At 36.2% G+C, this 144,179-nt stretch overlaps 2 protein-coding genes across 7 annotated transcripts; one reads left to right on the top strand and one right to left on the bottom strand.

Moving 5' to 3' along the window:
- Window positions 1–39,250: 39,250 nt before the first annotated feature.
- Window positions 39,251–107,347, top strand: POF1B (POF1B actin binding protein). The gene is made up of 17 exons (XM_045847535.1): window positions 39,251–39,351; window positions 39,488–39,814; window positions 52,521–52,595; window positions 55,357–55,437; window positions 61,388–61,489; window positions 67,020–67,202; window positions 80,192–80,322; window positions 85,237–85,264; window positions 86,667–86,741; window positions 92,409–92,501; window positions 93,331–93,444; window positions 94,719–94,871; window positions 95,203–95,322; window positions 96,619–96,747; window positions 97,578–97,660; window positions 103,492–103,606; window positions 105,603–107,347. The coding sequence occupies exons 2-17, from the start codon at window positions 39,527–39,529 to the stop codon at window positions 105,606–105,608; spliced, it is 1,776 nt and encodes a 591-aa protein (XP_045703491.1). The 5' UTR covers window positions 39,251–39,351; window positions 39,488–39,526; the 3' UTR covers window positions 105,609–107,347.
- A 5,297-nt stretch (window positions 107,348–112,644) lies between these two features.
- Window positions 112,645–136,077, bottom strand: ZNF711 (zinc finger protein 711). 6 transcript variants are annotated; one of them, XM_045847416.1, is made up of 10 exons: window positions 135,877–136,077; window positions 134,038–134,159; window positions 132,408–132,512; window positions 124,842–125,396; window positions 120,171–120,326; window positions 119,339–119,476; window positions 117,198–117,335; window positions 116,282–116,341; window positions 115,841–115,984; window positions 112,645–115,328 (listed from the first exon to the last, which is right to left on the bottom strand). In XM_045847416.1, exons 3-10 carry the CDS (start codon window positions 132,484–132,486, stop codon window positions 114,151–114,153), a joined length of 2,448 nt encoding a protein of 815 aa, XP_045703372.1. In that variant the 5' UTR covers window positions 132,487–132,512; window positions 134,038–134,159; window positions 135,877–136,077; the 3' UTR covers window positions 112,645–114,150. The 6 variants fall into 6 exon arrangements, with proteins under 6 accessions (XP_045703372.1, XP_045703368.1, XP_045703369.1 ...); XM_045847412.1 differs by lacking the exon at window positions 117,198–117,335 and adding an exon at window positions 133,606–133,745 and having other exon boundaries at window positions 116,282–116,329; window positions 135,877–136,074; XM_045847413.1 differs by lacking the exon at window positions 117,198–117,335 and adding an exon at window positions 132,887–133,135 and having other exon boundaries at window positions 116,282–116,329; window positions 135,877–136,074.
- Between the last annotated feature and the right edge of the window lie 8,102 nt (window positions 136,078–144,179).

Here is a 144,179-nt window from a genome sequence, read left to right as displayed (position 1 = left end):
TGACGGTGGTAATCATTTCATAGTGGACATGTGAATACACAGTGTATACCAAAACATCACATTGTGTGTTTTAAATATGTACAATTTTATTTGTCAATCATAACTCAATACCTCTGAGGAAAATAAGTAAAAATAAAGAACTAAAGCAGTCAGGGAAAGCACTTTCTGAGGAGGGAGTAACTAAATGGAAACCTGAAAGAAGTTGGTGAGCAAGCCACTCAAAGTTCTGAAGAGAGAGCATCCATCACATACAGAAAAGCAAGTGTAAAGGATTAGAATCAAAGAATGAGTTTTTGTGTTCTCAGAAAAGTAAAAACAACACTATGGTGGTTGGAGACAAGTGAGTGGAGGGAAGAGCAATAGGCAAATAGGTCAGAGAGCTGAAATCATATATTGTGAGTGCTGCTAAATGAATTTGGGCTTTATTCCCAGTGCAATGGGAAACCATTGGAACATTTAAAGAAGGAAGGCGGTATGATATGATGTGTATTTTTAAAAGATCAATCTAATTGCTGTGAGTTGGGTAGACTGGAGGGAATCAAGGCTAGAAACAGGTAGACCAGTCCAGGGCTACTGCACATATGTATGCAAGTCTAGGCAACAGTTCATAATGACTTGGATTGGGAATATAATAGTGGAGATGGTGAAAAATGTTTAGGTTTTAGATAAATTTTGAAGATAAAACTGACATGTCTTGTCAATGGATTGGACTGGGGATGTGAACAAAAAAGGAGGGTCAAAGATGACTCCTAGTACCCTGGCTGGTGTGGCTCAGTGGATTGAGTATCAGACTGCAAACCAAAGGGTTGCTGGTTCCATTCCCAGTCAGGACACGTACCTGGGTTGTGGAGCAGGTCCCCAGTAGGGGGCGTGAGAGAGGCAACCACACATGGATGTTTCTCTCCCTCTCTTTTTCCCTCCCTTCGCCTCTGTCTAAAATAAATACATAAAATCTTAAAAAAAAAACCACTTTTAAAAAATGACTACTAGATTTTTAACCAGCAGTTAAGTAAATGACAGTGGCATTCATTGACAGGGTCACTAAAGAAAAGCCAGTAGGCATGGAAAGACTTGATTGTTCTTTTTTGGCCACACTAAGTTTAAGTTGCTTCCAAGCAGAGCCTTCACAGGCAGTTGAATATATGAGTCTGGGGGCTGGGGGGAAGGCCAGGGCTGGTGATATATTAATCCAGCAACTCCTCTGTGATAAACTTAAGATCCACGAGGCACATACTACAAAATATAATAATAAAAGGCATGGCCAATTAGGAAACTGATAATGCAATTTGCAATATAGTATGACACATGTCTGCAGGACAAATTTAGGAATGTTTACAAATAAAACTGTTTGTATGGGTAATTATAAATTAACATAAGTTAACATATTGCCAAAAACACCCAAGGGGATAAAGACCAGAGCATTTATTTGAAGACAAGGTGGGGGCTAATGCAGCATCTCCTGAAAGTCAGGGAAAGTAGGATTAATGAAAAGGCATGATTTATTTTTCTCTTGATAAAGATCCAAAAACTAGGAAGTATTGTACAGATTTAATTTAAACATTTACCGTTTAATATTTTTAAGATCGCACACAAAAAGTGAGGTACATTCAGTATTTTTTAATATATTTGCCATTCTCATTTCACTTCCTTTGTTGAGGGGAAGAATAGAAATTAGAAACCAGGTAGCTCATGCAGTCCTATTGCAATTAATCCATATTCACAACAAGCTAACTCGGCAGACCTGGAACAAAAAAGCCTGTCACTCATTCAGTCAAGCACATGAGATCATGGAATCAAAAGAGAAGCACAGCTTGAGCAAGAGGTTGGGAAGTGCACCAATTAGATGGAACATGCTTTCCGTTGAGCATTGTTCCACAGTTTTTCTTAAAAGTGGCTTCAGCTGCAAATTAACTGTTTCCTGTGGGAAGCAAATTTGCTTCTTTAATTTTGCCTCGTTTCTCCCTCACTCATGTCAAGGTGCAGACAAATCTGAACATACGCAAAGAGATTTCTAGCACATACAACATTAAGGAAAATAAACTAGAAAGTGTTGAAATAAAAATACACAACCTTTTGGAATTTGCAGATCCCTGTGGGTAACAGATGCACTTTAAGAGATTAAGGCTGGAAAGAATATTGTACTACTCTGCACCAGGGGCTTTTGTTTTTTCCTTGAGGGAAGGATGGTAAAGGGTGGGTATAAAGGCTTGGGAAGACTTCTCCTAGTAGCAGGAACCCTTAGTCTGTTTCTTTGATAACCATTATGGCTTAGTAGCCATGGCTTAGTCTTTCATTGCTGTTTTATTTTTTTATTGTTGTTCAAGTACAGTTGTGTCCATTTGCCCCCTACCATGTCCCCCACCTCACCCTTCTCTCCCTCCCACCCTTGATCCTTGCTATTTTAAATAACAAAATTCAAAAGTGTTAAGCAAACCTGAGAAAAAAAGTGAATGAAAATAGAAAACTTTTTAGGATGACTGCAAACACCCGTAATTGGTTCTAGGTATTTTTTTTTACTTTTATTTTCTTTTTTCTGTTTTGGTTTTTGGCTTGGAAAATAAGTGCAAATAAAACAACATTAAGAATGGGGATATATTCCTTAGGGCAAAGATCTTGGAAACGTTAAGTCATTCTCCTGGAAGGATTAAAGAAATCCTGCAAAAGATTATTTTATATAAATGAGAAAAGCATTTTCTGCAGCTTTAACTCTTTCAGGCAAAGCAATATTTAAACAAAGTAGAAACTCATAGGCACTTCTTGCTATCATTTTAAAATATTTTGAAATATTCTTGTCACCTAACTTCTAATCCTGTTTTCATTGACTGTTTGTATTCTTAAATGGCAAGGAAACAGCCCTGTCTATGGCCCAGAATTTAACATGTTTGCAAAGATCTGTTTAGGATGATCCTTGAGAAACCAGTATCCTTGATTTTACGCAGGTTGCCAGATCATGCAAAAAATGCAGAAGGAAGGCTTAAACAGCTAATCTCCCAATATCTACTTCATTTTCTGCCATTCTCCAGGTGGTATGCTTAGTTCTGGGTTCCTCCTGATTCCTCAGGAAAGGTTGCTGCTGCTTATAGGAGGAACCGCACCTTATTCATCTTCATATCTCCGGCATTTAAATCAGAGCTTTGCCTTGAGCAACTGTTCTACAACTTGTCTTGAGTCCTACTTTGTGCCAGGAATTTTTCTAGGTGCTATGAGATAAAACAGGGGATAGGACAGACAAAGTCATTGCTCCCCAAAACCATAAATTCCAGGTACAGGGTGGAGCAGGGGAAATGAACAAACATAAAATATCTCAGTCAATGACAAGCATTTTAAGAAAAAAAAAAAACAATGCAGGAAGTTGGAGTAGAGAAAGACAGAGCCTTGCAATTTTCAGTAGGATAGCTAAGGGAAAGGTCTCTCTGAGGAGAAATTTTGGCATAGACTCAAATGAAGTAAGGGGAGGAGCCATGCAGAGACCAGTAGAGGTGGTAGTGAGTCTGCATTACAGGGGAGGGAGCAAGTCCAAAGGTCCTAAGATCCTAAGGATCTAAGGCTCTAAGGCATGCTTACTGTGCTCTTAGAACAGCAAGGAACACTGGGTAGCTGAAGCACAATGATAAGAAAAGTGGTAGGTGGTGAGGTTGAAAAACTTGGGGTCAGACCAAGTTAGGGTTTGTAGAAAATTAAGCGGAATGAGAATCCAGCGGAATGTTTGGTTTCCAAGAGAAGAACAGAAAGAGTGTGAGCTCACGATTACAATCTGGGTTGGGAGATGAAGAGTGGGCATACAGGGAAGCACAGAGGTCAAATAGGTGGTTGCAACAGAATTGGTGAAAAACAGGCTGATATGAGGTATAGTTAGAAGATTGTGAGCATCTACAAAGATTTCACTATTCTTTATTTCCCAACTTTCCTTATTACCTCCCCATCTGCTGATCAAACTGTGGACTTATCTTTGCCTGAGAATACTTGAATGCTAAAATTTTAGCCTCCATTACCTCACTTTCTGACTACAATACCTTCTATCCCTTTCTATCCTCTCCTTCCCTTCCTTATGCTGCACTCACATTCCACCTTCTGAGTATTTCTGGTCTTCTGACTCAGTGGTTTCCCTGTGAGGTCCCTAGACCCCTTTGACCTTTCCTTCTTCCATCAATCAGCTCAGACTGCATTACCCACCATCTCATCCATTTACTTTCTGATGTCCATCTGCAAGCCTGTTCCTTCTTTTGTTTCATTTATTTATTTTTTTTCTGGAAGTTTAAATATTTTATTGTTATTCTATTACAGTTGTCCCAATTTTTCTCCCTTTGCCCTCCTCTGCCCATCCCATCCCCTCTCCCATAGTCAGTCCCCACGCTGTTGTCCATGTCCGTGAGTCATTCACACATGTTCTTTGACTTGTCTCTTCCCCCCTTTCCCCCTCTAGTCCTCTTCCCCCTCCCCTCTGGTCACTGTCAGTCTGTTCCATGTTTCCATGCCTCTGGTTCTATTGTGCTTATTAGTTTGTTTTTGTTCATTAGGTCCCTCTTATAGGTGAGATCATATGGAATTTGTCTTTCATCGACTGGCTTATTTCACTTATTCATCTGTCCTTTCAAGGCACCTAGAAACTCCCATGCCTACAGTCTCAGCAAATTATCTCACCTTCTTCCCAAGGGATTAGGCTAGACTCTCTAAATAGTTCATACTGATAAATTTGCCTGCATCCATACCCATCTTTCCCTGTTTTTCATCTTCCTGTTCTCTCTTCCTCTTCCAGTTGAAAGAATACCTTTGCCTGTGCTCTATATGTTATCCTCCCCCATTTCTTTAGAGTCCAAAGTCCATCATGTATTCCCTCCCTCCAGTTTTCCTTGTTTTCCCTCAATCCTCTATCCTCTCTATCTACTATATAGTATATTACTTTCTTTATAACCATTGTGTTGAAATTTAATTTTTGCCTGAAAAATTCAATATGCTTTACATGTTATAAAGTAGAGTAGCAGAAAACTGTAAGTTAAAACAACAGTAACCCCACCACCCCATACCAAAAAGGCAATTAATCATGCTAGTCTTTTCTCTCTATCTCTTCAGCGATGGTGAGGTTTCCTTTCCACAGGGAAGGGAAATCCATGTTTGTTTCCTTTGTCAATAACAAAAGCATTGGAGAGCCAGGTGACAAAGCTGCTACTATTAGGCATCTTTCACATGAATTATGTCAGAAGAACAGGGTGTCTCTCTCTGTTGATCATGCCGATTCGTCCCAGGTTAGCACCTCCAGTAACCACACACAGGTTACCATTGTCAAATGATGAAATCGGTAATTTTTCCAGACTCCAAATCTGCATGGTGTTGTTCACCTCAATGAGGGCGTCAGAGTAGCAGATGGGAACAAACGATGCCCTAAGAGGAGATGAAGTAAAAAAGATCTGCATGCAGCGGTTCATTAAGATTGATGGCAAGGTCTGAACTGATATAGCCTTCCCTGCTGATTGTTTTTCTTTTTTAAGATTTTATCCATTTATTTTCAGAGAGGGAAGGGAGGAAGAAAGAGAGAGAGAAACATCAATATGCGGTTGCTGCAACCCAGGCATGTGCCCTGACTGGGAATTGAACCTGCAACACTTTGGTTCGCAGCCCGCGCTCAATCCACTGAGCTATGCCAGCCAGGGCACCTGCTGGTTTTTATATTGTGTTCAGTATTGACAAGACTGGAGAGAATTTCCATCTGATCCATGACACCAAGGGTCGCTTTGCTGTTCATCCTATTACACTGGAGGAGGCCAAGTATGAGTTGTGCAAGATGAGGAAAATCTTTGTGAGACTCTGAGAGCAGGGACAAGGCAGCATTATAATGATCTTTATATCTATATTTCCTCAGAACTTAGACAACATCTATTTGATGTTTACTAAATATTGATGAATAAATATAAATGAGTGATTATTATCAACAAATATTAATTCAGTATCTACTCTTCATAGGCACTGTGCTAGGTATAGGGTAAGTCAAACAAAATTCATGACATGGTTTTGGCCCTAAGCAACTTCAAATCTAGTTAAGGTAGCACGATGAATTCAATAAAAGATATACGCACACCTATATATAACAACATTGATTATCCTATGATAAGTGCCAAATGGGTGATAAGCACAAATGCTATGGAACTATAAATGAAGAAGGACTATGAAGAAGAGAGTAGTCTGGGCTGGATAGTCACAGAAGGCTTGACCTTGGTCCCAAAATACTGACAGAATTTCCAATACGGCAAAGGAATGGATGTTTTTGACAGAAAACATGGAAGGAACAATGATGCCAAGGCAGGGATGCATGAGCTATGTTCAAGAAACTGGGAATAGAAATATCTGATAAGAGTGGAAAATCCAAGACGTACTTCTACCACTTTCTCACTCTGATCTTGTGCTTCTGTACCACCAGTAAAAGGGGATTATTATGCTGCCTACCCCATAAGGTTGTTGGGAAAATAAATAAATAAATAAATAAATAAATAAATAAATAAATAAGTGAGTGTGTACATGTGTGTCTCTGACCCATAATGAGCACTAAATAAGCAGTTTTGTTGTTGTTATTATTACAGAGAAATGGGAGATAAGGGAACATAAAACCAGATTCTAGATGACTCTAAATGAATGACAGAGTGGTTTTTACTTTCTCTCCTAGTTCATGAAACATTCTCCCTGCAGCAGGAAAGTGCCCCTTATGAAATATTGCTATAGGAAAATTGATGTGAGAGAGTTGTGTAGGATAGATTTAGAGGTAGAAAGAGCACTTAAGAAGCAACTGCAGTAGTCCAGAAGTGAAGATCTGAGGCTTTAAATAAATGGTTGCCATGGGAATGAACAAGATAATAAAGCAGTGCAAAGAATCTCAAAAATTTGGTGGTTAGATATTGGAGGTAAGGGAAAGAGAAAAGTCAGCAGGACTCTAGCACTTTTAAGACTGAGTGCCTAAGATAATGATAGTGACACAGACAATACTTGTGAGGAGTGGTGGAGAATTGGTTTAGGAAAAAATAAAATAAATTTGGTTTATGAAAATACAACTAACATGCACTGATTGTCTCTTTGGGCTAGACATTGGCGTGAGGATGTGGGTGATACAAAGACAGCATCCCTACCCTAAAAAATTCTGCAATCCTGTGTGTAAGTGAGATAATACATAAAACATAATATATGATACATAAAACTTTTAACTAAATACCTACAGTTTTAAATCCAGGAAAGCTCACTGGGGGTTGGGGGAAGCTGCAACATATTTTTAAATTTAGAAGATATTTCTTACTTCCAGAATTCACTTTTAAAAACATTCTTGTTAATGCTTTTGTGAAATTATAAAATATGTTCATGGTAAAACATTTGGGAAATACAGAAAATATAAAGAAAATTTAAATCCCTCTGTAGTTCCACCACCCAGAGAAACCACACTTAATATATTGGTGTACTCACCTTCAGTTTTCTCTCCAGAAAGTGCACACATCAGCATTATATTCGTGTCCATTTGACAATACAATCGTTGATTAGGTGCTATCATTCGTTTTTATTAAGTCAATATATGAAAAACAATATCTTGTGTTTGCCTTAATTTTCACCCCTGATTTCTAGTGAGGATCATTTCTTTTCTCAGATATTCACAAAGGGCAGAATAAGGAGCAGTACTCAGCCACTTCATTTTGTGTTATGCTAGAAAGTTCTATTTTGTTGACTTATTTAAATACTTCTAAACTGATATACAGCTGCTTATTTTAGAAATGATGACATTACAGATATTGCTGAATGGACACAAATATATACCCAGTTTTCAAATTGTATTAACATAGACTTCCAAAGAGCCACTCAACTGGGACAAGGGAAAACATTCCAAACAAGTAGAAAAGAATGACAATTGCCATTGTTTACTGCCTATGTGTGTGCTGCATAGAAAATGGTCTAGAGGTGTGGTAGGAAGGGGTGTAAACTGTTCATAATATTTTATATGTATGTTAATCTTTTATACTTAAATTAGGGTTTTTTTATATTTCTTAGTTGTCTTCCTTTAACAACAGCATGCACCAACATTTATACTTCTTCCAATTCTCTCTTCTGGGGAATAAGAAATTTGTCCAACTGTTTCTTCTCCTTTCCACCGATTATTCTTGTCACAGTCCTCTGCGCTGCATCTTGCTGCTTCTGAAGCATTTTGGAATGTGTTTAAGCTGCTCTCACTGATCACCCAGTGCCTTGTTCTTCTCTTGTGTGTTTGAGCTTTAAGAGGGCTTATTTTGTTTGGCTGGCTAGAAAATCTTAGATAAGAGATTTGTTTATTCAAGTGCTTCACTGTTCTAGTACAAGATGCTTTTGTGACATAATTTATGAAAGAAGCATGCTTTTCTTGACTAGTGGCGGTTGGTGACATATGGTGTGGAAGATTATACAGGGGTGGGCAAGAGTAAGTTTACAGTTGTGAGTACACAAAACATTTTATTCTTGCATTATTATATTTATTAATTATTATATTATTTTTAAAGATTTTATTTATTTATTTTTAGAGAGGGGGACAGGGGGAAAAAGAGAGGGAGAGAAATATCAATGTGTGGTTGCTTCTCATGCACCCTGAACTGGAGACCTGGCCCGCAACCCAGGCATGTGCCCCGACTGGGAATGAAACACACAGCCCTTTGGTTCACAGGCCCAAGCTCAACCCACTGAACCACACCAGCCATAATTACTACATTATTTATTTGTATTATTTGTTTTATTATTTCAATATTTTGTATCATTAGTTATGATTTATCTTTTAGGTAATTATGGATGGTATTTTATCCAACTACCAGCAAATGTGTATGTGCAAATAATCCTGGAAGGCAGAGAATGCCAAAAACTGTAAACATACTTTTTCCCACCCCTGTATGGTTTATCCTTCAAGGTCAGGCTAAATCAGTTAGTGAATCTGGCAGCAAATTTCGCTGACAGCACCAAGGAGAGTACCTCATCTGGAACACAGAGTGTGAATATTGTTTATATGATTTCCAAGCCAGCTCTCCTTTTACAGGGAGTAAATTTCTTTGTTCTAATATTGTTTCAAAAAAAGGATTTCACCCAGTAGGCTAGGCATAGCTATTCTGGTACATTTGTTACACAGAATTCTCCTCACAGCATTTCTAAAAATGTTTACGTTGAAAAGAAAATGCCATTTCAACATGAAGCATCAGACAGCAACAGCAGAACCTGAATTGGAAACTATGGATGGCCCCTGAGGCTCAGCTGAGTCGGAAAAAACAGTTATGCTTATGAAATGGCAAAGCTTTCAACTTAATGTGATTTCAGGCATTAGTTTCTAGTGCAGACTGTGGAAGAAGATATCAGTATTTACTTGTGCACTAAGTGATGTGACAGGTTGTTGAAGAAGGGGGTGCGAAAAGGTAAGTTATAAGAAAAATAGCCTCTATGTGAAGCTGAGGTGCCACTTTGTGGACATTTAAGACATCCTGTTTCTTCAAAATCATGTAATCCTTGAGTTGGAAAGAACCTTGGATATCCAGTGGAGTTTATCAGAGTGCTGACCCATAGTAGGGATTCGTTAACTATTTGTGTCATTATGGACTTAATAAATGGATGATTGCATAAATACACCACCTGCAAGTACCTTTCTATAGGATTCCTTCCAGGTGGTGATCCAGCCTGTCTGAATGCCTCAAGTGACAAGAAACTCACCAACACCTGAGTAATCCATTCTACCTTTGGATAGGTCTGGTTATTAAAAAGTTTGTCCTAAAAGAACTAAAGTGACTCTCCTTGTGGCTTCTGCCTATTTATTGCCACTATCAGTAATGCTTGGAGTCATGAGTAAATCCATCTCCTAGTTGCTGGCCCCCCAATATTTTGGAATGCTGCCATTAATCTTGGCTTCCCCCCTCCACATTTTCTCACGTCATATTGGCTCCAATATTTGTACACTCTGCAGTATAATCCATATGGACATACTTTTACACATGTAGCTTGACACAAGTAAAGTAGGACTTTCATACTTTTGTCAACAATAAGAACTAAATGTCACTAGTATATGTTTTGCAATATAGTCTTTCCTATAGTTCAGCTGGGTAACAGCTTGGCTAGCTGTCTGCTGAGCAGCCTGGCACCAAGGAATAGAAAAGTGTCACACACAGTAACTATGCTATTCACTCAGCTTTTATTTAATGCAGGGTCACTCACAGCAAAACATCAACATACATGAATATCCTACTCACACTTGAACAATATAAGAGAATTATAATATGCACACAGCAATCAATGGGGGATAATGAACCCAAGTCCCAGAGTCTCAGTCCACAGGTTTGGGAGACAGCATGGTGGACAAGGGAATTGTCAGTGTCCTTCAAGGAAGGATCTCCGGAGCCAGGTGGGCAGCAGGGCCAGCAAAGTCCTCTGTCCAGCAGGGCAGAGCCTCCAGTGGCCAATGCCAAGGGAGACCAGCATGGTGTGGAACAGCCCTCTGGTGTGTGGAGCTTGGCTGCCTCATCTGTGGTCTGGCCCTGCCTCAGTTATACCTGGAAAGTGGTAGATTCCACCCTTCTGTGTCTTCTTGATAAATGTCTTGGCACCCCTGATGCCCAGTGTGGAATTTGCTTAGGAGCCTATGGGTGGTACATGGCTGTTCTGCTTGGCACCCCTGCTGGCCAGTATGGAATCTCCTCAGGAGCCTATCTGTGGGTGGTCTCACTCTGCAGACATGGCTGTTCTGGTCACGTGGGCACACATCTTCAACATGCCTCCTTGCTACATGTGTGTAGTGTGACTTAGGCAGTTTCCTTCTGGAACAAAAGTGTCATGGCTGACTGGAAGCCTTCTTGGTTGATATAAGTGACTCCATTTTCTTTTATACACTTTATCCTATATTGACCAAACTAATATCAATTATTTGGTGCTAATCTTCACATGAGTGTATTGAATATTTATATTAAACTCAAATGCTAAGCATTTGACATGCATTTTTATATTTAACCCAAATGCTAAGCATTTGACATGGGTTTTTGTCATTTAATATTTGTAATAGTCCTATGAAAAAATGTATTATTTTTATTACCCTGATTTTATAGATCTAGATGCTAAGGTCTTACTAGTTCCACCTAAGACTGTTTCACAGTTTTTTTATGGTATTAATTAATTCGAAGTGTGCTTGTGATCAATAGAATTATTGATCTTTTCCCCATTAACTGCTATCAATTTTCTTTCAGTTCTCTGATTTTCTACACTAAGTGCAGAACTTTACCTTTGTACCTATTGAATTTATTCCTATCAGCTTCATACTGTTTTTCTTGTTCTTCTTCTTTTTCTATATGGTGATTTTTTTAGCATATTCATAAAATTATATTTTGGTCTAAAATGTTCAACTTTTATAATACTTGCTTTATTTTTTGAAGATTTTATTTATTTACTTTTAGAGAGAGGGGAAGTGAGGGAGAAAGAGAGGGAGAGAAACATCAATGTGTGGTTGCCTCTCATGTGGCCCCCACTGGGGTCCTGGCCCACAACCCAGACATGTGCCCTGACTGGGAATGGAACTGGTGACCCTTTGGTTCACAGGCCAGCACTCAGTCCACTGAGCCACATCAGCCAGGGCAGCTTCATTTCTTTCTTTACTTTAAAGATATAGTCTGATTTTTGGTATTGATGTCCTAGTTTTATGTCCTGTTTTATTTCTCACTGGGCAAAACAAATAAATATGTCATTGATAATTATCTGAACAAAATGGATTCTAAACTAGAGTGTTTTCAAGATAAGAGTAATTTCTTGGTACTTAGAGGCAACATTTCTCACTTGCAATCTAGATAAAATAAAGCTAATGTCATCTAATCATATGAACACATTAAACAAATCTGATTCTGTAAACCATTATAGATCAAAATCTACTATGCTTATAGGAAAAGAAAACATTGGAGTGGGGGAAAATTACCAACGTTAAAAGTGAAACACCAAAACTTTAAGAGGTAAATCCAATAAAATAACAAAAAAAAGTCTCAAAAGCAAGCAAGAAAAAAACTGTGAAACTCAATAGAAATAAGGATCTTACAGTTGATGGTGAATGGACACTAGAATAAACAACCCTCTAAATAATTAAGAGTAAAACATAAATGAACTATTACACATTTCAGAAATTGAAATGATGCACTTTGGAACAATGGAGGTAAAAAAATTACAGGAATGGAAAGAAATCCAGAAGTTAATTTCTGGACATGCAATCTCCACAGTAGTAATACTAGCATTTTTTTTCTTCCTATATTCCTCCTTCCCAAATGTAAAGTGATGAATAATGTCCTGTATTTGAAAATCATTTTATTTATTTTATAATTAGCTTATGTGCAAAAGGGTCACAACTAAACACAAATGTGGTAAGATTAACGAGTATGTCATTAGACTCACTAATAGGAGCATGAAGAAGTGAAGTATGTAGTGATAAAGTGGGTCCCAAAGCTAGATAACAGGGAATTGTATTCCATTTGGTCCCAGACCACCAGTAAAAAACACACAATGGTGTCTTTATCTTTCCATCACACACATGGACACAGACATATACTACTATTTTTTCCCTAACTTCCAGCGACCCGATCACCTTCTGTTCTCAGACACAGGACTCCGTTTCTAATTATCTGAGGTTTACCTTCCTCACCAATTTCTTCAACTAACCTTACCTTAAGTTATTCACACTAATGGAGAGAAGCTTTGATTATCTTCTGTTTTTTGGAATCTGCATCATTAGTTTTTCCACAAACATGAATATTTGAAAGCTGACTGCACTATTTAAATGCTACATAGCATTGCTTCTTTCCATCTAAGGCTTTACTTTCACAAGACCTTTTTTCATGAGCCATGAGATCTGATAAGGTTTAAGAAGAGAGACTTGGTAAGACCTTTTATAAAATACATGACTGTGGTTGTGCCTATCTGAGATAAATATCTGATGTGTTATTGTTTGCAGGAACCTAGCAAAAACTGGCTGAGAATGTGTTTGGGTGTGGCACACCATCAACTAATTACAAACTTTTTGTCTGGAAATGGCTTTTAATGTGGTAGAACATACAGGCTGGGAACTAATTTCTAGTGAAATGTTTGGTAAGGTGGACAGTTCTTACATTTAAGAACTCACCCTAAAGACTAGTAACCTAGCTACTTTCTTATTAAAAGATTTATTTATTTTGCATGGAAGTTGTGTGTTAATCTTTCAACTAGTAAAAAAGTATGAAATTAAAGAAAATTGATGAGTTGTTCCAAGAGCTATTCTGAACATTGAAGAAATATATTTTTTTAGTATTAGTTCCAAATTTAAGGAGAGGAGATAATGCTTAGACCTACAGAAGAAATTGAATGACCTTTGGCCAATAGAATCTGATTCAAATATAATTTTAATGTTCAATTTTCAATATTCTTATGGGCAATCATTCTACTCAATCCATGTCACTGTAACAGACAAAAATAATTCCAAAATAGCTTCTAGTCAGCTTCTGTTTTCAAGCCAAGCAGAGATAATAATTAAAAATAAAACATCTTTCACCCATCTGTGAGGCTGAATTTTATTTTTTAGAATAGATTTTTCCAAGCTCATTCTGACTAGCCACATTTGATTACATTTGTACCTTTAATCTGTATGTCAGTGCTAAAATGAATTCAATAGGCCCTTGACCTCTTTCAAAATAATTGCCTTTGCAGTGATTTTTGAAGCCAATAAAACAAAGCTAGAGATAAGGCACTAGGAAAAAGGAAAGGATAGATAAATACTATCTTTAGAATTGAGTTCTTTCAGTGGTACCAAAAAACAGCAACAGCCATGGTGAGGAAAAATTAATAGTCATTTATTTCCTTTCTCATTAAGTAAAGCACATGAAGCACTTAATTCAACAGCCTGGTAGCTACTTAGGTAAAGATAATGATAATAATGACTATGACTTATGCAGGAAGCTTTCCCTGAAGTAACCTTCAAACTCAACTTTCATCTTGAGCCATTTCTCCCAGTCAACACATATAATTAGCATAGATTACTATGTATGTTTTTCTCTGAACATATGTGCATTGTAATAGCTCATTAATTTGTCTTATCCTTTAAGATTATTTTAAAAATTTAAGGGAAGGAGTATGCTATATAAAACATATTTTAAAAATGGTAGCTATTAGCCCTGGCTGGAGTGGCTCCATGGATTGAGTGCCAGCCTGCAAGCCAAAGGGTCGCTGGTTCAATTCTCAGTCAGTGCACATGCATGGATTGTGGCCCAGGTCTCCAGTGAGGGGTGTGCAAGAGGCAACCACACATTGATGTTTCTTTCCCTCTGTTTAAAAAAAAATAGAAAAAATGGTACCTATTATTAGTAGTACTTATACTTGATGGAGTAATGTTAAATTTAATCAATCTGTATTTTCTGAAAGAATAGAATCTATGTCTTTTCTCTGGTGAAGGTACAATGAGGCAGGCACACTCATACATGGATGGAAGATGTACAATTTTGTATACTTCCAAATAGCAATTCAAAACTTTTTTCTCAACTAAATTAAATTTATTTTATGAAAAAATACAATATAACAGGGAAGATACTATACAAGAGTTAGAGATTAAACCCTTGGAAATACAGCCTCTCATAGTGATATCATAAATAGAAAAATTGAAGTCCTGAGACAGTGAAGAAGTTTCCTCTGTTCACTGATCTGGCTAGAGGCAGAGCTCGCATTAGAACATGGGATTTCTTTTTTAAATTTATTTTTGTTTTTAAGTTACAGTTGACATTCAATATCTTTTTAATTGTTGGTATTATTTTAATTTAATTTTTGTAGGTTTTTTAAAAATACTTTATTGTTGTTCAAGTACAGTTGTCTGCATTAACCCCCTACTGTCCCCCCGTATCCCAGCCACCCCCGCCTCCCTCCCCTGCTTTTACCCTACCTTGGTTTCGTCCATGTGTCCTTTATAGTTGTTCATGAAAACCCTTCCTCTCTTCCCCCACCCCCATTATCCTCTCCCACCTCCCCTCTGGTTACCATCAGATTATTCTTAGTTTGAATGTCTCTGGTTATGTTTTGCTTGCTTATTTGTTTTGTTGATTAGGTTCCACTTAAAGGTGAAATCATATGGTATTTGTCCCTCACCACCTGGCTTATTGCACTTAGCATAATGCTCTCCAGTTCCATCCATGCTGTTGCAAAGGGTAGGAGCGCCTTCATTCTTTCTGCTGCGTAGTATTCCCTTGTGTAAATGTACCACAGGTTTTTGATCCACTTGTTTGCTGATGGGCACTTAAATTGCTTCTAGCACTTGGCTATTATAAATTGTGGTGCTGTGGGGGTGCATAGGTTCTTTTGGATTGGTGTTTCAGGGTTCTTAGGGTATAATCCCAGCAGTGGGATTTCCTGGACAAAAGGCAGTTCCATTTTTAGTTTTCTGAGGGAATTCCATACTGTTTTCCACAGTGGCTGCCCCAGTCTGCAGTCCCACCAACAGTGCACTAGGGTTCCCTCTTCTCCACAACCTCGCCAGCACTTGTTTGTTGATTTGTTTGTGATGGCCATTCTCACCAGTGTGAAGTGGTATCTCATTGTGGTTTTTCTCAAATTTTATTGTTCTAATTTGCATCTCTCTGATGGCTAGTGAGGCTGAGCATCTTTTCATATGTCTCTGGGCCCTCTGTAAGTTGACATACGATATTATATTAGTTTCAAGTGTACACCCAAGTGATTAGACATCTATATAACTTAATAAGTGATCATCCTGATAAATCCTACACCCATCTAACACCATACATAATTATTAGAATATTATTGGCTGTATTTCCTATGCTGTACTTTACATCCCCATGAGTATTATGTAACTACCTATTTGTAGTTCTTAATCTCTTCACCTGTTTTACCCATCTCCTCAACCCCCATTCCATCTGGGAGTCAAAATGTTCTCTGTATCTATCACATTTTCTGTTCTGCTTGTTCACTTATTTTCTTTAGATTCACTTGTTGACAGATATGTATTTACTGCCATTGTATTTTTCATATTTTTATCTTTTTTTTCTTCTTTTTCTTAAAGAAGACCTTTTAATATTTCATGTAATACTGGATTGGTGGTGGTGAACTCTTTCAGCTTTTTCTTGTGTGGATAGCTCTTTATTTGTTTATCCATAAATTCTAAATGATAGCTTTGCTGGGCAGAGTAATCTTCGTTGTAGGTCCTTGCTTTTCATGACTTTGAATGTTTCTTGCCAATTCTTTCTGGTCTGCAAAGATTCTGTTGAGAAATCAGCTGACAGTCTTATGGAAGCTCCCTGTAGGTAATTGACTGCTTTTCTCTTGCTGCTTTTGAGATTCTCTCTCTGTCCTTACCTTTGACATTTTAATTATGATGTGTCTTGGTGTAACAGGGTGCAGCCAAGAGGGGAGCCTCAAATAGGGATCTGTAATAAGATCCAGAAGAGCCTGAAGATAATTGGCTCTACACCACAGGGCCACACCTGCCCAGAATCTGGCAGCTGTAGCCAGTTGTGAGAGGAGCTGGAAATGGGGCTTCAGAGGAAGATTGGTGCTGGGATTTAAACTGAGATGCAGCAGCCATTTGAGGGGGAGAACCATGTGCAGCCCTGCAAGAGAGAACCACACAGCTTTAGCAGAGTGAAGACTCCCGCAGCCCTGAGAGGGAGAACCACATGGCTCTGGCAGAGTGGGGACTCCCGTGGTCCGGGGACAGAGGACCACGTGCCTTTGCCAGAGTAGGGACCCCCGCAGCTTTAGAAGATATGGTACTCTGGACTGGGCAAAGGGGGATGGAAGGAAGGACTGTGTCTGTTTGTGGGTGCTTTAAGGGACTTTAGGATTTTTTGGTGAAGACATTAGGTCCTTACTTTAAGTCTGTATAGCATTAAATAAACGTTTCCTTTCCTTTTCACAAACCTCTGGCATTGAGAGACGTCTTTCCTCTGGCGGCGGACATAACGGACCTGGGGGCTTCTTTCAGTAATAGTGTATCGTCCTAGGCCCCCCTTGTTTGTTCTGTAACATTGGTATTGGCCTCTTCGAGTTCATCTTATTTGGGACTCTCTACAATTCCTGGATGTGTATGTCTATTTTCTTCACCAGGTTAGGGAAGTTTTCTGTCACTATTTTTTCAAATAGATTTTCATTTTATTGCTCTTTCTTTTCTCCTTCTGGTACCCCTATAAGTGAATTCTGGTATGCTTGAAGTTGTCCCAGAAGCTCCTTACACTGTCCTTGATTTTTAAAAATTCTTTTTTCTTTTTGCTGTTTGGATTTTGGTGTTCTTAGCTTCCTTATATTCCAAATCTTTGATTTGATTTTCAACTTCATCTACTGTAATGTTGACTTTCTGTAAATTATTGTTAATTTCAGTTAGTATATCCTTTATTTCTGACTGTTTCTTTTTTATGGTTCTATCTCCTTTTTGATGTCATTGAAGTTCTTGTTAAGTTCATTGAATATATTTATAACCAGTGTTTGAAACGGTGCATGTCTCCATTTGGTTTAGATCTTTTTCTGGATTTTCTGTTCTTTCATTTGGACATGTTTCTTTGTCTCCTCATTTTGGCAGCCTCCCTGTGTTTGTTTCTGTGTATTAGGTAGAGCTGCTTTGACTCTGTGTCTTGGTAGTGTGGCCTGATGTAGTAGGTGTCCTGTAGGGTCCAGTGGCACAGCCTCCCCTATCACCAAGCTGGGTATTCCAGGGGTTTCCTCCTCCACCATTCCCAATATGGACTGTGTACTTCTTCTTGATTGCTGTTGGCATGTCAATGGGAGGGATTTACTTCCAGGCAAATTGGCTTCAAGGACTGGCTGTGACCAGCAACCGCCATGGAGAATCACCTATGCAGGGGCCCACCCCACAGAGCAGGACTTAATTCTGAAGGTTCTGGTGAACACTGAGTCTGTCCCTTGAGTGTATCAGTTGGGCAGAGCTTCAATGTGGTCTCAAGGTGTCTACTGGGTGTAATGGTTCTGGTGCCTCCCAAGAGGTACAGGACAAGTCACCACCTGAGCCCTGCCTAGGGTCAACCAACATAAGCTACAAAGTGATCTGCAGATGGATGGCTATCTGTACTGGGCTTGGAGGTGCCCAGGAGAGACCAAGCTTCAAACCAAGGCCAGCTGCTGCTAGTGCCGGGCCTGGGGCCAAGCAGTACCAAGATTGCTTAGGCCAGGTGCTACTTGTTTGAAAGATTTTCAGAAAGTCTGAAGCATAAGGCAAGAATGGGTATTTGTATGGAAAAGGCAGTGGAAACAGCTTGAGTGGGCCCACAGATTGGGTGCGATGGGTTTACCAGAGCACTATGAACAGTGTGAACCTTGTTGATGGAGTCTCAGATATGGTACCTGCTTGCTGGCTCTGTGGAGGGGAGGCTCAGAAAAGGAACAATGGCTTTGCCAGCTGTTCTATCAGGGAGATAGCTCCACCCCATCTCTTACCCTGATGCCAGACACTGTAGTTCCTCCCCCTATGTCCCCAGTGCCTTTCAAGCTGCTGTCCCCAGAGCTGGAGTTCAGAGGGAATGAGACTGAGTAAGCCTGTGCATTAGGCCCTTTAAGAGGAACTGCTGGGACTCTAGAACCCTCACTCTAACCCAGCCAAAATTCTCACTGTTTTTTTCCAGTTAGAATTTATGGGGACTTCTCTTCCTGGTACTGGAACCCTGGGATGGGGGACCTGATGTGGGGCTGGTACCCCTTGCTCCTCTAGGGGGACCTGAACAGCTGAGATATCCTTCCTGACTTTTATCTGCTACACATGAGTGTGGATCAGTCTGTTCTTCATCTCTGTCCCTCCTACCAGTCTTGAGGTGATTTCTCCTTTAATTCCATAGTGATTGGTCTTCCATTCTGTTCCATATCAGGCAGTTATGAATGATGGTTGTTCTGTAGTTTAGTTATAATCTTGACGAGGTTGTGGAAATCAAAAATATTTTTTAACAAAATAACATATACCCTTTTATTCAGTTCAGCTAATTTATTCTATAGACATAATTATTAAAAAGCACAGAATTTTTTCCTGTTTAGCTAAGATTTAATAAGACTTTTTTATAGGAATATATGTCAAAGCTGTTTTTATAACAAAGAAATGTTTAATAACAGGAGAGCTGCTGAATAAAGTATGAAATAATTTTATTAGTGGGCTATTAAAATGTTCAAATGTAATATGTATTGGCATTGAAATACTTATGAAACATTGCTTGTTAAAAAATAAGTAATAAGACAGCATGTTCAAATGATACTATTTGTTTTTAATTTCCTTGGAAACAAAGAACAAACTGACAATGACCAGAGGGGAGTGGGGAGAGGGACAATGGGGGAAAGAAGGGAAAGGGGCAAGCAAAGGAACACAAATAGAGGACTCATGGACACAAACAAAGGTGGGGAGATTGACTGTGGGAGTGGAGGGGAATGGGGCAGCCATGAGCAACAGGGGAAAAGATGGCACAACTGTAACTGAACAGGAAAAAATAAATAAATAAAATAAAAAATAACTTTCTATTCATATGCATAAAGAACTGTAATCACATTTGTCTTTAGGTAGTGGAAATGTGGATGATTTATTTTATTTTTTCTTTCCATTTATTCTGTTTTCTGTCATAAGTGTGTGTTATTTTAGAAACTAGGAGGGAAAATATAGCAATTTGCATCTTTTACCAATGAAATCAGTGCCATGGAATATGTCTAAAAGACATTTATTTTGGCTTTATGATTTTTCAGGTTTCCTTCCTCTCTTTTCTAAAGGGTACTAAGGTGCATTAGGTTGAGTGAGAAGAGGAAGTGGGATAAAGCTACGTGCCTTCCCATATGTCTGCTGGAGGACTGGTACCCAAGTGTCTGATTCCCTCATTAAGTCAGGCTCCTGAGAAATGGCTTACTGGCTACACCCCTACCCAATGGACTACCTACCTACTCCTGGACATTGGAATCCTGGTCCTAATCCTTGCCGATATTCCTGCCCTGGTTAACTGAGCAACTCAATAAAATCCCCTCTTCTGCTCTTTTTTAAACTTCTTGAGCTTAAGGACTCTGTCAAGAAAGCCCTGCTTTATTTCCTTTTGGATTCCTACCTCCCAGTTATGGAGAGTTAAAGGCACTTACTGGACAGAATAAATTCCAGGCCACCAAATCAGCCTTTCCCTATATTAACACTGAATGAATCAAGACACTAAATGAGGAAGAAAGGTTTTTATAATTCTATTATTGCTGTTACCATCAGCACATGGAGGAGAGGTGGGCACACACCACAGTATGCAATCCCCCAAATTTGCTGGAGCAAAAGTTTTATAACTATTGGAATTATAATGGACTTATCAAAAGTACCTGAAATCAGGTACTTAATATAAATTGCACTTCTTTTGTGCTGTGAGAGAGTGAAAAACACATTTTCAATATGATAGAAGATAAAAGCTGAGCACTATTACACCTGTGTAATCAGAAAGTCTAACCATTAGTGACACCATGCATGTGTCACACCACAAAGTCCTTATTCATATATTATGTGTTGTAGTAATGTGGAAAGAAAGTTGGGTGTGAAAATCAGGGAATGTCCATTATTCTCTGACCCTCCAAATGTTATTTTTCTACCTCATGTTACTTTTTTCATTACTGTGGTGGCTCTTTAAAGCAGCCTACTTTTTAAGTCTTTGATGCATATGCCAGAACCCCTGAAGGGATTGAATCAAGGACAGGGCATATGGGGCCAATAAATAATTTGTTCAAAGTGTTAAATCTCTGGTGGAAAAAAAAGAGTTCTAAAACTACACCTTTTATGTACCCAGTTTTAACAGAACATGTTCACCTAAATCATAAACTCATAAAATATAATAAATAATTATCTTATTTTCACTCTATATTTTCCTACATTGGAAAGATTTTTTAAATGGAAGTCTTTATTCCTTAATTTTATTTTATCTTCCCTGCAATTTTTTTCTGGATATTTCCCTTCCTGTTTCTTTGATAGAGTGACTAGCATTGGACACAGTGTTTTAGGTTTATTCATTATAGCTTTGTATTAGATAATGTTAATGCTTTCTACTCTTTTTTAAAAGATTTTATTTATTTATTTTTAGAGAGAGAGAGGAAGGGAGGGAGAAAGAGAGGGAGAGAAACATCAATGTGTGGTTGTCTCTCAAGTGCTGCCTAGTAGGGACCTGGCCCACAACCCAGGGGTGTGCCCTGACTGGGAATCGAACCAGTGACTCTTTGGCTCACAAGCCAGTGCTCAATCCACTGAGCTACACCAGCCAGGTTGCTTTGTACTCTTTTAAATGCAATTTTATTCTTTAAGACAATCCACTGTCATTTTACATTGAGATATAATTGACATGTAATCTTAGTTTCAGATGTATAACAAATGATTTGATATTTTATATATTGCAAAATGATCACCACATTAAGTGTAGTTATCATTCATCACCATATACAGTTGAAAATTTTTCTGTGATGAGAACTTTAAAGATCTCTTAGCAACTTTCAAATACACAATACAGTATTATGTTACCACGATGTCCATTATGTCCCCCATGACTTAATTTATTTTATAACTGGAAGTTTGGACTTTTTGATTCCCTTCACCCATCCCAGCCCCACCTCTGGCAACAACCAATCTTTTCTCTATATCTATGACTTCATTGATTTTTCTTAGATTTCACATGTAAGTGAAATCATATTGTATTTTATCTCTCTTTGTCTGATTTAGTTCATATAGTATTACCTTGAGGTCAATTCATGTCAGAACAAATGGTAACATTTTCTTCTGTTTTATGGCTGAGTAACATTAAATTGTGTGTGTTTGTAAATATATCTTATTTATTTATTTATTTATTTATTGACAGGGGAAAGGGAGAGAGAGGGAGAGAATCATCAATGTGTGGTTGCCTCTCGAGTGCCCCCTACTGGGGACATGGGTGCAACCCAGTCATGTGCTCTGACTGGGAATGGAACTGGTGACCGTTTGGTTTGCTGGCCAGCACTCAATCCTCTGTGCCACTCCAGCCAGGGCAATATCACACTTTCTTCATCCATTCATCCATCTTTGGACATTTTGTTTGTTTCTAACTAACATATTTATTAATGATATCTATATGTCTATAATGAGTTTTTAATACTATACCAGGGTTGTATGTAACATTTTTTACTTTGGGTAATTTTCCTGCAAATTCATTTATTCTTACTTGGCCATGATAAAACTCATTGACACTTTTTTGTCTGTCACTTTTGGGAGAATTTTCTGAAGTTCTCAGTATAGACCTGGCAGTGCACCACCTAGATATGGAGGTACAGAGGCAATGTACTGCGCTTTTAGCACTGGCTCTGTTGCTAATTGGCTGTATGATTTTCAGAAAACCACTGGGGGCCTCTTTCTTCCTCTGTTTGGTAATTTCATCACAAACTCCATCTTCCGTATTTAAGTTCTCTAGTAGGAGGAAGAAACACTGTCCACATCTCTTGGAGAGTCCCCAATTCTCAGTCTCTTAATGAGTAAAAAGTATGACTCCTTAAAAGTGGGATGCCTATCTTTGGCTATAAAATAATATAAAATCAACAAATACTTCAGAAAATAAATCACAAATGTAAAATAGGATGCAAGGAAGAATTTAAACTTTTGTTTGAATTCATATATTTGTGTGATTTTCTATAAAGAGAACATGAATAGTTAAGAATGATTTGAAGGATCAAACCTACACAAGAATACTCCTATATCTACTCACTTAAAATTATGGGTAGACTAACCTAGGTAGAATATTACCCTGGTTGGTTACAACAAACTTCAGAAAGAAAGCATCTTTATCTGAAATGTTGTTCTTTGTATTTGAAAATTTTCTTTATGATTGTGTATGTTCCTGGACAGATAAATAATCAGCAAGTTTTACATGTGATTTATTTTTATTGTTGGCTCCTATATTTTCCATATTGAAAAATCCAAATCTAGAACAATATTGTTCTAAAGCATCTCTTATTAGCCTTTTTTTAAATTAGCAGTACACTGCCCCCCCCCCCCAGGAATAGTGACATAAATGGTGATTATGTTCTCTGACTAGCACACAAAAGACAATTTGATTCACAATGTGGTTGAAGTATTTATTCTAAGTTGTAACAGAAAATACTTTTTGGGAATGGTCCAGAAAAACTCAGCTGAAAACTAGTAGAAATTTTAGTCAAAACCAGAATTTTGAGAGTTAAATGGTCTGGAATGGTGTTTATAGTTGGGATTTACCTAATAGACACCAGAAATACAAAGTCCAGGAGTCAAGGACAAGTTTAAATTTACCTCAGAATGTTCAAAAGAAAGAAATGTCAAGGAAGACAGGGAGGGAAGTGGGAAGAAGCAAAGAAAAGGTAAATAGATCTTACTGAGTAATAACCTAGAAGCTAGGCTATCTGGCTTGCCTGAATAAATTGCAATTCAGTAGCATAACCATTATTACTTTAGGTGGAATCAGTACTGGTAATAAAATAGGGTGACTTTGTAAACAAAATAGTCTTTGGATAATTTACTAAAATTGTAGTCCTTAAGGTATCTTCTTTCTGGTATCACACTTCCAGGGAGACTCAAGTGTTTTATATGCATTCATAAATTACAACTGCCCACTTTCACAGATGCTTCCCACCACTCGGTCTGCCATTCCTACCCTGTTTTTTTCTGGTCACTTGAAGCTTCTACAGTGTCCCATAAAATCTCCTTTTCTGGCTATCAATGCCTTTCCATCATTCCTTATATCTCCTTTACATGGATACTGAAGATTTTGTTTAACAATTATGATACTGAAACAGAGGACAAAACTTCCTTCTTCATCCCCTATCCATTATCTGCTCTAATTCAAGGCCACAAAGCAAAAGCACCTCATGCTCAGTGAAAACACTTAATGCTACATGAAAGAAGTGAGACACTAAAGGCTTATAAGATGTCATTGATATGAAATGTCCAGAATAGGCAAATCCACAAATATAGAAAATAGATTCACAGTTGCTAGGGGTTGGGGAGGGAGCAAAGAGGAATGACTACTAATGGGTACTGGTTTCTTTTTGGGAGGGTGATGAAAGGCTTTAAGAATTAGATAGTAGTGATGGTTGCACAACTCCAACATAATACTAAAAAACTTTTAATTGTACACTTTAAATAGATAAACTAGATGGTAGGTGAATTATACTTCAGTATAAAGAAAACATAGAGATCAGTACATTGACAGCTGCCTGGAGCTAGGATTGGGCATAAATGTGTGAGGTTTTTTTTTTTTGATTGATGCAAATGTTCTAAAATTAGATTGTGTTGATAATTGCACAGTACCATGAATGCATTGAAAGCTACTTAATTGTACACTTCAAATGAGGAAGTTTTATGCCATGTAAATTATAAATAAAGATATGAATATTTGTTCTCCTACACTGATTAAATAAGAATTTGGGGGTGTTGATTTTTGGTCATTTGTTTCTAAGTTCCCCAGGTGATTGTAACATGGAGCTAGAACTGAAAAACACTGTCTTCAATCATGGCTCTGAATGAAATAATTTATTGATTGATCCTGCAACAGCAAATTTTAAGCCTTATAAAATGCTTGGTGCTCTCATTCCTACCACACTCTCATCTCACCCCACTTGTTAATAACACAGGATTCATTTATGCATTTAACAGAGATTTATTAAGCATCTATCATGTGCTAAGTGCTGATTTGGCCACCAAACACATAACTCACATTTTAGTGGGATAGAGAGATTTGTTGACAACAAATTGCCACATAATGTGTTAAGGGCTAACTGAGATATACATTAGGTCCATAAGTCCAGGGTGGGAGTGAATAACTTGTCCAGACAGTTTGTTCAGTCCTAGGAGTCAAATGATGAAACAGATGTGCAAATGATTAATTAAAGTGCAGTGTCATACAAATTAATCATTTACAAAAGGCAATGTGAGTACCAAGTCCATCTGGGAGTCTTAAGGAAAGACTTACAAAGATTTCATTTGAACTTAAAGGGAAGGTTGCCAGGAGAAAGCAGTGGCAATTGAGGGAGAGTGACTAGTGTTCACTGAGGGTTTACTGTGAATAGTTATTGTTCTGAACTTTTTCATATGTTCTTACTGAACTTTAGAAACTTTGATAATACTATACAATTAGATTATAAGGCCAAATTTTGAATCCATGTTTTCTGAATATAGACTGTCACATCATAACCACTACATGATTGTAGGCTGTGATTCTGGCAGCTGAAGTATGAATAACTAGTATCTGCTTAATATGTGACCACATCTCAAATTGAAGGGTGATTAATCTGCTAAGTTATTAATTTATTAGTGAGTAAAAAGTTATTTTGTATAATTTGGGTAATTCCTGTGACTCCAAATATATTAAACCAAATGAGCTAAACAATTTTAAATGTAAGGTTGAGTTACTAGAAAACAATCTCTATGTTAGCTCTTAGCAGAATAAATACTTTGAATATTTTACTTAAGAAGCTTGAGAAAGGAGATGTTCTGTAATGTATGGTTAAAAACAGAATAGTCATCAATGCTTTTAACAGGAAAGATTGAGAATATAATACTTCATACTGTCATTTTCCTTACTTGTTTATCAGACTCATCCATAAATTAATTGAAGCTATAGTCCTTGGATATGAAGCTCACTAAGGCAACTTGTTTGTAATGCAGAAATTTGAATTTTAAGTACCAACGCTAAGTTTCAAATAGAAACTTATGCTTAGCCTCTGGCTATGTGGTTTAAAATGTTGGTGGGATAATTTTATCCTGACAGCCAAGTCTCTTATTGTCTGGCCACACTCATTAAAAGTCAGTAAGAGTCAAAAGTTTACCCAGTGACCTTGTATATGCAAGGGTCCAGTGTTTGTCTCTCCAGGTCACTCTGAAGCAACAGATTGTGAATCTAGTTGGGCTACTCCTGAATCCTTCCCCCAACCAGTTCTCAAAGGTCTCAATGACCTTGGAAACTCTCGAGCTATCAGAACATCTCCACCATTCTTTGCCACATGATGTTTCCCATCCTACCTGGAAGAGTGAGGACTACAGCTCTTAATTCAGTCATAAATTCTTACTTTCTTCACCCATTGCATATGGAGAAGAAACAATGCAGCCATGTAAGACTTCTTGTGACTTACTTCTGTCTGCAAGTCTATGTGCCCTTGGCAAAGCCCCATCAGTCTATAGGAAAAAGAACACAATTCCAGCCGTACAATTGGTATTAGAATTGTAATTAGACAGTTGCTCCCCTCAAGGAGTTTCCAGTAAATCTAGACATTAAGTTAATCTTCTGTTGTATGTGTATATGGTATAAATCCAAGTATGATAGTGATTGTGTATGAAAAGTAGGTTCTACAAGAGAATACAGAGGTGGGAAAAAGTAGGTTTACAGTTGTAATACAAATAAAGAACAATAATTAATAAATAATAATACAAGAAGAAACTCTGTGTTTTGCATACTCACAATTGTGAACCTTCTTTTGCCCACCTCTGTATACCTGTGCACTGTGATTGTACCTAGTATTGCACTTACTTTGGGACACTCCTTGGAATATTGTCATTTAATGAAGATCACCTATTGTTACAAAAGTACAGATCATAGCCAATCTATTCTTTGTGGGTATGTTGTTGATGTCATTCTTATCTCCTCCTCTATTATATTTATATTACATTGTTGCAATGATTTCTTCCAGGTTTTTTTTTCTGGGGATTCCTCCTTTCTTTTCTATTGCAGATTCTTTCTGTCTCCCCATTCTAGCTGACACTTTTTATTTCGTTTTCATTTAAATATATTTTATTGATTATGCTATTACAGTTGTCCCATTTTCCCCCTTCACTCCCCTCTGCCCTGCACATCCCCTCCCACCTGCATTCCACCCCTTTAGTTCATCTGCATGGGTCATACAGATAAGTTCTTTGGCTTCTACATTTCCTATACTATTCTTAACCTCCCCCTGTCTATTTTCTACCTAGCATCTATGCTACTTATTCTCTGTACCTTTTTTCCCTCTCTCCCCCTTCCACTCCCCTGTCGATAACCCTCCATGTGATGTCCATTTCCGTGGTTCTGTTCCTGTTATAGATGTTTGCTTAGTTTGTTTTTGTTTTTGTTTTAGGTTTGGTTGTTAATAACTGTGACTTTGTTGTCATTTTACTGTTTATATTTTTACCTTCTTTTTCTTAGGTAAGTCCCTTTAACATTTCATATAATAAGGGCTTGGTGATGATGAACTCCTTTAACTTGACCTTATCTGGGAAGCACTTTACCTGCCCTTCCATTCTAAATGAAAGCTTTGCTGGATAGAGCAATCTGGGATGTAGGTCCTTGCCTTTCATGACTTGGAATACTTCTTTCCAGCCCCTTCTCGCCTGTAAGATTTCTTTTGAGAAATCAGTGGACAGTCTGATGGGCCCTGCTTTGTAGGTGACTGTCTGTTTTTCTCTTGATACTTTTAAGATCCTCTCCTTCTCTTTAATCTTGGGTAACTTAATGATGATGTGCCTTGGTGTGTTCCTCCTTGGGTCCAACTTCTTTGGGACTCTCTGGGCTTCCTGGACTTCCTGGAAGTCTATTTCTTTTGCCAGATTGGGGAAGTTCTCCTTCATTATTTGTTCAAATAAGTTTTCAATTTCTTGCTCTTCCTCTTTTCTTTCTGGCACCCCTATAATTCGGATGTTGGAATGTTTAAAGATGTCTCAGAGTTTCCTAAGTCTCTCATTTTTTTGAATTCTTGCTTCTTCATTCTGTTCTGGTTGGATGTTTATTTCTTCCTTCTGGTCCAAATCATTGATTTGAGTCCTGGTTTCCTTCCTGTCACTGTTTCATCCTAGCCAAGATTTTTAAATTATAAATGACTGCTTTACATTCAAGATTCATTCTACATTTTTCTTTTTGTTAAGTTGTTTGAGCCTTCTCTATGACTGTATCATCTGGAATTTCCCCACTTGTTGCTGCCTCATATAACACTTTCTATTATAAGCTGATTTCTATGTACAAAACCATTGCAAGCCCTTCCTTCCTTTATCCCTATTCAAATCTAGAGCATAGTGTTAAGAATTGCCATTTATTTTGTAGCTGCTGGGAACCAGACATTATGCTAGACACTTTATATACATTTTATCTAAAATACACAAGTTCTTTGCTAGTGGTTATTATTCACTTCATTAAGAATAACAGAAGATCAGAGAAGTAACATAATTTACCAGCCTACAGATCTAATATGCAATAAGAGCCAAAATTTAAATCTCGGTCTATCTGATTGCAAAGCTACACTAATCAATGCCACACTATATAACCTTCTAGTATATTTCAACATTCTCTTTTTACTAAAAGAAAGCTATTTTATTTATAATATTACAATAACTTAGGTACTTACTACCAATATATCATGATATAGTTTGTTCTCATCTTAACTTCTCCATATATGTAGAAAAATTTGATTTTTACCCAGGGTTATAGCTCAACTCTACTTACTCATAGACTTTTAATGACTTACTCCTGACATCCTTACAATTTTATACCCAATACATTAGAAGCCTCATCATTCTGTCACTACTATGTTCCTCTTCTGTCCAAACCTGCCACCCAACATACTGGTATGATTTGGGAATTTTCAAACTGATTTGGCATGCATCAGAATCACCAAGAGGGCTTGTTAAGCAGATTGCTGGGCCCCATCCCCAAGAGTTTTTGACTCAGTAAATCTAGGTTGGGGCCCAAGCATTTGCATTGTTTAAAACTTCCCTGGTGAAGCTGATGGTTTTGGATCAGGGACCTCTTTCAGTATCACTGATACAGTGATGTGGCTGATGAAATGGTCTTTGGTATATTTTTATGATATTTGTAGAATAATGAACTAGATATGAATTCTAACTTACTTGATGGGTTTACTTTAAATCATATGAAGAAAAAAAGTATAAAGATGAAAATAAAATCTAAAGAACATTTAAGTCACTGAAGTTATTCCACACAAACTACATTCCATCACCAACAAAACTTTAAAACCTATACACATCATTGACCCATTCAGGTCACATTGTACATTACTTCATGAAAAGCTAAAAACAATTTTATAAATAAAGCTACTTCTGAAATTATATTCCACCAAGAATTTCTTAAACTCATTTTGTCACAAAACTCTTCTCTGGCTATGTGGAATACACTGTAGACTAGTGTTATTCAGGACATGCTTTGAGAAATGCTGCTCAAAATAATCCTTTTTACAGGAAAGGTCAGGCATCCCTGGGGATCTGCCAGAATCAGAGGATTGGTGCCTCTTCAGCTGCATTCAAATGACACCAAAGAGTTATTTACTCTTCCCAGAATGTAGGTCTGGTTTCTTCTAGTATGGCTCTTGGACCATTAGATTTATTTCTGAGCAAAATTATGCCACAGGTAAAATATACTAAAGGACGGAGACAGAAATCAAGTCAGGGGATACTAAAGAGCTTTTCAGGGATTGCCTAGCACTATTCTAAATATATGTAACATCAGACACCTGATCTACACTTTGAACTTGAACTGATGCCAGACTAAACTGTTTTAACTTCGCCATTTCTTTTAAATCAGGATAATGTTTTTTTCATATGTGATATTCTGAAACATTGCCCAGTCTAAAGTTTCCCAACAGCAGTTAGGCAAGCTCAACTTTAAGTTCTGTCAGAAGACAGGAATGGAGTTCTGCTGGATCATGTAACTTGGACCCATTCAGTAAAATATAGAATACAATTATCTCACTACCATAGGCTTCATGTTCTCTGACAAATGCCTGTTGATCCTTGCTGTATAAACATGCTTCTCCTTTATCATAGAGAAGACAGAAGTACAAAGACTTGAGTAACCTCTTTAACTATCCTTTGCCCTATCCTTTGCCATTATCCTATTAGCCTCAAGCAGTGGACCAGGTCTTGATTTGTGCATCATCCTCATAAAGCAGGAAGTAGAGGATTAGTTATACACATCAAAATTCCACTGCTGGATCTGATGAAATTCATTTGGTCTTCTATTTATAATTACTTATATTGTTTTAGATTCTAAGATAGTTCTGTATATCAATTTTGATACATTAATTACTAATCTTCTCACCTTAATGGTTTTAGGTGGCAAGACTTCAAAAACCAAGGCTATAGCCCCCGGGACATTCCTATTTGCTTTTCAAAGCCTACTATTTCACAAAAATTATACCATACCACCTGTGAAAAATATATTTAAATTATCATGTCTGGATTACACATTACAATTAAGAAGCATTTTCAAGCGCGGGCTGCGAACCAAAGTGTCGCAGGTTCGATTCCCCGCCAGGGTGCATGCCTGGGTTGCAGGCTATGACCCCCAGCAATCGCACATTGATGTTTCTCTCTCTCTCTCTATCTATCTCCCTCCCTTCCCTCTCTAAAAATAAATAAATAAAATCTTTTAAAAAAGCATTTTCATATTTGATCCTCATAATAATCATATGAGGTACTAAAATCAGAACTTTTTTATAGTTTAGTTAAAATATAAATCACTGTTTTTTTCTTATTACCAATATGTATACTTCAGATGTTACTGATTCTTATTCCATCCCTTACTCCAACCAACAATATGGGAAGTTTCATATTCTAATTTATTTATGTATTTAGTTATTTGAATTTTTATTAATTTTTTTCAATTACAGTTTACACTGAACATTATTTTGTATTAGGTTCAAGTTTACAACATAGCGTTTGGAAAAGCTATAGTAATCAAAACAGCATGGTGTTGGCATAAAAACAGACATATAGATCAATAGAACAGAAGAGAGAGCCCAAAAGAAATCCGTGACTATATGGTCAGTTAATATTCAGCAAAGGAACAAGAACACACAATGGCATAAAGATAGTCTATTCAGTAATTGGTTATGGGAATATTGGACAGATATACCAAAAACACCATAAAACTAGACCACCTACTTACACCATATGTAAGGATAAATTAAAAATGGATGAAAGAATTAAATGTAAGACTCACAAGCATAAAATTCTTAAAAGAAAAAAAAAACATAAGCAGTAAAATCTCCAACATCTCTTGTTAGTAATATTTTTTTTTCTAATGTTCCCTTGAGCAAGGGAAACAAAACAAAAAATAAGCAAATGGGGCAAAATCAAACTAAAAAAGTTTTTAGCCCTGACTGGTATGACTCTATTGGTTGGGCATTGCTTGGCAAAGTGAAAGGTCACACGTTCAATTTCCACTCAGGGCCCATATCTGGGTTGTGGGTTTGGTACCTGACTGGGGTATAAGAGAGAGGCATTCAATCAATGTTTCTCTGCCACATCGATGTTTCTCTCTCTCTCTCTTTCTCCCTCCTTTTCTATGTCTCTAAAAATAAGTAAATAAAATTTTTAAAAGTTTGTACACAGCAAAGGCAACCATCAACAAAACAAAAAGACAATCCACTAAAATAAAATATTAAAAAAAAAAACAAACCCTGGCCAATGTGTCTCAGTGGATTGGGTGCTGACCTGTTAATCAAAGTGTCGAAGGTTCGATTCCCAGTCAGGGCACATGCCTAGGTTGCAGGTCAGGTCTCCAGTAGGGAGTGTGTGAGAGGAAACCACACATTGATGTTTGTCTCCCTCTTTTTCTCCTCCCCTTCCCCTCTCTCTAAAATTAAATAAAATCTTTAAAAAAAGACAACTCACTAAATAGGAGAACATATTTTTTAATGATGCATCTGATAAGAGGTTGATATCCAAAATTTATAAAGATTTCATACAACTACTTCTGGCCAAGATAGAAGTGTAGGTAAACACACTCCACCTCTGCATACAACTACAGCAAAAATCACAACTAGGCTACAAAACAAATTTTACCCAGATCCATCAGAAAATAGGCTGACAACCAAGGACTTAAGGAAGCCACATTCATCCAGAATGGTAAGAGGAGTGGAGATGCTGAGGCATGGAGAGGCCTAGAGAGGTGCAGAGAGGTGCAGAGATGCAGTGAAATGGGCAGCCCTACATTCAAGTGTGGTAGATAAAAATCTATTTTTTTTTATCCAAGCTTCTTCTCAGGAAATCTCCAGAGGCCAGGCAGCACCATTGTCCCCTATCTGAGCCTTCCCGACACAGAGCCACAAAGCAGTGAAACAGGTTTCCCTGCCCTGGTGACTACCTAAGGCTCTGCCCCACACAATTTGCAGGTGCATTTTCTACAATAGGCCATAGTACTAGGACATAGAGACAAAGCAGCTCTACCTAATACACACAAACAAGCACATGGAGGCTGTCAAAATGAGGAGACAAAGAAATGTGGCCCAAATGAAAGAACAGAACAAAACTCCAGGAAAAGAACTAAATGAAATGGAGATCAGCAGCCTATCAGATTCAGAGTTCAAAACACTGGTTATCAGGATGCTCAAAGAAATCAGTGGGTACTACAACAGCATAAAAAAAAAAAAGCCCAGGCAGAAATGAAAGTTGCACTAAGTGAAATAAAAAAATAACTCACAGGAAACCAACAATGGAGGGGATGAAGCCAAGATGCAATTTGACAATTTAGAACATAGGAAGAAAAACAGCATTCAATCAGAACAGCAAGAAGAAAAAAGAATTCAAAACAAATGAGAATAGAATAAGGAGCCTCTGGGACATCTCCAAATGTATCAACATCCAAATGATAGGGGTGCCAAAAAGAGAAGAGGAAGAGCAAGAAATTGAAAAAAAAAACTTCCCTAATTTGGTGAAGGAAATAAGCATACGAGTCCAGGAAGCAGAGAGAGTCCCGAACAAGTTAGACCCACAGAGGACCACACCCAGATATATCATAATTAAATGCCAAAGGTTAAAGATAAAGAGAGAATCTTAAAAGCAGCAAGACAAAAGCAGAGAGTTACCTAACAAAGGAGTTCCCATAAGATTGTCAGCTGATGTCTCAAAAGATACTTTACAGGCTAGAAGGGGCTGGCAAAAAGTATTCAAAGTGATGAAAAGCAAGGACCTACAACCTAGATTACTTTATAGAGCAAAGCTATCATTTAGAATTTAAGGGCAAATAAAGTGCTTTGCAAAGAAGGTAAAATTAAAGGAGCTCATCATCACCAAGCCAGTATTACATGAAATGCTAAAGGGAACTATATAAGAAAAAGAAGATCAAAACTGTGAACATTCAAATGACAACAAACACACAACTATCAACAACTGAATCTCAAAAACAGACTAAGCAAACAACTATAATAGGAACAGAATCATTTGTATGGAAATCACTTGAAGGGTTATCAGCTGGGTGGGGGAAGGGAGAGAAAGGGGGAAAGGTGATGGGATTAAGAAATACAAATTGGTAGGTACAAAATAGATAAGAAGATGTTAAGAACAGTATAAGAAATGGAGTAACCAAAGAACTTTCAGTATATGCATGGTTCATGGACAAGAACTAAGGGATTGCTGGAGGAAATGGGGTACGGGGTGGAGGGAGACAAAGAGGGAAAAATTGGGACAATTGTAACAGCATAATCAATAAAATATATATTTTTAAACAAGAACTCATACAACTGAACTGCAAACGAATAAACAATCCAATTTAAAAATGCCACTTCCGGCCAAGATGGAGGCACAGGTGAACGCACCATACCTCCACGCACAACCAAGATTAGAACAACAACAATTTAGAGGAAGAATAACGCCCAGAACTGACAGAGAATTTATCTGAATGGAAGTCCGACAGCCAAGAAGTTGAAGTAGACCTGTTCATCCAGACCAGTAGGAGGGGCAGAGAGGAGCAGCCGGGCGTAGGTCTCGGCGAGGAGAACAGAGAGAGTTGGGCGCATAAGGCAACTGGGGGTGTTACAGAACAAGCAAGGGGGGCCTGGGACGATGTACTACTATTGAAAAAAAGCCCCCAGGTCTGTCATGTCCGCCGCCAGAGGAAAGACGTCTCTCAATGCCAGAGATTTGTGAAAAGGAAAGGAAATGTTTATTTAATGCTATACAAACTTAAAGTAGTGACCTAATGTCTTATTAAAAATCCTAAAGTCCCTAAAAACACCCACAAACAGACACAGTCCTTCCTTCCTTCCTTCCTTCCCCCTTTGTCCAGTCCAGAGGACCGTATCTCAGGAAAGGAAATAGAAGTCCATGGCTCAGGCAGTCCTCTGGTTCTTCCCAGTTAGTCCTCCATCTCGACTGGGAGACCTCCCTGGGTTCCCAGCACCCTCAGCTGAGTCGCCGGGATCTCTGCTAAAACCAGGTGGTGGTTCCCCCTTCTAAAGCTGTGGGAATCTCCACTCTGGCAAAGGCACGTGGTCCTCTCTCCCCCAGCCACGGGAGTCCCCACTCTGCCAGAGCCATGTGGTTCTCCCTCTCAGGGCTGTGGGAGCCTTCACTCTGCTAAAGCTGTGTGGTTCTCCCCCTCCAATAGCTGTGACCTTCTCTGCACTTCCACAGCTGCATGGTTCTCTCCTTCAATGGCTGCCATGTCTGGGTTTAAATCCCGGGCCAATCTTCCTCTGCAGCCCCATTTCCGACTCCTCCTATACTTGGCCTCACATGCCAGAACTCATACCCTTCCAGCTTTACTGGACTGCCATCATGAGTCTGGGCAGGTGTGGCCCCATGTCATGGAGCCAATCATCTCCAAGCTCCCATGCAGGCGCTGTAACTCGGGGGACCTGCCCCCCAGTTACACCTTGGTGGGGTAGTTACTTCCATTCCCCAGGCTCAGAGCCTGGCCACAGCTATTTAACATATCTAAGCGACCAGCCAAAGGCTATAGATATATTAAATGACCACGCCGGAGGTTAGCTACAAGGCTGTTGTTCTGCAAAACAGCTCTCAAAGGCCCTGCTCCATTTGTCCCTTCCCCCAACCCACACCTGGGGGGTGGGGGTGAGGACATCCTAAAATCTCCTAGACATCTTGAGTTCTGGACCCCATTTTAAATGCCTATTTGGGGTCCCCCCTCTTGGCTGCACCCTGTAACAGGGGTGCATAAGGCATCTGGGGCACACAAGATCGCAGCGGGTGGACCTTGAGTATGCAAGTGGCAGCTGGCAGACCCAGTAAGACAGCGATTGTGGAGCAGGGCAGAACGTGCAACCCAGGATCCCAGAGAGGGGACTGAGGTCCCACAGAGAACGGAGCTACCACCATTGTTCCCTCCTGCCCCTGCCCCCATGTACAACATCACAATCTAGCGACTGGGGTGCCCAGCCCTGGTGAACACGTAAAGCTCCACCCCTCACCATAACAGGAGCAACCAGACCAAAAAAAAAAAAAAAAACCAAGAGAGAGAGAGAGAGAGAGAGGTTTCAAAGGAACATATCAATGCCCCAGGACTCATCATTTTAAGTGACCGAGAGATAGCCAATCTATCAGATGCAGAGTTCAAACCGCTGGTGATCAGGAAGCTCACAGGTTTGGTTGATTTTGGGTACAAATTAGATGAAAAGATGCAGGTTACCATAAAAGAAATGAAGGAAAATGCACAGAGAACCAATAGTAATGAGAAGGAAACTGGGACTCAAAATAATAGAGTGGACCAGAAGGAAGAAAGAAACAACGAAATAGGAAAGAATGGAGAAATAAGAATTAAAAAAAAAACAAGGAGAAGCTTAGGAACCTCCAGGACATCTTTAAACGTTCCAACATCTGAATTATAGGGGTACCAGAAGGGGAAGAGGAAAAGCAACAAATTGAACACGTATTTGTACAAATAATAAAGGAGAACTTCCCCATTCTGGGAAAGGAAATAGACTTCCAGGAAATCCAGGAAGCTAAGAGAGTCCCAAAGAAGTTGGACCCAAGAAGGAACACACCAAGGCACATCATAATTACATTAGCCAAGGTAAAAATGAAGGAGAGAATCCTAGAAGCAGCAAGAGATAAGGGGACAGTAACCAACAAAGGAGTTCCCATCAGACTGTCAGCTGATTTCTCAAAAGAGACCTTACAGGCAAGAAGGGGCTGGAAAGAACTGTTCCAAGTCATGAAAGGCAAGGACCTACATTCAAGATGGCTCTATCCAGCAAAGCTCTCATTTAGAATGGAAGGGCAGATAAAGTGCTTCTCAGATGAGGTCAAGTTAAAGGAGTTCACCGTCACCAAGCCCTTATTTTATGAAATGTTAAAGGGACTTATCTAAGAAAAGAAGATAAAAACATGTATAGTAAAAGGACAGCAAACTCACAATTATTAACAACCACACCTAAAGCAAAAACAAAAGAAACTAAGCAAACAACTAGAACAGGAAGAGAACCACAGAAATGGAGATCACATGGAGGGTTAGCACCAGGAGAGTGGGAGGAGGAGAGAGGGGGAAAAGGTACAGAGAATAATTAGCATATTGTAGGTTGAAAATAGATAGGGGGAGGGTAAGAATAGTATGGGAAATGAAGAAGCTAAAGAACTTATAAGTATGACACATGGACATGACTAAAGGGGGGAATGTGGGTGGGAGAGGGTGTCCAGGGTGGAGGGGAGTGAAGGGGGAAATGGGACAACTGTAACAGCATAATCAATAAAATATATTTTTAAAAAATGCCTGAAGTCCTACATAGACACTTCTCTAAGGAGGACATACAAATGGCCAAGAGACATACAAAAAAGATGCTCATCACTAATCATCAGAGAGATGCAAAATAAAAGCACAATGAGATGTCATCTCACACCTGTCAAATGGCCATCATAAGCAAATCAAATCAACAAACAAGTGCTGGTGAGGATATGGACATAAGGGAATGCTCGTGCACTGTTGGTGGGAATGCAGACTGGTGCAGCCACTGTGGAAAACAGTTATTTGAATTTTTAAAGCATGAATTATGTTTAGAATGAGAAATAATAAAGTTTTTGAAAATCTATTAGAACTGAATTAGCTTCTCAAGCGATATCAGTTCTAAGGGGAAATAAAATTCATTGTCATAAATGAAGTTTTTTAGTACTAAACACAAAATATATTACTGAATGAAACAAAATAAATACCAGAAGTATAATTAAGGATTCTCTGAACAAGTCTGGAGCTAACAATAAGGAATCAATTTTTACTATCCCGTTCAGCAATATTAGAGGGGTAACATAATTAATTATGAAGTTGTCAGAATGCACACTGTCAATCCACTGGGTTTTTAAGTAGAGAACAGGGCAAGTACCATTATAAAACAGTCAAAATAATATTCATATGCATTTATTAATAAATATAGATGAGTATTAGCATAATCTGTATAAATGAGAAATAAAACAATTGGTGATTCAGGTCATTGAAGGCACACATGAATTCTCAGAGAAGCAGCAAAAAACTTGGCAAGAATGACTGATAAGACTCTGAGGTGAATTAGGTTGTTCGACACATCTTTTACAGTTGGTTAGGTGTGGTCTGTCTTCTAGATAGTGTTTAATCTCATTTCTTATATACTCCATGAGCTTCAAGCTTTCTTTTTCTCATATCCAGTAATGGGATATAGTGATGCATCAGGTTTGAGGGTTAGATGAGGATGTCAGTTTCACACATTAATTTTTGCCCAACTGCATGTAGTTGGCTGCCTTCAAAATACCATATAGCAAGGAAATATGTGGGGAAGGTATGGCCACCATTTAATAGATGAAGGAATTTGTATTCTTCATTTCAGTCACCTTATCTACTGGGTCACCTCTTAGTTGCAGATATTAATAGCACTATGTGTATGTGTTTGTGTCTTAAATTTATCTCTCAAAAATCAGAGCTAACTGGATGACCCAATTTAACATGCATACCCTGATCAGTCTTAAAACTTATTCAAAATGCTACTGCTAATGATATTAACAATTTATTGATGTGATATTTTTGCCAGGCTGTTTGGCAGGTCACATGTTTCTATTTAAGTTTTCATTGGTTCTTGAGGAGTAGCATTGAAATAAACAAAGATTAGATCTCAAAGTTCTGCACATAACACACAAATTTAAATGTAAATATACAATAAATTTTTAAAGAGTTTTTAAGGTCAATTTGCAGCATTTTGGTCACTTCTGCCCTGTAAAATAGCCAAAGATTCTTTTTAAAGTCACTCACAAGCTAGCAGTTAAAACTATTTTTTGATTTTCCCCTCTAGAAGATTTATTATATGCCCAGATGCAGAACATGATTTTAAAATATATCTAGCAGTATAATATAGATAAGAGCTTAGACTCTAAAATGAGCTGCCCTATGTTGAAATCGCAGATCCACCATTTATTCTTTGTTTAAATTGGGGAAAGTTTTTAACTTCTCTGTGTCTGTATCCAAATTCCTCATGTATAAAACCTCATAAAGTTGTAACAATGACAGATGATCCATGTAAAGCTTCTTGCACAGTACCTAGTCATAGTGAGTGACAAGTAGTAAATCACTACTTTTCATTCACTCAGCAGAAAAAAGCTGGCTAGCCAGCTCCATGATACTCACCTCTTCTCTGGAATGTTTATGGTAATCCTAATTCAATGGTGTATTAAACACTAGAAAGACACACCTTTTCTGAAGACACCCTCAGAGGGTACTAGTGTTCAGAGGTGCTGAAGTATCTCGCAAGGCAAGATCTGGGGGGTAAATAGGCATTATGATGGTAAGTTTAAGTAGTAATAAATATAAATGCTGTGAACATTTAAACTTCACATTAGGTAAGGACTTGCAGAATCCTTAAAATGTAGATATGAAAACAGGTAATCAAACTCAGTATTTCCTATGGCATATACAAAAGAGGTATATTCATTTGTAAAAAAAAATGCAAAGGGGTAAATCTAAATGCTAAAATACAAAGCATTTGTGAAATTGTTAAATATTTTTTTAAACAATCTCCATGAATAAACATCTATTCAGTTATTTGGACAAATCTACTTCAGTGTAAGTTCGAAAGCCATACTAGGTTGAAGCAAGATAAAGAGGTCCATAAATTAGAGAAAGTTGCCAAAAGGAGACGCCATAATAATTCCCCTAAAGTACAATTATCAGCTGGGTTTTGCAAAGAATGCAAAGGTATTTGTGAATTAGTATGTCCCGAGGATAATACCCTATTTCAGTCTGTGACTCTGGAATGATCATAGTCATGCCTTTTTAAGCTTCAAAAGAACCTTGTCAAAACCACTTCTATGTCATGTTTATAACCTTTTTGTTCTCTAATAACTTTTGGTGTGAGCATGTCTTTGTCTGCCTATTTCTGTTTAAAGTGAATTTCCAAGCCCGTGGACTTGGAAGCTCTGGCTTGAGCCCTGAAAGTCCAAATTTCTGCTCTTTCCAGGTTCCCAACCTACTGGGCAGCCTTGTAGTTATCTCCATGGCAATGCCAGGCTCCTTCTGGCAGGTAAACCTGTCTGGTGAATCCACCCCTCAGAGGCGTGTCAGTACCATTTCCTGGAGCAATCTCACAGGGTGGCTCCATTTTCCATTCCTGTTCAAATACTTTGCTGCCTCCTCTACAGCTGCCAGACCTGCTCCTGCTGCTGCTCAGGTAAATCTCCTTCCTTCCTGGCACCACTATAGACAGAGTCAGGTTGATAAAAGTCTTGTACATGCACTGACCTGTCTGTCTTTCTCTCCCTTCCTTTCATGATCTCTCTCTCTCTGTCTCTCTGTTTGTTCCTTAGGGAGAGCATCTGGAGAGTACCTTACGGACCACCGACAAGATGATGAGTTCAAGCTATTGGAATGAGACGAGCAGCAGCAGCAGCTGTGGGACTCAGCAGCTTCCAGAGGTCCTGCAGTGCCAGCCCCAGCATTACCACTGCTACCATCAGTCAAGTCAAACCCAGCAGCCTCCAGAAAAAAATCTAGTGTATGAGCGAGTGAGGACCTACAGTGGGCCCATGAACAAGGTGGTTCAGGCCTTGGACCCCATTGGCTCACGAGAAGTGCTCTCCCCTCTGAAAAGTTCCTCCTCCTACCAAAATTTGGTTTGGAGCGACCGTTCCCAGGTACCACAAAGACAGTCTAGTTGAGAGAGGAAGTCTTGAACCTTATTTCTTTTCCTTCTGTTTCTCTGCCTCTGTTATAAAAGATGTTATCTCTCAGTAGAATACAGCTACATATGCGATGTATAGGAACCTAAATTTCATCTCTTAGCTGTTCATTTGCTAGTGCTTGTGGTTGCTTGTTACCAGTTCCAATGATTTTCATATAATCAACTAGAGCATAGGATGGCTTATTTTTATTGAATTTGGTTGGAGTATCTGATCTGAAGTTGACTTTTGCCTCTACCAGAAAGCAATCCTCAACTTGAGTACTTTTAATAGAATTAATTTTTATAGAATTTTTATAGAATTAGTTCTCTGATTTACTTCATATCAGAAGTAAACACAATTTTTTGTATCAAATGACACTGATACAATGACATGTATGGCGTGACAAGCAAATATTTGTGTTCAGCAAATAGTATGTTGTTCTAGGATAAATGACAGGCATGAATCCCTGCTTGAATTGCCACATGTGTTTCATCTTCTGAAAATAACACATTGGTTCTTGTATAACTAAGGTGAATAATTTATGAATACTGGTAAAAGAGTATTGAAAGAGTGGATATAGGATTAAGGAAGTCAAGATGTAAGAAGTTGTTTATATGAAAGCTAAAAGGGTGGAACTCTAAGACACACTTTAAAATGAAATAAATTTGGTTTTAAAGGAGTTATTTTAGCATAAGTATCTGTGCTAATAATTATGCCAATGAATGTAATCTTTATTGCAAGATTATATAAAATTAACAGCTCTTTGTTTTCATTCTTTAACTATCTTTACATTAAATTTTCATGTCTTTAAACTTTCTGAAAACTTCTGTCCAAACTAAAATCATGTTTTTAAGATATAATTTGTATTATAAAGAGGTCCAAAAAGAGAAAAAAATATAACCATTGGAATATTATCCTATGTTACATTATTATACCAATCTGCAATAATATCAATTAACCTCAATTTAGAGTAAGATAGAAAGCAATGTTTTTGATGTATATAATAAAACTATTTTTATAGAATTAAAAAATATAGATAACCCAACAACTACAAAGGCCACAATCTTTTCTTTCATCCTTAGCTTAGCTTGTGGAAAAAATATGAAGAAAAATCCATGATTTACTGTTAGGAATTTCTTCATTGAGAAAAATTCCACCTATATTTAAGTTATAGGGGAAAAATATACAGGCTAAAACTACTAGTTTGTATAAGTGATAATAATGCAAATGTACATTCCAATAGTCTACACTGAAGTGGGCATCACCTGTATTTGTTAATAGCCCCAAAACAATAAGAAGTTCAAAAGCAACAGTTGACATTATCATAAGAATGCGAAAACCACCTTACTTGTCATAGTTATTTAAACAATTAATCTCTTGTCAACTTGCTAGAAAAAGATGAATAGATAAAAATTAAAAAGCTGAAACTTGGCAACTCATAAATATTGACCACAGAACACTTTTTAGGACTGCATTTTATTGCATGCTCCTTAGTCCAATTTATCTTTCTAATAATCCCAGGGCCAAGCTGGCTGGGCTTTTTACAAGCCTTTCCTTCTTTCTACCTGATATTTGTGTAACTGGTTCTTACGAGACTGTCTTCATTGGAATATGTAGCTCTCCATAGAGGACTCTATAATGATTCTGAGAAATCAAAAGTATGGCTACAGACACTAGGAGAAGAGATTGCAATGGAGGGTGTTATGAAGTCCGAAGTTATTTGTAATTGAAAAAAAAGAAAAGTAAGGGCTTGGTGAAAATCAATGAGGTAAAATTCTAGATACATGGTGAAGCAAAACAATAAGTTACTTCATTCTCTTAGTGAAACAAGAGGAGGGAAAATTTGGCTATAACATTTCAAATTGAGGTAGATATCAAAGGACATTCACGAAACTCTGACAGCTGCCACAAAGAGTGTGACTAGGAAAATCTATTTTTGTTTTTCTTTCTCCCTGTTTCTTGGCAGGATTACATTGTATAAAGTAGGACCTAGGTTTGGTCCGAAAGCACCTTCCTGCTAACAAAATGGTTAAGATGTGGCCAGGTGAGATGTCATGACAGCTTTGTTAAGTACCATGCCAAGCACAAGCAAGCAGTAAATAGTATTCAAAATTCTTTTGTTTGTTTGTCTCATGTGCTGTTTCAGAGACATTTTGAGTTGGCATGTAGCAACAATTCTCATGCCAGGATTTGTGACTGTGACACCTATGAAAATGGTTAGTCATCTGAATTCAATTAAACTTTTACTTTAATTGTTTTTAGCATTTTGGTATTTGGATGACATTCAGAGAATTCATAAGATTTTTAAAAAGACATAATTGTCAATAGTAAAATATGTTCCCTTTGAGAAACCGAAATTGACGCCACTCTGCTTTGCTTCCTGAATCTTAATTTTAGCTTATGTATTTAATTTTAGATTTAACCAAATGCTTTTTGTAGCACTTTAGTATTTTCTATATCTGGCTTCTGAGTGTATGTTTTTCCTCTCTTGCCTTCTTGTGCACTAAAATGGTATTGTTTACAGATGTAAACATATTTTCAATTTCTCCAGATCTAATGTTGCTTTCTTTCTTTTTTATAATTGATCAGAGATATATTATTATTCTCTTGGTTATTATTTTGATTGCTTGATAGAGTATTCCTCAGAGAAAATTCAATATAGAAAAACAGTTGCTGGTGGAATTGTCTAAATCGATGGTAGAATTACAATTACTAGGTTTATTCATGTGAACAGGTAAAATCAAACACAGGTGTAATCAAGGTCATGGATGCATTTTAAAACTGAATGTGGTATTGTGAATAAATGTAGTTATAAAAACTACATAAAACAAAAGAAATAAAAAAGCTTCATGACTCAACTTTTTAAAAAGTTTAAATATTAACCTACCATCACAACACACAATTACATACTGTCTTTTAAATGAACTGTATTGATGTGAATTACTCACTGGACATGTATTTTTCCATTGCATTAAGTTAGCTTTTCACAAAGTTCAGGGTATTTTCCCTGCATTCAAAGATGGGTGGTGTGAGAAATAGATCAAATTAATTTTTAATGCCACTCATTCATTGAATAGGTATTTATTAAGTGCCTATTATGTAGGAAGCACTGTGATTATCTGGATAAGTACCATTTGCTTATCTAAGGAGAGACTATGTTGAGGACAGACATATAGTACCTAGTCTGTAGGTATCCCATATGTCTATATTTCATTTTTAAGTATTATTTTGTGCTTTGGCCATTGATTATTTCATGGAATACAGCATGTTTTGATGAAAGAAGGAACCTCACGGTATGCATCACATGTGTTACCATTCTTTTGAATTTGAAATTTGCAACTAAATTCAATTCAAGAGAAAGCAACCCAGGGGGAAATGGGTGTCTATACACAGCCTCTGACCTCAGTAATTATTCAGCATGGGCTTACCTTTGTTATATGATTGTTTTTCCATTTTCTTTTGTTACAGTGATTGTGGGTAGTTCCCTTACTGTGCTCAGACTTCTATACACTATCAGAAAATTTTCCTGTTCTGTGGGGAGGGATGTGGTGCTTTGATAAATTGTTGTTCAAGGGCGTGGTCTGTTCAAAGGTGTGGTCACTAAAGTGAATGATTGTTCAGGGAAGTAGGTGGCCCGAAAAAGGAATGAGGTCATAGGATAAATAGGCATGCATTTTCAGCTTTGGTCATCCCTTTAATGCCGACAATTAAACGGAGCTATAGAAATTGTGAGTGCAGCTAATTGCTGGGTGAAATTGTTCATGCCAATTGTCTTTGTCTCTTGTTTAAGGGAGGTCTGATGAATTCCTGAGGCTGTTTTCAGTCAATGAAATTCACACACAAGCTGTCATTGCGTGTGTGTGTGTGTGTGTGTGTGTGTGTGTGTGTGTGGCAAGGCGAGGGAGGTGGGGCAAGGGGGAGGGGAGCAAACTTGTTCTTTAACTGTCTTGATCCAAATTTCCTTTCTTCTCTTTTTTATCATTTATACTATTACAGATGACCTCCCTTTCACTTTCCCCCCCTCCACCCAGCCCCTACCCTTCCCCCCAGCCACTTTCACCACATCGTTTTCTGTGTCCATGGGCTATGCATATATGTTTTTTTTGGCCAAATTTCTTTTCTTGATGATTCATGGTAAAATAACTGGGAGATCTGCCATGTTCTTAAGCCCCATTTAAAAGTGAAAACCTTTTTAAACAAGTCTATTTGAGGTAACTTTTTCATCATACCAGTAGCTATTTCAATAATGATCCTTTTTTGACTTCCAGTGCAGCATATATATTTCTCATTTTTTAAGGACAAAAAGCATGTATTGCTAAGAAAGTATATACTTTATTTTTTCTCCTAGTTTCCTAGTTTCTCTCCTGTAGGAAAAGAAAAAAAATTATCCTGGAATGAGTCTCTTAAATCAGAATTGGTATTGGAGGAAAGAGATGAAGGGAAGGAGTTCTATTACTAGTATATTCTAGTAATTTTCTATTGCTTTCTTTACATGAGAACAGAATCACAGATTTTAATTAAGGAAGTGTTTGTTTCATCTAAAGAGAGATCATTATAATTTACATGATTATTCCTGTACAAAGTTCAAAACAACATCTCAACAATAAGCTAAGGCAGGTGTTCAACCACGTCACTGGCTTTGAAAGGTTCTAACAAAAGCATCTCCCATACTATTCAGAAAATTTATTCAAATGGAAGTTTGCCTGGGCAAATTTTGTCAACATAAATGTCAGGTGGTTCTTAAAGATATTGCCTCTTTGGAAACTGTTTGGCATGGGCTGTTCCGATTATTACTTCTAGTGATTCTCCCAGTCTTTAGGACTGACAGGAACATCCACAAGGCTCCCGTGGTTTTTCTTCTTTGAACATTATATTGCTGATTAGTTTTTAAGTAGAGCTTTATAAGTCAAATTAAACAATATGAAAAAGTTCCATGTTCATTTCAAGAAGCTTCCAAATATTTAGAGAACAAAGTCCTGTACTATGTATGTCATCTTCTCTGTTTATTGTCTACTTCTCACTCCCAGCCGTCTCACTGCCTCTCTTGTATCTATTGCACCAAGGTCTTGAACTCTTTGATCAGAGCTACCAATAGAAAAATGAAAGCCAATAGGGATTTACTGAAGAGCTTCATATTTTCCGAAGTCTAAAGATTAGTCACAGAAAATATAGTGTGTAGAAATTGCCTGTACAAGTGAGTCTATGTGGAATGTGTCTCCATATGTGTCCATGTAGAGCTGCAAATAATTGTGCAGCAATGGCTTTGGCAGCACCAAACTGTGAAACTGGCTAGGGTAATGGCTTAGATTTTAAACTTCTTGGCTTTAATTCCTGGTTCAAGGGCTTGCCAGCTACATTCAGCAATTGCCTTGTCTGTAATATGGGGCCATATGCCTAACTCATAGGATTGTTGTTAAAGGCAAATGCAGTAATGTAGGGTGGAAAAATACACAGCACAGTACCCTGAAACATAGTAAGGGTTAATGACACATTACCCAGAATAAATTACTTGACCTCAGTGTCCTCATGTGTAAAGTGAGAACAACAACACCTTCCTTCAGGGTTGCAGTGAGTATTGAATAAGATAACATGTGAAGGTGTCCAGCACAATGATTGGCACTAAACAATTCTTTCCATTGGTATTAATTTATAAAAGTATAGCCAACAAAGTCCTAAGTGGCACAGACAAAATAAGTTAATAATCTCAGTGAGTAGACTATAAAGTAAGACTTCCATTCACAATGGAAATAGTAGGTAAACACATATGCTTGGAAAGCTTATTAGGGCTCTACTAGCTAAGAAAGACTAATGAGGAAAAGCATTAAAGCAATTTTCTAAAACTCACAGTATATGATCAAAAGACTGGAACAGCAGGAATGTATTTATAATGTTTACTGACATAAATATCCTTTAGAAAGAGTAATTTGGAAGTTCTCATGCTCTTGGAGTCTTTGATCTTGAACCTCAATATTTGAAATGGACTTTTCATGTCTGTGGTATTTTTCTTTTGTCTTTTTAAAATGTAGTGAAACTGAGCATGAAAGCTCGCCTGCAGTCTGCCTCTTACCTAATGTTGTCTGTAGAATTGCCCTTGCAATAGGGTGGCATGTGGCTATTTACATTTAAATTAATTAGCATCCAATACATTTCAACACATATTCGGTTCTTCAGTGGCATTAGCTATATTTTGAGTATGCAACAGCCACATATAGCTACTGCATTGGACAGAACAGATAAACAAAATTACAGAAAGGTCTACTGGACATGGAAGATCTATATATTCAAGCTACTCATTCAAATATAGAAATGCCTCTAAGATATCACATTCAAAGAAATTCATGCTGGTGCAAATGTCTGATCATAGTGATGCCAATTTACATGATTAGATTCAATGGAAAAATAGGAATTAGATATTGGAGATTGTGTAACATAAATAGGAGTCAAATGTGCAGACCAGGAGTACACAGTATACCATGGTGGTTGCAAGCACAGACCTGGAGCTAGACTGCTAGATTCAAATCCTAGCTCCATGTCTATGCATGGTAGACTGTATATTCCTGGTCTATACATTTTCTTATATGTACTCCCATTGTCAACCACCTAAAATCTTTTGAGACATAAGCCAGGGCATAAATAAATAATGTAAATCAACATTTCAATGCTTTTAAAATATTGTGTTATTTATCAAGAAAACAGATATTTTTGTTGCTGTTCAGAATTGTTTTTTAAATATGTTTCTCATAAATTTTATTGATTCTTTTGTATAAAAATATACAAGTCTTCATCATTGGGTAATAAGTTGATTAGTTTTTAGTTTTTTTAAGCTCATAAATGCTTTGGCATAAGTTTGATATAAATATGAAGATATAAAATTGGCTTGTATCTTACTGTGGAAATTAAGATCTCAGCAATGAAATGACATTTGGATTGTAATGTAGAATGTTTTTAAAAATCATTGATAATAAAGTTCCAAAGTTATATTGAAACTCCTTGCCTTGATGTTAGGAGAGTCCCATCCTATTTTTACAGTCTTATCTCACACTACCCACTTCCTCCCACCTTGTGTTCCAGACACACTGTACCACTCTTGGTTTCATAAATAAACTAAGCATTTTGCTTCCCTCCCACCCCACCCCCCTTTGTTCAGTCCATTCCCCACTCTGGCAGCATTCACCATTCCTTCACTTTCTATGGAATTCTACCCATCCCTCAAAATCCATCTGGAAAGTCTTATACTTCAAGATACCTTCTCCAACCCTGAATCTTCTTACCTTCTCCTCAGTGCAATACTCTACTCCCAAATTCATTTCAGATGTAGTCTTCTTTTAACACGAGTCTCACTTTTCATTGTTTAACTATACGTACCTATATCAAGTAAGTAGTATGTTATTTCTGTTGTTCTTCTTCCCACCCACCATGGACTGCTGAGGGTTGAGATTTTTTTAAATCAAAACTCTAACACAAATCAAAATAAATGTTTTAGGGAACAAAATGAAAGCTCACTCTCTCTCTCTGCTTTCTGCTTTCCCTTCTCCCCACTACCCCCCTCTTTGAGATTATGGCTTGCAAAACTGTCTGAATGTGGCTGCCAGCACTGGCTTTAATAAAGATATATAATTAGGATTGGTTGTGGCTTTCACTCTTCTATGCCCTGTTTTTGAACTGAAAGTGCATAGTGGGGCATGAATTGCTCCTTTAAAAACTTAAACAAAATATTAAATATAAGGACCCATTTTATGTCAATTAGTTTTCTTCCTGGTTCTTGTGTCTCATTAAGCATGTGGATTTGACTTCTTTATATTTCATTTATACTTTCTTCCCTATGAAAAAATATTTAGGATTACTTATATCAAATGTTGTATAAGGTTTGTGATTCTTACCTGTCATGATATCATTTCCCTGGGATTTGGTTTGATACTTCCTTTATTCAAATTAGCTAATTAATTTGCTTATACAGTCCCTCTACCTCCCCTGCTACTGAAATTCTGTCTAGATGAAATGTTTTTATTTATTGAATCTCACTTAGTTATTCTCTAACAAAGATTCCCTCATAAAAATGACTAGTAGTTAGTACTCATCCACACACCAAAATACATGTAGAACTTTTCAAGGAAATCTTTGTCCTTAAACATAGTATTTCACCCATTTCTGTTCTAACACAGACTTCAGCTTGGATGTATAGCTTCTGCATAAAATTACTTAAAAATCTTCACAAATCTTTGCATAAATAGGTGCCATTATTTATTATTCCATATAACCATTGGAACACAAGTCTGAAGTACAGTAAAAGGAAAATACTTGTTGTAAACACATTCATAACTATACATGTTAAAAGCAATCCTCATCAAAAAATAGAAATCTTTACAGATCTAGTTACATCTAAGAAAATTCTCTAGAAAGGTTGCTTAAACCCCCTACAAACATTTCATATCACTCTTCTGCCAAAAACCTTCAAAGACACTCACTATCTACAAATCTCTTACTTTGACTTTCAACACCCTCTACTTCCTAGCTCCTATGAACTTATTTACATCCCAGAAATCCCATTTTGGTGCTATATATTTCAGCCAAAATGTGAACTATCGTTCTTTCAATATAGCCCCCAATTTCCCACAATTATGCATTTGCTCATGTTACAACTGAAATGACCCTATCCCTTATCCTCACCATTTAGATATACTAAAATCATACTAATTTTTCAAGACTTTCTTCAACTGTAACCTTGTGGTGAAATCTCAAATTGTCCCGGGCTGAAGCTATCTCTTAGTCCTTAAAACTTCCATAGTAAGTTCCTTATAGTTCTTTTACATCTCTTTCAATATCATTACATGACAAATATTGAACAAAGAACTTTGTTGCACATGTAACTAATCCAATAAAAATAATACCTCATATTAATAGATGCTATGTTTGATTTTTCAGAATTCTTTTACACACATTACTTAATCACTAGAACTCCAAATACTAACTAGTAAAATGATTATTACTGGCATTGTACAAATTATGCAGTATACAAGTAAAAATATACAGTGTATGATTTGTCTTGGACAATAAAATATCAAGACTCAAATAGCTCAAAATAACTTTTCCAAGTTAGAGCAGTTACTTAATGAAAGCCTTGGGCTTAGGAACCAGCTCTTGATATTTCTACTCTATCAGTTGTCTCACTTAATTAACCTTAGATACTAAGGTATTTTCAGTTTAAACAAGTTTGTATTTTTTGGTTTCAGTGTATCATTTGATGATTATCCTCACTGTGTTTTCTTCCATTCTAATATTCCATTATTAAAGTGGAAAATATCAAAAATATATTGAAGGACAAAAATAGATTCTGTGCTGATTTTTCAAGGTCTCACAATGAAATAATCCTGGCATTTAGAGTATGTCCTAAGTTTTTAAGGTTTTTCCTTCTACCTGAAGGAGAATAACACCTCTTGAGCTTCTGCTTTCCCTTATTTCTCCAATGCATACTGACTTTTAATCCACTGTGATCTTAGAATTAGCAATGCCATATTTAGTTTTTAAAAAGAGGAAGAGGAAAAGGGCTGCCACAACTTTCTCAAAGTTGGAAATCATTACTTTAGGCAGTACGGGAAAAGAAGATCTGCATTTTATACCAACCTTGAGCCCACCTAATTATAAACAAAATTATTTTCACCATATCGCAACCCAAAGAAAGTTGCCAAAAAAACAAATTATCTATTTAGCAAATCTGAGCCACAGGAATAAATGATTCATATGCTGAATATTTGATGAGAAAAAATAGGGTCTTTCTACAAAATTGCAGGGCTTAAGTGATAAAGATGTTAAATAAAAATTAAAATTTTTAGCTTCAAAGCTTAGAGTATACTGTATAAATATATAATGCAGTTTATAAAAAAATCTGTTGGATTTGTAGTTTAAATTATTTAATCAGAGCTATTCTGTCATAGTCACTTCCAGGTGGATTTCTTGTTTTCAGGCACCCAAAAGTTGTATTTGACAATAAATAATAAAAATGACAAATATCTAGCCTCCTATTATAAAGAGAAGTCAAATTTAACAGTGGAATTATGAAAAGCATAAAACTTGAAAAGCAGAAAATGGAATGACATGCTATATATGTGGCAAAGTATAGAGATTAACAGCATGAGTTCTGGGGTCATGTTACTTGTGTTTCAGCCCCGACACCTTAATATTAACTGTGTGATGTCCATCTAGTTACTTAACTCATCTTTCACTAACTTTAATCATATGTAAAACAGGGGTATAGTAGTATCTTCCTCATGGGGTTGTTTTGAATGTTAAAATAATCTGTGGAACATATTTGGCAGAGAAAGCTTTTAATAGGCTTTACTTATCATCATCATCAAAAGAAAACAAGACTAACAAGTTTAAAGGACTTCAAATTGTTTTGTCTCTGAAAAAATACATTGGGGATGATCTCCCATCTTCACAGAATATTAGAAATAGAAAGGAGAGTTTAAGATTCTCTAATCCACACTAACCCACACCCATATCCTATTCATCAAAGGAGGAAACTGGAGCTCAGGAAGATGACACGAGTTGTTTAATATCACATAGCTGGTGTTATATAACTAGAATTAGAACCCAGGGCTCCTGACTCCATGGCCAGGTCTCTTTCCATGATTTATAATAGTCACCACCACCCTTCCTCTTCTTTTAATTATTTTGTTTTAAGTAATGTAAGGCTGTGGCACAGAGGGCATAAGAACAAAGGATGTAGATTTAGACCCTTATTCCTGAGGTACCTTTAAAACTAAGACATCCTCTCCATTCACATAGTTTGTGTTTCTGGGGTGACGTGCTGCAATCCTGCCCATAGCGAGATACCACTGAAGTGCCTTCCATTATCAAGATAAAGTTCATTTTGGACATTTACTCAATCTTACCTAAATCTGTAGACTTCCAGGCAAAAGTGTTATCTTTAGCAAGTATTTCTGGAATTAATAAACTTTTTCCACCTTATAATCAACCTTATATGATTTCAGTTCACACTGGTCAATATCATATGTTTAATGTCCGACGCATATTGGTATAGACATTTGGGAATTTAATTGAATTAGTATCTGTTAAAACAAATAGTGCACACACTCTGTGCTCCAGCAATGCTGCTTCTTTGTGGGATTTTAGAGTAATTCTCACAGTGCACCAGAATACTCATTGCAGTGTAGAGAAAACCCCAAAACAATGTAGACTCTGATAAATGATATTGAACAAACACAATGGAACATTATGTATCAATTTAAAATCATGAATTAAGACATATATCTAATCTATAAAACAAGCAATATTGCAAAGAATAACAGCAACCAATATTATTATTTATCCACATATATTTATGTAAAGATACATCTGGCAATGATGGTTACTTCTTGGTAAGGGATTCAGATGGAAAGAGGATGGTTAAGGGAAGGTATTTGACTTCATAGGGGAAGATCTGTATATAATTTTATGTTAGAATGTGTTCATGTACTATTGCACAATTAAAAACACTCCCTTCCCCCTTTATCTCTCGGCACATGCTCCTCTTGTATCTGAAGGCCAAACCCACCTGATCTTGGTTGTATTTGTAACCATTTTCCTAACCGAAGAACATGTACCTGTTAATTATCTGCATATGTCAAGCACTTTTCCTCAGCTACAAACAGAAATCTGAGAACGTGCCCAAAGGCTTCCTTGTAACATTGAGCTTGCATTATTGCTCTTGATTTAACAGGCAAAGGGGGAATGAAAATGTCAGAAGTTGAACCAAAGGAAAAGCAAAAGAAAAACTAAAACTACAGTGTGAAGAATATTTGACAGAGTAAATGCATAGTCCTATTTTAAGAACAGCATGTTACATTGACATTATAGCTGTACTTCCATATGAGTCTGCCAGTGCACCCTTTGTAAGCCTGCACTCTGACTTTTAATGACCTCCTTGTTCTAAAGAAAAAACTTCTTGTATCATTGTGGGAATATATCCTGCAGTTGTAGCAATTGGTTGTAAATTATAGTAATGTATGAAGAGATTAAGTAATGCTACCAATTCTTTGAACACTAATAAAGTTATGCATCTTTGCTTATTTGAGAAAAAATAAAGAATGCCAAGACAATCAATAGAATTACTTTTATCTACTCATCATTAAAATCATACTGTCAGTTTTATGGACTGCTTTTAAACATCAGAACCTACTCTTCAAAATTAAAGCAGAAGCAGACCAGATAAAGCATGACTATAAGTCAGCTTGAAAGAATATAGGTGTAGTAGTCTTTAGTTGAGATTTCAAAGGCAGTTTCCTGTATTGGTTTGAGAATTTTTACATTTAATGTTTTTCATTGATAAATTTTGCATCTTGTTTTAATTGCAGACATATTATACATTGGGGTGTAGATTAGCAGAGTTCTCAAAAAAAAGGAAAAGGAATTCAACCTAGAAGTATAAGAAGGACGATTATCAAGAAATTACTCTTAAAATTATTTTATAATTGGGTTACTGACAAGGCTGACAAGAATTCAGTAATATGCTCTTTGGATAGATGGACATCATCTAGGAAACCATAAAATATTCCTCCCTCTCATAATTTGAATTAGTATAAAAATAAAGAAAATAATACCTCAAGAACATGAGACATTCAAATGGCACTGTTCAAGAACAATTTCTGACTCCCCCCTTCTTTTTTGTTTCTTTCAACAGGAACTGCATTCTCCAACTCTGAAAATATCTACTTGTACTCCAAACGCTCTGCACATAACTACAAATACTGAACAGGTAAAAGATTTTATAGATTGGATTGGATTATTTTCTTCTTATGTAAGCCTTGCTTAGATGTTTAAATAATCTTTGGGCCCTCAGAAGGCTTTACACATTGAAAAATATCCAGAACAAAGAACTAGAAAGAGTATTTTCACATATGAGGATTGGCTCAGTCCATCTGAGAACATGAAATAAGTGCTGAAATAATTGCTGTGAACGGAGATTTTTCAGTTTCATTGTCTGCTCAATCTGATTGCTTTTAGTTTGAGTGAAGTTTATTTCTAGCCAAGGATATCCTTGTGATTATGTATATTTTAAGGGTCCTTGATTTGACAACAAATGAAGTACACTGATCTGGGACTGATTGAGGTTGACTTGTGGGAGTGATAGTACTGTAAGCCTTCTTTCAGAGAGAATAACTAACAGTGCCTTCTGGCTAGTCCTTCTCAAAAGTTCATGATTGAAGCCCTGGCTGGCATAGCTCAGTGGATTGAGTGCGGGCTGAGAACCAAAGTGTCACAGGTTCGATTCCCAGTCAAGGTACATGCCTGGGTTGCAGGCCATGACACCCAGCAACCACACCACAAATTGATGTTTCTCTCTCTCTCTCTCTCTCTCTCTCTCTCTCTCTCTCTCTCTCTCTCTCTCTCACACACACACAAAATAAATAAATAAAATCTTTTAAAAATCTTTAAAAAAAGTTTATGATTGAAAAGACACACAAGTGTCTAGATTCCTTACTATTTATGACCTAATAACCCCTCTTTAAAGATTATTTTTGAGCCCAAGCATTATATCTTCAAAAGGTACTATAAGTAAATACCACATTAAGAAATATGTGTTTAATGAGCTAGTTACCATATTTCAAAAAGAAAATTCTAAGAATATAAAATATAAACCATCCAAAGTTTGTTACTACATAGGAAGGGAGTACAAACTATATGAGATTTGGAGGATGAGAGAGAGAAAGATGCTATTCTAAGATGAGGTGCCAGGGTGTGAACTTGGACAGTACAGGGACAAATGGACAAAACTGGTCTCTGGAACTTGGGTGCAGTAAAGAAAAGGTGATGTTATGTAAAACAAATAAGATAACCAGAGAAAAGTTTGCCTAGTTCTTCCTAATTTGACCTAACCTAGAGCTAGGTCAGTAACAGTCATGCATCTATTCAGCAAACATTTGCTTAGTGCTGAGTATGTACCAAATATTACATAAAGGTTAATCAGATCCAATCACTATTCTCAAAGAGTTCACAGACTAGCATGGGTCACATACATGACAAAACATAAGAGAGTGGGATAAAGGCCACAATTGAGGTAAAAAATGGAGCCCTGTCTTTTACATTTATCAAGGTAGAATTACCTCTGAAAAGCCCACTTACATCACAGCACTGTCCACTATACTTAAATCCACTCAGAAAACTTCATTAAATGATATTTTTTATAATAAAAGGGCTTTAAAACTGGGTTTACTATATGTATTATTTCTGACAATAAAAGTATGTGTTTATTGTAGAATTGTGGCACTATAGAAGAATATAAAGAACAAAATATAACTCACTAATGATCCCCTCCCCTAACCAGAAATACTACTCTTAGCATTTCGTTTTCTTCCATTCAAATAAAAAATTGTGCTCATAGCACACATACAGTTCTATATCTTCATTTTTCACTTAACCTCACATAATATTGTAAGCTTTTTTCATGGAAATTTGTATTACTCAACATAGTTATTTTGATGGCTACATATTTCTGCCTATGGGTGATTATTTAATCTTTCCCTTCTCCATAGGAAAGTGTTCCTTTTACTGCACCCTATCAACATTATTGGTTTAAAATTTTTTCCAGTTAAAATATGACATTTTAAAAAATATTTTTTATTTATTTCTAGAGGGAGGGGAAGGAAGGGAGAAAGGGAGAGAAACATCAATGTGCAAGAGAAACATTGGCTGCCTCTCCCACACCCCCAGCTGGAGACCTGGCCCACAACCCAGGCATGTGCCCTGACTAGTAATTGAACCAGCCACATTTCAGTTTGCAAGCTGGTGTTCAGTACACTGAGCCATACCAGCCAGGGGGAAATATGACATTTTTTGTAATGTTTATTTGATTCCTAGTTTGGCTAAATACTTTTTCTTAATTAATAGCCATTTGCTTTTCTTCTATTTAAATGTTCATGCTGTTTGTTCATTTTTCTATTAGTGTGAAGATTTTTTTCTTATTGAGGTATAATAACTCTTATTGTATTAATAATACCAACCCTTTTTCCATTAAAAGTTTGCAAATGACTTTGTTTTAGTGTTTTGTCTCCCTTTTAATGTTACTTATGGTCCTCCCCTACCACCACACTGAATATTTAAATATTTAAAGACACACACAAATACACAAATACATTTTTTTCTCTTTGCATCTCCTCCCATTTTTAAAAATGTAGGGTGTCCTTTTCAAAGAGATTTAATTAATAAGTATTAAGGTATATTTTTCTAATCATGTGGGAGCATGTGAAATGAAAGAAATATTTTGAAACACTCATCAAATATAATTTAGAATGTGTGATGAATTTACTGTGAGGCAAATATAATAGAAATACCTAGCAAATAAACATGTTTCATATATGTTTTTGAAACTGAAATTAACTAAAACACAAATTCAGATGTCATCATTTATGCAAATGACTAACAATTTTACTCTGTAAATTACTCCCCATTATTATTGATGGTTCGGAAGTCACTAAGTAACTATAATTATATGCATTTTTTAAATCTTTTCTTCACAGGAACTCCATTCTCCAACAGTGAAAGTCACTTCATATCCACAGACCACTATTAGGAGATATATAGTACAAAATCCTGAACAGGTAATCTATGTCATGCAAACTCTTGTTCCAATATATAATTCCTTAGAAGTGCATAGTGTAACGAGAAAAGGTGAGTCGGTTACCATATCCCTAAAATCAGATTGTTGGACTTTCTTCTGATTATAAAGTTAATTTCTAATCATCTTTAATTCTAAGGAACCATACATTCTGACTCAGAGCTGAAACAGTTCTAAGCAGCACAGAAATCCGTGGGTTATAAAGTCTTTCAGCTTCTATAGCCCCACCCTTGTGCTACAAAGTATTTTTGTGCACTTTGAACCAAAGAAAAAAGAGACAAAGTTCTACCATAGGCTCCACATAAAAAACAATGAGTTGTTAGATCAGCGGTTAGAGTCTTTAGTCTATTTACATAGGCCATTCACATACTAGTTTGCAAGAGGAAAATGAAAAGTCAGAAGTTCCAAAGTGTTCCCATGCCTTGATTGCCTGCCTATGAAGTAAGAACTTTTGTGCCTATTGATGAGCTATTTTGAAAATTTCATAATTATATTTTCTCTTAAACTATATAACCTTATGTTTTATGAACTAGGATATTATTATCTGTCTAATTTTGAGGATAAAATTAAGACAACTTCCCCTCCCCACAGTAATAAGCCTTCCTCAAACCCCCCCCTCCCCACACATACATACACACTTCTTTAGCAGCAACAGTTAAGTTTTTCTTGGGGTTATAAAGACAGAAGTTCACCTAATAGAAACAGTGTGCTCCAGATAACAATACAGCAGTTCTTTGCTTTGCTCTTTGTTGTGAATCTCTGCTTCTGCAGGAAACAATCCTTCCCTCTTTCACAAAATAAATTTGATCATTTGCTACAGCTGTGGAAAGCAAAGGGTTAAATTAGGGTAACACACTTGCTACTATTCTATGTAGATGGGGAAATGTACTATTTTTTTTTATTTTATCTATCTCGCCTCTTCTTTATTTTAAAATCACTTTCTCATGTCTCTTTAGCTAGAGAAGCTGTTCTGCTTGTGTGTGTGTGTGTGTGTGTGTGTGTGTGTGTGTGTGCCTGTGAGCATGCAGTCTCTGTTGGAGGTGATTGTTTCAGACATTTGCTTGCGGTTTCATATATCTATGTAAATATCAAATGAGACTATGATTACAGTAAAGCAGTTGCTTGCTCCTTCTTTTGCAGAATCAAATGTTTAAGCAAAAAAATTGCAGCGTGTGTGGGAGAGGAGGTCATGAGGAGGGCCTGGAGGATGAGAGAGTACCTCTTTCACACACACACGAGAGCATGTGCATATTTGCATGCATATTTCATTTGATAACCCTGGCTTTCAAATAATTAATTTTAGATGGTGATTTTTTTTCATAATGTGAGAACTGCCATGTTTGCTGAACATATATCCACAGAGAGATTTAAAATATCAAATCATTTGAATTCCAGCCCACTTTGCTAGTGATTCTTATGTGACTTTGGATGAATTATTATTCTTTAGTTAATGGGGAAAGGGAAGAATTAATATTTATTGGATATACACTCTCTGCTAGGCAATTTACATATTTTATCCCCTTTAATCCTAAAAGGGTGAGAAAACAGAAGCACAGAGAAATCAGAACTCTGTATGCAAGTGTGTAACATATTTGTAACAGTGCACCTGCTTATTATTATGGCATTATATGAACATTATTATGTTCAACTACAAGGAAGCAAACAGTTTCTTTGGGAGAAGCCCCAATAGAGGGTTAAAGCAAAATAATCATTTTAATGCTTTTAACTCTTTCCAGTTTTGAGGAATAAAACAAAATTCAATCTAATGTTTTATAAACAAAAATAATCTAATTGGTTTTACCAAACAGCTTGAAAACCCTGTCTAGATATATTCTCCATTTTATTTATCTTAAGTATATGCCTTTTCATTTGTTCTTTTAAATTTCCCCAGGAGAAGATTTTGGCTTAATTACAATATTTATAATAAGCTGAGCCTCCTAAGTGGCAACCGTATCCTTTTTCACCTCCCAGTTTGTGTAATCTTTACTTCTCCCTGTAATTAAACTGATCTCGTTCCACTTCCACTTTTGTCATTATGACTTCCTTCAACCTTTGTTCAGTCTTTTTATTTTTGGTTGTTCCTGACCTTCTTCATTCTTTATTTATTGTCATTTTTTGTCACAGGATTTATGCATTATAGTATATAACTTGACTGAGCCATGAGGGAAATCGTTTTATTCCTTCAAGTAGATAGTCTAATTGATAATAATCAGTTTCATTAATTTTCCCACATGACGCTCCTATCGCAGGAAGAGCGCTCTACAAACAGCCTTCAAACAAACAAGCAAACAAAAGGAAATAAGACATGGTTGCCAAACCAAAGGATCTTACAATTCCTCTCAGGAAGGGAAGTGAGATAAGGGCCACAAAAATCTATACAAAATACATGGTGACATGTGTGATAGATGCCATGAGAGAAATGCAGATGAAGTCTTATTGGACTATAGAGGTTGGACATAACATATTTGTTTAGGGGAGGGAATCAGAGAAGGTTTTATCATGGTATTTAAGGTATTATTACAATTTAACATGGTTTTTAGTATCGTTTTACTAATGAGGAAACTGAAGCTTAAGTCAGTGTGACATGCTCAGGTCTTCTCAGTCAAATCTTTCCCTCTTTGTCTTTTCTGACAGTTATTCTGGGACTAGTTTTGATAGATTTGATAACATACTGGATATGGGGTCAAAAGCAACAAAAATAGTCATATGTGACCCTAAGATTTTCAGTATGAGGTAGTGGGAGTATGGTAGGCTAATTAAAAGGGCAAAGAAGTGAGGAGGAGGAGAAGCTGGTTTGGGAAAAGGGGAGATTCAATATTTGTTTGAATCAGTGGTGTTTGAGGTGCATAGGAAGGAAAATGCCCAATAGGCAGTCAAAAATGACCTGGAGAAAGGCCATATTTGAGGTAGAGGCCATCATAGTTATTCCTCTCAAAATTGTCATTGTAGCTATGGGAACGGGTGAAGCAACTAAGGGGTAATGGGGAAGGTTGACGTTAGGACCTTAGAAAAGTCCTACTTTAAGGGAACAGAAGGCAAGAATCACATACACAGGCAGAGGATCTGCCACAGAGGGACATGAACACAGAGTAACTGAAGCGAATTCAGAAAGGGGGTGGTCAATGGTCTGAAACAGCAAAAAGGCCAAGGAAGATGATGTTTGACAATAGAGCAGGACCATCAGGAAAGCACTGGTGACATTTGAGAAATCATTTTTGGTACAGCTGTGGAGGCAAAATCCAGATGCAAAAAGTTAATAGATGAATAGGTCAAGAAGTGGAGGAAATAAATGATGAGTACTCTTTTTTTTTTAAGATGTTATTTATTTTTAGAGGAAGAAGAAGGGAAGGAGAGAGGGAGACAAACATCAATGTGTGGTTGCCTCTCAAATGCCCCCTACTGGGGACCTGGTTCTCAACCCAGGCATGTGCCCTGACTGGGAATTGAACTGGTTTCCCTTTGGGTCACAGGCTAGTGTTCAATCCACTGAGCCACACCAGCCAGAGCCTCTTTTAAAAAAAGATATTGGTCAAAGGAAGAAGAGATGGGATAGTAGCTAAAGAAAAAAAAAACAAAAGTTTGGACATCTGAGACATTTGTATATAGAGAAAAAAATAGTAGTTAGGAAGACTAAAGATTCATCAGAGAATGGAGACAACTGGGATAAGATTCTGGAAGAGACATGAAAGGGAAGAATTCTAGGTACAGATAGAGAAGTGACTTCAAGGAAAATAAAGAGGACTATGTCTTTCACTGTAATGAGATGGAAAGAGCAGAAACTAAAATGAGATTTTTGAGGTGGGGAGGACAATGAAGTAACCACATGGGATAGATTATCTTGGTTTCCTCAAAAAGTAGAAGGGCAATGAGGGAACATGAGCATAGAGGACTGAGGAAAATTAAAATACTTTGTAACCACAGTTATAGAGAATTTGATGAATACAAATATGACAGTGAGGGTTGGGAGGGCCTCTTAACTTTGGATAACTTGAATCTGTACTGAATCTAGCCATTTATTTTTCTTCAGCAAGGTTTCATGGCCTGGGAACAGTAAAGTAGATGTTAGGGATTATGGACTTTGTAAGTTGTGAGAACTATTGCCAGAGGTCCTAAAAGTAACAATTATAATTATAAGATCAGCCATCTTTGAAAACACCTGTTAATTTTTAGGGTGGATCTGGCAGCAATTCAAATGCACAGGCAGAAAAAAAAGAAGCTGCCAAAATAGTTAAAGTGTTTAGGAGCTCATTTGTGAGAAATCTAAGACTTCAGATTGAATTTATTTTCATAATCTGTTTTACTCAGAATGACTTGTTCATAGTACTATTCAGTTTTACCTTCTTATAGATTTTGGGAAAGTAATAGTCCTCTAAATTTTGAAGTATTTTTCCAATAAGTTATTTAAAATCAGAAGTCCAACACTCATTTCAGAGAGAATCAATACCTAACACATCTTTCTTCTAAAAAAATAGCAATAATTTGGCGTTTATAGTAAAGTTTACTTCACAGAGAAGAAAATTTCATTGTTTTTTGCTAAAATTCTTCTTCCCCTCTTAGAAGATGCTGTATCTTTGAGATGAAGGTTCAGCTCTTCTCTTTTCACCCAATCAATCATCTGTTCATTCACTATGTGGTATTCAAGATTGATATAAACTCTAGTTTTGTATATTTTTTACCCTCTTCAATATGTTACATGATTGCAAAGAAGTATCAAAGAGGCTGTTTTTCAAAAATAAACACAAAATAGTTTCTAGGGAAATTTATCTAAATACATTCATTTTTACATTTAATAATTCATCAACTAGTCAAATTTAATCACTTACATGCTTTTTTTTTAACCAAAGTATCCCAAGGACATTTAGTTAAAGCACCCTTTGTTGAAATGTTAATATAAGAAGTATGTAGCTTTGGGTTCAAGAGTGTCTTGTGTTTCAATAACCAGTGTTTTAAGTCTGGTCTTCTAAGATATTTTGCAATAGCAGACTCCAAAATTGCTAGAACCTTTTGTTGATTTTGAAATGGTCCTTAACACATCAACTGGTAACATGTTTGACCAATCCTTTTGTAAACTGTTGCCCTATATACAAAAATAGATGAATGCAAATTTTGGTTTGTAACAAAATAACTCCCACTCTCCCTGTACAAGTTAAAGACTCAAATGAAAACCAAAAACAGGAAAAGAACTGTAATATAGTATATATTACATTTATTTCAGACTCCTGGTCTGATTCCTATTAGCTCTTCCCCGCTCTCTTTAAGATCATGGACATGTCACCAGCCTTTATTTCATTAGCTGACATGTTCTAACATAATGCTACATCAATTTAGATGATTATATGGAGATACAGTGGCCATTAAAACATCAACTCTGTTCTCACTGTTCAAAGTATACGTTATACTGAGAGCCTTAGCTTTGATTTTAATCACAAGTAAGAAGCGTACTCTTCAAAAGTACCCCTGAGTTCCAGGAAAAAAGTATTTAATATAGTTCTCCGTACTTTATTGCTCAGTGGTGCTGACTTACATTTATTTTGCATTCCTCCGATAATACTTTTGCATAGAGAGAAACCTGCCAGTGAACCCAATTTAAATGAGGTCGACCTCATGCTTGTGTACCTCAGAGAAAACTCATTATATCTTGCCTTAGGAATAAAAACAAATTATCTCTTCCGCCCCCTTCTTATTTCCCCCAAACACTGTGTTAGGCCTGCTTAAATGTAATAGGAGAGATCCTGTTTACTCTGTTTGAGAAAATAGCCTGTCTTTATTACTATTTCCTTACATCTCTCAGACTTTAATGGGATATCATGCCACTCTCCTGCTAAAGTCTGCCACTACCATAGAGTTTATTAGAGACCAGATATTTTCTCAAGTCAATGTTTCCCTGAAAAGGTATCGTTCAATGAACAACACCATCTTTACTGTCTTTATAGGAACCACTGTCTCCATTCCTAAGAGGAAGCCATTTCTTCCCGGGAAACAATGTTATTTATGAAAAAACAATAAGAAAAGTGGAGAAGCTAAATATGGATCAGGTATGTAAATTTGTTTTAAGGCTTATTTCATAAGTGCACACTTTTGAATTATGAGTGTTTTAGTGGAGCTAAAATGGCATTTAAATGTCGAGTAGTAGGCCAGACCAGTATGAGTATAATAGTTACCTGTTATGTCTACAGCCCTTCATATCATCGTTAACATTTTCATATCCATTTCCGCACATTATACTGATTGGAAAATCAGTATAGGTTTCCAATGAGGTAAAGATATATCAACTGACATGGAAAATCAACAGTATAATCCAAACTTGTAAAGATATCCCATGCTTTGTATGTTTCTTTTAAACTGGTCTTACAAAATAAGAATTTAAAACATTACAATTTTATCTTAATTCATTTACTATAAAATAAAATATTCAATGACGATATATGAACAGACATGTAAAATACTGTATACAGTAAAACATCTAGATAAGTAAAACTTCAAATCACATTTAAAAAATTCCATGACATATAGAGGCCCAGTCCTTCAAAACAAGGATGTTGCTGTAACCAGCAGAAGTTTCCACATGATCTGCTTAGTGGATTCAAGCATGTCTACCCTGACAAAGCCTAAGAATTATGTCTTGGACAGTTTTGAACTAGACAGTGTATTCATTTCTTAGGGTTGCTGTTATGAACTGCCACACTCTGAGTGGCATAAAACAACAGAAATTTATTGCCTCACAGTTCTGAAGGTTAGAATTATGAAATCACAGTGTTGGCAGGGCTGCACTCCCTTTAAAACCTTTGGGGAAGAAACTCTTCCATACCTATCTTCTAGTTTCTGGTTTCCTTAATTGTTCCTTTACTTGTAGATGTACAACTTTAATTCTCCACTTTAAATGTTATCTTGGCTGTGTGTCTTCACATTGTTTCCCTCCGTACATCTCCATCTCTGTGTCTAAATTTTCCCCTTTTATGAGGCACTTGTCCTGTTGGATTAGGATCCATCTTAATGACTTCATTTTAACTTGATTATACCTCTGTTTCTGAATAAAACCTCAGATTAGGACTTTAGCATATCTTTCTGGGGAAGCAGGAGCACAATTCAACCCCAAACAGGCAGTTAAATTATACTGAATGAATTTGGATCAAAAATCATTTTTCATATACAAATGAAACATTAAAATAGTACTAAATGTTTCCTTTTAATTTTCTTGGCATGAAAACATGTGTTATTTTTGTGAACATTTATGAGCAGTTGTTACCAGATTGATAGGAACTAATGCATATTACTTATATGATGCCCAATAAAAATTAAACAGAGGAAACTCTTAGAATCCAAGTCTTTAAGATTCTGGGCTCCTTGGAAAGCTGGATAGAGTCTGAAGAGTACAGTACACAGATCTTCTAGAAGAGCAGTAAAATATTTCTCTTTTGTAAAGATGTTATTTGTTCAATTTTAGAAAGAGAGGAGAGGAGAAAGAAAGAGAGAGAAACATCAATGTATGAGAGAAACATCAATGGGTTGCCTCTTGGCCCACAGCCCAGGCATGTGCCCTGACTGGGAATCAAACCATCAACCCTTTGGTTTGCAGACCAACACTCAATCCACTGAGCTACACCAGCCAAGGCTTTTTCTGACCATTATGATACTAAATACAAAAATTTCATCTATTATATTAGTTATTCAAGGGGTACTTTGCTCAAGCTATCAAATTATAACATTTTTTTCCTTTATCCAATTGGACTGCCAAAACAATGAATTTGGCACATTTTAAACCACAAAGAATGTTCGAGGCACACCATTTCATGCTCCTTCTAACTTCTTGTTTCAAAGAGAAGAAACACGTTTTCTAAATTTTGGTCCCTAGAGGAAAATATTGAATATCTTGTACATTATTATTGTTTTGCATTTGGAACAATTAAAGAAGAAGCCCATTAAGAGAACATTGCTGCTACTTACTATTAAGTTAAATATTTATATTTCTATTTCTCCTTTTCTTATGAGTGACTTAAATGGACTGTCATGGAGATTGCCCAAGATAAAAGGAGCCATATGTATACAACAAACTACAACTGCTTTGATGTAGTTGACTTTTCTCATTGATAGAAATACAGTAGAATGTACTATGCAGCTGTTAAAAAAAGGAGAAATTGTTACATTTTGTGACAACATGGATGAACCTGGAGGTTATTAGGCTAAGTGACATAAGCCACACAGAGAAAGACACATACCATATGATTTCACTCATATGTGGAATCTAATGAACAGAATACACTGAGGAACAAAATAGATACTGAGACGTGGACACATAGATCGGAATGACAGCTGTCAGAGGGGATTGGGACTGGATGAAAGAAAGTGAAAGGATCACTCAAAGAACATATATGAACCAAAGTGTCGCAGGTTCGATTCCCAGCCAGGGCACATGCCAGGGTTGCAGGCCATGACCCCCAGCAACTGCACATTCATGTTTCTCTCTTTCTCTCTCTCTCTCTCCCTCCCTCCCTTCTCTAAAAATAAATAAATCAATCTTAAAAAAAAAAGAACATATATGCATGAACCACAGACACAGACAGCAGTGTGGGGACAGCCAGAGGGAAGGGGGGTAGGCTGGGTGGAGGAGGGCAGAGGTGATGGTGGGGTGGGGAGATAGAGTCATCTATCATAGTGTCAATAACATATATAAAGGAAAAACTAGAAAAATAAATGCAGTAGGATGAGCTGGATAAAGCCAGAATCTGGATGAACCTGCTTAATGTGACATGAGACCAATTCAAATAAGACTAAGTCTTAGAAGATGAGAGCTGTTCAAAAAAGAGGTCTTTGTCTTGGAAGGCTGGTAAAGTGGTATCAGTTGCAAGACATCAGCCCATTCATATGAATTGTACTGTGTGTATTTTTCTCTATCAGACAAAATATGATACATCAGAAGTGTTTGATCTTCTATATATTAAAAATTCAGTTTTTGGTGTGCTTCAAAAGTATGAGTAACCTATGAATATTTTGCTTTGTAACAACAATTTTAGTAGTCAGGTGTGACAATTGAAAACTGAAAACCTGCTGAGACTTCAGTGGTACCAATGAGCCCAACTAGGCTTGGGGAAATCACAAGGCAGCCCAGATGGACACCCTGTCGCCATTCTATTCAAGAGGCAACTGATACTTAGTAAAAGAAGATGAATGAGAAATGGGTTTTGTTTTCTTTGTTGTCTTATATCGATAAGTCCTTTCAAAGTGTTTCCTAACTTGGTTTTTTTTTAAGAAACATATTGTTTCAGGAACATTTTATTTCAGTAGTATACAAGCTCCCCACTGACTAAAAGTTTTCTCAGTCACTCTGACTTTACCCTAATCCAGTCCATGAAGGTAGTTTGTAACATAAAAGAACAGATAATATGTTTGCCCCCTAAATTTTCGTAAAACTTCCAGATTAATATACAGTCAGACTTCTAAACTGTAGATATCTTAGTGCTAGCATATTTGTCCAGTTATATTTCAATATAACCTAGAGAAAATGATTCAATGACCTGATTCTATGACCTTTACTATCTAAATGTCTACCAAGGCAGTTTATATTTGTAAAATGTGTTTCTTTATATATTTTTCTTTCTTTCAATATTTTTGTACACATGAAAAGATAATTTACACCCATAGTTACAAATCTCAAAGCATAAAATATATAAGAAGCTACAAAAAGTATAAAAAGAGAATAAAAATGTATACAGTTAAAAAAATAGCCTTTCTATCCTCATCCTTTTGTCCCTAAGTTCCACTTTGCAGAGGCAGTCACTCTCAAAGTTGTCCAGCTCTATGTAATTAAAAGCTGCCATATATATATTTGTAAGTATCTGTGGCACATTTTTTAAAATGTTATACAGAAGGAGCACACTACATTCATTCTTATGCATCTTGCTTTTTCCATGTAACACAGTTTGAAGTTGTTCCTTATAACAAATGGAAGATTGAAGTGTTTTCCTTTATGAATACAGGTCAGCTTTTGACAGTCAAAGGAAATCAAGCATTGAATTTATACCTTTACAGTTAATTGTCTGTGCATGAATGTAACACCATGATTCAAGAGAGATTTTTTCCTTTGAAAACTTTCGGAAAGTCCCCAAACTGTAACAACCAGATATCTTTTTTTATTCTGTGCTCTGTACTTATGAGGAAAAAAAAACTGCCATGACAAATGAACAAGTAGATAGCAAAGATTTAGTTTTTTAAAACTTTCAGAATATTTTAAGCACAGTGCAAATTCATCGTAATCCTCTGAAAGGACTGTGATCTAGTAATCATGAGTTCCAGTTCCAATTTTGCCACCAATTACTTGTGTCATTTTAAGATAATCATCCAGTAGTTCATTTTCTGCTCATAGCAACCCAATGTGACACATACTATTTCTTTAAAAAAAAAGAAAGCTGAGGCCCATAAAGATTGCATATGCAATTTCCCAAGATCACACAGTAAATTATAAAGTTAAATTTAAAGTCCATAGTTTATGGATCTGAAGATTCTGTCACTGCTTTTGAATATTTTTCCTTAATACATGCTTGATTTCCATAAGCATAAGAACTTTGCCCACCCCTACTTTGATTCCTAATATTCAAAATCATATACTATATTATCTTCTAATTTTATACCCATGTATAGCTTCAGTACTTTAGTATTATAGTATTATTATACAATTAGATGAAGAATGATTTAATATTAATATTCATTATACTTTTAGCAATAACTGTAAGCATAATATTAATTTATTCAGAACCTGCAAATCCCTGGCCAATTTAGTTAAGTATTTGGCTGGTCACATCCACCTGATCAAATACTAATAAAATTCAATAAAATTTCCCCTGATGGAATAGTTTGAAATTGATCAAAATAAACAAACAGAATAGAAATAGACCCATAGATACAGAGAACAGACTGACAACAATCGGGGTGGGGATGGGGAGCTGGGTGAAAAAGGTGCATTAATAAATTAATAAATAAAAGAAAACTCATGGACACAGACAACAGTACGGTGATTATCAGAGGAAAATGGGGGTGGAGGAGGTAGAACAAGGTAAAGGGGGATAAATGGTGATGGAAGGAGACCTGACTTTGGGTGACGAACACACAATACAATATACAGATGTGTTATAGAATTGTACTCCTTAAACCTGTATAATTTTATTAACCAATGTCACTCTAAGGAACTCAATAAAATTATTTATTTATTTTTTATTGTTGTTCAAGTACAGTTGTGTCCATTTTCCCCCCGCTTCCCACCGTCAATCCCACCCCCTTTTGGCTTTGTCCATGGGTCCTTTATATATGTTCCTTGATGACCCTTCCCCTTCTTTCCTCCATTATCCCCCACCACCTTCCCTGTGGTTGCTGTCAGTTTGTTCTTTACTTCAATAAAAATGTTAAATAAATAAAAAGAAATCATTATATATCACTTAGTAATGCTACGAACCCTAAGGCTTGAATTATCTTCTGAAAGAATACATTCAAATTTTAAAAATAGTTTCAGTTGGGTTATTCTTGATCAGTAATTTTTCTTCTCTGTGGCTCTTTTGTCATGTGTTTGTGTTTCAGGAATGCTGTCCTCAGGTTCAGTGCCATCATCACATCGTCCAACAGCCACAGATCATCCACTCTCCACACTGTCAGCAGTCCCATTGTAGCCAGCAAGTGCAAACCATCACAGGAAGTGATTCAATATCTACAAGCAGTGGAAATGACCTGTGCCATGGTGAATCAAGCCATATACATGAACAGGTAAGGTTAACCCGCTGATACCTTACAAAATTGAAAGAGCACTCTTAAACCCTTCTCACTCCCTTGTATAAGTACCCATATTAAATTTTCATAAAAATCTTGAAGAGTTATACCACTGCTATTTGTATTTCATTACAGCATTAAAAAAATACATTTCCCTTTCCGTTCAGAAAACAAAATAATTCAGGTCTATTAGTACATTAAATCTATGAAGGAAGTCATGAATTGATTAATAAATACCTAATTCCTAGCCAATCCTCAGTTTTAAATTGAGTCTAAGGGTTGTAAACATTAAATATTTAAAACAGCATTCAATATTTTCATAAGGTATGGTACTTAAATGAACAACAAACTGCAAATGATATTGAAGATGATTGTAATGGCCACATTTCATAGGTTGGTAATTACTTCCTATATGACTTCTTTGAAAATATGGTATATTAAGTCAAGTTAGAATATGCCTACATTTTATTGTATATTACATCCACAAAATAGAAACTAAAACTTAGTTGCTAAGGACTAATTTCTTGGGATACAATTGTCAGTGACTAATTAATGTTCTGAAGACTTTGGAACCTTGTGTAAACATCTGTTATGCAAGTGTTAAAGAAAAAAAGATTTTCTTGCATCTTCATAAGACTAACAATAATACCTGGAACGATGGGGAATCAATATCATTTGGTTTTTGCAGTAACAATAACTTGCTCATATTGACCCTTTCATAGGCAACTCTTACTAAAAGACAAAGGAAAAGAATACAAAAAATAAAAAATAAATAACGGAGCTTGTCCACATACAAATTTGATTGTTTTATATTAAGTATATATGAGATTAGTTGTAAGGACTTTGATTTTGAAATATGCACTTTAGCCATATTGGTCTAAAAGAGCCAGAAATAATTTTAAAAATCCACATTTTTCTAATTTAAAAAGGCCTATAATGATCTTTTCTCTGGATATCATGTATGGAAATACTGACCTTTAGAATTACTGTGAGACATGGTCCAGATGGTGTTGAATTTCTTATAATAAATGAATTAATAATAATCATTATAAACAATCTTATTAGGTTAATTCATTTGAAATTGTCATTTTATGGGTCAAAGTTGGTCAAACAGCAAGCATATCATACAGTTCAATCTAATACTTCGCTTTGCTTCAGTTTCCTCAGATTCATCATCCATTTCTTACAGGTTATTCTAAGAATAAATTATACATTGTATGTTAAGTGCTTACCATAGTTGAATGCCAATGGTAAGCACTTAACAAATGGTAATTATTAGTTTTTAGTAGTAATTACTCTTTAGTAACATTAAAGTTTCATGCCAGGTATTACAAAAATACAGAAGTGGGTAAAAACATTGTCACATTTCTTATAGGTTTTTACTGTCTAACAGGGGAAAGTGGCAAACACGTAAAACATAATACAAAGCAAAGTATTGTCTCTCATAAAAGAGGAACAAGCAATGTGCTTTGGCAACAGAAGAAAGAAGAAATTAATTTCAGCTGGGAGGTCAAGACAAGCTTTGTTGAGGAGGCAGGAATTGAACTGGACTTTGAAGAGTGAGCAAATTTTTCTATGTGGTATTATGTTGTGGCATGGAGCTGACATCCAAAGAGGGAATTACATGAAAAAGGTTGTAGGTTTGGAAATTTACATTTTGGGTTTCAGGAATATGTTTTCAGTTAGTGGTTTGCTTTGTATGGAAAGGAAGGCATAGACTGAAAAGTGGTACATTATGAGATCCAAATGTTAAGCTTAAAATTTTGAACTTTATTTGGTACGCAATGGAGAGTGAGTAAAGGTTATTAAGTAGGAAAATACTGATATGTGTGTTTCAGGCGGTTAATCCTAGCAGCTTTGTGCTAGATTGGAATATTGATTAAATTTCTTCTCACAGTGATCAGATGAAGAAGGTGTCATTGTTACCCTTATTGCTCAGATAAGGCAACAAAAGTTTAGAGAGCTTAAGCTACTAGCAAAAGGCTTGCACAGCTAAGCTTGTGGTGAAGCCAAAGGTGTATGTAGGTAGCTTGACTTCAGAGCTGATTGAGAGTTCCCTCTTGAGGTTGAATCAATAGTGTGGAGTGTCCTTGATCAATAGTGTAAAAATAAATAGAGCACCAGTTTAAGAATCCGCTAGCAGGAAAATATTGGTGATATTACAAGCAGTGGACTAGCTTCAGTGTAGGAAGACCTGGGTTCCAATTCCAGTTCTGTCCCTTTCAAGCTGTGTGTTCATAATAAATACTAAATTTCTGAGAAACATTCTTGTCCATAAGATTTTTGCAGTCATGTCTACTTCACAGTATGGATGTAAACATATTTCAGTGAAAATGTATGTTCAAAATGCTTCTTTAACTATAGAGTCCAGAACATGGAAAATGCCATAGAGAAGGATTTACAGAGAGAATATTATCATTAGAAGCTATTTCAGAAGTCTAAGTGTAAACCTTAAACTAGAATAATCACAGTAAGAAAGGAGTGAGGGACAATTATCAGAGATGAGAATAATACCATAGGGTTAAAAATCTTGTCTAGTGACAATGGTGATGCTATATTCTTTCATTAGGTCAGTACAACTAAAAATATATTTGACCAGACCAGATATTGTATATTCCGAAAATGGATAGAGTTGGGTAACTAATACATTACTTTCTACTTTTTAATTTATGCTTCAGTTTGAGATCTGTTAAATGCTGCAGGCTCTTTCTAGAAATTGGAAAAATTTCTAGAAAAACTAGAAATATTTTATGAGGGTAAAGATGAAGTGCTGCTGAAAATAGAACAGTGTCTTGCCAAGTTTAAAGCTAGTAATTCCACATGTCTGAGTTACGTAGGATCTCTGTCAGAGTGGAGACAGAGTGACCTGGTTGTGCAGATCCCATGGACAAAGGATGACAGGGAGTAAATTCTCTCACCTACACTCCTTGGTGTTTATATGTCTCTTCCACACAGCACAAGAGTCTCTTTAAAGAATAATAGAGCAGCCCTGGCTGGTGTGGCTCAGTGGATTGAGTGCCCGACTATGAACCAAAGGGGCACTGGTTTGATCCCCAGTCTAAGGCACATACCTGGGTATCGCCTCAGACACCCAGTAGGGGGCGTGTAAGAGGCAACCACACATTGGTATCTCTCTCCTTTTCTTCCTCCTTCCCTTCCTTTCTCTAAAAATAAATAAATAATATCTTTTAAAAAAGTAATAGAGCAGAAGTAAGTTAGGCTCTTTTACAGCTAAAGATTGGCCCATTTTTAGTTTGTGTTTAGAGTTAAATTGTAATTGGAGGTAGCATAATAAGGCAGCAAAAATTCAGCTCAGCTCATTTTACAAATTGTCATACAGGTGGTGTTTATAAGAAAGACAAATAATTATGTATATCGTATGTGCAACTCTTTTCCACTTGCCTTGCGGCTTCCAAGAAACCTTTTGGAGTCATGGGAAGATATAAAAAGAACAGTCCTGCTTACTTGGATAGTGCTATTGCCAAAGGAAAATACTCCAACTTGTGATGCTCTTTCATTTGAAAATTCAACTTTTGTCAACACCAAGACAGCACAGAGCTCAGTGTCAGGTGTTTTTTCTGGCAAGTATCCAGGAACGTTGCCACAAAGTTTGTTTAACATAAGTCCTCCACTAATGGTGGACTCTCTGGGCTGTTTAACCCTGTAAACTCAGCAGTTATGCCTGTTCCCTTCCTTATTAACACATGGCTCATGCCTCTCCCCATATGTATTGCTTTCTTCACCCCCATTACTGAAAATGAGTGTCTTTTGTACAGATCTCTTTCCCCTGCCACTCCTTCCAAAAATTTAATTCATCTCTGTTTTGGGCCCATGTTTTCCCAATACCTCCTTTATCTGTTTCCCACTACCTCCTGCTTTGGTGCCCTTTTGAACTCTTGTTTTGTGGCAAACAAGAGTTGTTATTTATTAGCTCTTTAAAAATTAGTTTGAATTTGGAATTAAAATAATACATGTATAGTGCTTAAAGGTCAACTAGTACTAAAGGTATATAAGAAACAGCAGTTCCCTGTTACAACTCTCTTCATGCACACCTGTTCCCAGAGGCAATGATTTTCAACTCTTTGCTTTTTCTTCTGGTATTTACATCAATATAGCTAAATAGTATGCACATACTTATGCTGCTATTTCTTGATTTACTGCTGTTGTATATTATCTCTTGATAATTCTCATACATAGAATTTAGTTCCATAAATCCCCATTTTTGGCTAAGTCGGTATTCAGTGTTTATATTACTATTCCAATGAAAATATTAATTCTTGCTAAACCAATTTGCACATTATTTGGCTTCTTATATTAGCATAACTATTTTTGCTGGTGTTACTATTTTTTATTTATTTAGTTTCCTATGTATTTATTGCTAATTCTTTTCACAACGCAATTTCATACAGTCAAGTATTCTGGATTTTGTTTATCATCTCTCTTTAAAACCCTGCAATCCACATACACAGCCCCTCTTGGCTTGTGTTACCACTATCTATTGACCTTCTAGTCACTCTCTCAATCCTTCCACAGTTTCATCAGCAGGCTTACAATCTTCTCCATTTCCCGTGGACCCCTGACCTGCAATTATCTATGAGAATTTCACCCCTCATGTCAGTGATATTTCCCATACTCTGTCCTCATGGTTCTTCACTATCCTCATTTTTTTTTTCATTTTTACTATATCTGCAGCCTTCATAGACTGTGATACCAATCCTTTAAATATCTTTCTATCATTATTCCATTAGACAAATGCCCTTATGCCCTACATTAAATAAAACCATTATTTATATGATGGTTTAACATTTTACCAAAACAAAGTGCAATAAAGATACTTCCACCAACTTTATAACACAAGTAGTAAATTACCTACATTTTACAGTTGAGGAGACTGTACTTCAGAGAGTTTAAACAATATATTTAATCTACACTTAGGAAGTGGGACCTGCAGTTTTGGCTCCAATTTCCACCCTTTTGTCACTACAATGCTTTTCTGTCTAGGTTTACTCACAAAGAAAATTAAATTAGGTCTTGATTTCAAGTACAGAACTGTTGTTATGGGCAAGTCTTCATTTTAGAGTTGTGAGTGTTATACAGTACATTCAATTCAGTGACAACATTTATTGAAAATCTGTGTACCATATACTGTATAAGTACAACTTTTTTAACTAAAATATCTATGGAGATTAAAAGAGAAGTGAGAATTTTCAGAAGCTAAAATTCTAACATTCTTTCTTGCTAAGATTCTTCTTGTAGCACAAAATAGGGCACCAATTTATTTATCCTATTAGCCAAATGACATTGTACCTAAAATGCATTTAATTTCACAGGGATTAATGTCCACTAGATTAACTGTGGTTCCAATCAGTCTAACAGCTATTAAATGTCCCAAATCAAAGCAACATAAAGGAAGCAGTAACCTTTCTGTCTAAACATGTTACCATGTCATTATGACCTTTGCAGTATAATAATCTATACTTTGGGACCTTTTATTAATAGATGGTTTTGTTTTCATGCAGCAAAAAGTCACCACCCACTAAGGTTTAAGCAGAGCAAACCTTGTCACTTAACATGTTCATGACCTTTTAGAGGGCTAGGCATTTATGTATAATCCATTTTACATAACACAGCATTTTAAACCCTTGATAATTTGCTAAGCAACCCTTCTAAACAGGTGAAAAAGCACACATTTAAGCCAGTTACCTAGTGGAAATAAATTTAATTATGCCAATGCCCTGTGCTATTGGGTTGTAACTGTACCTTGCTCACAAACTATCGCTAGTCCTGAGCAACATTTCTCACCAATGTGTGCCATTAAGTTTGAGGAGATGGAGCAGGCAAGAAAATATAGGTTGCTCAGCCCAAATCCATAACTATGATGTGCTGACTATCTGTAGGGCTCTATAATCACTACCATTGAACTTTGTAAATATGCTTGGTCAAGAGTATCATCTTTGAATATCAAATTTAATATAATGTTGATGCTAGCAAGAAAATTCCACCCTTGGAATCTCATAGACCACAAATAAGGAACAATACCCCAAACTGGAACCAGGACAAGAACTTCGATGGCAGGAGTGAGGTGAGGCCCATGTTTTCCTCCAACAAAGAAATTACTTTCTACAAATGTTCTGAGAAATGATCACTAATCTACCTCTTCTTTCACACCTAAACATTGCTGTCTTGCCTTGTGTTTGTGACAGCAATTCTAATCAAAGTTTTTTTGTCAGTTTTTTTTTTACCTGCAGTCAGAGACAAGGTGTTGGACTGCTTGAACATTATTATACTCAAATAATGATCTAATAAAAGGTACTTGATTGATGCATCAAATAGTGATCTAATAAAAGGTACTTGAAAGATGCTAAAGCATCTTTAATATATTTTTCCATTTTCATCCAAGGACACACCCATTGATTTTAGAGAGAGGGTAAAGGACAGGGGAGAAAGTGAGAAAGAGAGAGGCAGAGAGAGAGAGACATTGATGTAACAAAGAAGCATTGATTGGTTGCCTCCCCTATGCACCCTGACTGGGGATTGACCAGGCACCTTAGGCATGTGCCCTGACCAGGAATCAAACCCATGATTTGCAGTTTACAGGTCAATGCTCCAACCAACTGAGCCACATTAGTCAAGGCTCTTTATTATTATATGAGAAATATCACATTTTTGGTTTGTCAAGGCAACAAGGACATGGTATTGAGCCAACTCTAAAAGAGATCTTGAAACACACCCACAAAGAGTTAAAATAAAAGTAACAAGCTCTGAAGACCTGTGATTTAGTAAATAGAAAAAATTGCTAATGGGAACATCCCAGTTTATGGTTAGGAAATTTCATGTTATTGTTGAGCACAGTCCTGTCAAAGACTTAACAGTAGGTGAGAAGCTGACTTCTGCCTGTCCTCTCTCCTCCAAAATTTTGAACCCACTGGATTTTGGATTTTTAGTAAATGTTAGTTGAATGACATTGTAAATTATAAGTTGTACAGAACAAAGTATGAATATATACACAAAGGAGTGAAATTTGGCTTCCTACTTTTCCACCTTGGCATGTCTTTTGCCAAAATAACCAATTCTTCAATTCTAATGCTCTTACTTTTTCTCTAGCTGATTAAAATTTATTATCTGAACTTCAGGCATACTTAGCATAGTTTCAAACTAAGAAAATCAAACAACTAACCTCCAAAATAATGTAGTTAGGAGCAGTATAATTCTAAAATAACTAAGAAAACAAACAAAAGAGGTCATCTGGGGAGGCAATATGTGTAGAGGTTACAAGACAGCATTATTTCATTTAATCTTTGCATAAAGTTTGTAGCTCAATGCCTGGCACATAGTAAGAGGTTAATAAATATGTTATTATAATTTCTCAAAATAAAATCAACTACCTTTGGTAACTTTTAACACTTCTTTCTAGCTATGAAAACAGACACAATGTTAATTTAATCATTCCTGTCCTGGACTCTGATTCTTCATTTGGGTACTTAAATTTTCCACCAAAAAGAAATCACATGAGTAAAACAAGTTTTAGTAATGGCATTAGGATTTATGTGGGTGAAGATGTACATAAATAGTCTACTAGTGTGCAGCACAATGACAGGAAAATATATGTGCAAAAATAAAAAATAAACATTTCACAACAATTTGAAACTATGAAAGGGCTTTGGCAAATGAGGGTAAAAAAATACATAATTTTCACACTGTTATGAAGGGATTATAATCAGCTATGAGAAAAAAATGTGCAAGAACACTAAACTTATCAAATTAGTTGTTTGGAGATTCTAACAGGGAAGCCCAGTACTTGAATATCCTTGGCTAAATAAATGCCCTCCTCTAGTCAGGAAACTTCAAAGAGAAGTGAACCCAGAAAACTGTATCTATCCAGCCAGCTACAGCAATGAGATAGCCTAAGCATCAATGGAGTGACATATACATGACAGCTAGATTTCCTTTCATCCAGTTAAATTTGATTATTTTTTAAATTTTCAATCTCAGTTTATTACTTTCAATACTATTTTGTATTTGTTTCAGGTATACGGCCTACTGGTTGGTTAGACAATCATGCAGTTTACAAAGCGTGCCCCCAATATTTCCAGTACCCACCTGGCACCATAGTTATTACAATATTATTGACTGTATACCCTATGCTATAATTTACATCCTTGTGACTACTCTGTAACTACTAATTTATACTTCTTAATCCCTTCACCTTTTCATTCAGTTCCCCAACCTGTCCTCTCTTGGCAACCACCAAACAAAATTGCAACAGTCCCATAGACACAGAAAGCAGACTGGCAGTTAATGTTGATTTTTAAAATCATATTTTAAACCATGTGTTTATAACAGTCCCATTTTGGTGAATATATAGATATTCCATAAGGGACAAATGCATGAATGAAATATGAAATCAAAATTATTCATGATTATTATGAATAGATATTTGCTTAATTTGACCTTTGTTTCCTGAAAGGGGTCTGTCACTGAAGATCTGATTGCCAACATCTAGAAATCTAGGTAGAACTCAAATGTCAGTCTCCATCTCTACAAGGAGTTCAGTTTACTTGCTAGAATTAGACTTGTCTGCACTTAGGGAAATGGGTATAAAGGATTGCCACAGTATTCTTGAGGAAGTGTTGCCTAGGCTCTTTCTGGCTTTCTTAATCATTTTTGGTCAGCTGCTTTAAGAGAGAAACCTATAAAAAACAAAACAAAAAACTATTTCCAAAATTAGTTGGCATTTGAGGTCACTTCTAAATAGGTAGTTGACTTCTTTCAATTTAACAAATACTTCATAAGCAACTATAGCATGTTCAATCAGTATTGTAGTACATACTATGGGATATGATAAAAATTACGAGTCTGTACAGAAAGTATTCATCCATGCAATATGAAAAATAGAGACATTTATTGAAGATACAAAAAACACTGTCCATAGGACAATGACACCTCAGTCCCCTTCAAAGTAGACACCTTGAGACCTCGTCCAGATCTCCCAATTGCCATCAGGTACCCCATTGTATTTTCCCAAATCTCATTGACAGTCTGAAATCTCTACTCTTTCAAAGGTGAGTTGAGTTTGTGGAAAAGCCAGAAGTTGCAGGACACCAATCTGGGCTGTAGGGGGGCTGAGTCACCTGGGTGATTTGATGTTTTACCAAAAAACTGTGCATGAGACATGATACATGAGCGGGTGCATTGTCGTGATGAAGCTGCCAGTCACCAGCTGTCCATACCTATGGCCATTTTCGTTGTATTACATCTCTCACTGACAAAGAACATTGAAGCAGTACTCATTGTTTTTCCTGGAGAGGGAGCAGACTCATGATGGACAACACCTTCCCAATCAAAACACACAGTTAACACGGTCTTGATTTTGCTGTGACTTTGCCACGCATTCTGCAGGTGTGAATAACCAGGTGACTTCCATTGGCACAACTGACCTTTCATGTCCAGATCATAGCTATAGACCCACAATTCATCTCCAGTTATGACCTTGAGGAAATCTGGTTCATTGGTAGCAGTTTGAGTCAAGTCATTAGCAACTGCACCATGATGTTCCTTCTGCTCTGGTAGCCGAAGCCGTGCAACAAATTTTGCCACAACATGTTTCATGGCAAGATCCTGCATCAAAGTCTTGGACACAGTAGTTTTTGGAATCCTCAGATCAGCTTCTAGTTCTTGCACTGTCAGTTGCTGATCTTTGTTCATTGCATCCCATTCAACATTCTCAGGTGTTCTGCTTGTTGCAGGCCTTGCAGAATGTGGATCACTTTGAACAGATTTTTCAAGCATGCTTGAAACAGTGTGACACACTTTCATTTGCATTACACTCATTGAATCATCTCCAAAAGCCTTCTGAATCATACAAATAGTTTCCATGGAGAAATGTTGAAGCTTAACACAAATTTGATGCAGATGCGTTGCTCTACTCACTCAGTCATTTTGAATGTGATGGCCACACAGTACACGTGCTCACTCAACAGTGTCTACCACCCCCACTGACTGGTACACTGAAGTCATCATTGTTCATGCATGTGCATTCCAGTCCACTCTCCTTGGCTGCCAGGTTATATCAACATCACTCAAACTGTTCTTATTATATTAACAATAGCTGGAGTTTTTCTGGACAAACCTCATATGACTCATTTTCTTACCATTTTGTTTATTTCTTTTATGTAGGGAGAGGATGCTGAGAAATCAAGATTTACATATGTAAAATAATATGAAAAATATTCAAGATAATTGAGCACAAAGAGCTAAATTGAATTAGCTTGTTGGCTAGAATAGTTTCAATTTTCATGCTGGTAGTAAATCTTGAGATAAATTTCAAAATATAGGTATTAAAGAGTATCTGAAGCAGCAAAAATGTGAGTGAAGACTACAGGCCAGAATAATGAGATGTATGCCCAGGAAAGTGAAATTTACTACTGCTGAAACAGAGACCATGTTAGGACATAGAGTGTGTTACTATGATCATGTAAGCATTTATAGGTTTTATATTGAATACATGCAGCTTATTAATATGATGACATTTAAATATACTGTGTAATGATATTGACTCTATCAGTTTATCTATCTATTTAGACTTTCATTTAGAAGACTACTCTGTTTGGGGAGTAATCATTACTTCCCCAAGAAAGCAACTTGAAAGGGTACAGGGACAAGATAATGTTGTAATGTAATCAGACTTTTTTAAAATGTGAAAAATGTATATATTAATAAAAATATAGTGATGCTATACTGTATTTTGAGTGTGGCTTTTTTCTACTTATCTGTATTTTATGAATGAATTATAATGTCACAGACATTATTATCAAAGCTCATCTTTGCTTACTTTGCAGTCCTTTCACTTACCTCAGCATGCATGACTTTTTAGGGTCTGCATCTAGAGGACAAGTTAAAAAGGAAGTATCATTGGTCAAATTCGAAGTCAAAATGCTTGCCAACACACTGTTTATTGATTTATTGATGATAGTTATTTGGAGAGATGCGAGGTGATGATATCTGACTGTGGTTTTAATTTGCATTTCTCTGATGATTAGTGACATTGAGCATTTTTTCATATATCTGTTGGCCATCTGCATATCCTTTAAGGAGAAGTATCTATTCAGGTCCTTTTCCCATTTTTAATTCAATTGCTTGGGCTTTTTCGGTGTTTAGTCATATGAGTTCTTTATAAGTTTTGGATACTAAATGTGTTCTCCCATACAGTTGGTTGTCTTTTCGTTTTGTTGATGGATTCCTTTGCTGTGCAAAAACTTTTCTGTTTGATGTGGTCTCATTTGTTTACTTTTTCTTTTGTTTACCTTGTCCAAGGAAATATCTCAGAAAAAAATATTACTAAGAGAAATGTTTGAGATTTTACTGCCTATATTTTTTTCTAAAAGTTTTAATCCATTTTTTCTTGTGTGTGGTTTAAGAAGGTAGTGTAGTTTCATTTTTTGCATGGATCTGTCCAATTTTCCCAACACCATTTATTGAATACACTGTCCTTACAAATACTATATGATTTCATTTATATATGAAATCTAATGAAGAAAATAAACAAACAAAATAGAAAGTAACTCATAAAGAGAACAGACTGACAGCTGTCAGATGGGCAGGGAGTTGAGGAGCTGTGTGAGAATGGTGAAAGGATTAAGCAAAAAAAAAAGTAATTCATGAAGACAACAGTGTGGTGATTAGCAGATAGAAAGGGAGCAGGGGCAGGTAGAAGAGGGTAAAGGAAGAATGGATGGTGATGGAAGGAGACTTGACTTGGGGTGGTGAACACACAATATAATATATAGATGACATGTTAGAGACTTGTATACCTGAAATGTATGTAACTTTATTAACCAATGTCTCCCCAATAAATTCAATAAAAAATAAAAAATTGAAGTTCATTTATCATACATGTACTTATGAATATGTGTTTTTATAGGGCACCTTTGTCCCACATGCAATATCAAAGATAGTATGACATGCAACCCAGTTTATTAACCTTCAGGTAGTGTTGCTTTGGAGATGTTAGGCAAGGTGGATAACATTACTGAAAAGATTGGTACCAAAAGATAGGAAGTTAATAGAATAGTTCTTTTTTTCTAAAGGTTTTATTTATTTATTTTAGACAGAGGGGAAGGGAGGGAGAAAGAGAGGGAGAGAAACATCACTATGTGGTTGCCTCTCATGCTCCCCCTACTGGGGGCCTGACCTTGCCCACAACCCAGGCATGTGCCCCCACCTGGAATGGAACCAGAGACCCTCTGGTTTTCAGGCCGGCACTCAATCCATTGAGCCACACCAGATAGGCAGAATAGGTCTTATTTAGGACTCTATTCATAGTGCTTTGTGTTTAGGATTTCAGAAGTGTCTGGGGTCTAAGAATTTTCTATATTTGGCCCTGAGCTACTCTTTCCAATATCTGATTGATTGGCTATTCAGTCTAAGTAATAAATGGATGGCATCCAACAAGAAATTCATACAAACACATGGAATTGAAGATTTATTTATTCTAACTTTAAGATATGCTAATAAATCAGGCCGACTTTCACTGGGAAGATGCAAGTCCAAATGAAATTAATTCTTCTGTAGTCAGTATAATTCAAATGTTTCACATTTTTTTCCCAAAATGGGACAGATGGGTAAGCCATGTGGTGATAATGGGCAATTCAGAGATTTTGATTTACTTGTTTTACTGTTTTATGTAAGCATCTATATTCCAGAACTTTTATATAAATTATTCAAGTTTGCATTTTTAGGTCATTTAGACTTGTGTGAAATGAAATTAAAAATGTTATTACAATGTTGCTTTTCCTTTAAATTCCTCCTATATTGAAAAAAATGTATACTCCAGATGCAAACAAATTCAGTAGCTTGATTTATGTGATAACCTTGTAATGAGTTACTTGTATTAATTGGTTATTTCATTTTTTCATTTTCTATCAAAAACATCTGTGAATTTAGAAATACTCGATATTGTTTATAATTGAGGTTGATGTTTTCTTCAGGTGGTGATTCAGGATGATGGCCCTGAAAAATTGGACCCCAAATATTTTGGAGAGTTACTTGCTGATCTAAGCCGCAAAAATACAGATCTATATCACTGCCTATTAGAACATTTGCAGAGAATTGGAGGAAGGTACGGTAAATATATCATTTGCCTTGATAGTGTAGCTATCGAATATTTTATGATAATCTAGTATTTTCAACAAAGCATTTTAGAGAAGTTTTGGGTTCACAGCAAAACTCTAGTACTTTTAATGGAGAAACAGCACAACTATATAAGGAGATATAGCAAATGGCTCATTTTAAGAATTAATTTACTTTCTGAAAATCATCAAAGAGGTCATACCAGCCCTTTAGGATCAGTAAAGAATTCTGTACACCTTCTTTTGTAATGTATTTTTATGGCACATGCAGCCTCTTGGACAAAGAGCTAAAAAATGCATGATATACTATGACTTGTTTTAACATACTACACTGATGATACAAGACACAATCCCACTGCCAACACATTACTGTTTCTTCTGCTGATGTGTGGTCAACATATGAAGGCCAGCATTCAGTATGCATTCAATGTTATATATTATAAACATTGTATACTATTTTAATATTATATTGCATACAATATACCAAATATAAATTATATGACTATCTATAAAGTAATATAAATAAAATATATATGTTACACACTTCCAAAATTTTTTCTACTACATAGTCCCATTATACAGGATGAGGCAAAAGTAGGTTTATAGTTAGTCATATGAAAAGTAATGCAATAGTTAATAAATAATAATACAAGAATAAACTCTGTTTCACATACTGACTGTAAACTCACTTCTGTCTCACCCTGTGTTTGTGGTCATCTATCAGGCAAAATCTTGGAAAGCTCCACAAATTCATAAAAATCTATAGGAGAAAGTCAGTAGAATTTTTTCCAGTTCTGACTCCCAAACTAGATTCTAGTATTTCTTAGACATTTTAATCTGTTGTGCATCTCTTTTCTTTTCCATTTATCACATTTTCCTCTCCATGTTAAGCTTCTTTCTCCCTGAATTTTATTGCTTTTATATTCATGACTGCAACCATTTGCTTATGATTACTCTCAACTGCTTTGCCTCTGGATCTTTTTGTCCTTCCCACTTAAAAAAATCCCGGTTCTGAATTAGTTTAACTCTCTGCTTTATTTATTGTTTTTCTTAAATCGCTATCTCCTCCACCCAGTGTCCAACCTCCACTACCCAAAGAGTTAGAAGGGCTCCATGAGGGCTGTTTTATTGACCCTGGTTTCCCTGATGACTGGTTTAGTGGAGACTCAGTAAATCTTTGTTGAATGAATGAATGAATGAATGAATGAACAGTTACATTAACAGTTAACATCATGAATGCTACATCCATGCAGTTAAACACTGTTACAGCAAAGCACAGGCATTTATTTGAATTGGAGTCATTATAAATGCATGATTTCCATTTTGGAAGCTAAGCCTTTATTACTGTTTATACTAATCAACACTTTCTCTGATTACCCAAAAAACTATTTCACAGATTCATCCATTTATATAAGTCAGTATCTTAAACTCTTTTCCCTCACTCTGAGTAGTCAATTATTTATTGAACGTGTACTAAGTGCCACACTGTGCTTTTTCTGTATTATCTTAATTTGCACAGGAATGCTAGAATGTTTTAAATGAAGACGCAAAAAGGGTAGGTTGTTAACTCAAAGTCACATGCTTTCTAAGTGCTTGAGATGAATTGAAACATTTTTAGTACTCTTTAGCTATAAACTATGACTTAGTTTTTCTGCAAAGTGGTGCCTAGATATTCATTTTGCTCTCCGTGTTCCTCTTCTGTGCATTCATAATGCCCTGTGAATATTTCTATCAAAGTATCCCTTTGTAAAATCAGGAGAATATAGACACACACTGTTAAGTACCCTGATAATAGATCCAGACTTCCTATGTCAGATTCACATTCCAACTTTGGTTACATACCAGATGTATAATATCGACTAACTTGTTTAACCTCTCTGTTCCTTGGTTTCTTCATCCATAAAATAGGGGCTATAATAATATTTCTCTCATAGATTTCTTACAAGCAGCATCAACGTAATGTGAGAACTTAGAAAACAAACCCACAGAATGAGAAACTCTGGGGGTAGAGCTGAGCAATAAGCTCTTCCCAGAGGATTCTGATACATTTTCAAGTTTGAAAATAGACCTAAGGCAGTGATATTCAACCAAAGAACCTCGAGAACCTTTAAAACATGCAATACCTGACTACTTACTCAGGGGCACTGATCTTTTTTCCCTTAGATTGTCAAATAAAAAAATAACAACAGCCAACATAACTAAAGCTCCCCTGTTTGAATGAACCAAAATTATAACTATTTTTTACAGATTAGCAAAAATTAGAATATGTTTTTTGGTGTGCTGCAGAATTTTCATAATTAGTTTAGATGTGTCATGAGATGAAAAAAGTTGAAAATCGCTGACCTCGGGCTACACAAGTGGCAAGATCTGGGACTCTGAGAAATTTGTTTTCACTACTAGATATTGCTTAAGTACCAATCACTTAAACAATATTGCTGACAAATTAAAGGAATTATCAAAATTTTGAATCATCACATTTGAAAAGTCACAGGATTTAGACCAATTTTATACAGAGGAAATTTTGCCTTGGAACAATTATGTTTGTATAAAGTACAAGACAACATAATACTTGTGTTTTATGTTGCCCCAAAACAATGCAGAACATGTGGCGTTGACAATGTCACTGCTCAATAAAGGTTTTCAGAAGGAGAGTTCAATATATTCTAAATTTATTAGTCTCATACTAAATCGAAGTAGACAAAGCAACCTACCAAGGAAAGTTCAATTATTTCATAACAATTATCCAGATAAAGGTGTAATATGGAGTTTTGAAATAACTTCCTCTAATTGAGGGGTTTGGTTAAATACACATGGATGACCTAAATGTGTAATTAAGCACTGCAAAGCTTTGAATTTAATTCCTAGAGTAGCTAAAAAGACCAAAAACAAAATCTAAAGTTATTCTCCACATTAAACTCTCCATGATGGAGAGGATGTCAAACTTTTGGTGTTTAAGTGTTTTTGTGGCTCATAAGGTTGTCAGGGTTTTTCCCTTCATTCCTTTCCTGTTTTCTTTTTTTTTTTTTTTCCTATATTACATTTGTTTCTTCTTTGGGAGATGAGAGGGTATAAAGTGAGTGCCACTTTATTTGTTTTCCCAGTGTAATTCCAGCCTCCACCCCCAGTGCTGAATAGAGAGGCAATCCTCACTGACCTTTCCACCTCTACCTCCCACTCTGCTCCGTTTCTCTGCTTTCTCCATCTCTCCCTCCTCTTTTGTCTCCACTTTGCATTCCAGGTTGCAACTCAACAAGGAGTGTGCTCCAGGGTCAACATTACAGGAGGTTGTCTCATAAAACCATTCTGGATACTCTTTAATATCCTAATATTAAGGGCTGTTGGCTGTTTCTTGTTTTGTTTCTTTGTATTGCTTTCTTATTTGTAGAAAACAGTAAGGGACTGAGCACATGTGCATTAGATCGGCATTGGAATTCAAATTTTAAACATAAAAGGCCTGCTAATACAGTGATAACTTCAATTAACAGTAATGCAAGACTACTAAAACTGCAATGTGATTCATATTTTAACTTGTTTTACCTTCCAATATATGCATGTATTTACTTTAGTAAATATTAAATAAGTAGAAGATACTTGATTTTGTTTTGCTAGGGCCGCTCAACAATTTCTATTATTTTGGGTGACACAGGAAATACCATATAGATACATACATACATACATACATACATATATACACATGATTCGGCATATGCAGTTATGTGTTGGGAAATGGAATCTTCAGCTCTTCTCTACATTACCTTGTACATTTTTATAAATGCATGCAACAGATTTTGCACAGTGAGTGACTCATTTATTTCAATAAGCAATACATTACTCATAGTTACTTAGAAGGTAAATGTGGAAACTAGCTTAATATCTCTAGCTTAATGTACTAGCTAATGTAATATTAAGCTAGCTGAAATGTACTAGCTTAATGTCTCTAAAACATGTTCCTGGTTTTACTGAGGATATGACAATCACATATCTATGATTTTCTAAGACTGTCTTATTGTACTGTAATGTATTCTATCTTGCTTTCAGAACATGTGTACTGTTTTTTTGTTTGAGAAGTATGTTTACTGCATGTATTTTGGGCCCAATTCTTCCACTAAGCGCAGTGGGAGCAAGCAGGCAAAAATAAAGGCCCGTCTGTTGCCATTGACAACACTAGAACTGCATCCTTCCCAGCCTTCACTGCTCCCCAATAAAGACAATGCCAGACCAATATAATCACCAGCAATTTTCTCTCAGCATTTGCTTACCAAGCATGGCTTCAAAAAGGGCCTTCCAACCCTCATGGTCAAACCCTCATTTTGATGCTGGAAGTTCTATTATACTAAAAGTTTGGCCATGTCGCTCAAGGTCTGTTCCTATACAAACATTCAAATACCCTCTAAGCTTTGTCTCTGCTAATTATATTGTAGTGTAGATTGAATGAGTTACTCAGTCTTATCTTGCAAGTTTGGGTTTTGATACAACTTGAAACACACTGTAGAGAGAAGGTGGAATCAACATTGAAAAGGAGCAATGCAAGGAGAAAAGGGAAGCATAATCATTATTTATTCACTCAGGTAGCATTTATTGCCAGGCATGGAGGACTTCTCCATGTAGCCTCAAACAGACTGGTATGAATGGATGCTACTAACCAACTCTGCATATCCTATTAGTTTGTTATTTGGTTATTATTTATTTGGAACAGATTAACTAGTACAGGAAAATTATCTTCATATTTGTGTCATTTAGTTATTTAATTTTTTCATTTGCACTATAACTTGAATTGGTGCTGTAATGATACATTAAAAAGGTGATATAAAATATTTAGAACATTAATATTCATATATTATCAATGTATATATTTTCCTATCTATCTTTCTTTTATTATCTATCTTTCTTTTTCATTTTTACAGCAAACAGGACTTTGAGTCCACAGATGAGGTAAGTGCAAAGAAAGTTAAATTCAAACATAGCTGATTGCAAAGTAAATTCTGATATTTGCACTAATTATATTATTTTAGTTTGGTACCTTTATTAGACTGGGAGCACAGGTTCATTTGGTCTCTTGATGAACCTGAGAACAAGAAATAATGATCATTTTGCTTTTAAAATGATATAGCCATTTATATCTTTGTAATCACTATAAAAGTAATCTTAAATCACTCATACAAAAAGTTTTATCAGCTGCCATCTTATGACTGAATTTGTCTTTGCTCATCAGAACATTTAAAATTGCATTGACCACATATTCTCTGCTTTATAAAACTGAAATCTACATTAATTAAATAAATAGCAAATTCAGTTTTAATGTATTTTGAGAACTTGTATGTCCCATGACAATTAGCCAGCAACTTGAAGTATTCCTACAAGTATTAATTTTATTATATATGCACATCTTGTTAATAAGTACTTTAAATGAAATAAGTCATCAACCAGAGAAAGAACAGAATTTAATGTAATGAAACATTCTTGTGTTAATTTTTATCTTTGTTTCCAATGTATTGATGTATTGCATTTATTACAATTATTCAATAAGCCCTAAATTGCCTTTAAAAATATTGAGTTTAAATCAACTTCTCACTTAAAATTAGTTTAAGGTTCTAAATTGTTGTGGCAACATTAGCTTTCAAAAGTCACCACAGCTCTGTGTAAATTTTCAGTAAACCCTTAATATAATTTTATTTCCCCAAATTTTCCTTGTTTAAAATCAGCCTCTAAAATTTCATATGTACCACAAAACAAAATTTCCAGAAGGTTTTGAAAGATATATTGAAATAAAGTGTTTAATGGGATTTAAGAGACCATTCTCTTCTTTTTAAATTGCTCTTTTAAAAAAAAATGGAAATGGGCCCTAGATGGTGTGGCTCAGTGGATTGAGCGCCAGTCTGCAAACCAAAGGACCTCCTTTGATTCCTGGTCAGGGCATGTGCCTGGGTTGTCGGCCAGGCCAAGCCCCTAGTGCGGGGCATGTGAGAGGCAACCACACATTGATGTTTCTCTCCCTCTCTTTCTCCCTCTTTTCCTCTCTGTCTAAAATAAACAAAAAAATAAATAAAATCTTTAAAAAATAGACATGGAACATTTGATTGGTTGTCCAAAGCTTTTCCCTAAAATGCCTGAAATTCAGGATTCTTTCCATGGTGAATGGAGTACAATCTATGTTTTCAAAGTAAGAACTGATAAGGTCAGAAATGAAATTTGTAACAAGTATTACCTGAAATGTAAAATAATATTTTGATGTCTCTAAAAATAAGTCCGATGCACAAAAGTCTGTGAACTCTGATCATAAGATTAAAATACTAATGTGTAACTGTTTAAAGGATGAGCCTCTCTTTTCTTACAGTCAGAAGACATTGAATCCTTGATTCCCAAAGGATTGTCAGAGTTTACAAAACAGCAAATTCGCTATATTCTGCAGGTGAGTTGGGGTCAAGAGTGGGTGTGACAGCAACACTAACAAACCATTAGGTTAAGATACTTCCCTTAATTAAGAACAGAAATTTTCTAATAAAATCATTTTTCACATTAATTGATTAGATTCTGATTGTATTATAGTTTGGTCAGACCATCAAACACTAGTAGTACACACATGACTACTAGCATTTAGGGAAATGTTCTAGAAATATGGGGTGGGGCAAAAGTAGGTTTACAGTTGTGAGACTGAAACACAGAGTTTATTCTTGTTTCACTATTCATTAATATTGTGTTATTTTCCATACAAACAACTGTAAACCTACTTTTGTCCCACCCTGTATTATTCCTTAACATGGAATTCCCTTGGTCTCTCCTTCCTGCCTTGCTTTTCCTAAACTGAGGAAGGCTAGAGACCACTGGAGAAGTCAATACCCCTACAATAAAGGGAGAGATAGATTAATACTGTGGGAATATGACTAAAAAGAACACATGTGTTTGCAAGAAAGCATTCTGAAGATAATCTAGTTTTGTGTAAAGAAGACAATTTCTAAATTTGACATTTGGTCTCAAAGCTTTGTTGATCATCCAAATTTTGGACCTAGTGTCGTATTTGTAAAACTGAAATGAAAGATCATAATACAATCTGTATTATAAAGAGACAGTGGTATGGGGAACGTATATGCTCCACAAAACCTGAATCCTGGAGACATCCTCAATATTATATCTGGAAGTGGGATGTTCATCCAAAGTGCATTCATGGACTATTTGTACAAAAAAAAATTCTTTTAAGGATTTTTGCATCTAAGATCATGAGAGACATTGGTCTATAATTTTCTTGTATTATCTTTGGTTTTGTTATCAGGATAATAATACTTGCTTCATAAAGTGCAATGAGATGTGGTTCTTCCTTTTCTACTTTCTGGAAGACACTGCATAGACTTGGTATTAATTCTTTTAAACATTTCGTGAACCCTCAGTAAAAATATCTGGACCTGGATATTTGTTTGGCAGCTTTTTTTTTTTTAATTCTAAATTCAGTGCCTAAATAGTCATAGGCCTATTCAAATGATGTTTCATATTAGATGAGTTGTGGTAGCTTGTGGTTGTCAAGGAAATAGTCCATTTCATCTAAATTGTCAAATTTATATGGCTATAGTTGTTCAGAGTATCCCCTAATTACCCTTCTGATGTCTGCAGGGTCTGTATTACTATCCCTTATTTGTTAATACTAGTAATTTGTATCTTGTCCTTTTATACTGTTGTTCAGCTATAGTTGTCCCACCTTTTCCCCATTGCTCACCACCCCCCGCCCCCACTCCCACAGTCAATCCTCCCCATTGTCCGTGTCCATGACTCCTCCATTCCTATTCCTTGATTTTATTTGTCAGTCTTGCTGGAGGTTTATCATGCTTATTGATTTCTTTCGAAAAGAAGTAGGTTTTAGTTTTAGTGGTCTCCTCTACTGTTTTCCTGTTTACACTTCCACTGGTTTTTGCTCTTGTCTGCATTATTTATTTTCTTTGCTTACTTTTGGTTTATTTTGCTCTTCTTTTTCCAGTGTTTTGATAAAGGAAGTGAGACTAATTTGGGACCTTTCCTATAAATATCCTCTCATCATGGCTTTAGCTGTGTCCCATAATTATGATACGTATTCTCATTTCCTTTCAGTTCTGTGTATTTCTGTCTTATTTTTTAACTTATTGAGTTTATTGGGGTGAAACTGGTTAATAAAACTATATAGGCTTCAGGTGTACAATTGTAGAATACATCATCTGTATGTTCTATTGTGTGTTTACCACCCCGACTCAACTCTCCTTCCATTGCCATTTACCCCCCACTTACCCTTTATACCTACCTGTACCCCCTTTTCTGGTAACTTTATCTCCCTTTACATTTTTGCTCTGACCAGTGGATTATTTTTAAGTGTATTGTTTTGTTTCCAAGTGTTTAGAGATTTTCCTGTTGCCTTTCTGTTACCAATTTCTAGTTTGATTCCATTGTGTTCAGAGTACATATTCCATTTGAACTCAATTCTTTTGAAATAGTTAAGTTTTGTTTAAGTAAAGGATATGGTCTATCTTGCTATATATTACATGGGCACATGAAAGGAATGTGTAACTGTTGTTGGACAGAGTCTTTCATAAATGGTGATTAGATCCTTTGTTTGATAGTGTCGTTGAGTTCTTCTATATTCTTGCTACTTTTCTGCCAAGTGGTTCTACCAGCTGCTGAGACAGGGGTATAGAAGTCTTTAGTTATAACTGGGGATTTGTTTATTTCTCCTTTCAGTCTATTGCTTTTCGTTGCATATGTTTTTGCAGCTCTCTTGTTAGGTTCCTAAACATTCATAATTGCTATCTATGTCTTTTTGGTGGACTGACCCTTCTATCATTATGTAATGGCCCTCTCTTTCCCTGGTAATTGTCTTTGCTCTGAAGTCTTTTTTATCAAATGTAAATATAACATGCCTGTTTTCTTTTGATAAAAGTTTGCACAGTATAATTTTTTCCAACCTTTTACTATATGTGTGTGTAGATACATAAACATACATGTATACATAAACTTTATATATATATATACATATATATATGTGTAAGTGTATATATGTCCCCATATGTTTCCAAGTGTTTAGAAATATCCCCATGTTCCTCCGTTTGCTGCCTCCACCCATCCCCCAATCCCAGCCTTCACCACACTATTGTCTGTGTCCATGGGTCATGCATATATGTTCTTTCGCTAATGTCATTATCTTCTTTCATCCAGTCCCCCTGTCCCCTTCCCTCTGACAGCTGTCTGCCTGTCTGGTCTATGTATCCATGCCTCTGGTTCAATTTTGTTCATCAGTTTATTTTGTTCATTAGATTCCATATATATATATGAGACCATATGGTATTTGTCTTTCTCTGACAGGCTTGTTTCACTTATCATAATAATCTCCAGGTACAGTATAACAGAATAAATAGAATAAATAATAATATAATATAATATATACATATATATGTTATTTCTTCTTTCTTGATGCTCCAAATTGTTCCTTGTATTATTTGGTTTCTCTTTAGCTGTTCTTTTAAGGTAGGTTTTAGTGATAGATTCTTTTTATTTTCCTTTATCTGAAAATGTTGTGATTTCCCCTTCATTCCTAAATTATATTTTTATTACGTACAGAATTTGTAGTTGATAATTCTTCCATTCTTTTCCTTCAGCATTTACAAAGTGTATGCTACTTTCTTCTGGCCTCTATGGTTTCTGATGAGAAATCTGCTGTAAATAGAAACATTACTCCTAATAGTTAAGGTTTCTTTTACTGCTTTCAAGATTTTATCTTTAGTTTTAAGAAATCCGACCAACTTGTCTGGGCATGGATTTCTTTGGGTTGATCATATTTGGACTTTGTTCTATTCCTTGAATATGTATGTTCATGGTTTTTGCTAATTTGGAGGTTTTCAGTCATTTTTTTCTAATACTTTTTCAGCTCCACATTTACTTCTTTCTAAGATTTTGATGACATGTTAGATATGTTTTATACTCCTACAGGTCTCCCAGTCTCTGTTTAATTTTTTCCAATATATTTTCTCTCTGATGTTTAGATTCAGTACTTTCTATTGTTCTATCTTCAACTTCACCAATTCTTTGCACTATACGATCAATTCTGTTTTTTAGTCCACCCATTGAGATTTTTGTTTTCCAGTTACTGAGCTTTTCAATTCTAAAATTTTCATCAATTTGTTCTTTATATTTTATACTTCTTTTCTGAGATTTTCCATTTTGTTGCTGACACTTTCTATTTTTTTATGTAAGTCAGTAAGTTCTTGTTGAAGCATTTTTAATGTCTGCTTTAAAATTCTTTTTAGACAATTTTAACATTTCTGTTATCTTGATGTTGACATCTATTAATTTGTTTTCTTATCGAGTTGAGATTTTTCTGGTTCTTGGAATAATGGGTGATTTTTAAAATTGAAACTTGCCGTGGCTGGTGTGGCTCAGTGGATTGAGCATGGGCCTGCAAAGCAAAGGGTCGCTGGTTCAATTCTCATTCAGGGCACATGCCTGGGTTGCGGGCCAGGTCCCCAGTTGGGGGCATGAGATAGGCAACCACACATTGATGTTTCTCTCCTTCTCTTTCTCCCTCCCTTCCCCTCTGTAAAAATAAATAAATAAAATTTCTTCAAAAGTTTTAAAAAATAAAATAAAATTGAAACTTGGACATTTGGAGTATTGTGTTATGACTCTGGATCTTCTCCAAATCTTCTATATTAGCAGGCCTCCTTTGATATTGGAACTACAGGGGAAGTGGGAGCACTGTCTGTTATTGCCAGATGGGGAGTAGAAGTTCAAGTTCCCCACTTAACCTTTACTTACTTTTATCAGGGAAAAAGCTTCTTGTTCTTCCTGACCAGAGATAGGAATTGTGGCTCTTTACTAGGCCCCAGCTTTTTTAGGATCTGGTTTAGATAGGAAGGAAACACTGCAAGTTAAGTGGTCTCATTTCCGTTGGGCAGTGATAACAGTCCCTACTCTCCGCTAAGCATCCTCTGACATCACTGTAGCAGGGAGATGGGGCAGTATTTCACTCCTGCTGAATAAAGTGAGAGCATAGTCTCCTTTCATAGTCTCAATAGGCACCACAATGCCTGAGGTCTCATTTTTGCTCAGTGGGAGCAAAAGCCCCATCTTTCCACCCTCCCTTTTCTAACACCCAGCTAGTGAGTGGCATTGGTGCACCTTTTTAAGGTCTCTTGAGAGGGAGAATCTAGGCTTGGTTCCTGGCCTTTGATGGTTTTGGTAAGAGTAGAGTTGCAGGGATTCTTTTCTTCTGTGGTGTTTAGCTGGACTAGAGTGATTATTAATCTAAAAGTTCTTCACCTTACTAGGCTGCCATTTTCATGGTCCTTTGGCTACAAAGAGCAAGCTTTTCTAGGGACTTTTATTTGTACCAATTGGTGTTTCTGTGTTGTTGATTTTCCCAACACCAGCCTGTGATATAAGAAGCAAAAAGAAATCCTGGGAACTCACTTCTGTATTGTTCTTCAGGTCCCAGTGATCCTAACGAGACTTCTGTCTTTTCACCTTTCAGAGTTTTTCATACATAACATCCAGGGCTTTTAATTAAACTTAGCAAGAGAAACAGGAAAAAGTATTTCTAGTTCACCTTTCAAGAAATGACAATTGCCTTTAAAAAAAAAAAAGCATTTTTCTTTTAAAAAAGTAGTTTAACCTAGTAAAAGGACTTCTATCCCACATGTTTATAATTTCAGATGTTTCTATCTGTTAAGGTTAAACTTAACTAGTATAGCAGGCAAAATCCATGCATTTGGCAGCATACTTAGGAAGATGTATTTTACTATTTGAAGGTTGACCGTGTCATCTTTTCTAATATTTCAATAAAGAATAAAAGTAAATTTGAGAATTTCTTGATAAATTTCTATCTTGTGAAAATGATGTTACTTCATCATGAAAAAAAATACTGTACTCTATTCTAATTATATAACAATGATCTCTTCAGGAGAATTGCTTGAATTATTTATGCATGTTATTAATAATATTGTCATAGCAAAAATAAAACTGTTAATAAGTTTGCTGGTAGGAACAGAAAAATCAGAACCAGTATCACTTACATTGCCTATTTTTAAATGCTAGTATAAATAAACCAGTAATTGTTTTCTTCCTCCAGATGAGGGGCATGTCTGAAAAATCACTCCGGCTAGTGCTATCCACATTCAGCAACATACGAGAGGAGCTTCGTCATCTTCAAAATGACTTGACAGTAACATATATTTTGATTTTTCTTTCCAAAGTCTTTCTAGTTCCTACCTTCCTAACATAGAAATCAAGGCATTCAGTCTACCTTTTAAAATTTAGTTCAACACAGCTTTATGCTTACCTAGACATCGTTAATTTCTTGAAACAGTTCATTGATGCTGACAGGGAAAACAAGCTGTCCCATGTTAAAAGAAAGAAAGTCGAGAATGCACTTATTAATTAGTTTACAGCTAAGGCAATTTACTGCTTAAAGCTAGGGAGTAGCTTCTAAAACTAGAATACAGAATCTGACTCATTGAATGGGAACTCCCCCTTTTCTGTAAAAATAAAACACACTCTGAATTTTTCTGAATACTTGAAAATGTCCTTCTCTAAGAATTTAAGCTTTTCTATTTTAATTGTTCTTGGTGCCATCAATTAGATCCATTCAGAATATTTTTTATACAATGAATAACTCCTTGAGGACTTTGGAGTTGGATTTTTTTTTCTGAGTTCTGATGAACACATTTAGACTCTACTTTGAAAATTTACCACCTGCTGGGATTAACAAGGAGTCTTTGAAGATTGGAGTAAAACATTAAAATAATTTAAAAGGTTCTGCTTCGTTGGACTTTGAATTAGTCAATTCATCAAGTTGTCTCTTTTAATGTACAGGTTTTTAAAGGCTCAATACTTTTGTATCCCATATTTTGCTTAAGTTTAACAATTCTGTTTCTTAGCAACTACAAGTGAAAAGTGCTTATTTAAACCTTCCAATGTAAACGAGTCTTTGTATTATGTGACTTTGGACCAGTTTCTGTAATTCTGAGTCATAACAAATAATTTTGTTTTAGTCCCTGGAAAATGACAAGTTAAGACTTGAAAAAGACTTGGTTTTCAAAGAAACTCAGATAAAAGAATACGAAGAACTCTTGGCATCAGTGAGAGCAAATAACCGTCAGCAGCAGGTAATTTCATATTTTCATTGATGATAAACTAGATGGATGGTTTTTCCTATGCTTAATTACTGGTACACTGGAGTTATGAGATACACTCCAAACACTATTAAAATATGATGGAACAATTTGTTCATATGAGAATTGAGTGGTTTTTGATATTTCCAATGACAGAAAAGTCCCTCAGAAAAAGATAGCCTTAGGTATTTTAAATATAAAGTTTACACAGTCCCCACTCATCTATGCTGTTGGATGACAATGATTGCATAACTATTGAAAATCTGAATTCACTCATTGATTGTATCTACTGACATTTCGTGAAGAAAATTTTTTTTAAAGATCTTAACACAGACCTGGCTAGCATAGCTCAGTGGATTGAGCGCGGGCTGTGAACCAAAGCATCACAGGTTCGATTCCCAGTCAGGGCACATGACTGGGTTGCAGGCCATGCCCCCCAGCAACCACACATTGATGTTTCTCTCTCTGTCTCTCTATCTCCCTCCCGTCCCTCTCTAAAAATAAATAAATAAAATCTTAAAAAAGTAATTACTTAAAAAAAAATCTTAACACATGTTTTTTCAATAAATCAGTGAAAGAATCAACTGTAGAAGTGATCTCCAGATGTCTGAGCAGAGTTGATTCCTAGGAAATTGTATTGAGTCTCTAAGGCTGACACTTTCCTGATCTTCACTGCCATGACAGTGCCAGTTGTCACATAAATAATCAGGCATATGGTAATTTTGGTCCCTACTAGAAGGCAGGGTACAGTATTGTCAAAGACTAACAAGAGTCAGATTCATCTAGTCTTGCCCTGGCTGGTGTGGCTCAGTGGATTGAGTGCAGCCTGTGAATCAAAGGATTGCTGGTTGATTCCGAGTCAGCGGAATTCCCATGCCTGGGTTGTGGACCAGGTCCCCAGTAGGGGGCGCGCAAGAGACAACCACACATTGATGTTTCTCTCCCTTTTTCTCCTCCCTTCCCCTCTCTCTAAAAATAAATAAAAAATAAAATTTAAAAATTTAAAAAGAAGAAAATTCATCTAGTCTTCTTGATTCCTTCTCATATAAGATAGGCAAGTCAGACTATGGGCAAGAATCTATTGTAATATTTTACCTGGCTGATTTAACTTACAATTTAAAAGGTCAATATTTAAGAAAACTAGGGATGAAACAATATTTGCTTTAATTCATCACACTAATTTACTAAAAGAACACTATGGCCCCTCCCAAAGTAGAACCCATTTGTCTTATTTATTTATGTCTTCTTTACTTATGTCTTCTTTACAGCAAGGACTTCAAGACTCAAACTCAAAATGCCAAGCATTGGAAGAAAGTATTCTCTCTCTTCGACATACACTATCAGACATGGAATATAGATTAAAAGAAATGGAATACTGTAAACATAATTTAGAGCAAGAAAATAAAAATCTTAGAATGCAGGTATTAAATTTTTTAAACATATGTGACTGCCTTAGTTATACTATTGTGAACTTAGCATTGGCAAGTATATATATTTGTAGTTTACAGTGTATAACTATATATATGTAATCCTTTTCCTTTTGGGAAAATACATGGAGTTTGTTCTGATGTTCTCCTATGTAGATATGTCTTATCTCCCTGCCATTTGGGCTATCTAATGCATTTCATAAAAAGTGCTCTCATTATTTCAATTTCTCATATAATCATGGGCTTTCATCTAATAAATCTTGTAATACAATGTCTATTTCCTTCATAACAATGCAATTACAGAAACTTGTGTTGTCTTGGGTAGGTTTCTGAGACTTGCACAGGCCCGATGCTGCAGGCTAAAATGGATGAGGTTGGCAACTATTACATGGAGATGGTGAAAAACTTAAGAATGGAGAAAGATAGAGAGCTCTGCAAGCTAAGGGTATGTTGATCCTACACTGCATTACACAAGTCACCACAAAATTTCTAAGAGGATAATAATGGTTTCAAGTTTAAAGCTACAAGGAAATATCAAGTGAAGGTAGAGTTTTAGGAATATGCCCTAAAACCTTTACATAAATACATATCACTGTGTATGAAATATTGCTAAATTATTTTCTAATTTTGATTACTCTTTTCTAGGAAATAAAAAAGACACTAAATTCGGGGTTTTGGTTTTTAATTTTTATCTACTTATTTATTTGATAGTCAGGGAACCCTTTATGATCTTGCCTAAAGCATTCTTATACAGGAAAGAGCAACATTTGAGATTATCCAGCAAAGCCACAGTTGGGTTCATACAAATCCTCACTTGACTTTGATACATAGGAAGACCTCTGTCAAGCACAAGGATAAAAACAGTGTCGTATTATGTACGTGTAATTGGCATCACAATTAAGGTGATATTTGTAAGAATAAGTATACATTGCCTTATCTTGTAATTTTAGGCAAAATTGACTAACTCTTAATTTAGTGATTCCTAAATGTAGCTAAATATATTAAACATGTTAATGGAAAACTGACCACAGGTTTTTCTCAGCAAATATCACTGGACAATCTCAACAGAAAGTCAGGATGAGACAAAATATAATTTCTTCAAAAGCCTAGTGATTTTTCTAGCAGACTTCCTCCCCTAGTTGTTTTCCCATCCTAATGGGAACTATAACACTTTAACTTAACAGCCATCTGTGCACAAATAATGGACCTAAAGAGGAAAATGGACCGGATTAGTTGCAGCTATGCTTTTTATTAATTATGTAAATCTGCGTCATTTTAACCTCTCTGGATTTCATCCACCTGTTTTTTAAACTGTTCTAATAATGCTTATCTCACAGGGTTACTGGGAGAACTGAGATAAGCCATGCAGGAGGAATATTTTGTGAACTGTAAATCATGATGTATTAGCCATTATTATTGAGTTTTCCTTAATTAGAATTTGAGTGATCTAAAGTCCCTGTTTTCCTAGCATTATTTTAATTATTGTGGCCTAGGGCTGTTACTTAGGTAATGTCTTTTCCTAAATTGTAAAGGCGCTTTTTAAAAAATGATCCATTTCTACTTTGCATGTCAATTCATATTTTACATTCATAAAGTTCTATAAGTTTTTATAACTATTAGTATTTTGCTCTTCATTTCATAGCTAGCTATATGACTTTCTGTCACTTAACCTTTCCGGAATTCAGTCACCTATCCTGTAAATGAAAATTAAAATAATTCTCATGTCTTTTTAAATTCTTAGACTCAATTAAGTCAGTACCAAAAAGATGTATTGAGAAGAGAAGGAAGCTGCAGTGACTTCCAATTCAAGCTTCATGAACTGACGAGCTTGCTGGAAGAAAAGGATTCCCTTATAAAGCGTCAGTCAGAGGTAAGAAAGGCTGGGATATAGGTAGAGAGGAGCAATACAACTCAGTCCTGTAAGATGAAACTGTCCATGAGTCAGAGGAGGCCATGTTTCTAAGACCCCCTTTATTCAGGAAGTAGAAGGTGAGTGTGAAGTGGTGGAAGATGCATATTTTGTGAAACAGAATTCAAATGAAAGCTACAATCGAAGCAAAAATAAGTATGGTTTATTTCATATTCTGAAGATATTGATTTTATATCTCATCACCCATGGAACTCCCAATAAGACTGGGAGCTCCTCACTACATTATTAGCCATTTTAGCAAGGGACTGTGTTATATTCCTCTCTGTATCTGTAGCAGGTAGTCCAGGAGCTGTTATAAAACCAGTACCAAAGGAAGGAACTACCAAAAATAGTGGCTGATATTGTATTGTTGTTGTTAAACAAATGGTACTTGTAGTAATGTTCAGTGATCCACTTCCGTTAGGAAACAATGCTTCCATTGTGAAGTTTCAGCACTTTTCTGCTATGGCTTTACTTGTCAGGCTTTTTAGGACAAAACCTTCCACATCATCTTGAGAACCATATCCATTCAATCTCGTGTTATCCCTCAAATATAGAAATCCTATACCCGCTAATGGATTCCTGCACAGACATGTAATGTAACTTATTGGGCACCATGAAGCAAAAATATGTAGTATTCAACATGCGGGATTAGAACATTTTTACCTCAAGGTGAACAAGGAAGAAAAACAAGTAATTATTCTTGGTAACCTTGTTAAATGGTCGAACATACTTTGTATCTCATATTTCTACTGTTTTCAAATGATTATATATTGCCTTTTATTTCTAAGGAACTCTCAAAGCTGAGACAAGAAATATATTCATCTCATAATCAAACCTGCAGTGGTGGAAGGACTACAATCACTACTAAAAAGTAATGTATTTTTAATAAAACTTAATATAGCTTTGCTTATTACATAATCCAAGTTATAGCATCATAATTTATGTGTCTTTTGCAGGCCAGAAATTCTCCTAAAGAAACCATCGCTTAATCTGAAGTCATAGAAATTTAGACCTATGGTTTCTTCTAAGAGTTTTATAGCTTTATTTATTATGTTTAGTTCTATGATCACTTTGAATTAGTTTGTGTATGGTGTGAAGTAGGGGTCCAAGCCTATTCTTTTAAAAAATATATTTATTTTTTTAGTTTTAGAGAGAGGAGAAGGTAGGGAGAAAGAGAGGGAGAGAAATATCAAGGTGTGGGGACCTGGCCTGCACCCCAGGCATATGCCCTGACTGGGAATCGAACTGGTGACCCTTTGGTTTGCAGGCTGGTGCTCAATCCACTGAGTCACACCAGCCATGGCCCAAATCCATTCTTGCACATAGGGATATCTAGTTGTGCCAGCATCATTTGTGGAATATACTATTCTTTCCCCTATTGAATTGCCTTGGTACACTTGCCAGTAATAAACCGATCATAAATATAAGGGCAAATTTGTAGACTCTCAAGTAGATTCTCAATTTTACTCCATTGATCTATTTTTCTTCATGCCAGTACCATGAGGTCCTGATTATTATAGCTTTTGGAGGGGTTAAGTTTTGAAATCAGGAATGAGAGCTTTCGAGACTGCCTAAACTATTTTTGGTCCTTTGATTTTCCATATGAATTTTAGGATAAACTTGTCAATTTCTGTAAAAAAAAAACTCCATTGAGATTCCTACAGGAATGTAATTGAATATGTAGAAAAGTTTGGTAATTGCCATGTTAATTAACAATATTAAGTGTTCTGACCCATGAGCTTGGGATCCTTTTCCATTCAGATCCCCTTTAATTTTTTAAAACAATATTGTGTAGTTTTCATTGCACACTTCTTGTGCTTATTTTGTTAAATTTATTTCTAAGTATTATATTCTTTTTTCCTCTTTTAAATTAAACTGACTGGGGCGACAGTGGTTTTACGGTCATATAAGTTTCAAGCATACATTCTATGCTACATGATCGGTATATTGCTTTGTGTGCCCACCACCCAAAGTCAAACCATCCTCTGTCACCAAATTTCAGCCCTATATTGTTTTTGATATTATTTAAAATAGAAATCTTTCCTTCTTTTCATTTTCAGATTGTACAATTGCAACCATATAGGATTAAAATATATTTTTGTGTATTGACTTTGTTTTCTTTAACCTTGCTAAATTCATTTATTAATTCTATAATTTCATTGTATTTCTTTAGAAATGTATTTGTACAAGATCATACCATTTACGAATAGAGATAGTTTGACTTGTTCATTTACAATCTTGATGCAATTTCTTTCATTTGCTTATCCAAGTGCCCCAGCAACTCCAGTGGGTGTGAAAGAGAAATGGGGAGAATGTTCCTGTCCTGTAGTCAAGGAATTTGTGCATTTTATCTCAGCTATTGAGTTTTGGGGGCATAAATTTATCATATTTTCTTTTATTATGTTTTCAAGACAAAACCTTTTTTATAATGCTTTAAAGACATAGAATCACTTTTTTAATCACTTACATATGATTGACATATAACATCATATTAATTTCAGATGTACATGATTCATTATATGCGTATACTGCAAAGTCGAAGTCTAGTTAACATCCATCACCACACATCATTACAAATTTTTCTCCTTGAGATAAGGAATCTTAAGATCTACTCTTTTAGCAACTTTCAAACATATGATAGAGTATTATTAACTATAGCCACCATGCTGTATATCACATCCTCAGGACATTTATTTTATAGCTGGAATTTTGTACCTTTTGACCATCTTTACCCATTTCACCCACCTGCCAACCACCAATCTGTTCTCTGTTTCTGTGGGTTTGTTTTTTTTTATTCCACATATAAGTCAGATCATATGGTATTTGTCTTCTGCTGACTTACAAGTATTTCATGTTGTCATAAATGGTAGGATTTCCTCACTTTTTATGGGTGTATAATATTCCATTATGTGTTTGTGTGTGTATACATTAATTACTAGGTCATCTGGTACATCTATTTTTAATTTTTGGGAAACCTCCATATTGTTTTCTTTTTTAAAAGTTAAATACAATTTATATTTTATTTCTTTTCTTTTATTTTTAAAGACTTTATTTATCTATTTTTTGAGAGAAGGGTAGAGAGAGAGAAAGAGAAGGAGAGAAACATCAATGTACAAGAGATACATCTATCAGTTGCCTCTCACATGCCCCCAACCAGGGACCTGGCCTGCAACCCCGGCATGTGCCCCCACTGGGAATTGAACCAGCAACCTCTCGGTTCACAGCTTAGCACTCGATCTACTGAGCCACACCAGCCAGGTCCATATTGTTTTCTGTAGTGGCTGCACCAGTTTACTTTCCCACAAATAGTGCACAATAGTTCCATTTTCTCCACATCCTTGTCAACACTTGTTTTATTTTGTCTTTTTGATACAAGCCATTCTAACAGGAGTGAGGTGATAACTTCTCTTTCTTGGTATTGGAAAATAGTATGTTATCTCTTTCTTTAATAATCAGTTTGGTTAGAGCTATATCAATTTTAGAAATATTCTTAGAGAACCAGATTTTAATTGGTTTTCCTCTACTCTTACTATTTTATATTTCATTGATTTCTTATCTTTATTTTCTTTGTTATGTTTACTTTCCACTTAATCTTCTCTTTTCTAGTTTCCAACCCAGAAACATAGAACACTGATTTTAGAACTCTTTTAAGATAAGTTTTATTGCTATATGTTTTTGTTTAACCACTGCTTTAACTGCATCTCCCAATTTTAAGTTGTAGTTTCATTAACTGTATTCTTTAGTTTCAAAATCTTTCAGAACTTTCTATATATATATATATTTTTACTGATTCCTTATTTAATTTCATTATAGTCAGAAAACATACTTAGTATTCATTATAAACAGTTTAAATTTATTGAGATTTGTTTTGGAAGCCAGAATAGAGACTCTCTTGGTAAATGTTCTGTGTCTTTGAAAAGAATACATATAATCTGATGATGAGTGGAACATTTTATAAATGTCATTTAGCTCAATTTGATTATTAGTATTGTTTATAGCTTCTGTATCTTAATGGACTTCCCATCTACTTCTAGTATTAATTATCTTAGAAGACATGCCAAAATCTCTAACTCATAATGTGAATTTGTTTATTTCTCTGTTAATTTCTATCAGTTTTTGCATCATTATTTTGAATTCCTGGTAGGAGGTGAATACACATTTAGGATTGTTCTGTTCTACTGAACAAAGTTAAGGACTGTTACATTTTGTGGAGGAACTTATACCTCTATCATTATTAAATGACCCTCTATATCCCTAATAATGCTTCCTGTTCTTAAGGCTACTTCATCTGATATCATAACTACTCTAGCTTTCTTTTGATTGCAGATTACATGGGAAATATGTTTCTATTCTTGTCAGTTCATTCTATTAATTAGTTTATATTAAAGTTATTTTTATAAATAGCATACATAGTTGGGTCTTGTATTTTTATTCAATATAGCAATATTTGCCTTTTAATTAGAGTGTTTAAACCATTTATATTTAATGTGATTATCTATGTTTGCATTTAAATTTAAATTTACCATCTTGCAATTTGTCTTTTATGTGTCCCATATTGTCTTTGTTCTACTGTTCCTCTTTTCTTTTTTCCTCTTGGATTAGTCATTTTTTCATTGTTGTATTTCATCAGTTTTATTGACTTATTAGGTATACTTCTTTTTTATAACTGCAAAGGCTTAAGATATTCTTGATATCACAGTCTACCTTCAAGTAATATTATTATACCTCATTACATGTAGCATGCACTCTTTATGATAGTATATTTCCATTTTTCCTTCACAATTTTTTGCTATCTTTGCCATACATATTTACTTTACATATATTATAAACCCTCAATACAGTATAATTTTCCTTCCAATAGTCAATTATTTTTAAAGAAATATTAATAATAAAAATAATATCCAATCCTGTTTTAAATTTACCCACATATTTATCTTTGCTGTTGCTATTCATTCTTTTACTTAGCTCCAAATTTTCATCTAATTTTCATCTTCTGTCTGCCTGAAGAACTTCCTTTAACATTTCTTGCCATGCTACTCTGCTGGGGAAGACTTCTCTTGGCTTTTTAAGTTGGGTTTGCATTCATAATTCAAAGTCATTTTACTGTGTATAGGATAATTAAGTTGACAGTTATTTTTTCTATGAGTGCTTTAAACATGTTATTCCACTGTCTTCTGATTTCCACTGTCTGATAAGTTTGCTGTTTATCTTATGACCATTTTCCCTTTTGAGTAATGTTCTTTTATCTCTGGCTGTTGCGATATTTTTTATCACTGGTTTTCAAAACTTTGACAATAATGAGCCTCTGTGTTTTTCTTCATCACTCTTTTCCTTGCTGTTCATTGGGCTTCTTGGATGTGTCTATGTAGTATTCAATGACTTTGAGAACTGTTTGGTCACGATTTTGTCAACTATTTTTGTCTCCTGCTAATCCTGTAGGACTTCAATTACACTTATATGAGAGTACCTGACATTTTATATAGCTAACTCACTCTGTACATTTTTTCAATGTATTTACTCTCATGTTTTATTCTAGATCATTTCTCTTGATGTCTTCAAGTGTAGTAGTATTTTCTTCTGCAGTGCCTAAGTATTCTTAATCCTATACAATGTAATTTTTACTTGTAGAAGTTCTATGTAGATCTTTATACCCTTTATTGTTCTTCTCATAATGTTCATGCTTTCTGCTAATTGAGTATATAACTTACACTTTTATATTTTTAATAGTTGTACACTTGCTTACTTGTTTCTTTTACATATCATTTCTTGGTTTGTTTCTCCTCATTTATCTTTCTCTTCATTATTAGCCATATATTCCTGCTTCATTGCATGGTTGCTCATTTTTCATTGAATGCCACATATGTTATTTTACATACTTCAGTTCTGAATATTTTTATTATCCCTTTAAGTATTTTGTGGCTTTGTTCTGAGATAAAGATAAGTTACTTAGAAAGAGTTAAATACTTTTAAATCTTGCTTTCAAACTGTTCGAACCTGCAGTCCAGGACTAATGTCATCCTACTACTGAGGCAATACTCTTCTGTAGTTTTTGCCTGATGTTCCCCATACTAGCTCTTTCCACTCTGGTTAGTGGAACACAAACTATTCCCATGACTCTGTGAGCTCTAGGAATTTCCATACTATTCCTTTTCACTGGTTCTTTCCCCTTCCTTGTTAACATTGTCACGTCCCTACACTGATAAGCACTCACCCAAAGGCTTGTGGGGAACCCCTCTACAGGTCTCTTGGCCTCTCCCCACGTGTGGACCTCTCTCCTGTCTGTTCTTCTGCTTCACAAATTCTGGCTGCTTTGACATACTTTTTACTTGAAATTCACCTCAACTGGGTGAGGCTGCTAGGATCTGTTTGGCTTCCCTTTCCCTATACTGTGACCCAGGAAATCTCTAGGCATTTGTAGGACTCATGTCATTTGTTTCCCTCCTTTGTGATCACTATCTTGTGCTGCCTGTGGTCCATTATTTCCAGAAACAGAAGTGCCTCCCTCTTACTCTTTTGAAAATAATCATAGTGAATCTTTATAAGTTAACAGGTGAGGGTTTGTTTTTGTTTTGTTTTTTTTTTGGAAAAAGTTAAGTCATGCAGTCAAATTAATTTAATAAGGGGAAGCAAACTAGGAGAGACTAAATAGGAATGAAAGTTATTTTCTTGCGCAGCCTGCAACTACCTTTTTTGTCTGTACAGGTACAAGACACAATACCCAATCCTAGGCCTCCTGTATGATGACTATGAATACATACCACCAGGTAGTGACACACACACAGTTGTGATTGAGAAAACAGAAGACAAATGGACCTGTGTAAGTTCACTTGGACATATCTAGTCCTATTAGTACTAAAGGTTTATATATTTCTATATATAACATCCTTGAAAATTCTGGTAAAAGATGAGAATGAGCTAAAATCTTATAGAATTTGATTTTTTCCTCTTAAGATTTTTCCATATTTTCCTTACTGATATACAGTAAGAATTAAGAAACTTTGAACTGATTCATACATGTGGCATTATCATTGATTATATAAACAGTAATAAATTAGATAGGCTTTTACCCCCAAAAGGAAGACAGTTAACATTGGCAATGTACTAATTTTATTTCCTTGCATATTTTTGGAGTTATTGAAATAATTCTATTCAAATTTTAAAAAAAACTTATTGTTTCTAAAGCTGGTAGAAAATGTCATAGACAATTATAAAGGAGAATGCAAGATGGAGAAGCAGGTTTTAATATCATTTGTCTTGCAATCTTCTATGGGATACTTATTCCTGTAGGTTATACATTTTTAAGATTTTTGAAAGAGGAAATGTGTCTATATTTCTAACTAGATCATAAGATTTTCTAGCTTTAAATCCCCTACTTGCAGTTAAGCTGATGAAGAGTATTTTAATGGTTAACACTTTTCTACAACATTCTCTAGGATGACAAGATGGTACGGACCTTGGGATCTGTCTAAAGAGTCCAATACATTGCTAAGGGGGCTGATTACTAAAACTCCCCTGTTCTAAAGGACTAAAAACTACTTTCCTAAAAATTCTACCTATTGACCAATTAACTTTTAAAGTAGAACAGCAAACGGGATATATTTCGCCTAGCACAAAAGTTGTCTACCAGGGGCAAGTTTTCCCCTTAGGAGACATTCAGCACTTTTTAGAGACATTTCTGGTTTTCTCAACTAGGGGTTAGGTACTATTTGCACCTGGTGGGTAAAGGTCAGGGATGCTGTTAAACAGTCCTGCAATGTTTATTGTACTTCAATAAAGGTCTTAAAATGCTCAAACATACCATGGTGAGCAATAGATAAATATACAAATGCCAATCAATCATTTGCAAAACCTTTTGAAAAAAAATTTAAAATCATAGGTGTATAGTTAATAAAATATTATAGATGTGGAGCTAATAAATGACTGCAGGTGTATAGTTAATAAAAGTAAGTGTCCATTAAATAACTCACTTTAAAATTATGTTTTGGTTGAACAAGCTCAAATATTTAAGTAAAGAAAAGAGTTCAGAAAGTGCTTAGTTCTGAAGCCCTTTTCTAACTACAGTCAAGCCATCACCCTTATATACATGGTTCTCTATCATCAATATATGCAACCAACATTTAGTAACAGCAAAATAAAAGTGGTTTGATCTTTGACATATGATGTTTCTTAAGCCATTAATTAGTTGCAAATTACTCACTACTAGCTGTTAACTAATAAAGGGTATTTGATAGCCCAAGAACCAGATGAGCAGCAAAGGAAAGTCAGTATAGGATCTAAACTGTGTCACTCAGAGATTATTTGATGTTCAAATTTAAGACTGAAAAGCAATTGCTGCTACTAACCACATGTGCCCGGAGGGCGCATCAATGTGAACATATATCAAATAAAGGGTCTACAGAATGGTAGTCATTACTACTCTCTATTAAAAACGTGCAGCAATAAATATCAAACTTAGTATCTTAAAGGACTAGATAGTGATAGCAAGTCCAAAATATATTTAAATAAGTTTAAAGATGAAATACCTATATTTATTAACAGTTAAGGACATTTGGACACATTTAACCTCTAAGTATGTCATCAAGAAAGAAATCTACTGAGTCCTTCCTCATTATCTTGACCAAAGTCAGACAAAGTCATTTCATTGAAAAAGCACCACAAAAGAGCACCACAAAACAGCACCACAAAAAAGCAGTGCATTTCCTTTGGTTTTATGTCTATCAGTTTAAATCATTTTTCAAAACTGTGTGCATACTGTGACAATGTCTAAAATCATTATAAGCCAGTAGTAAACTAACTTTTTTTTTCTTTTCTAGCCATGAATGACTCTCCAACACAAAGAAGTTTTTTTGGGAGGGGTGTCTGCATTAGTACTTTAATTATTATGTTTCCACAACCAAAGGCCAATCAAAATTTGGAACCATGGCACTACTCAGTATATCTAATGGAATGAATTAGTTCTCCAGATGAGTCTCTCCAGCCATTGATGAGGTCTGAGTCCTTTCTATCACATTCTTGTATTCAATATAGCATTCACCGCTTAAGTAAACTTCCATTGCAGACAATGGAGGACATGCTTCACTATTTTTCAATAGGATGCTTCCTAGATACTGAATTAATTTGTGGGAGTAGAGATTTTACAAGTTATTCCATTAGATGATTTTCCTTTAATATTAGATAAGCAGTTCAGCTACAAGTATAAACACTGTTTGTTACCCAAAAATAGGCAAAACTACTGAATTTTAAAAAACACTTTAACTAGTGCATGGTATATACAGTACATATTTGTTTTTCTCACATTAAACCTTGTGACTAAAAGAGATGCTTCATTACATGCTATTTATAACTCTCAGATACATAACTAAATCAAGGGTGATGGTTAACTTCATTAAGTAGGAAAGTGGAATAATATCTTTTCAACTAAATAAATTTCCACTAATTTGCACGTTGTGCTATTATGGTTCTAACGACATGTCAGTGGCTTGGCAAGTCTCTGCTTTCAAAGCCTATCATCCCCAAATGAGCCCATTTACTTCCTTAAAAACATATAACGATATATTGTAGTAGTGGGTAAAAAAGGTAGACATTTTTATAGGGGAATACATAATGTGACACTGAAATATTGCATAAAGGCTTAAGAAAGAAAAATAGCAACAACAAATTATTGATCTCTGTATCCTACTTGGGAGAAAGAGATTTTATAGTAAGAGTATTTAATGTACTTAAAAGCTAGTTGATTAGTTAGGTTGTAATGACCTTACAAAGTGAAGAAAAATATTTCCTAAATATATTACTAGATAAAAATGAAATTTCTTAATTTCAAGCACTATGCTTAAAGTTGATAATTAGCAAAAATTAAAATGTTTGCATTTGACAAAATATAGATTAAGGCAACAAATATATTTGGGTTACATTTTAATGAGGTTTTACAAATATGCATATAGAATCCTGTCATATCTGTTAAGATAGGGACAGATGAAACACTACAATAAATCAAATCATAAGTGAGAAAAATGCTTTTAATACTCTTAATTTTCAAATGGGTTTTGATATGCAGTGAAAAGCCTTATTTTGTCATCTTAATACTTTAAGATGTCTAGCTGTATAATATGGATGGACATAATTCTAGTTTTATCAATATTTTGTGATAGAAAATGTTAATATTCTTCATGAGCTACGTCCTTACATTTTCCCCTGTGGTGTGGGAATAGCTGGGCAGCTTCTCTTCTGCTAACTACTTATACGTGTAACTGTAACACTATTATGTCATGTTATATATCCATTACATACAATAGAAGTGGAAGTGTTTAGTACCCTACTAGAAAACTACCACAACTGTTTGAAACTTAGAACAAGTGTAATTTCCCCCCCAAGAACATCCACAATAACAGTCCATAACGTGGGGTAGTTAGGAAGCATGTCATTGGCTCACTTCATCCACACAGAGTGATTGAATGGGTCTGTGATAACAAGGTACTTATTACACTTAATAAAGTTAAATGTATGTATTTCTTTTCCAGTTTGTGACTAAGATAAATAAAAAGAGCAGTGATTTCATTTCTCTAACAAGTTTTATATAGCTTATCTCTGAAAAGTGCAAAGATGTCGTCAGGTGAGAAATGCCTATTATCTCATGTCTATTCCACTGTTTCACTTTAGATGTCAAATAAAATGGAGACTGTGTAAGAAATACAAAACAATCTAAGTGTCTGAATGAAATATATAAACTGTTTGTATGGTCTTTGTGAAAATCCTAGTAAAACACATATAGCATGGATTTTTAGCTTAACTTTACATTTTTCTCAGGAAGTTACTGTCATACGAATGTTTAGGTTAGAGATAAAAACACCCCTGTTATTTTTTAAAAATGCCTGATGTGGATTACTAGTGACAACAATTTACGTAGTTGGACCTCCGGCTGTTCAAGGTTTCTGCTTTAAAAGCCTAGTCTTGTTTGTTTTGTTGATTACATTCCTGTTAAAGATGAGATCATATGGTATTTGTCTTTCACTGCCTGGCTTATTTAGCTTAGCATAATGCTCTCCAGTTCCACCCAAGCTGTTGCAAAGGGTAGGAGCTCCTGCTTTCTTTCTGCTACATAGAATTCCACTGTGTAAATGTACCACATTTTTACCTACTCATTTACTCATGGGGACCTAGGCTGCTTCCAGCACTTGGTTATTGTACATAACGCTGCAATGAACATAGGAGTGCATCTATTCTCTTGAATTGTTTTGAGATTCTTAGGGTATAATCCCAGAAGTGGGATCACTGGGTCAAAAGGCAGTTCCATTTTTAGTGTTCTGAGGAAATTCCATCCTGTTTTCCACAGTGGCTGCACCAGTCTGCAATCCCACTGACAGTGCACTAGGGTTTTTTTTCTCCACAACCTCTCCGGCACTTGTTGTTTGTTGATTTGGTTATGTTGGCCATTCTGACCGGTGTGAAGTGGTATCTCATTGTGGTTTTAATTTGCATCTCTGATGATTAGTGATGTTGAACATCCTTTCATATGTGTGTGCACCATCTGTGGGTCCTCTTTAGAAAAGTGTCTGTTCGGGTCCTTTGTCCATTTTTAAATTGTATTATCTATCTCTCTGGTGTTGAGTTGTAAAGCTTTTTTTTCTATATCTTGGGAATCAACCCCTTACTAGATGTTATCATTGGTGAATATGTTCTCTCAAGCAGTGGGTCCCTTTTTCATTTTGTTGGTTTCTTTTGCTGTGTAGAGGCTTTTTAATTTGATATAGATCCATTTACTTTTTCCTGTATTTCCCTTGCCCTAGGAGATATATTGGCAAACATTGCTACTAAGATATGAGATTTTACTGCATGTTTTCTTCTAGGACTTTTATCATTTTGTGACTTACATGTAAGTCTCTTATCCATTTTGAGTTTATTCTGCTGTATGGTGTAAGTTGGTCGTCTAGTTTCATTTGTTTGCATGTACCAGTCCCATTTTCTCAACACCATTTACTGAAAAGACTGTCTTTACTCCATTTCATGAAATGGAGTAATATTCCTTGTCAAACATTAATTCACTATAAAGGTGTGGGTTTATTTCTGGGCTCTCTATTCTGTTCCATCGATCTATGTGTCTGTTCTTATGCTAGTACCAGCCTGTTTTGATGACAGTGGCTTTGTAGTATAGTTTGGTATCAGGTACTGTGATCCCTCCAACTTCGTTCTTCTTTCTGTAGATTGCTAAGGATATTAGAATCTTTTTTGTTTCCATATTAATTTTTAGAATATTTGTTCTAAATCTGTGAAATATGACATTGATATTTCAATAGGAATTACATTGAATCTATAGATTGCTTTGGGCAGTATGGACATTTTAATTATGCTAATTCTTTTAATCTATGAAGACAGCAGATGCTTCTACTTATTTGCATTCCTCAATTTCTTCCTTCAATGTCCTATAATTTTAAGAAATAAGTACAGGTCTTTTATCTCCTTAGTTAAATTTCTTCCTAGGTACCTTTTTGTTGGTGACGTTGAAGTAAAAAAGCCTAAAAATTTCAACAAAACCTACAAGAACTAGTAAATGGATTCAACAAAGTTGAGGATACAAAATTAGTATTCAAAAATTGGTGACATTTCTATATACAAATAATAAAGTTTCAGAAAGAGAAACTAAGAAAATAATCCTATAGACTTAATTACTTTGAAAGTAAGAAGACTTCTCTACAAGGTACCTTTCCTCCACCACACACCATTATTAAATATATTGGATTTCTATAGTACTTTCTGTCTAATAAAAAATACAAACTCTTCCATTCTGACCCTAAGATAAACTAGTAAGTATAGGTTTAAAAGTAAAGAATGTAGTAAATTATTGCATCTCTTTTAATAAAATCTTTAATATTGAGTGACAAAATAAGACATACATCTTTTGAATCTACAAAGGAACACTGGAATTGTTGTATGACATAATTACATGATAACCAGGCTGTCTTGGGAATCTCCTTGGATTGGTCAGTTGTAGGGGAGGTGTGAAGTCCAGGGTATTGGGTTTGGTTTCCCATCCCATTACATTACAATATTTTTGTTATTAAATTTATGTTCCAGATATTGTTTATGTTAAGGGATAGCCTTTGCTCATGTGTGCCAAGATATAACAAATCAGATGAGTTTCTTAATATGGGAGAATATATAGGCCTTTTGAGGTAGTTTGCTAAAGGGGCCTGATGAGCCAGCCATGTTATGAGTAGACGGTATTGGGATCTAGGATGACAAGTTTTGGAGTCAAGGGGAGGTGACTGGGACTTACATTGTGGGATAAATGGGATAGTTGAATTACCAATTGGTCCAAAATTAAACATAAAGCAGAGTTCCCTTTGAAATAGGTATTCTGGTAATGTTGAAAGAGAAAGGTTTAGCAACTGGAACAATGCAGGTGAAAACATTTTTGTTTGGGATTATCTAATGCTACAGTCTTGAACCTACAAATGTCACAATCTCTTTTACAGGGTGTCTAAACTGCCAATAACACTCACCAGTTCTCATCTAAGATCCAAGGTTCTAAGAGATCTTTTTGAAACGCTATCAAATGTCCAAGATAATTATTTTTTAAACATTCTTTTTTAAAAAATATTTTATTCATTTTTAGAGAGAGGGGAAAAGAGAGAGGAGAAACATCAATGTGTGGTTGCCTCTCGTGTGCCCCCTACTGGGGACCTGGCCCACAACCCAGGCATGTGTCCTGACTGGGAATTGAACTGGTGACCCTCTGGTTCACAGGCTGGGACTCAATCCACTGAGCCACACCAGCTAGGGCACAAGCTAATTATTTTGGGAGAACAAGTTGGAGCTGAACAAAGTTGCAAACATTCTGTGATACAATGACATTCTAGGGTACTAATCTAGTTCTGCATTTTCTCCACAAGAAGCCTTATTAGCCAGAAAAAAATTTATTGGATAGAATTCCAAGTCTAGCCAGTATTTTTTTATTTTCACAACAAGGGGAAATCGTCCAAGATCTGCATGAGAGGATTCTTTTGTTTCTTTGGCTTTGTGTGAGATGAGTCTCTTTTTCTTTCTTTGGAAGTAGGCATATTTAAGATTAAGAATTTTGCTATATTCTTAATTCTTTTTTTTCAAAAGTCCTTAAAACGATGTGTAGGATTTAGTGCACATTAAACCACTGAGATTAGGTGGCTTCAAAATAAACTAATTGGGTAACTCACTACAGGAAGGAGGGGGGATAATATAAATGAAACAAACTTGGCCACAAAATGATAACTCTTGAAGCTGGGTAGTGGCAATATTCTGTAAGGGTTCATTATTATCTTCTACTTTTATATGTGGTCAAAAATATATCATACATAATTTTAAGGGCAGTTCTAGTTTCGAACTGTTGGCTGTCTTGTATGAGCATGAGTTGAATTTGAGAGCCATACCCGAGTAGCAGTCCTAAGTGACAGTAATAATCCTTTCCTCTCCATCATAGTATAGGCCATTTAGAAGTGACAGTCAGAGAAATCCATTTCCACAAAATAGTCCTGAACAGTTCTGGGAAAATGCTTTTAAAATAATTACCGAATTATTTCTCGTTGTTATGATGGTATTCTGACCCGCATGTTTAGGTGAAGTGTTTTGTCATAAGATAGATCTGTGCAGTCAAATTTGTAATTTTAGACAATTTTTGTTTGTTACATAAACTAAATTTTTATTTGTTCTATCTTGGATGGGGCTTTCTAGACCCAATTTATAAGTGAAAGAAAAAATCCATCTACTTTTCTCCAGCTCCTCTGTAACCATGGGCAACTAGAATGACGTTTTTATGTAGCTTCCTACTTCCTTCAACTTCTCTACAATACCCTCCTTACACAGCCTCCAGAATAATCATCAAAATGTAAATCATATCACATGTTCCCTCCTTAAAACCTTCCAATGGCTTCCCATTTAAATTCTCACAGGTTTCATCTCTCATCAGTCCCCCACACCATGGTCCAGCTGAAGTTTGATCCATCTCAGGTTATTGACATGTTTCTCTGCCTTGAATGTTCTTACACATGATCTTCATGTGACTGGGTCCTTCTTTTCACTTGCATCTCAGCTCACCTGCCATATCCCTAGTACAGATTGCCTCTGTCTCACCCATAAGCTATCTTTTTATGCAAAGTTGCCAAAAAGTACAAGAATCACACTGGGGACTTTTGTCCCTTTTGGTAGCGACACATGGGAGTTCACTGGAAATGCAGAATTGAAGGCCCCATCCCACACATACTGATTCAGAATATGTATTTAACAAGATCCCTAGGTAAGCTCTACAGACAGTAAAGCTTAAAAAAGCACTGATGTAACACGTACTGACTAATATATTTCTTTTCTGTTAGTGATCATTAAAGAATAATTAGCCCAGCTAATAGAGTCTTAAGCAATACTACTATATATCTGGCTGCATGAATTGTACTGAATGATGACTAGTTTGAATATAGCAGATAATTTTTATGCTCGTTTGCAGAAGTCTTTCTCAAATACTTAAGTTTTCCTCTTAAATGTATAATGCTCTATTAGAAACATAATTTTAGATTCATTTCTCAAGATGTTATTACTTATTAATCAGGTTATAAATATTTAGTTTTGTCTAAATATTAAATATCAAGTCTTAGGAAGGGCACTTTCATAGCATTCTCTCATGCTCTATGAGAGAACAGAGCATGGTTTTAGCAAAAACTTACATTTTTGAGGACTAATCATGCCATAGTCATTAAATTGTTTAAATTCCTAACTTGTGTTGGTAATGCACAAAATTCTACAACACATTAAATTGCCTAAGAGCAATTTAAGTGAAACCCCTTTTGATAAAGAATAAACAGTAGCGCAAAACTTTAAATAAATTCCGTACAACTCTGAAGTGCAATAAATGCTTTTTATTGTATGCTCATTTCAATGAGTAACATTTAGAAATAATAATCCCACGTAACATTGACAATCTTATTTTACAGCGTGTACATCATTTACAGCCACATAACACACAATTTTAGATTTTCCAAATTTAATATTCTGAAGTTAAGAAAGATAAAAAATTTATTCTCAAGGAACTGATTCTTATCTGGTGCAAAAACAGAAAGGTGAACATTAGTTAAAACACAAAGCCACAATATAGTGTGAAGTAAAATTACATTTTAATTATGTTGAACAGCTGAGTGGAAACATGAAGCAACTAAAACTTAAAAGTACACATCATATGCATTACATTTATGAACAGGATTTCATTAAATTTCCCTAAACCAGCTTTTAATATTAAGCGCCATTTTGATTTGCAGCATGCTAACACAAAGCGTTGTTAAAGGGATGCATATTTTAAATTTATACACTGTAAACTGAATATCCACCTCTGAACTCTATTGGCAGCACAGTGTTTTGTTAAATACTGCATAAACACTGCCTCATATTGAAAATTCATGTTAATTATATGGTATATAGATTTTAAAAATCAAAAATTTCAATAATGGCATAAAATTGCACCTTTAAACATTAGAGCAAGTAAGACTAGAACCATCCTACTTGCTAAGACTGTCCTAAAAAAACCTTCTAAACATTATAATATTTAAGAAAACTGTGTTCTCTCAATTTAATCTTTAGATCATTAAGAAATATAGTGCTAACTTTGTTTGCAACACTACTGGTTGCATCCGTTTTAGAAAGCCATATTTGACTCAAATATACTTTTGTTATATATGCCATACAGAACGACAATCAACTCGAACATCGGGAAAAGGGGAACTGTCATCCTTAGACTTCACCTTAGACTTGAACACAGAGTGCTGTATTTCAAACATCCTGCCCTGTGGTAACAATTTTGGCAGTTCTGAAATTCTTTTGAATAGTATTGAGTTAATCTAACCTGTTTTGCCAGTGAAATTTATTTGAATACATGAACTTGGATTTCTGGAATTTAATTTCCAGGTACCATACAAAGGGCTCAATGATTAATGACTGATGGATGACTGCATTTTATTTCCCATGTCATTGCTAATATTCCATAGAAGTAAGACTGGCTTGTCATAGCAAATCACTGCTAAACTCCTCAATTAAGCATGATTTTTTTCAGAATCATATCTCTGGTATGATCAGCCAAGTAAAGTCACTGTCTTTGCTCTTCCCCTCTGTAGTCTATGCATATAATCCTACTGAATCGACACAATAGGTTTTTCTCCAACCATTCCATGGTGTTTCTTAAATTCTTTAAGTAATTTTCAAAGGGCCATGAGATCCCCTGTCAATTCAAATATCTTTAATACAAAGAATGTAAAGTTATGACTTAATATCAAGTTTGTAACCAGATGAAAGAGTTTTGTGAAATTTTCCTGGCACTTCTTTTTCCCAAGTAGCTTCTTTTTTACGTTGGTCTCATTACATAAGCGCCTCCTTGTGGTGCCTCATAATATGCTGATTCTTTTCTGATGGTCTTCGGAATCCCTTCTTGCAGAATTCACACCTGTGTGGATAGTCTTTTGTATGGATCGATATCACGTGTCGTTTAAAGCCAGATGCGTCGGTGGTACTGTACTCACAATACTCACATTGGTAAATCTTCCTTCCAGTGTGGGTCTTCATGTGCTTCTTGAGCTCATTTTGTTGTCGGAACCCTCTCTTGCACCTTTTACACTTCAATGACTGATCCTTAGTGTGAACTGAAAGGATGTGGCCACTAAGAATGAATGGATCTGATGTCTTAAAGTCACAGTGCCTACACTGGTGAATCTTCCTACCCTTATGGATATCGCTATGCTTTTTGAGCTCAGAAGGGCGATGGAAACCTTTATCACAGACCTCACACTTGTGAGGGAAATCCTTAGTGTGGACAGATATGATGTGCCGCTTAAGGTCACTTGAGTTGGTGCTCTTATGGTCACAATGAGGACACTGGTGTGTCTTATGTCCTTGAAACAAATCCAGATGGCGCTGAAGCTCCCTCTCATCACCAAATGCTTGGGGACAATGCTCACATTTGTATGGCAAATTGTTACCATGCTTAGACTTAATGTGAGTTTTCAGATTTGATTGATCTGCACACCTGAAAACACAAAACTGACACTGATATGGCTTCTCACCAGTGTGGGTTCTCATATGCTTTTTGAGTTCTGAAGGATGTCGAAAGCCCTTCCCACACTCAACACACACGTGAGGAAAATTCTTGCTGTGGACAGCCAGTAAATGTCTGTTTAATAGTCCTTGTTCTGCAGTCTCATAGTCACAGTATTTGCACTTGTGCATCTTCGGCTCCTTGTCTCTTAATATAAGTTTATTTGAACTCAGTGGACTAGCTTCTCTGTATCTTCGTGTATATTCTGTAAATTCATGGGTTTTGTCGACTTTGTTTATGAGCTTATGGCTTTCCAAGTGGTTATGGAAACTCACTTTCTTGTTAGTTGTAAAGTCGCAATCTGTGCACTGATATTTTTTTCTCATCAAATGATCAGGATGATTCTTCATGTGTCTCTTCAAGAATCCCCTTGATTTAAACTTTTTTGTGCAAATATGGCAAGGGTATACTGTCAGGGGCTGTCCGTCTGGGCCTATTATGACAGCTAGATTAAAAAAAAATAGGGAAGTTGTGACATTTGGCCAGACTGTTTGAAAAAATTTCATAACAAAAGCACAAAAATTACCTGACATTCACAATGTAAGAACTATGCTAGTGGCATAGAATCTTGTAAGATAAAATGCACATTAAAAGCAATTTATGATAAAGTGGATCACTAGAAATTGATGAGCAACGCTCACTATAGATAACTCACCTGCCGAAATGCTACATCACAGGCACTTTGTAAACCAGAAACAGGCACCCTTTATTGTAAAATCAACCTGAAAATTGTCTTTAAAAACATCATTTGGGTAAGGAGTAAATGAGTATCATTTCATTAAGTATCACTCAAACGTATTTTTTAAAAAAAACCCAACTAGTTAGATCAAACACAAACAGGTATATGGGACTAGAGCTATACTAAAACAACTGATTTTTTTCCTCAGTTACAAAAAAAAAAGAATTTCACATTTCAAATCATTATAATATTCATAAAACAAAGTATTAGTTACTTACCTGTTTGCCACTGCCTCGTTTCTCCCCTTCTCCTCTTCTTGGCCTTTTGTTTAAGTACTTTATTCGTATTAATGCTATCACAAATTTGAAGGTACTGTGCTGTTGTACTGTTTCTGTTTTCTAATGCTGAGTCCAAAGTATTTCCTGAAAAAATGGATACACAATTAAACTACATATATTTACACATATTTGCTTCCTGTTAGGTGAATTACTAGAGATGAGATGGCATCAAGTTGCCATTATTGCACTGAATTTCACATTGGGGTAGTAAATTTCATACAAAAAAAAATACATCCGTCTTACCTTCTTTTACACTTTTACATACACACACACAAATATTTATGCAAACATGTTAAATAGGGTATGACATAACTCTTCATTTGCCAAGCAGTATACAAAATTGGCTATTTAACTTACAACTGACATATAAAACTTTCTCACCTGTTGCTTGACAATCTTCATACCTTCGTGAAACTCTCCTTTCATCTCCTAAAAAAAAGACTAATTACAAACTGACATGCTGAGTATAATGATTACCAGCGGGTCACATCGTAATGTATAAAATCTTACTCTGACCACCGGTCCTTGGATTAGACTTTCCTTGTTGCCGAGTTTTTCCACTCCCAGAGATTAGATAATCTCACACACCGAAAATAAGGCCTGCTGTCAGCATCCTTGGAACTGTTAAAGTCCCAAACAATCTTACTTTCTAAATAAAAACTTGGTAGGTGTTTCTGCAAAATACCCTCAAAACTGAAGACGCTCATTAAAAGACTAGTGAATAAGTGAACCTTTAGGAAAACCAAGTTAAGATAAATTAACGCATTGGAACACCAACATTTGTCAAAGTAGAGAGTATACCTGTACCATCTTGTAAAGTAAGTAGGAATGAGATAAAATAGACAGGAAAAAATAACTCGATAAATTTACCTTTTATTACGTATTTTCTAGAAGATCACACCTGGTTGGATTTCTTTTCCTTTTAAAAATCCCAAAATCTTATTATTTGTCATGTTAATACATGAAAATATGATTTTCCAAAAGGGGAAGGATCCATTTTCAAAGACTATTATCCCTATTTTAGAAAAATAAAACTTGTATGGCACTCACTTATATAGTTAGGATTTTAAATCAATCCTACTCAAAAAACAAACTGCATTAAGCAAGGTTTTTAAATAACACAAGATACGTGGTCAAAAAATCACCTAGTCTTCTTCTAGAGAAGAGTCAGTCCACAGCAAAACATATAATATTAGCCAGCTCACAAGGGGCATTAGCACAGGATATTTAATTACTTAAAAGCTGATCAAATAGATATGTTATGTACTTATCAGATGAAAAATGTCATAAAAAATACCATATGCTGCAGTCCAGACAACAGGAACAATTTTTTTATTAACACCAGAGTCCTCATGCTGTATCTCAGGGAGAGAGGTTCCTTCCTCTTCCCCTACAGTGATTTTCCTGTCAACTTCATCGGCTATTTCAGCACAACCTAAATTTTAGAAATAATTGCTTGTTTATAATGCCAAGCGTTTCATAAGTTGGTAAACATTCCAAACAATTTAAACCGTTCAACTTTGAAGATTTCAATTTGGTTAATTTAAAAATTACATCAGGAACTTTGGAAGCTAGTGCCAGTAGGAGACAATCATTTATCAAAATTCTTTTCTCCTGTTAGAACCTAGTCTTAGATTACATAAAACATGTGCCCTTGAAATATATTGACTGATGTTATAGTCCACTGGGCATCACAACTTTATTAAAGGCATTGTGTTCCATAATTCTACCTGATAGTTCTTTGAAACTCAAAGCATTTTCCATCGAATCTATACTAGAAAGTGGTCCAAGCTATCTCACACACTATAGCTTAAATGCAGTACTGTATGTGTAATGAAAAATGGTAAAAAATACTAGTAATAGAAAAAATTTTGAATAAAAATCATTAAAATCATATACATATTACATGATGTATATATATATATATAAAATGCTGGTGCTCAAAAACATGTTGATACCGTTTAAGAGGAAGGATTTTCCAAGATTTTACTGAGGAAGAAAACAGTAAGTGGGACTCATTTTTAAAAATACAGTGTTGAAGTGAAACAAACATTAACTTAGAAGATAAATTAGTATATTTCCTGTGAAATAACCCATTTAGATTTAACCTGTTAAACAGAAAAGTGGCTTGGATTTATGCTTTTCCTTTGATTCACGTAATGGGATCTTCTAGTCACTATAGAAGAAACGTGGAAAAAGGTGGGAAAAAAGTGCTCCTCCTCTTCTTAGTTTCTGTTCTTTAAATTAAGCAGAAAGAGTCATTGGTCTATGTTTTCCCACATCCCCACGGACTTCTGGAATCAGCTATCCTAAACTTCAGTCTCCCACCTTCAACTATGCCCTTTACTTACCGATGACTGGAAAAAAAAAAAAAAGAGAGACCATGTCGCAATTATTTTATTTAACTCTCTACCTCTCCACTGAAATCCTCTAGACTCATTTGCTTTGATATTCTCCGGTGCGGTACATTATTCATGCTCGGGCTTGGAATACAGTTCCCCGTGGCTTCTAAGGGAAGGAAATTTGAGGAGTGGGGATCAGAAAGCTGGGTATTGTCCAGGTAATGCGATTTAAGTGGAGGCTCTTGTCCTTCTAGGGCAAAACAAAGTAGTTTTGTCTCAGCATGGTGAGAGAAGAGAGAAGAAGCCTTCGAAAAAGGCTGCGTGCCTACAAAGAGGTGAGGAGACAGTAGCCAGAGAGTAAAATTTCTTCACGAGGAAGTGGCAGGAAAGGAAATCTGAAAATCTTTTACCACCTGTTGGTACTGAGCTGATAAGAAGCCTTAAGCAGCAACTACTTGGAGACCATCAAAGGCATAATAAGTGGAGATCCTGGCAGCTTGACTTGGAAGAATACTTAATCAGCTAATCCCCCAGGGACAGAAGGCAATCAGTCCGTTAGCCCTTCCATTGTTAAATCCAGAAAGGCCAACAGGGCTAATTGCCATGTGTCAAGAACACTGGCCATAGGGTTAGACAGATAGGAGGTCAAATTCTACCTTCCCCACTGTGAGAATGATCTCGGGTAATGACTTAACTCCCCTCAGTATCTTTTCCTGCATAAAACAGGGATAATATCAGCTACCTCAAGATGCATTGTTCAGAATTAAATGAGATAATATACCTGTGACATGTCCACTCACACACAGAAATTAGACTTTCCGTTACTCCCAGTATGTTTGTGGGCTATACTGAAGTGAGCAAGAGTATCCTGCTGACCTCTGTATCCTCGGTATCTAGACATAGTATTTCATGTTTGCTGATTTCAACAACATATGCTCAGAAAGGCCCTTCTCTTTTAAATTAATTAGAACAAATGGTCAGACTTATTTTAATGACCTTTGTTCCTATGCAATGCTTATATCTCGGAGATTGCTTTCCTTTTTAAAAGAATACAGGATGGCTACTGATAAGGCACTCCCGTGCCCTTATTTCTTACTGATATCATCTTCTTCTTGAGAGGAATCCTTAACTGCCATATACACCATCTTCTCCCGCTGCATTCGGCTCTGGTCAAGCACTCCAGCTACAGAATGGCCATTGGTGTATTCACTCTCTGTGACAATTTCTGTTCCGCCTTAAAAATGGAAACATGTATCAAAATAGAGAAGTATCATGGCATACTTTCCAAAATTAATAAGGAGAATATGTAAGAAATAGTTTCCTCTAGAAAAATATCCCCCAAACATTCCCATATAAATGTCTAAGTGTTGAGAATTTTCTCATAATTTACATTTTAACTTTTTCGGTCATTAGTGACAAATGACAAACGTTAACACATCAAACTCATACGCCAAGCACTCTATAAACCTTTTGCATGGATTTACCCATGTAATCCTCACAGCAGTCCTATGAGGTACTACTGACTATCACTATAACTACTTTATGGATGGGAAAACTGAGGTGGAAGTTTAACTAACTCACCAAAGGCCACTCAGCTAAATGGCAGAACTAGGATTAAAATCCAAGCAGGCTATCTCTAGCTTTAGCCTGCCCTTCAGTACTTATTATAATTTCTTACTTTAAACCAAATGCTCTCCACTCACTTGTTTTAATGTTCAACTGTAATAGTCTACTCATGTTTGAAAAGATCTAAGAATGATATATTCTGTATTCCTACTTTATATTCATATACAATATTTTATATTCTGTCCCCAAGGAAACCTATAAAAAACCTATACTTTTAAGGCAATTTTAGTATAGTCTCCACAAAAGATAAGAGTTAAGTTCTAATCTCTATTACAGCAATAAACTAACATGGCTCTTCGTACCTATTTCGACATCATCTTCAGCCTCAGCTTTAAATATATACACTTTTATTACTTCTGAACCAAATCCATCTTCTTTAACATCTTCTTGTGAACCATCACTGCCAATTTTTAATGGTGTGTTTCCCATATGCTCCAGTTTTTCCCCGACGTCATCCACTGTAAAATATAAAGAGGAAACTATTTCAGTCAAAAAGTACCACTGACATTTAGTGGGCGTTAAGCATAAATGCAACACGAAATTATGCGTTAATCACCCACCCACTATATTCACTTAATGACCTATTATGCAACCACTAAAAGTGGCATGCTTCATGAAAAAAATGGTGTAAAAATCAGATATGCTAAATGATCACAATGATATAAAAAAACAGCTCACAGGTGTCTTTTTATTGTTGTTCAAGTACATTTGTCTCCATTTTCACCCCACCACAGCTCCCGTCCCCACCCATCCCTGCTTCCTACCCTCGGACCTACCCCCTTTGGCTTTTCATGTGTCCTTTATTCCTGTTCCTTGAAGGCCCTTCCCCTATTTTCCCCCATTATCCCTCTATCCCCACCCCTCTGGTCACTGTCAGTTTGTTCTTTATTTCAGTGTCTCTGGTTATATTTTTCTTGCTTGTTTGTTTTGTTGATTAGGTTCCACTTAGAGGTGAGGTCATATGGTATTTGTCTTTCAATGCCTGGCTTATTTCAAAATCACGGGTTTCAATTTATATATGACATATTTAATAATAATGCAGCTTTAATTAAAATGGTTTCAGAAAAGAGTAAATAATCTTCCATCACGTTCAACATTTTAAGTTAAATCCTAAGACCAAAATTAATGACATAAAAAAGTAGAATATGCTCATGAAATATGTTCATATAAACAGTTCCCAAAGTATTGCTCAAACCAATTAACATATGAGTTCCAGGAATGAAAAAGAAGAGGAAACACAGAAGACACCTGAATGATTTTCTAAAAAGGGCTTTTCATATATTACATACACAACAGAATTCTACTGGCACTAACCATAACATAAACAAGTAAGGTACACTGTTGGCCAACACTGAAAAGTGCTCACTTTGAATGTTCTTTTCTAACCCATTGATATAATATGATTAAAATTTCATTTTAGCAAAATGTACAATATTCCTTTATAAGGCTAAGTAGGCCTTTTACTGTATCCATTTTATGTTATATTCCAAAATTATATGGTGGATATATTAACAGGATATAATGTACTGAGGTACCACAGGGATAGGGTCGGGATATGTGTAAAACATTGTATTTTACAATGCTGAAGCAAAGAAAAACCATATAATTGCAAAGGTGTTCTACTCCTAGTTATATATCCGAGAAATCTGAAAATATATATCTACACAAAAACGTGTATATCAGTATTCATAACATTATTCTTAACAGCCAAAAAGTAGAAAGTTAAATGCCCATCAATTGATAAATAAATAAGTAAAATATATCTCCACACAACGAAATATTACTCAGTAATAAAATGAAGTCCTGACACATGGTACGTGGATAATCTTTGAAAGCATTATGCTAGTAAAGGAAACCAGACACAGGAGGACACATACATAATTTCATTTGTGTAAAAATTTTAGAACAGGCAAATCTATATTGACGCAAATTGAATTAGTGGTTGCCTGGGGGGTGAGGTAACAGAGGGATGGCTGATAAAAGGTATGGGGTGTCTTTGTGAGTTGAAGAAAATATTCTATAATTGATTATGGTGACAGTAGTACAATTCTTTGAATATATTAAAAACCATTTAACTGCACACTTTAAATGGTGAATTGCATGGCATGTGAATTATATCCCATAAAGCCATTTTCTTTAAAAAAAAAGATTACAAAACATATTAACTTTTCTCTTGTACCCCTAACACTGATGAGGTTGAGGAGATCTCAATGACCCTATCAAAATATTTTGCTTTATATAAAAATATGTTCCTGAAAGAAACATAAACTGATTTCATAGGTCAAAAATAATCTAAATACATTATGTTGGTTCATTATTTCAAGGAGCTTCCCCCCTTCAATGACATTTTTTTTTTCATAAAGGAAATCATCACTTGTAAATGTCCATCACTAGCATATGTCTTAACGTATGCTAGGTCTTTTTTTAATAACATTTTTACTTTTTTAAGATTTTATTTAATAATTTTTAGATAGATGGGAATGGAGAAAGAAAGAGAGGGAGAGAAACATCAATGTGTGGTTGCCTCTTGCACACTCCCCACTGGGGACCTGGCCCACAACTCAGGCACGTGCCCTGACTGGGAATCGAATCAGGGACCCTTTGGTTTGAAGGCTGGCAGTCAATCCACTGAGCCACACCAGCCAAGGTGGTGTTAGGTATTTTTAAAGCAAAAACAAGCCTAGGGTATCTTTACAAAGATACAGTTATCCTATAATAATGGTCAAGTAACTTAGCACAAATAGGAGAGCCTAACCATCCACTAAGACACAGAATTTGTGAAGTTCGGCCTGAAAGCAGGAAAAATTCAGATGCACCTCAGATACTGAGATGCATCTGAACTCCCTACCTCTAAAACTCAGGTGCTGTCAAGATTTCCTTACAGGATTATTCAGGGATTGAGGAACAAGACAAAAGTCTGTTTTAAGCCTTCAACTTTATCTCAGATATTCTGAAAATCTCTATCTTGGAAAAAAAATTAAAAAGAGGATGTTTAATGTTAATGTAACATTTAGTCCTTTCAAGGCAATTTATTCTTAATTCCTGAAAGATTCAATGGCCAACAGAAACAAAGAGGTAAAGAAAATGAAGTAAAGATTAAGAGATAAAAAATAGAAAAGCTATATTAAAATAGAATAGAAGAAAATATATGAAAATTGTAAGAAAGAGTACCCAGTCCCAATTTGAGTGTTATAACCATTATAAAATATGATCAAGGATCTGAATGGTAGGAAATGACTGATATCAAAATATTTAATGTTTGTATAGTTGTAATCCTATTTTCCAAAATTAAAAAATGCTTAAGCTTTCAAAGGACTTTTAAAAAATTGCTGCTATTTCTTTACTAATAATGAAGAAGTTAATTAATCCCCAGTTTCAATTCCCCTTAGAATGACCCTGCCGTAGTTGTAATCTTATTCAAGCAATAGTGTTCTTCATAATTTTCAGTCTATTAGAAGCACAAAAATCCTCTGTATTTGACAGATACAGTAATATGAAGATAAATAATCGAAATTAAAATATTCTAGAAACTTAAAAAAACTTTTGTAGAGCCAAATCTTAGGAGATATATTGAGGTAAGACTAGTCACAATATATATGATGTCTAAATTTTAGACCACATTAATACCGAAGAGTTCAATTTGACAAGTACCCTTTGAAGGGCATATTGAATTTATTTTGGTGCAGGAAAAATAACAACTTTGCCACACTGTTTTATATGATCATAAGCATAGTTTTTTAAATGTCAGGTGAAGGGGTAAATATGGAGTAGCTTTAGTAATCCACATTAATTTAAAATGAGGTAATATTTGCGCAAACCATCTTTTAATGGTTTGAATCACTCATTCCTTTAAAAACAATGCAAATACTCACCTTCAAAGTTGCATATAGAAGAAAAAATAAACACATTAGACTTCAGAATTAATCTGGTTTTTGTTTTAAATTCACTGACATACACATATAACATACAATCACTGTATAGATATACATACTCTAGCTCCTAATCAACCATTTCTTATTTTAAAAAGAACAAAAATCTTCTATAGAATGTGAAGTCTTTACCTAATCTTTACTAGTTTCAGCATAATCCCTTCAAATTCTATATAGACCTACATCTATCTCCAGCTCCATGAATGACTTATCATTAGATTTTTATTATTGTCGCTGTTCAGTCAAACCCACCACTTAGAATGAGAACAAGATATTTCTACCTTCCTCCTTCAGATAGAGTGTCTTAAGGACATCATAAAGCAGTCTGGAATAAACACACATATTTGTGCAAACAGGAAAAAAAACAATTGTAGAACACAATCTGAGTTTATAATTTACTTTTCCAGTATTTCATTACAAACTAGGTATATATTTTTGAACATACTATGCAGAAGTGAACTGACAATTCTAGTACTTACCATATTGAAAAGAAAGCAGTGACTACCTAAAATAAATTTCCCATTTTAAAATGTACATTTTTACCATTAAAATTTTGTATCAGTTAATGTTCTTATTGAACCTTCCAAATCTGTTTCTAAGATATTACTAAATTATATTACTTTATTTTGGGTATGAATTTTCACCAAGTAAATAAAAAATATGAGCAGATTCAAAAAAATAATGTGTTTTTCCCAACAATACAGCTTTTTAAAAAGGTATCTTTCTTTTATTTATTGTTGTTCAGTTACAGTTGTCCTGCCTTTTCCCTCCTTGTTCACCCCTACCCCACCCCCCACCCCCCAGTCCATCCCCCCCATTGTCTGTGCCCATGAGTCCTCTATTCCTGTTCCTTTGCTTGCCCCTTCCCCTTCTTTCCCCATTATCCCCCCTCCCCCTTTCCCTCTGGTCACTGTCAGTTTGTTATTTTTCAAAAAAATTACCCCCATGACATTTATTGAATAGATCCCACAACCCACAAAACCTTTCCAGGTTATATATATATATAAATCCCTGAAGTGATTATGGACTTTCTGTTTTACTTACATGATATCATTAAGTAGTCTTCAGAAGTGCTCTTGACATCATCATCATCATCCTCATCATCATCATCTTCGGTTTTAATAGTAACTGTAGACCCAGGAACACCACCAGCTGTTTGGATCACAGTTTCTGTATCTGAATTAGTTACAAGAACTTCCTCTGATACCATGGTGGGAGAGTCAACTCCTGAAACACAATCTTGGACCACATGTTCTAAGTGTCCATCAGGACCAGTAACAAGGTCAGCCACAAACACCTGCTCAGGTACTCTCACGGTTTCTGTAATTAGTTCTGAAGTCAAGATGTGATCACCATCATCTTCCTCCAAATCTTCTTCAATGGCGACATCAGCTTCAAGGACGGCTTCGGGAACAATTACGCCCTCTGTCACTACATCAGTCTCAGTGATAATGTCAGGCCCATGGACAACTTCAGCTGCAAGGCCATGGTCAAGAGTTATCCCATCATCTGTGACAACGTCAGAAACTAACACAGCCTCAGGAACCGAAACAACAATGTGGTCTCCATCGATATGTGCAGTACCCGCCATTCCAGCCACTATAATACAAACAATTATCCAAAAAGTAATCTTATTAATTAAAAGTACTGTATTTATTACGTTAGATGTCACAAAAGATGTTAAGTATGAAATAGTCCTGGGCAAACTATCATTAAAAAAATCACTGATCATTTGATCACAATAAAAATCATCACCAACCAGAAAGTGGGGTGAAAGTGGGGGAAAACAATGTTAGTAGAATATAAATTAGGACCTTAAAAATAATGTACTTTATTTTCAAGTGAAACAAAAAGTCACAGTGATATATCACTACACACCAATTAAAACAGATGAAATAAGAAAACTGTATTTGAACAATGATTAAAATAAAATTAAAAAACTGGTAACAGCACAAGTTGGTGAGGATGAGGAGAAAGTTGACCTCTCATATGTTGCTTGTGGGAATGTAAAATGTAGCAGCTCTTTTTGGAAAATAATTTGGCAGTTTCCTTCAAAACTAAACATGCACTTACCATACAACTCAACAACTGCACTCTAGGGAATTTTTCCAGTTACTAAAACCTATGTGTACACAAAAAATCTATATATGAATATTCATAATGCCTCATACTATTACTCATAGTAACAAGAAACACAAATGTCTTTCAGAAGTGAATGGCTGGTTAAACCAACTGTGGCACATCCTTACCGTGGAATACTACTCAGCGATAAAAAAGGGACAAACTATTGCTACATTCAACAACCTGAATGAGTCTCCAGAAAATTATACGGAGTGATAAAAAGCCAATTACCAAAGTTTACAATATTGCACAATGTATAAATTGAATCATTTCTATAACATTCACAAAATCAGAAAACTGTGCAAATAGAAAATAGATTAGCACTTGCCAATGGTGGGGGTGTATGTGAGTATATTGGCATAGCCTACATATATGGTGAAGGAACAGTTCATATCTCCATTGTGGTGGTGTTTACACAAATCTATACATGGGATAAAGCTGCATAGAGCTATATACACTCATATACAAGTATATGTAAAGCATGATAAAAACAGAATGAGGTCTGTGGTCTAAACAGTAATGCACCAATGTTAATTTCTTGGTGTTGATACTGCACTATAATTATAAAGATGTCACCACTGGAGGAAGGTGAGTAAAGGGTAAACGGGACCCTATATACTATTTTTCTACTTCCGGTTAGTCTAGTATTTCAAAGATTAAAATAAAAATAAAAAGGACACACAAACATACAAGAGTACTAGCTAACATCTTGAATTAGGTGAGCTAAAAATGACAAGCTTAATATAATACATATTACAAAATATGTATTATAATCATAAAAGTTTCTGAACATCTTTATCTCATAAGAATTACTACATAGAAAAGTGAAAGACATCTTTAACACCTGATTTGGTGGGAGAAAACAAACTCATTTCAGACCAAGATTTGTTTTGATAAAAAAAATCATAGATATGGACTCTAAATTCTAAATGAATCTGTAGGGAAAAAAAAGCTTTAAATAACATTTTCTTGGGCACCATGGTAAACATCAACCCCTACTTTCCTTGCAAATATTGTGAGAGTGGAAAATCTCATCATGAGGAAATCTGTTAAATTCTGCCTCCGTGAGATAGTACAGAAAACAATTTAATCGAGGTTTTGGACCAGGTTATCAAGATTATCTACATGAAATAATCCAGTAGAAAGCCTTTTCCATACAGTGCTCACTTTCTATAAATGAATACCTGAAAGTGTCATTTGCTATACATTATTTACTTTTGTTAACCAATTTGTTGTGGAAGTTAGTTAACAAGCTCACGCTGGACACTGTTAATACCCTAACTCATCGAAAAACAAAGAGAAAAGGGAAAGCTGCCTTTCAGGATTATCTTCTTTTCAACCCTTCTGTATCCTCACTATTCCCCAACTCTCATCAAAATCGCTATATTAGCCCAAAAGAACACAGCCTCGGTCTTGAAAATCTGGTAGACAAAAGAGTATGTGTACAAGTAGTACTTGAGACAGGGAGAGGGTTTCAAATGTAGCATTCAACCAGAGTGGCAACATGGTTTTTAGCCAGGAAAAAATTAAATGTTAAGCCTATAAAATTCAAAGTACTGAAATTCTATGTCAGCCCTGGCTGGTGTGGCTGAGTAGATCGAGTGCAGCCTGCGAACCACAGGGTTGCTGGTTCAATTCCCAGACAGGGCACATGCCTGGGTTGCAGGCCAGGTCCCCAGGAGGGGGCGCATGAGAGGCAACCACACACTGATCTTTCTCTCCCTCTCTTTCTCCCTACCTTCCCCTCTGTCTACAAATAAATAAATAAATAAAATCTTTTTTAAAAAAAGAAATTTTATGTCAGATAGAGCAAGGGAAGACCCCACTGGCTCTAAAGAAATGGACTGGTTGAAATGAATTTCTCCTTTATAGCTTTGGGGAACAGGGAAAGTCCTGCTGATCAAAAGTGACTAAAAAGATTTACAAATTTATTTTTGCTCCCCATTTCAAATATTTTGACTTCCCTCTCCTGAAATACAGACCAAGAACCAGAGGAGTTACTTAAATGATAGGAAATCCCATTTATTTTAGAGGCATGTTTGGTTCCTGAGAGGAGACACTAGGAAAGGCTGGAGCAATGCTAGTAGTGCTGGCCTGGGTTCAGATGAACCTGGCGGGAAAGATTCTAAAAAAATGAAACGAGTGTTTTTTCAGTTCACCTAGCCTCTACTCTAGTAGGAATTTACAGATCAAAATAAATCAGATCTAAACCAAAAGAAGTGCTTGTTTACCCTGAACTAAATAATCTCAAAGAGCTAAATCAAGAATCGATGAGTTTTCCACAGTAGTGGCGGATGACTCAGAGTAAGATCCAAGAATGCTATGAAATTTTGCTCTTTCATCTTATCGGCTCATAGGTTAGATTCCGTTGCATTTCTCAACAAAGTCTCATATTGAGCTATACAATAGCTATATTTATTGAGCATTGGCTATATTTATTGTGCACTGACTATGCACGAAGCAACTTGCTAATGCTTTTATGTATATTATCTCATTTAAGTCTCAAAACAACTGTATTATAAGGTGAGTTGTTGTTATCCTCATTTTAAATATGAAGTAAGCGTGGTTTAGAGAGGTTAAATAAGGTTCCCCAAGGCTCAAGCTGGAAACTAAACTAACTGTTTGACTCCAAACTGGACTTACTTTTTTTTATACTTAACTATAAAAATAGAAGAGAACTTGTTTACTCTAGAGACTATATTTTTAAGAGATGTATAGGGTTAACCAAGTGAATCACTTCTACATAGATAGTCTGAGAAAGAGTAAAAAGATCTATCGCATAGGCACTCATTGAAATTTCAAAGCATTAAATGGCATTAAAAATTTACCTCACTAGGTAACAAAATTATAAACAGTAAGAAAAAATCACTCGACAGTGTGAAATCAATTAGATAAGCAAATAACAATAAGAAACAGCTCATCATTTCAAGGATTTTCCATTTACTAAAGTTATTTTATTTAAATGTAAGTAGTTGAAATTTCATGAGAAGGGTAGTATAAAATTTGGTATTTGTTGGATCTGTCTTGGGCCATTATCTAAGGCTGTTTTTTTAAATTTGAGTTCCAAAGCAACATGGACTATTTGCAGCAATAAAAACCTTAAACAACTATTAAATTCAATGGTACAGATTCAAGGACAACCATTATACTGAGACATAAACAAGGTTATTACATAATGCTGTAAATTTTAAAATCTCAAATATCCTTCAGAAGAAACTAGTATAATGAATTTCTGCAGTAAATTCATGTTTCAGATTTTTAACAGAGTAGCCACCCCATCCCGACCACGAATCTTATAGAATTTAGAGATTGAGATCTTGTGCCACATAGCATATTTACTTAGCTAGCTCTACCTCTGTATGCTAAACTGTTTCACAAATATCATTAATTTATGAGCTCTCAAATATCTAACTTTTATGTTAGCAGAAATTTAAAGGGAATGTACCTAATTTCTAGTTACCTTTTAGAATTTGGAAAGTTTAATAGATGGAGGGGGGACTAATCAGAGAGAGGCTGCTCTCAGAAAGAAACCTAAATTAGCAGGGCTGAAATTTCCATGATCAAAAATCCTCCCAATAAAGATCCCATTAGGTTTAGACCTATTTGATACTTTTGCACTTCTTAAAATATCATACAAAATTGAAAGCATCTATATATGAAATTGAGCTAAGAACTGCACATTAAAAATACAAAGAATTCCTACTTTCTAAGATTTCAGAACTTATTTGCTAAGGACAAATGGAAACTTGACATATACTGTAGGTCAACATCATCCCTAAACACAAATGAGTGAACATTACTCATATAAGCCATTTCTGATCTAATTGGATATTCGGCAAAATAATTTAACCAATTTAACCAAAATGTAAAATCAGTTTAGTTGTCATGAATTTATGTCCAAATTTAAAAGATTATAAAATTAAATTGAAAAAGAATTTTCAAAGAATGCATTGTTGCCAAAAACAATAATCACAAAGTACGCCTAGAAAACTGAATCATGCACAGCTGTATAACAAAAAAAAATGTGGCTTTAAAGTTTTTATGGTATAAGTAAGCTGATTTACTGTATTAAATTCATTTTAGAAAAGGCTTTAAATTAAAAATCTGGAAGTATTCTCAAATTTTCCCATTTAATTACTCATAAAAAAGAAAGGGAAGAGTAAATGAAAACTTTGCTTTCTAGCCCAAAACATGTTTACATGAGTATAACTTCGTTTTTGGGTGTCTCTGTGTATTCTCCCCAATTCAAATGAAAGGTACTCCAAGATGTGCTGTTTATCCAGTGGTTTCAGGAACACGTTGGCACATCACCATATGCGTCCAAGGGCACTCATACTCCAGTCTAAGATGCAAAGGTGTAGGTCAAACACAAAGGCATTCTAATACATTAAAAGTATTTTAACAAGTCCAATTTCTGTCAACTGATGAACGGATAAACAAGATGCCCAAGAGTTTCCCCATGCAGTGGAGTATTATTGGAATATAAAAAGGCATGAAACACTGATACATACTCTACAACACAGATGAAGCATGAAAGCATTACACTACGTGAAAGAAGCCAGGCGCAAAAGGCCACATATTGTATGATTCTACTTGTACGAAGTGTCCAGAATAGGTAAATCCATAGGCAAAAATATTAACAATGGCCTACTTCTGAAGGTTGGGGGGAATGTAAGGGGTAACTGCTAATGAGTATAAGATTTATTTTTATGATAATGAAATGTTCTGAAATTAGGTAATGGTGATGGTTGCATTTTATACTAAAAAACACTGAATTGCATTCTCTAACATGGGTGAATTGTATGGTATATTATATCAATAAAAATAAATAGAAAAAAGGAATATACATAACAATATTCCAATATGCATGTTCTACTTCCCTAGCAACTCAAAGAAAATAAAGTATTAGATATAATAAAGAATTCATTAACCCTCAAAAGAAACATTGAGGATGAACAATAAAAAGGAAGTTAAGGGGAACACCAAATAAATACTCACTCCACCAGCACCAATCAGACATGATTTTTTTCAATCTTTGAAAAGAATCACACTTTATTTGCTAACAAGCAATTTCTTCAGGAATGAAGGGAGGTGTGGTACTTTACCAAATGCTACAGTGTAGGTAACACTTTGTATTAAATGGAGAAATACCATTATTTCTTAGATTTTTAAAGTATTTTTAAAAGGTAAAAAATTAAAGTTGACATTTCAACCCAAAGTTAACATATCAATGTTGAAGTGTTCCAGTATTTTAAAAACTATCTCTAGCAAAGAATTCACAAAATTCTTTTCAAAATCTCTTACTCTTCAACCCTTTGCCCTTCTTCTAAAATTTATTCCTGTACTTTTTTCACCCCGACTCCTTCTAGGTCATTCATAATCAATACAACTCACTTCTGACTCTTAGCCAAATAAATCCACGATTCCTTTCTATTTCATCAATTAACTACACACACCTCTCGATCTCCACCACATTCAACCTTGAACTACACACCATACCTTTTTTCATCAGGAAGAAACGTCAAAGGAATCCAAAAATTGGAGGGAACCTTAAATGTTTTGTAGCTCAACCCCCTCATAAAAGTGAACTAAGTAATTTGCGCAAGTTTACACAGAGAGTTAATAGGACCGGGAAGATTAAGATACAATTTAAAAAACATTTTAATACAACAGCACAAAATAATGTTGGACCATATTATCTGAAAAGAGTAGTAGCATTTTCTTAATTCAGCAAAGAGTCCCCATCCTTAATTTCATCTTGGACAATTTCACAATACCTCCTGTTTTCTGTTTACTTTTTATCCCAATTTACCAGATGTCCGTTTGACTCTGACACTGTCACACTGATCTATTCTTCTTCGTTAGTACCCTAACCCAGCCTCTGATACTTCAGGCACCTCTATCTTCTATAATTCAAATTGACCTTTCCCAAATTCAATTGCTTTGCGGACTGTCAAAGCAATCTTATCACCCTCATCACAATGACTACTGTTAAGAGGCTACTGAAAAACAGTGAATCCGTTTATTTTTTTAAAAAAAAAATGCATTGCTATTCCTAACAACTTCCTGAGAATATAGTATCGTAGTACAATTAATCACCTAGTGCATAATTTTCCTGTATCACTATATAAACATCTAACTTCTTTAAAATGAGTAAAGTATTTCCTTGTCCAACTTTAGTAACAATTCATATTCAAATGCATTTTAGAAAGGTAATTTAGTATGTCTCACGTGTAAGAACTGACATTTATGCAAATTGAGTGTTGCATTTCCGATGGCATATTACGACTATATTCCAAGTTTTCTTCCCTCAAACTTCCCACAAAATTTTAAGAATGTTTTTAAGGAAATAAGCCCTACAAATGCATTTTCCTAGGAAAAGAACATTTTTTTCATTGCAACTCTCCCCTTCCTCAAGGTAGTTGTGATATTTACTTTGTTCCAATGTTTAAAAAAGAAAGAAAAAGTACAACAAAGAAAATGCTTTACCAAAATCCTGCATAATCATGGTATGGGCCATTCTAGAGTCTGATGTGTGCAATCCAAGACTTCCTCCACCTGAATCCATACTTAGCAAAGTTCATTCACAAATCTCTGTAAAAGAAATGGTTTTTAACATAGTTTAAAAACATGTAGGCCAGTCAGTTGTTTTGAGACAAAAAAAAAATGCAATTGAAAATATGCCTCTCAACCAGGTGTGCAAATCCCATTACAAAGGAAAACAAAACAAAAACTTGGATTAGATGTTCTATGTGACAACTGTAAATTAAAGAAGGACTAAGTGGAAGTAAACGAAAGATAATGGAGAGTAAGACACAGTAAGAGTGATGAGCCAGAAGGAAGTGAAAGAAGCAAGCAAAAGAACAAAACTGTAGTGTGGGAGATCAAGGTAAAATACAGGTTATAAAAGCAGAAGAAAAAGAAGAAAAAGATGACAACAGACAATAGTTGGGATATTTATACATTACTAGAGAACTCAGGTGTCTAGTATTAGTGAATTTCATCCAGTGGCTCTCATCCATTTCTTCCAGACCCAGATCAGCCCTGCAGCGGAGCTCTGCAGATAAACTTGGGTTTCACCTCTGGCTCCGGGGGTTCTACTTATAATGTAAAATGTTCTATCCCAGTTTCCCTGGAGTTCTTTGAGTCAGTAAGGACTTCTGAGCTCACTCTACTACATTCTCTTGTCTCACAGTTTTGAGGACTCATGAAACTTCCTAAATATGGTAGAGATAAGATCAATCACATACCAACATTTTAGCACAGTGTTTCTTACAGAATATAGTTTACTTGTAATGGTACAACATTTTTTCATTAATGATTAATAAAGTCATGCTAGCCTCATACTAATTTTGAAAGCGAAGGATCAACATATATTTCATTTCAAATGACTTACCCTATATCTAAGATCACCACATAGTAGGAAACCCAAAGTCAGATGTTGTCATTCGACGTATTTCTTATAATTATTTATGTGTATTTTCCTTTTGAAGATAAGATTCTAAGTAATTTAACCAAAAATCTGTGTATTTTCTAAGACACGTATCTCATTTTTAGATAAGAGTGTTTAATAAACAGAGCTATACTGCACGAAAGATGAGGTTACATCACTAATGGCCGTTTTAGCAAGCTTCCATAAAATAACTTTATCCTTAAGTACAGGAGATCACAAAGATTTTTTTCTTGCCTTAAAGTGCTATAGATGTACAAGAGGCGGGAGAGTCCCACCGAGTGACCTCTGTCAACATTTGAGTCATGTGTATAAAAATCCCGTAGCTGTAGGTGATAGTTCTGTGTATCAATGTTTCAGGCAAGATTATTCTGTTTCTGTATGAGCAAAATTACAAGATTTTAGAAATTCATGGCAGTATATTATCTTTTAAAAATACCACATTGTTTTCTGTCTTCAAAATGAAGTCGGATTCACAATAAATGAGATAAATTAAAATACCCTGAGCACTTATTTTTAAAATAAAAAAACAGTGTACATTTCAACTTTAATTAGAGCAACTGCTTTCTTTATCACTAATAGAACAATTATAAATATCTTTAAAATATTCTAAACACTTAATTTTGTTTCATTATTAAATAAAACAAAACACTGTAATCTGTTAATCACCTTAGTATAGAGCCTTGAAGAAATTGTAGATTTTCTTACATATCATAAAATGAAATGTGCAGCAATCATTTTATTTTTCCTTCTGAACTATATTATTTTCTTTGGAAAAACGTTTTCTTTACCTATTATAAAAATATATTTTAAATTAGATATTTTAAACCATTGTAAACCAAATCTGTTACACGACTCACAATTTTTCTTTACACTTTTAAATTGGGCTGACATGCTCAGATTTGTTCATCGAAGAAGCAAGCAAAGGGATCCCAACAGAAACAGTATCTACTATGAAACAAGCGAATTCGACCACTTCATGAGACCAAAATCTTGTGGAAAGCACATTGCAAAAATCACCAGCAACCCCGTGTTTTGGAAAAGGAAAGGGAACCAAGGGCAAGATTTATCCTTGCCAAATGTACAGAGAAAAATCTGCACTAGCAGCGCTCAATGAAGTGTAAAAATTTGAACACGTAGTGCAACTATTATGGGAAGTGCCACGCTGTCTGAATACCAAATAAATAAATTCGAGCATCTTTTTTTGCCATATGGGAAGTTTCGATAAGATCAATAATAAATGAGGTATGAGAACATCAGTGTAAGTATTCAATAGGCGATAGAGTGCTGGGCTTCTTGGGCTTGCCAAGAGTCTCCCTCACATCGTTATCGAATGGAGGTAACCACCAAGTATGCTTCAAGTAAACATCTTTCCAGCAATGTACTGAGGAGCAGAAATCACACCACACACAAACGTTACTCTCAGCAATCTCCTGTAAACATAGCTCACTCAGGACCTTGGGTTCTGGTGATGCAAGTAGGGGAAAGAATGCAAGAGAAATCTTAAGGCAGCAGAGCAAAACACACACACACACAAAAAAATGCGAAAGAACTATTTGCAGAGATAGGAGACAAAGGAGCCCTGGCAAGTAGCAGTATTGCAGCTTTGGACGCAACCCTCTTCCCGCAGAAGTCTCCCTCGCCCGAGAACGTGACAAGTTGCAATGATTTCGAGCAGAAGGCACGCACGTGCCTTTTGCAATAGAACCCACCCGAGTGGATCTGGCACCTCACAACAGAACCCTCGCCTGGGAGGGAAAGGCGAAGAGCGGAGACGAGAATACCTTTCCCCTCCTCCCCCCTCTCGCTTGGTGCAGCGGTCGCCAGCGCTGCGATCCCCGCCGTACGGCCCAACCCTTCATCCTTCCTCCTCCCGCGGGGTCGGCCCCGCTCCACGGGAGACGGCGGCGACCCAAAATGGTGGTGTTTTAGCGGAGGCGACACTTGCAGCACACGCCCCCCCTCCCGCCTCTGACGGCTCCCTAGCCCCTAAAATGCCCGATTGGCGGCCCCCCCCTTGCAAACGCCGCCATCCCTCGCGAATTCCAAGGTTACGATTCGTGGGGGGCGGGGGAGGGGGGGAGGGGCTGGAGAGAGGTGGGGGGCGAGTGAAAGCAATGTTGGCGGGGGGGGATCGCAGAAATCAAATGCCAGGAGGACGTCGCATTCTTCGCTTCACCGTTTTGTTTTCCGCCATTTTCCCGTCACCCTAAACCAACCGACGGCCTCCACGAGGGCTCTAGCCCCCCGAGGCTGTCGCCTGCGGGAAGAAGCGATCGGCTACGGGGCAGACACTGCACTCGCCCCCGTCGCTCCGGCCCCCAGCTGCAGCCCGGCAGCAAGACCGCGCGACGCCAGGGGGAGCGGAGCTTAGGGACGGGACGCCACTTCCATTGTTCCCTGCGCCCCGCGGCACACGCCGGGTAGGAGCCTCCGTTCCCCGCGCAGCCGCGACCCCGAGCGCCGCGCACCCGGGTCCCTCGGCTCGGTCCCCAGCAGTCTGCTTACCTGCCGCCGCCGCCTCCGCCACCGCCGGTCGGATCGTGACCACGCTCCGGGTTTCTGCGGGGGGCGGCAGCCGGGGATCGGCGAGGTCCTCACATTCGGGTTTGCGAGGTTCCGCAGCCCGAGCCAATCACAGGCTACTCTGCGTCTGGGAGGCGCGCCTTCTCGTCCTCCTTTATTTCCCCGCTGACATGCTGAGGTTGCATTACGTCACGCTCTCGCTGCTGCAGGGTGAGGGGCCCGCGGGGGGGGGGGGCGCGCGCAGGCGCGCACGGGGGCGCCCGGGAAGCCCGCGCTGCCTCCGGGCTTAGAGACCCAGCCTACCGGCCGCGGGGGCTGCGGCGCCCGGCGGGTCCGAGGCTTCGAGCCTCGATCTTGGCGCGCCCCTCAATACTTTCCTTGGGAAGAGGCTGTTTTCCTGCTCTCCCGAGGGAGTGGAGGCGGCGGGGAGAGGCGGGGGGGAAGGCAGGAATCAATGACTGAATGGCTCCTCTAATAGATGTTGGACTACATTTATTAAAAATCGGCCCTACCCTCGAGGATTTGACCACTTAGGCTGGCCACAGTGATAACAGGTATGCAATGTGCAACCGTGTACAATTGTAAGCCCAGGAAACCTATGTGTGCTTTGCAGTTTCCCTCCCTCTCTCCCTTCATTCCTTTCCTATTTCGTAATGGTAGGCAATTCACTGAACAAAGTACATGAAGTAAGGCATACAACGAAAAGGTGGGCAAGGCACCTAAATGAAGTCAACACTAAAGATCTTTTCCACATGTCACTTTCGACTTGCGTCTAAACAAAATGGGAGAACAGTGAGAAACTCATTGGCGACTGGTGGGGGGAAAAGTGATAAAATGTGGCTGAAGGGTTGCATTTGCAAAGAGCATTATACTGTATTCGGAAAATGTAGCTTTACTACTATCACCATTTGAAATCAACAGCACTGTTTGAGCCGGGAGACGATAGGCTCCTTTAAAAACAAAGAAGGTAACTCACTACCTTTGTGTAAATAATTTGACGATTTCACAAATAAAACATGTTATGGTTCTCCATTAGCTAGACAATTTCTCCAGATTGCTTAACCTAATACACCACTGAACGTTTTGAGAAAAATAAACACACTGTGAAAGCCCTACCACAGTACCAGACCAGGGTCCCTCGCGCTTTCTCTGTGCTGAACCAGATAGTAAATATTTTAGGCTTTGAGGGCTGTAGGGTCTCCGTCACAACTATTCCACTCGGCAGTTGCATAGCATAAAAGCAGCCACATGTACACAGCAAATGGCTGTGTTGCAGTAGAACTTTATTTAGGGACACTAACATTTGAATTTTATGTCATTTTAGTGGGGCATGCAAAATTCTTATTTGAATATTTTCCAAGTTTTAAAAAACATAAAAACCATTCTTAGTCACAGCCATTTAAAAAGGGGCAAAAAAAAAAAAAGGAAAGTATAAACAAGAGTTTTAAAAAAACAGACAACTATCTGGATTTGGCCTGAGGGCTGTACTTTGCCAACCCCTGTAGGTGCTATATACAGGGTCCAACACAAATAATGCTCCTCTTTTATTACAAAAATCTTTTATTACAAAATCATAAGCATGTAATGCTGTACCATAACAATATCACACTCAAGCACACCATACGACATTTTAGGTGAGACGTTCAAATTAAAACTATACATTATTATACCTATATTATTACCCTACCTACCAACCAAACTCAGGCAGGGCTCACTTCTGCCAGACCCTGCATTTACACTTTTATTTCCCCTCCTAGATGAAGAAAGATATTTTATGATTATATTCCTATACACAACGTGTTTCTATGTTGCATACTCTGGCACATACTACTTGAAAGGTCTCCTGCCAGTGACAATTCCAACAGGACTTGGCTGGAAGAAAGTTAAGAAAGATGTGGGGTTTTTATATCAATTACCTTTGTGAATGGTACATTGTAGTAGCTAATTTTTAAAACCTGAAGATTATCCTTGCCGTCCTCTCTTTCTCCAATATCTGGTTCATCAAAATGTCTTGAGGATGCATCCTTGTCTGCTGTACCCCAGTGGATTGAGCACTGGCCTGCAAACCAAAGGGTCGCTGGTTTGATTCCCAGTTGGGGTTCATGCCTGGGCTGTGGGCCACGTCCCAGTAGGGGGCATGTGAGAGGCAACCACACATGGATGTTTCTCTCCCCTTCTTTCTCCCTCCCTTCCTGTCTCTAAAAATAAATAAATAAAGTTTAAAATAAAAGTCTTGAGAATTCTACTTCCTTAATACTTGGAATTCATTCCTTTTTTCCACCCTTAATGTGATTACCTTGTTGAGATTCACATCCCTCCTTACCTAGATTGCTGTAGCACCTTCCTACCCGGTTTCTCTGTGAACATTTGCTTATCAGATCCTGAAATCAGACATCACCAAATCATAAAAATAGCTCACATGAACCCTCCCCACTACAATTTCACCTCAGCTGAGGCCTACTCACAAATCAGACTGTGCAATAGCTTCCTGGCTCATTTCTCTGCTTTAGGTCTCTCTTTACTCCACTTGGTAACTTTTATACTGTGCAGTCTCCACTACCACAAAGATCACTTGCAGAACTAAACAAACGGAATTGATTATCTCACTCTCCTGCTTAAGCATTGCTGTCAATTCCCATTAGAAGCCAAGGTCGACACTCAGGCAAGGACTGGAGGAGGCTTATGGGAACCCTCCCTAGGCAGCAACATAGAATACCACCCAACATATGTCTTGTAGGTACTTGGTCAATATTTCTTTAAAGGGAAGCATCGAATGCTACACTAAGGGTGGCTGTTTGTGTGATTATTGTGAATAGTGTTTTTTATATCCATGCTTCAACTTTTTTGCAAATTCATATTAACCCAAAATCAATAATATTAATTAGATACCGTACTCTTTGTAGTTTGTGTCTTACTTTGTTTTGCTGCTTGCTCTCTTCACTCCCTCCACTTACCTCCATAATCTTGGCTAATCGGATCTTGCTATGGTACATTTACAAACCGCATATTGCTGTCTCTTCTTCCTTATCTGCTTCCGCAGTCACAGTCTGTTGTGAGCCATGGTCCCTTTGACCTCAACCTCTTCTATGAAAACTTGAGAGTTTCTTCTTACTTTAATAATAACCTGACCATCTCCCAAGGAAATAATCTAAGATAAATTACCATAACACAATCTGGGTCATCTAGAAGACCACCTTATAACTGAACACTGGCATACATTATCAACACTCCCATTTGTATTTCTGTTTATAGGCACATTTACACCAGGTACTAGCACTTTCATTGTTTTTAGGTTGACTTGAAATGGAGTCAGACTTTGTAAATTATATGCTCCTATCCCAGGTGTGATGTACATAACACAACTTCTTGGTAGAATCAGGTGGTGAGGGAAGTGAATCATCCTATAGTGTATAATAAGACAAGCTGCACTCAATATGCCATTGCGGAGTCACATTCATGTTGTGAACTATAATTTAGTTCTAGCAAAACAATGTAATGCATAACATAAAATTAATGCTGTTCATTTCTTAGTTTTCTTGTTTATTGTTTTGGTTTTGTGATTAATAAGCACTATAAGCCTAAAGCACTTATTTATACATAGCTCTATACTGTTTAAATAACATTATAATGAAACAATTTAAATCAACATTGAGAATACAATTTTTTAATTAGTTTGTAATAAACAATATAAAATGATCCTCAAAAGGTCTCTAAATATAATCCTTCATAAGAACTATCAGGGCTTCTTGGGTGGAATAGCTAATTTTGGCTTTGACATAAGAAATAAATAAGATGAGATTGTGCCCTGGCTGGTGTGGCTCAGTGGATTGAGTGCCAGCCTATGAACCAAAGGGTCCCTGGTTCAATTCCCAGTCAGGGCACATGCCTGGGTTGCAGGCCACGGCCCCCAGCAACTGCACATCGATGTTTCTCTCTCTCTCTCTCTCTCTCCCTCCCTTCCCTCTCTAAAAATAAATAAATACAATCTTAAAAAAAAGAAAAAAGTTAAATTGTTAAAAAAAATTTAAAAAGAAAAAAAAAGAAAGAAAGGGAGAGAAATATCAATGTGTGGTCGCCCCTCGCCCCCTGCTGGGGACCTGGCCTGCAACCCAAGCATATGCTCTGACTGGAAATCCAACCAGCAACCCTTTGGTTTGCAGGCCAGCACTCAGTACGCTGAGCCACACTAGCGAGGGCTCATCTATCCATCTTTAACTGCCTTTTTGTAAGAGAAAAAGCAAGTATTCAGAATTGTGTTTGGGGTATGTGTCAGACATTTCTGGATACTATTACAATACTGTTCTCTCCTTCCCTGTTGTTAACAAAACCCTCATTACTATCAAAGCAAGTTACTAATTTAGAAATTAGGACTGCCCTTGTGACCATTTCTGGCCAATGCGGTGTAAGGGGAAATGTCTGAGCAGGGACATTCATGAAAGTTTTCAAGAATGGACGGTTGACAATTATTTGGCCTTTCACCCCTTTATTCATTTGCCATTACCCCTTCCTCCTAAACATGGACGGAAGGCTGTAGTTGATGCAATCACCGTGTAACTATGGATGGTTGTCACACGCTGATGATCAAAGCCACATGCTGAGGAGAGTGGACTAGAAAGATATTCTTGAGGATCTGAACCAGCACCAGAATGCCTAGCTCAAGACTTCAGTTTATGTGAAATAAGTAAACCTATCTCTTGAAGGCACTGGAATTAAACTTTATCCTGTACACAAATGTAATCCTAAAAGACATGGACTGCTAAAGAGATTAAGAATCAAATGATGACTCTTAAGTTGTTATCTTATGCAATAGTCAGAATAATATCCTTGTTCCACATTCATCCAGGTCATAATCCCTGGAACCTTTGAATGTTACTTTAAAAGATAACGGGGTGTTAAGGTTTCAGATGGAATTAAGGTTGCTAGTCAGCTGACCTAAAGATACAGAGATTATCTTGGATTTATCTGGGTGGATCCAGTTTAACTTTTTTATGTTTTATTTTTTTTAATTTTAGTTTACATTGCATATTTTCTATTACTTCCACATGTATGGTGTACAGTATAGTGATTAGACAATCATATACTTTACAAAAAGTGTTGTCCCTAATATTTCCAGTCCCCACCTGGCACCATGCATAGTTATTATAATATTATTGACTACATTTCCTATGATATACTCTACATCCCCATTACTATTTTGTCACTATCAGTATGTACTTCTTAATCCCTAAAACTTTTCCACCCAGTTCTCCAACCCCACCTTTCCTCTTGCAACCATCAGCCTGTTCTCTGACTGTATGAGTCTGTTCCTGTTTTCTTTGTTCACTTATATTGCTCTTCAGATTCCACAGATGAGTGAAATCATATGGTATTTGTCTTTACCAATGTAATTCTTGAAAATGGAAGAGGGAGGCAGAAGCGTTTAGATTGGTGCAGTGTAAGAAGGACTCATTCCACCATTGCTGGCATTGATGAGGGCCATGAGCTAAGGGATGTGGGCAGTGGCTAGAAGCTGGAAAAGGCAAGGAAATGGATTCCTTCCCATGGCAGAAGGAATGCAGCCACATCCATACCTTACATGTCAGAGGCACTCACACTTCTGACCTACAGAACTGTAAGAGAATACATTTGTGTTATATACCAACTAAGTTCCTGAAAACTTGTTACAGTAGCCAAAGGGGGGGAAAATACAAGCAAGTAGATAGATGAACTCACTTTTAGAAATATTAAGGTTTTAGTGCTTTTGAGATATCCCAGTGGAGATGTCCAATAAGCAAATAACCACATGGGAGTGTCAGGAAGATATTGCAAATACAGAATTGAGAGCTATTGCAGATGATAATGACAATAATGGTGACATTAAATTGCTTATGGGGAGTGAATGCAGTAAAAAGAAAAAAGGGCCTATGTCCAATAGTGAATTGAGTAGGGGGAGAAGCCAGCGAAAGAGGCTGAGAAGTAGCAAAGAGTTAGGCATAAGACAAAGAGACCCTGGCCTCACAAAGCCAAAGAAAGAGAAAGTTTCAAATAAGGTCCTTGGTAATGAATGCTGATGAGAGGTACAATAAAGACTATAAGTCACAGATTTCGTGACACAGAAGTTATCCATGACCCCATTAAGAGCAGTTTGGACAGGATATTAGGTGTGGTAGGCATTCAAACTACATTTGTGTGAACTGAGAGATGAGAGAAAGAGAAAGAAATGGACAGGGAGTACACAACTCATTCCAGAAGCCTGAGTGTGAAGGAAACAGCAGTGAATTTGCAGCGGATACAGTATTAAGGGTGGATGTTTAAGTAAGTCCTCCTAGAAGCAAACATCACGCTATGGGGTCAGAATATGCAATGACTTTTTTGAGGAAATAACAGTTGAAATAAAGGGAGGACGGATCTTTAAAAGTCTGAGAGAGTCTGGCCTGGAATGAAGGAGAAAGGGAAGAAAAGTTGGAAATGTTTGTGACTGTTGTGCAATCAAATGAAGGTTCAGCAAAGCCATTAAGAAGCCCTCCATCAGAGGAGTGAGTCCCATGACTCTCAGGAATGCGCTCACAATAGTAGCCTTGTCTCTGGCACAAACTAGGAGCAGCCTGGGGGAAGCATAAGTTCCAGGCAAATGCAAAGATGGATTTCAGAGCACAGTAGCTTGGGCCCTTGGTTAGAGGGCTCTGAAGCGTATTCTTTTGACTTCCATAGAGGGTTTTTATTTACTTTTAATATATATTAGCTGATAAGGTGGAGCCAGTAGAGAGAGAGAGGTCAAAGTTACCCAGGAGAAAAGGAAGGGACTTGCAGCAATGTCAAGGTACAGGGCAGGGAGGATGGGGTTCAGAGGGAGGTAAAGGTGCCGCTGTTAGATGGGATGAGACACCTTGAAAAAGAGAGTGAATGCAGCACGGTTTACACGGTTGGGAGTTCCTGTCTGGTGGGTTCCATTGACTCTTTAAATTACAGGGTGAGGTCATCTCCAGAGAACGGGGGGTGCGAAAGTGAGGATGGTTAGAGCTCAGGGAAAGATGCCACATAATCACTGTGGGGTGTTAGAAACTGACCTATTTTGTGATCACATGACTGGGTAATGTTAATGGCCCAATTGAGTGGGTTTACATTGGCAGTCGTGGGTTTACATTGGAATTGATTTGCCCCTATTCTTCCAGCTTTTTTTATTGTTACCCCCACCTAGCCTGCTTATTGACCTGCTGACCTGTTAGAGACCTACCTCCCTGAACAGTGCCAACATCTTTTCAATCATGAAAAACTTCTTCCTCCCATTGGTGACATCTCTTGAGCCTCCAGATCCTATCGGTGTACTTCCTAGAGGTTGTCTAGATCAGCCTTTCCAAGTCACAGGCAGCAAACAGAAGGCCCGAGGGCTGAATCCAGCCCTCCACCTTGTTTTATCTGGCCTGGCACCTTGTTTCTACCCAGCGGCAGCGCCGAGGTCCTTGTCCCTAGTTACGGAGTGGTTACATTTATACAGCCCTGAATTACATTCAGCCCTTGGAAGGCAACCTCGAGGCTGATGTGGCCCCCGGTGAAAATGAGTTTGACACCCCTGTTCTAGGTCCTCACTGCTCCAGCTACAGGATTCATCATCTATGCCTTCTAACTGGTGACCCTGTCTCTCATCTTATTTTCTTCACAACCATTCTCTACACTGCCACCAGAGTAATCAGTTTAAACCATAAAATCTGATTATGATTACTTATAATCCTTCAATGTATTTCCATCACCAAAAAGATTTAGTCTAAACAAGGCATCTGAGACCCTCCATGACATATTTGACTATCTCCTCAGCCTCATTTTGTACACTGTTCTCTTCCTTACTTTTACACTCTTTGAAGGTCTCTGCATGCTCCACGTTGGTTTTCACTTCTGTGCTTTTTGCTTCCTCTCTTTCAAAAACTCTCTCCCAGCCTCCCTTCATAAAGCTAACTCCCACTTACCTTTACAACAGCTTAGGCATCACCTCATTTTTTATGGCCTTCTTTCTCTACCATTATCATCACAGTTCTCCTTAGGCTTATTAGTTGTTCTTTGAAATTTTCTACTTTTTTGTATACATTTTTTATTGCATTGATCATATTGAGTAATAAGTGTTTTGGGGTGGTTTTTTTTTGTTTTGGGGTTTGTTTTTTTTGCCTCTGTCTCTTCTACCAGTCTGAGCTCCAGGGACTAGCTCAGCTTCATCTTTGTACATCAGTAACTAACCAGTGTTTGGCACAGAGTTCGTGTGAAATAACTATTTTTTTTATTAAATAATTTTTTTAGAGAGAGAGAGGAAGGGGAAA

The sequence above is a fragment of the Phyllostomus hastatus genome, unplaced genomic scaffold (assembly GCF_019186645.2).
Source record: "Phyllostomus hastatus isolate PE091 unplaced genomic scaffold, TTU_PhHast_1.1 phas_contig_551, whole genome shotgun sequence".
In the NCBI taxonomy this organism is placed as follows: domain Eukaryota; kingdom Metazoa; phylum Chordata; class Mammalia; order Chiroptera; family Phyllostomidae; genus Phyllostomus; species Phyllostomus hastatus.
This window is presented reverse-complemented; position numbering and strand designations above follow the sequence as displayed.

Excerpts from the sequence above, each read along its gene's own strand:
- POF1B (XM_045847535.1), top strand. The coding sequence starts at position 39,527 with ATGATGAGTTCAAGCTATTGGAATGAGACGAGCAGCAGCAGCAGCTGT. Across the intron at positions 80,323-85,236 it reads TTGCAGAGAATTGGAGGAAG|CAAACAGGACTTTGAGTCCA; the intron begins GTACGGTAAATA and ends TCATTTTTACAG. Across the intron at positions 96,748-97,577 it reads TTATAAAGCGTCAGTCAGAG|GAACTCTCAAAGCTGAGACA; the intron begins GTAAGAAAGGCT and ends TTTATTTCTAAG.
- ZNF711 (XM_045847416.1), bottom strand. The coding sequence starts at position 132,486 with ATGGATTCAGGTGGAGGAAGTCTTGGATTGCACACATCAGACTCTAGA. Across the intron at positions 119,477-120,170 it reads TGAAGATGATGTCGAAATAG|GCGGAACAGAAATTGTCACA; the intron begins GTACGAAGAGCC and ends TCCATTTTTAAG. Across the intron at positions 116,342-117,197 it reads TGTCTGGACTGCAGCATATG|TCTTTTTTTTAGGAGATGAA; the intron begins GTATTTTTTATG and ends GTTTGTAATTAG.